Raw genomic sequence first — 144,179 nt, 5'->3', positions numbered from 1 at the left:
CCATTCCCCCCAGAAATGTCCGGGAACTTGCAGATGCCTTGGTGGAAGAGTGGGGTAAAATCTCTCAGCAAGAACTGGCAAATCTGGTGCAGTCCATGAGGAGGAGATGCACTGCTGTACTTAATGCAGCTTGTGGCCACACCAGATACTGACTGTTACTTTTGATTTTGACCCCCCCCCCCCCCTTTGATCAGGGACACATTATTCAATTTCTGTTAGTCACATGTCTGTGGAGCTTGTTCAGTTTATGTCTCAGTTGTTGAATCTTGTTATGTTCATACAAATATTTACACATGTTAAGTTTGCTGAAAATAAACGCAGTTGACAGTGAGAGGACGTTTCTTTTTTTGCTGAGTTTATTTGAAAACCCAATCTTTTATAAGAGAAATCAGTAAAAAAAAGTGTTATTCACCATAATATGGCTATGTATTTGATACAAATTTAGATATATAATGCATTTACATATTTAATCTGATTATGTAATGTAATATATTAGCTAGATATATTTTCTATTGTATATTCAGTGAAAACCGAACCTGAGTAGGCTGCTAAACCCATGTCCATGTCATTCACATTCCATTTCAAATGTAGCCATATCTACCAGCCATGCTATATGACGCAATTCAAGTGACAATACTTCAGTCAATTTATCTGTAGACCACAGTGAGCTGTCAAGATGTTCATCCCTATCTACTTACAGTACACAAACATGAAGTGCATGAGAATACAGACTTTGACTTGTTTGTGCCTTGTCTCAAAATAGTAAATGAATGGCCATGGGAATGTCCCTGAACCAAGATGACCAATTCTCATTTGTTCCAATGATTGATGCATGCATATATTAGTAAACAAGCTTGATTCGTTAGTGTACTGTGTCTTTGAGGCGTCAAGGAATTAATAAGCAAAATAATTGAGTAAAAGAAGCAAGCACATAGGTGTAACATTGAGAGGAATGATCCATTGTGATAAATATAATCTTTCTTGCATACAGTATCTCTAGTAGTCGGTTTGAAAACAACATTTCCAAAACTTTGGACTGTATTTCACCTCCCTTTATCTACAGAATTACATAATGGCCCTCACCTTATTTCCTTAAAACTGAAACATATGCAATATATTGTATTATGTGTTTTTTTTAAGGCAGCAGATATTTGCAATCCCATATTAATATTTCAACCTCAACTGTTGCATTCGAACAAGTAAACAATCTGGCAAAATGTGGTGGTGTCTTACAAAAAAGACAGATTAAGTTCCATGTGCTAGGATTTCTTTAAACTGTGGATCGTTTACATAGAAAACTGGAACCAATATGTATAACAATATGTATAACTTATCTGATGATCATCATCAAAGAACAGAGGTGGAAATGTCATGAGGAAATCTTTTGACAGTGAGAAGGCCTTTAGTTTGCTAGACGACTGTGATTTGTAACTGCAGACTGCCATATACTGTGGTGAATGATAATGTGCCAACACCACCATATCATTAATGATACCAACAATGCTTAGAGCTTAGCAGTACTTTTATTAGGCATTTTACTAGGACTGTCTGGGAGTGGTCTGGGTGGAGAGGGGAAAACTGAAAACTCGCTAGAGAGATTTGGAACTCTTTCTTATTAGTCTATTAACTAATTTACCACCTGGTGATGTCACCAGGCAGGCCAAAACTCCATCCCACCAAAACAGGCTGACATTTCCGACAGTCTTTAAAAAACTGTTACAGTAAAAGGGCATTATCATTTCCACAATTCCACAGTATTATTCCAACCTTATATTGTGGAAATATATAAAACAATACAGGAAAATCACCTTTTTGACTGCACTGAACTTGTGGTAGGTATGTGCCCAATTGTGGTATGTCCGAATCGCTGATTTCTGAAGATGTTATGACCAATAATTGCAATATTTCATCCTCAAACATGTAAAATGGATATGTAAATGTGAATAGTTATGGATGTGATCTAATTAAAATTATATACAATGTTATGCTAAAATGTCAAGCCCTGACCGTAGATTGCTTTGTATGTTTCTATTTTTAGTTTGGTCAGGTTGTGATGTGGGTGGGTATTCTATGTTGTAGGTCTAGGTCTTCTATTGCTATGTGTTTGGCCTGGTATGGTTCTCAATCAGAGGCAGCTGTCTATCGTTGTCTCTGATTGAGAGCCATACTTAGGTAGCCTGTTTTCCCACTTTTGTTTGTGGGTGGTTATTTTCTGGTTAGTTTTTTGTTGCACCTGTCAGAACTGTTCGTTGGTCGTTTTGTTGTTTTTGTTCGTGTATTCATTTTTGATTAAAAGTATTGTGGATACGTACCACGCTGCACTTTGGTCCTCCTCTCCTTCTCCCGACGACAATCGTTACATAAAAACTGTTTTCATAAAACACAGGATTAGAAACTTGCCGCATACATGATGATGAGAGCAGCAAACTATTACACATAGTTCATCTAAGTGAAGATGTATTCTTACTATGGGCCATAGCAGATTGGTCTGTTACTAGAACACTAAAAGCAATATAATTAGCCTCAACCGGTCTAACGCTGTTTGGCTGGTCAGATGGATGACAGACAAAGGACTTGCTTTTGGGTCTTATATATTCCTGGAAGACAGACAACGTATGAATGTCTTCACACAAGGGTCATTGCAAACATGACAGGACCTCCAGCATGGGAATAGCTTTGTCTGCTTTTCCCCCTCTTTCTTTTCAATATGCAATTATAAGCTAAATTCTCATAATACAATTTTCTTTACCTATTAACATCAATATATAATCCACAATCCAATTTTAAACAAGTGATTGTATAGTTTTAGTAAAAATCCAATTAAATTAAAGTCCAAAGCATTTCCTACATTTTCTCATTATAAACAATTAAATTACATTCAAACAGATTTCCAAATCAGAACAACCACATTGCCTTGCATCGTGGGCTCTGCAGGAGAACCAACAAGCATGCACAACACACTGAACAACACATATTAAAAATATACCTGGAAGACAGACAATGTATGAATGTCTTCACACATGCACAAGGGTCATTGCAAACATTTACTTTTCATAAATCACTTAATACACTATCGTCGTACATGTGCAGCTAGCATCAGAAATGTGATGAGGTCGAACACTCGCTAGCTAGCTTGCTATCTAGCTTACAACAACGTGGCGCAGAGCAAAAAGTCCATTATTGTTAGCAAGCTAAACTGTACATCAACATCACATTACATGCCAACATGGATAATAATTATAATGCATTAGCGTTTTCAACTTAGCCTCTAACGAGTCACAAACCCGGATCCGGGATCCCCCCATCAAAAAAGCAGACTAGCATAGCCTAGCCTAAAGCTACAGGGATATCATATAATCAAATGTTCATGAAATCACAAGTCCAAGACACCAGATGAAAGATACAGATCTTGTGAATCCAGACATCATTTCCGATTTTTAAAATGTTTTACAGGGAAGACACAATATGTATTTCTATTAGCTAACCACCATAGCAAAAGACACAACTTTTTTTTCTCCACCATTTTTTTCCTGCATAGATAGCCATCACTAATTCGACCAAATAAAGATATAAATAGCCACTAACCAAGAAAAAACTTCATCAGATGACAGTCTGATAACATATTTATTGTATAGCATATGTTTTGTTAGAAAAATGTGCATATTTCAGGTATAAATCACAGTTCTACATTGCAGCTGCAATCTGAAATAGCGTCGATGCAGGCAGAATAATTACAGAGACCAACGTCAAATACCTAATTACTCATCATAAAACATTTCTGAAAAATACACAGCGTACAGCAAATGAAAGCCCAACATCTTGTGAATCCAGCCAATATGTCAGATTTTTTAAGTGTTTTACAGCGAAAACACAATATAGCATTATATTAGCTTACCACAATAGCCAGAAACACAACCGCATTTACCAGCAGCAAATGTTAGCGATCGTAACAATCCAGCAAAAGATATATAATTTGACTAACCTTGATAAACTTCATCAGATGACAGTCCTGTAACATCATATTACACAATGCATATAGGTTTTGTTCGAAAATGTGCATATTTAGCAGCACAAATCGTGGTTATACAATGTGATCAGTAGCAACATTTCATGCATTCTGGCCGGCGCCATCTTGGAGAGGCACCTAATCTAATCGATAAATAATCGTAAACTTGACAAAAAAATACAGGTTGGACAGCAAATGAAAGATGCATTAGTTATTAATGCAACCGCTGTGTTAGATTTTTAAAATTAACGTTACTAGACATACAGTGTGCGTTACAGCCAGACTAGTGCCGCAATTAATGGCGGACAAATCCTTTTACATTTTTCAACATAAATACGGAATAACATTATAAATAGCTCTTACTTTTGGACGAGCTTCCATCAGAATCCTGGGCAAGTTGTCCTTTGTCCAAAAGAATCGTTGCTCGGTTGTAAAACGTCCTCTTCAACTTTGGAACTAGCAGCTAACAATAGCTATGTGGCGCAGACATGCCCAAATCTTCAAAACGCAATACTAAGGAAATTCCGAAAATCGCAATATACTCGCATAAACTGATATAACTCGGTTTAAAATAACTTCGTTATGATGTTTCTAACACCTATATCGAATTAAATTACAGACGGATATATCTAAGGCCGATAACTGAGCGTTTCAAAATGCCATCCTGAGGTCTTGCTTTGCGTCATGACGAACGTCAAAAAGAGAGCTCCCTCCATTCCTTGGGGCTTTATAAGGTCAGAGATCTGCCTAGAAACTCCATTCCAATTCTCATTGGTTACTGGCATCCAGGCGAAGGCGCATGCAGTTCATGTCGACCCATAGGATACATACAGAGCTTTAAACTGATCTGAGAACAGAGCCTCGTTTTCAGACCTTCGCAGTTCCTGTCATGAATTTCGCTGCAGAATGAGTTCTGTTTCACCCACAGACATAATTCAAACGGTTTTAGAAACTAGAGATTGTTTTCTATCCAATAGTAATAATAATATGCATATTGTACGAGCAAGAATTGAGTACGAGGCAGTTTAATTTGGGAACGATAAATGTCGAAGTTGAAACAGCACCCCCTATAGTGACAAGGCGTTGTGTGGGACTTCTTGACACCAGCCACCTTTAAGAGCTCACTTAACAACTGACCCTCAAAGGAATCACCTTAGTCAGAATAAACTCTCTCTTGGAACCCATAAATGCAGAAGTACTTGTCCCAAATATGCTTTGCCACTTGTTTTGCAGACTGATCATGGCAAGGAAATAATTGGGCTAACCTGGTAAAATGATCTATGACAACTAGGACATCAACTGACTTGTTAGAATCTTCTGCAGACCAGAAGTCAATGCACATTATCTCTAAAGGCGTAGAGGGGATCTTCCTTCAGGATCAGCTGTTTTACTGATAACACATCGGGGACACTGACCCACATAGTCCTTGACATCTCTGTCAATGTGTGGCCAGACTCAAGCTATGCAATCACCCTCCTGAACTTGTGAAAGGACAGCACCTAAGCCATCCAAGGAGGCGTCTGTGGACAGCACAAAGAGACGTGTGAAGTCTGGATGAGCCAAAACTACACAGTTCACCAGTGACATCTTCAACTTCTCAAAAGACTGCTGATGATCATCCAATCAGCAGGAGCTAACTTTCGGTGCTGTGAAGTGCGTTTCAAGCGTTGTTTTCCTTTGCGTTTTTGCTTTTGACTAGCCCGAAGCTCAAATAGTGGCTTTGCTTTAGCGGAATAGTTGGGAACAAAGTGCTGATAGTGGTTCACCATCCCTAGAAAGGATCTGATTTGTGACTCCATCCAGTGACGCCATCCAGCTCCATTAGATCTTCAGTGGTCATCTGACTGATAGCATCAACTATGCTCTGATCTGTAGACACCCGTGGTTCATCTATAATATTACCTAAACTTTACTGACCTCTTGAACAACCAAAACTTCTTAGGGGCTAACTTCAGGTTGTGCAGGCGTAGGCTCTGTAGGGGCGAAGTCTCTGTAGGGGTGAAGACTAAGAGGTCATCGAGGTAGCACAATAGACCATTGGTGTCTTGAAGGCTGAGTACTTCCGATAATCCTCATGAAGCGGCATATTATAAATGCCAGAAATCAGATCCATTGTACTGAAAAAGGCATTTCCACCTAGAGCGGCTTGGTGTGGCAAAGGATGAGCATCCTTCAGTGTCCGTTTATTCAGCCAGCTGAAATGAGCGCATACTCGCAGGTCACCATTGTTCTTCCATACAAGGACCAGAGGGGAAGCATACTCACTGGAAGACTTTCTGATTATGTTTTTTCCATCTCATTGAGGACTTGACGCAGCTTTTGATACTCTGCAGGTGGCACACGATGATAGGGAAGACGGAAATGTTTCTCATCTGTGAGATGGTCCCTGTGCACAAACTCCTTAGCTTTGCCACAGTCAAGGTGAGAGGCGAGAGAAGACATCCTCATACTGCACCACCAGGTCAGCCAGCTTGTTCTGCCAATCTACTGAGACATTACATGACCCGAGGTCAAGATCACAGAGAGCCAACACGCTTCAGTCTCTCCTGCACATCACTGACATATCCAGTCCCAGTCGATATCCCCACATGGTTGTTAGTGACAGCTGGTGAGCTGGTGACTTCGAGTTCTTAATTTCTTCCAGAGCTAAACAGGTGTAGTCATCAGCAAGCTTGGCATTCTTCCGCAGGGTAACAGGACTATCAGAGATATTTAGCAATTTTAGAGGAACCCATCTATCCCCCCACAATGGTCTCACTACTCTGAGCTGAGCGAGAACAAGTAGGCTCAGTAATAACCGTGCTGCCTGGAGAGACTTCGTCATTCTTTGGAAGTTTACCCTACACTAAAAACTCACTGCCAGCTGGCAGAGTAACAATCTTGTTGCACCTGACTGTTCTTACTTTGTCAGGGATGTCATCACCAGTCCACCGGTTCAGGTCAGCAAGAAGAGAGAGAAACTGTTCAGATTCAGGGCTGTGTGGGGCGTACAAGGACAAGGCCTTGCAGTAGCTACCTAAACAAGGCTACCTAAATTCTATCAGCATAATGATTGCACTACGGGCAGGGGTCAATCACTGCTACTCTAACTTCTGCGACGCATACAAAACCCTCCCCCGCCCTCCCTTAGGCAAATCCGACCATGACGCCATCTTGCTCCTACCGTCTTATATCCAGAAACTCAAACAGGATGTACCAGTGACGTGAACCATTCAACGCTGGTCTGACCAATCGGAAGCCACGCTTCAAAATTGTTTTGATCATGCGGACTGGAATATGTTCCGGTCAGTCTCAGAGAACAACATCAACCTATACACTAACTCGGTGAGTGAGTTTATAAAGAAGCGCATTAGAAATGTTGTCCCACTGTGACTATTAAAACCTACCCTAACCAGAAACCGTGGATGGATGGCGGAATTCCCTCAAAATTGAAAGCGTGAACCACCGCATTTAACCATGGAAAGAGTTCTGGAAATATGGCTGAATATAAACAGTGTAGCTATTCCCTCAACAAGGCAATCAAACAAGCGAAATGCCGGTACAGGGAGAGGGTGGAGTCACAATTCAACGGCTCAGACACGAGACGTATGTGGCAGGGTCTACAGGCAATCACGGACTACAAAAAGAAAACCAGCCACGTCACAGACACCGACGTCACACTTCCAGATAAACTAAACACCTTCTTTGCCCGCTTTTAGGATAATACAGTGCCACCATCGCGGCCCGCTAACAAGGACTGCTCCCCCTCTCCTTCTCCGTGGCCGACGTGAGTAAAACATTTAACCTTCGCAAGGCTGCTGGCCCAGACGGCATCCCTAGCCACGTCCTTAGAGCATGCGCAGACCAGCGCACGCATCCATGCACTTTACATACACCTTACATTATGATACTTCCACACCTCATTCCTTTTTCTTAGTTTAAAGTTAATGGTTTTGTTTATAATAAAGAACACTTTTAATTGGCCTATACCTGTTGTTCGTGTCCCCTCATTTTTGTCACAGGCTATGAGCCGGCTTGTGACACATGTATATACTGTATTTTATACCATCTATTGCACCTTGCCTATACCGCTCGACCATCGCTCATCCATATACTTATATGTACATGTTCTCATTAACCCCTTTAGATTTGTGTATATTAGGTAGTTGTTGGGGAATTGTTAGATTACTTGTTAGATATTACTGCAATGTCAGAACTAGAAGCACAAGCATTTCACTACACTGCATTAACATCTGCTAACCATGTGTATGTGTCCAATACAATTTGATTTGAAGAAGAGAGCAATGTCTTTGAGCTCAAATACTTGATAAGCCATCCTAAATGTTAAAAAAGCAATGCAGGTTGACATTTGAGCGCTAAGTAAATATTCCCCTGAAGTAAACCTATTAGTTAGGTCTTTCATGTCCAAATTGTTTTCCTTTTATCTATTACACAATCAATGCATGCAAGTCAAAAGCTTGCTTTTCCAATTACAGACACCAAAAAAAAGTGGACCACTTTTCCTATAATTAGAATGCCTTTATTGTTACGGCATGTTCAATGGAACAAAGATTTTAAAACTCTGCGCGTTTCGGCAGCATGGACTTCGTCAGGGAGTACTCCCGTTTCGGCAGCATGTGGAGACCTGAGAACAAAGTAACAATTTTAGGATTTTGCTTAATCTGAAAATAATATTTGAGGTAAATTGATAATATTTTTATACAAAAAACAAATATCTTAGCTACTATTACACACTGTAATGAAGTTTCTTGGACATACCACCCACTGGGCAGATGGTTGAATCAACATTGTTCCCACATAATTTCAATGAAATGATGTTGAACCAACATGGAATAGACGCTTGCTTGTTAATAGTCTTCTGTGGAGATGGGAGAACCTTCTAGAAGGACAACCATCTCTGCAGCACACCACCAATCAGGCCTTTCATATAGAGTGGCCAGACGGAAGACACTCCTCAGTAAAAGGAACATGACAGCCCACTCGGAGTTTGCTAAAAGGCACCTGAAGGACTCTCAGACCATGAGAAACAAGATTCTCTGGTCTGATGAAACCAAGATTGAACTCTTTGGCCTGAATGCCAAGCGCCATGTCTGGAGGAAACCTGGCCCCATCCCTACGGTGAAGCATGGTGCTGGCAGCATCATGCTGTGGGGATATTTTTCAGCGGCAGGGACTGGGAGTCTAATCAGGATCACGGGAAAGATCAACGAAGAAAACCTGCTCCAGAGTGCTCAGGACCGCAGACTGGTGGCAAAGGTACACCTTCCAACAGGACAACACCCCTAAGCACACAGCCAAGTCAACACAGAGTGGCTTCAGGACAAGTCTCTGAATTTCCTTGAGTGGCCCAGCCAGAGCCTGGACTTGAACCTGATCTAACATCTCTGGAGAGACCTGAAAATAGCTGTGCAGCGAAGCTACCGATCCAACCTGACAGAGCTTGAGAGCATCTGCAGAGAAGAATGGGAGAAACTCCCTTAATACAGGTATGCCAAGCTTGTAGCGTAATTCCCAAGAAGACTTGAGGCTGTAATCGCTACCAAAGGTGCTTCAACAAAGTACTGAGTAAAGGGTCTGAATACTTATGTAAATGTGATATTTCAGTTTTACATTTTTAATTTGCAAACATTTCTAAAAACCAGCTGTTGCTTTGTCATTATGGGGAATTGTGTGTAGATTGATGAGGGAAAAGGCTATTTAATCCATTTTAGAATAAGGCTATAACTTAATAAAATGTGGAAAAAGTCAAGGGGTCTGAATACTTTCCGAGTGCCTTCAGAAAGTATTCACACCCCTTGATTATTTTCCACGTTTTGTTACAGCCTGAATTAAAAATGTATTAAATTAGGATTTTTTGCACTGGCCTACACACAATACCCCATAATGTCAAAGTGGAATTATGTTTTTTGAAATATTAGCAAATGTATTGAATTGGAATATCTAATATCTATTCACGAGCTCTCCAATGTATAAATGTTTTGAAAGTTTAAAATGAGTAAAAGTCCATGAACAGTTCATTAATGTATTCCTATGTTGTGTAACTAGCAAGCTATTGGTGATGAGATAATATTGTTTAAATACTAAGTGATGCAATGATAAGTTGACTATTTTAGGTAGACTAATGTTAGATATCTGGATATTTTCCTTTTCAACTGCAGTTTCAGATGAGCAGCACTCAGTGAGTCAGTGTTCACCCTAGTGAAAAGGAATATAGTGCCCCCTTAGTGGAGGTGCCAATGCCAAAGAGGATGAAAGTGCAGGACATAAACATTTTGGGGGGAGTGCAGAGGACTTTAAGTAAATGAATGAATGGCTATGTAGCTAGCTAGCTAACTACACTGTACAATTCATAATAGACTGGCATTATGTAGTCAGCTAGCTAGTAAATAAATTATTTTGCTAATAAAAAAAGCTAAATCTAATTCATGCTAATAAGCTAACCCCATCCTTGTTAAGGCCAGCCATTTTTGTCATATGATAATGGTATTTGGTCAAGATTATTGCAGGACTCAAAGATAGGCAATTGAGAGAGAGAGAGAGACAGAGAGAGAGAGCACTGCCCATGTTGAGGCAGAGAGAGGATGAACAGGTCATCAGGTGGAAGTTTGGTAAAGCATATTGCACAGCAATTTACAGCGCACACAGATTGGAACTATCGGTTCAACTCATCTTTGCTGACTGTAGCCCAAGTGCTATAACAAATGTTTTTGCCTGCATTCTGATTTAATTTGGTTGTCAAGGAGATTAAAGATGTGGCTGCGCTCAATAATGACACAAAGCAGATTGACATCTGTCATATCGTAGGAGAAGCTGGATACCATAGATAGGAAAACAATATGCCCAAATGTTATTTCTGGCAGTGACAGCCGTGAACAGGTATTTGGTGCGTTTAAGTGAATTGAGACTGTAGATCTGACCTTTCTCTGTACCACTATATGCCCACCTTTGAATAAGGTTGCACCAGGTTATTGAATGTTATTGAATGTTCATGTTTTTTACTTTATGGTGATTGACAATGAGTTTTATTTTTTTAAGTCTATTGCTTGAGCATGATGCCATACTGATTGGTTTATTTTGAAGACTATTGCTTAATCCATATTGAAAAGTTATATTTGGACTGTCACTGAATTATTTTATGAATTAATACTCCAATTAAAGGGATACTTTGGGATGTTGGCAACAAGGCCCTTTATCCAGTGTTGTAAAGTACTTAAGTAAAAATACTTTAAAGTACTAGTTTTTCTGGGTATCACTTTTATCACTTCCACTTTTACTTGAGTCATTTTCTATTAAGGTATCTTTACTTTTACTCAAGTATGACAATTGGGAACTTTTTACACCACTTTCGTTATCTACTTCCACAGAGTCAGATGAAGTTGTGGATACCATTTTTATGTCTCTGTGTCCAGTATGAAGGAAGTTTGATGTCGTTTTGCGAGCCAATGCTAACTAGTGTTAGCAGAATGACTGGACGTCTATGGGTATCTTCTTCATGCTAGCAGATACCTATAGACTTCCAGTCATTGCACTAACGCTAGTTAGCAAATGTGCTAGTAAGCAACTTCCTTCAAAGCACAGAGAAATAGAAATGGTATCCACAAGTTTATCTGACTCTGGGGAAGTGGATAAAGTGCCTTATTGCCAAAATACTGAAGTAGCCCTTTAAATTGTGTAGCCAAGTAAGAGATTTCTGGACTTGGATTTCAGATTGCCTTGACTCCTTTTAGGGCACAATTTCTTAATTGTGTATAAGAAATGAGTTATTCAAGACCATATACTAGCCAAGCCCAGTGAAGGGTACATAAATAGAATAATGGGTTTTGACATTTAAATGTAGTTAAAGAAGGGGTGTCGTGGTGACCCCCCCTCCACACAGACACATACACACACACCCTGGACAAGGAGGATAAATCAGTACAAAATAGGAGACAGGAAATCCAGAGTTTATTTTAATCAATGCCTCATTGGCGTTTTCCCTCATGGCTTTATAACAGCATGAAACAATTTATCATGGCTCTCTGCCCTTGGAGTGTGTGACATCCAACTTCAAAGCGATACCCAATTGTTTACACCTCAGTGAGCACATTTACAGGGTTTCGCATTTCTACTTACAATCATCTCTCGGAAAAAGTTCAATACATTATCATTTCAAATGTTTTAATTTAGTTTTTGTTTTATTCAAATGGAGTGTGTCGCACCTCAACTTCTGATGAATCTTTTGGTTTTCTAACATGGCACCTCTAATCCAGTTGTTTGAGCATGAAACCCCTTTTTTCTGTCATAAAAATTACCCCTGGAGTGTGGATGATAAGCAGGGGGTCCACTTATCTCCATTGATTTGGCTGTAGGGGAGAGTGAGGTAAGTTGAGTCAAATGAGTAAGTTGAGCCACACTATAATTAATAATTTGACCAAACATTTAGGAAGAGGTCATCATTTCATGAGTCTGGAAAAAGTGGTAGGCAAGTTAGGTCCCCCAAAAATATTTTCACCAACTCAAATTCATTTATTGTGTTAGGTTTCATGATGCTTGTATCTAAATGGTGGCATGTAGCCTAGTGGTTAGAGTGTTGGACTAGTAACCGAAGATCAAATCCCCAAGCTGACAAGGTAAAAATCTGTCCCTGAACAAGGCAGTTATTGAAAACAAGAATTTGTTTCTTAACTGACTTGCCTAGTTAAATAAAAATAAACCAAAGTAGATAGTTCTATACATCAGTTGGGGTCTCTATAAGCTTCAATGTGAGGTCATAACCCTAGTATGAAAGTACATCCTTGTAGCTGTGTGGGCTAATGTAGTCCAACTGTTTGTCTTGGGGCTAAGTTGAGCAATGGCCATGGGGTATGGAGCAAATTAAGTTTTTTCTTCCCAGGTGTAATGCAAGGCATTATTGCTGGAATATGACGTAACAACAGGGCCCCTGGCCTACGGCAAAAGTGTTTAAAAAAAGTACAAACTGTGATTTTGAGGCCTATCTTCAGCAGCTTTACCATTTGTATCCCGGGAAATGCAGTTGGTCATATTAGTAAAACTATGGGGCACCTGTTCACTTAAAAATATAGCATTAGCTTTCTGTGACCGCTCATTATGTTCATTATGTGACTACTCACAATGTTTTACATAATGAAGCCCAGGCGTCCCCATAAGGTCATAACCTACAGTTGTAAACGTCAGATCCTGCAACTCCTCTGGCGCATATGTAAAAACCCTGTTGTGGAGATGCATGCCCTGGCCCAGTAATCCCAAAAGCTCCTTCAAAAGAGGACAATGGATTTTAACTGGTTCCCAGCGCGTAGCCATGCATCTTCCCAAAAAGGCTGGCCTGCTTGGTAGACTTCTTTTAGACTTTTTTCTAAAGGTGGATCCGCCCCTGCCTGATTCCATATCTTAAACATTGCCCGAGCACATGATCTGGCTGGTATTTCTCTGTCGATTAGCAGACAACGAGTGAGGAGCAGCTTTTTAGCCTGCAGGAAAAAGTGGGAGATAAACGTTGATCCTGTCAATCAAAAACTACAGAGGTAAGTAACTCTGGAAGCTTGAATGGCTTTTCTGTCTGTGAAGGATATGGAAGACAAATCAACCAACAAAAGCATTAGTCATGAAACTGCACATTTGCTCTGCTTTTTTTTAGAGGCTGGAGCTCATATCACTCAAGAAGAGCATTTACTTTAACACTGTAAAAAAGATTGAGTTGTTTCAACTAATTATTATTAAGTAACTGGTTCCACAGGATATTGTTTTGTTAGCAACAATTTGAGAAAACGTTGGCTAATATTCAGTCAACTTAAAATGCGTTTTTCAAATTGTCTCAATTAGAAATTGTTATTGGGGCATCTTATCAACAACAACAAAAAGGCGGTGGAATTCGCTACACACATACAATGTTTTCAACGTACATATTTGACACACGTTGACATACATGATTACATTGAGCATGTTCATTTATACAGTCATTCATACTCAACATGATCTCACCTGAGATTTGAACTTACAACCTTTTGGTTCACGGCAATCCCATCTTCCTGCTACACCACCATGTCGGTGTCAGTGACTGATTTCACCTGTGTTGCTACACTTTGCACTTCAAAGTAAATCTCAGCTCTTTGAAAGTACACTCAAGAAAAACAATTTTATTTTTTCAATAGTGATTAAGGAGTAATATTAAAATAGCTGAAATAGGTCAGAAAAATCAATGATGAGAGAAGTAAGATGAACTGATAATTGACAGAGACATGGTGATGAATTTCCAATTAAAATATTTGTGTGGACGTACAAAAGTAAAACCATTAATACTGACAGCAAAAAAAATGTAATAGCAAATTTAGCATTGACATGTGATACAGAATCAATGCGGCACTTTTGTCAAATTAATACTACTCCTTAAATAATGTTAATACATCTCTCTAAATCTCTTTAAAAGTCTTCATCCCTTAAACAATGTAAACTAGCTTTGATCCGATTGTTGCTCACACAATCTCTATTTGGCGCAAAATTGAAAATGCCATCGAAATGGCATGCCCGTACTCCAATATTTCACAATAATGCCTTGCGATCTGTAGGGCAGCCTTTTGCATCCACCAATGGTCCAAATATGGCATCCGTACCCTTGCTGATATCATGGATAGTAATGGTTTAAGAACATTCCATGATTTGAAAGGCACATACACATTACCAGACAACAATTTTTTTCTATATTTAAAACTTTGATCCCCTATTCTGGCCTTTCAATCCCTTAGGAAATCCAACTACCGAACCATCCAATGATGGGATTCATAAATCAATGATCTGGGCTCCCCGAAAATACTAATCTCTATAATATACATTGAGGGTACAAAACATTAAGGACACATGTTCTTTCCATGACGGACTGACCAGGTAAGTCCAGGTGAAAGTTATGATCCCTTATTAATGTCACTTGTTAAATCAGAGTAGATGAAGGGGAGACAGGTTAAATAAGGATTTTTAAGCCTTGAGACAATTGAGACATGGATTGTGTATGTGTGCCATTCAGAGGGTGAATGGGCAAGACAAAATATTTAAGTTCCTTTGAACGGGGTATGGTAGTAGGTGCCAGGTGCACCGGTTTGTGTAAAGAACTGCAACTCTGCTGGGTTTTTCACACATCAAAAATGCTCCACCACTCAAAGGATATCCAGCCAACTTGACACAATTGTGGGAAGCATTGGAGTCAGTTGTGAGGACAAAAAGTATGGTCCACAGATCTAAGTGAATCTGAACAACCCTTTAATTGGAACAGTATATGGAAAAAATATGACCTTGGCATCCAATAATCCGAACCATCAATTTATACATTTGAAGTTTGTTCACAGAATGTATAATGTATAGAATATACCCAAGGAAATGTTTTACGGTGAAATTGGTCTCAAATGTTCACTGTGTCCCCTAAATCAGGTAGGCACATCCCTTCATATGATGTGGGAGTGCCCTGCAGTTAGAAATGCATGAATGTAAATATTCAGTGCGTTGCATCTACTATGTTACTTAACGATGATAGCTCCTTGTATCTAAATTAATCAGAGACGATTACTGCTGGCAGGCAGCACTGCCGCAAAAAAAGTTGCTGGCTATTAGAGGGCAATTACTTTACTCTCTCCCAATTCGCAAGTGGATACAGTTACTATTAGAAGTTATAACGTTAGAAATATCAGCAGCGATAATGAACGGCGCTAGTCAAGGAACAATTGAGGCTTGGAGGCCAACACATACAAACAAAATATATATATACAAACAAAATATATATACACACATGTTTTGCTTTCAGGGCCATGGGGAAGGGGGGGAAGACATGTTGGATGGGTGGGGTTGGGGGAATGAGATGGGAGATTGGGGGTGAATGCTCACTTCTCTTTGTTTCGTTTCCTTTAATACAACATTTAACTACATAATATGATCACAATGATCAATACTTTGTGTTTATGTACCTCTATCTACCACCCCAATGAAAAAAAGGCTAAATAAATACATTTTTGGTCACAAAAAATGTACTATTAAACTCTGGTCAAAAAGCTATTTTATCATACATATTATGAACGGTTTAAAAATGCTTTTTGTATGGTGGACGCTATTTACGCATTGGATAATTAAGATTATATAAAAAGCAAAAGGCTTTGCATGCATTCCTTAATTTGGGGGGGGGGGTCTCAAACAGCATATGGGGCAAATAATGCAAATTACCTGCACAGTAAAGATAATATAAACCAATTAATTTAATTAAAAATGTCACATCTTAAATTGAGCACATTAATTACACTTGGACATACATTAAATTAGGTTATTTATTAATGGTATATTTTCTTCATATAAATTCATGGCAATACAATTCATACTGTACAAGGTATTTAATAAGTACCTCATGATCCAGTTGATTTATGTTAGACAGCTTTGATTTGATTTATTTGTGAATATTTTACTTCAGATAACACTTTGTATAGGCCTACATGTTCACTGAAAATTATACTCACAAAGGGTTATAATCCACCATGTTCATCCAGATTGAAATGTCTTTATGTTCATTTCCTGTAACGGTTAACCTCAGTCTTTTGTATATTTCATAACTAGGTATTATGATTTCAAATAAAATATCATTTAAAATTAACGGAACTAGGGACATTTAGACGAAATGCTATAGCTAATCAATCATTACATTTATTCTAGCTTTACACGTTTTAAAGGCACTTAAGGGGGCGGTATCCCAGACACATATTAAGACTTATCTAGGATTTAAAAGCATTTATTTTATCGAGATTCAAGTTGTATTTGTCACATGCACAAGTACAGTGAAATGCTTAACTTGCAAGCCCTACCCAACAGTGCAGTTGCGTCGGAGCATGCAAGACGGCAGCGATACAGTACGGCGCTATCGTGTATTCTCCATTGAGTTGGATTTTTTGTCCAGCACTCGGCTTAATCTGTGTCCTAGAAACCGCCCCTAGATGTCTATTTGAAGACTATTATTGAGACTACTTCCTTTGCATAAAGTTTAACAGATTTTATAAGCAAGAAGCAGCTCAGCTTGACTAGGTATAGGCTCCCACAGAAAGCTTCATCCAAGCTGAAAGAAACCGTATAGAGAAGTTATGCTGAGGACAGTCAAAACAATCAAAGGCCTGAGATTGTATTCAAAATGTTCCCATTCTCGCACTTGCATGTTGGATACAATTACAAAATTGATCTAGATATATATCTTTAAAAATCTATGTAAAGCTTTATTTAAGAAATTGATATTTGCTGATTATTAGATGTTTGTATTTTTCTAGCTGTGCATGTGGTCAGTTTTGTGCCAATTATAGTTGATTTGCCATACAATAACAATCTTGAGCTGCTGGGTAAATTGTGACATTCAAATTCTTTATCTAATATGAATATGTTTACAACCACAATACAATCAAAATGGGCTCTAATAGTCTTCCATAGGCCTACTTTCTAACACTCTGTCCTCACTACAGTCTTTAGGCCGACCTTGCCGACAGAAAACCACAGAGATGAATTCCCTGTTTCTCCTGAGCTGTCTAAGCTCCACCTGGTTTCTCTTGGTATACTCGCACATGGTACTGGAGGACGCGCTATCCACCAATAAGTCTTCTTTCTCGAGTATACAGAATGGGAGCCTGTCAGATGCTCCACCCATCGTCATTGTAGGTCAGTTAATCATTAGGTCTGGCATATAATCAGTGTATGGAATACAAATAAATGGGCTGCTAAAAATCACTCCATTCTTTGATATGTGCTGATATCTTGTGCCATTTTGCTGTTATATGCAGGAAATATTATTGTAAAATGCAGATATATTTTGCTTGGGTATTTAAGTATTCCAAGGTTGACTTCAAAAAGCAAAGTCGTCAGTATGACTAACACCAATCTTGATAAACTGCTAAATTATATATACCGTATGAAAATATGTCAAATACATTTCTTTTTCAGAGTTGCCCAAAACGGCAAAGAAAAAAATCAAGAAACCAAGAAAGGTAACTATGTTCTGAAAATAAGTCAAAATTATTCATGTTTGTGTCATATTGATAAGTTGGTGGAAATAAATCTAAAATACACATAGCCAATAGTGTAAAAAAAAAAGCTTATTGTGACATTGAATGTAAAAACATTTCAGTGTGAATGAAGGCATGTTTCTACTTGATGAAAAGTATGAGTCAAGTGGTAACACTTTACAATAAGGGTACATTATTAAACATGAGTAAATGCAGGAGTTAACACGAATACATAATATATTAATGCATTTACAAAGCAACATGCATTCTGTGGACTAGACTATTACTAAAGACATTCATGACCATATTAGCAAAGAGGTGAAAATTCCTTCAAATAGCTTGTATGCTAATTAAGTTCATGTTATCTAAATATTAGTTTAGTCACTTTGCAGGGCCCTACATAAGGTAGAAACTTTTCTGAATATACTAAGGAGGGCCCTATTGTAAAGTGAACACTATTAATGCTTTGTTGTAGGCTATTCATCATTAATTATGTCATTAATTCGTGTTCATTGATGTACCCTTAGTGTAAGTGCAGGCAAGGCTAAATCATTAACCTCCTTTCACAGAACACATTCACCGTCAAAAACAAACGTCCACCTCCTCCCGCCAACTGTGTGCCATTGTGGGGAAGCTGCAAAACCCCTAATAATGTGTGCTGTGAGTACTGCGCTTTCTGCCACTGCCGCCTTTTCAAGACTGTGTGCTATTGTCGAATGGGAAATCCGCGGTGTTGAAGACATGAAAGAAAAATAACAAAATATTGGCATATTCACAAGGAGAGAAAATGTCTATGAGTAGGCTTATCATACCATCTTGTTTGATGTCTCACTTCTGAGGATAATGACCAAGATTAATTGAGGACAGAGCCTACATGTGTAGGCCTAAAACCACACAAATCCTTGGACTATCATTCCAAATATGAGACATTACAAATAATTGGAATAATATTTATCTCAAAATGTAGATGCCATATGAGGTTAAAAAAAAGCGGCACCAGACAAGTTCCATAATGGTGTACTAGGACTTGCAAAAGGGATTTTAAAGAGACTAGTTGACCCTTTCATTCAAATCTGTTAAATTTTGGTGCTCTTTACGTAGGCTACCTTTTCATAAATGGAGAAGTTAGCCTAGTCCAAGGCCTATTAAATCATAGCCTATATTAGTGGATATTGAACTGGTTTCCTGACAAAACTAAATATATTTTGCAATTAAATTCTATTAATAAAGACTTTGTTGTGAGACATGTACATGAAGCAGTAGTTTACACATCAAGCCAGTGCTGTAAAAGAGACAGTGTGTAGGATTTACTGTCTTGAGTAGTCCAGGGGCCAAATTGTCTGGCTCTTTGATAAAACATGGCAAGCACCTTAAAAAGAAGCACAAATTGTGTTCCCCTACCTGGTTTTCATAGATTGATGCTGCTAGTGTTCACAACCTCATAATGATCAGCAGTGTTGTATTGCATGCATGTGATCACTTGACCGACAGCAGAAATTAAACTAGCACTGGAGAAATACAAATGTTTTATGGTTCTATATTAATATGACATGTTATTTACAGAAATACAAACTGGAAAAAGCACTCAAGGAGCCAAAATGTCTGTTCTTGAGTAAAAAAATAACTGTACAATATTTACTGCGAGGCATTTACTGAAGACCATTAGTACTGAATTTTTCTATGGCATATGGCTTGTATTAACACTTATTTTATTGATGTAACGAAAAATCTAATCAACACATATTTTGAAATAAACCTCTATTTACATTTTTGGTAGCTTTATTTATGTGCATTGAAGTCATCTTCACATTTAAACGCATTTGAACTGCTGCGCTTGTTTAGATCATGGCTGTGAATCATCATACTGCAGCAGTACTGGACGCCTGGTTTCTATTGCACTTGTGTTGCACCCACGAAAGCGTAAATCATAGTCCACAGACGCTGAGATGGGATAGTCCTGCGTCTCATTGCGACATAACTACGCAGCTCTGAGACCAACATCCACAGGAGCAAAGGCCAAACGCACACCTCCCCACAATACGCAACCAACGCGGCTCCGGTATGTGTCCTCTTCATTTGAATGTGTTGACAGTTGGAGAAATTGCTTGAGCTGCTCTGAGAATTTGCTGTACATAAGCATACACGTTTTGGACTATTATGAACACTTAAAAAAGCCCAGAATGCTACAAAAATATTACCCATCTCATCAGTTTATCCTTAGGGGTTCAAGCAGCGAAGCTGCTTGAAACCTTATTATATTTGTTGGCATTGGTTATTAGGGGTTCAAGCAGCGAAGCTGGGTTAAACCTTATTGTATTTTTTGGCATTCTTTTTATTTTTCTTCTGTAAGAAGAAATTCACATGCAAATTCTTGTGAGATGGTAAGACTTAAAAGGTTGAGCAAAAAAGGTTAATGGCCAAGGGCCACACCCTCTCAAGCAATGCCATGTCAATTGGCCACAAGTGATTGAAGATGCAAACTCTGAAAAGTCCCACCCCTCACCCCATGAATCCTAGAGTCCGGAAATGTGGCACATAGTTCCCTCTCCTCACAAGGAACATATTTGCCTCAAGAACCCACAAGGTCCGCCATTTAGAATTTTCCGCCATTAAGAATTTTGTGAAAAACACTTAAAACGCTACTTCTCTGGCAGAGAATGACCGATCTGAATGAAACTTGATATATAGCATCTATTAACCAAAGTCTCTTAACACAACATTTTTTAGCCTAGTATGTCGAACAACAATACTGACCAATAAACATTCAAGTGGGCATGACCTGGCACATAAATGGATATGAGGATATTAGTATTGTAACAACTTGGTACACATGTTCCAAACATTGTCAAGACTCAACATATGCAAGCACATTCAGATCAACAACATGGAATTTGGCACACACACTCAGGGATATGAGTCTAGCTAACCTGTAAAGTCCGTTTCAGTTTGGCTGCATGGTGGCACTGTCAGACAGGCAAAACTATTCATGCAGGTTCATAGGCTCATAGCAGCCATATAGTTTGAGCTAGTGTCCTGGAAAAGACATGGGTACATAGATTCTATATAGACAATTTGGTGCCAACGGTCCCGCGGTTCTGGAGTAAATACATTTAAAGTAGTCAACATCACTGAAAATGGTTCAAAATGCATCAAAAGCAAATTGCATGATCTGTTCGATGTTAAGGTCAGATATTTGGCAAGCGTGATAAGGAGTACAGAAGCAGCTCATCCTAGCCCATTTGTCTTGATGGTGGGGCTAAAGCTTGAACCCCGGCATGGCTGCCTGCAGCTATATTGTTTTGTTTGATAGTGTTCTGGATGTCACCTCTGATGAATTGTGAAGGACAATTGAAGAACACTTGCTTGCTTCTTTGACCCTGCAAAGTTGCGGTTACGAGGCAAAGTTACTGGTAGCGACAAGAAAGAAGATTCATTGTCCAAAAAGAACAGCTAATAGTATGACGATTCAGCTGATTATATGCCACCTTTTAGTTTGCTTGAACTTGGGGGTATCAAATCAAATTTTACTGTGAAATGCTTACTTACAAGCCCTTACCCAACAATGCAGTTCAAGAAATAGAGATAAGAAAATATTTACTAAATAAACTAAAGTAAAAAAGAACACAAGAAATTAACAATAACGAGGCTAAATACAGGGGGTACCGGTACCGAGTCAATGTGCGGGGGTACAGGTTAGTTGAGGTCATTTGTACATGTAAGTAGGGGTAAAGTGACAGGGGTAAAGTGACTATGCATAGATAACAAACAGCGAGTAGCAGCACTGTAAAAACAAAGCAAAGTAAATAGTCCGGGTGGACATTTGATTAATTGTTCAGCAGTCTTATGGCTTGGGGGTAGAAGCTGTTAAGGAGCCTTTTGGACCTAGACTTGGTGCTTCGGTACCTGTACCAGTTGCATTGTGGTAGCAGAGAGAACAGACTTGGGTGACTGGAGTCTTTGACAATTTTTGGGGCTTTCCTCTGACACGCCTAGTATATAGGTCCTGGATGGCAGAACGCTTGGCCCCAGTGATGTACTGGGCCATACGCACTACCCTCTGTAGCGTCTTATCGTCAGATGCCGAGCAGTTGCCATACCAGGCAGTGATGCAACCGGTCAGGATTCTCTCGATGGAGCAGCTGTAGAACTTTTTGAGGATCTGGGGACCCATGCCAAATCTTTTCAGTCTCATGAGGGGGAAAAGGTATTGTTGTGCCCGCTTCACGACTATCTTGGTGTGTTTGGACCATGATAGTTTGTTGGCGTGGTGGACACCAAGGAACTTGTCATTCGCGTCGGACTCATTAAAGAAAAAATCTTCATCCAGTTCGAGGTGAGTAATCGCTGTTCTGATATCCAGAAGCTCTTTTTTGGTCATAAGAGACGTTAGCAGCAACATTATGTACAAAATAAGTTACAAACAACGCAAAAAAACACACAAAACAGCACTGTTGGTTAGGAGCCCGTAAAACAGTAGCCATCCCCTCCGGTGCCATTGTCCTCCCAGTGAAATAGTTACTGGTATAAAAATTCTTTAGGCACAATTCAGAATCCACAGCCACAGAGCTGTGATAGACCAGCAGCCCATTATGACATATTGTAACTAACCTCAGCAAAAAAAGAAATTTTTCAGGACCCTGTCTTTCAAAGATAATTCGTAAAAATAATAATAATGGGGAAGATGGGTGACACCTGGAGGGGGGTGGAGACAAGCCTATAGACAGGTGAAACAGATCAGGGGGTGACAATGATACACTTTTTGTGTATAGGTAGCCTCAGCAAAAACGAAACTGTCTTTCAAAGATAATTTGTAAAAATCCAAATAACTTCACAGATCTTCATTGTAAAGGGTTTAAACACTATTTCCCATGCTTGTTCAATGAACCATAAACAATTAATGAACATGCCCCTTTAGAACGGTCGTTAAGACACTAACAGCTTACAGAGGGTAGTCAATTAAGTTCACAGTTATGAAAACTTAGGACACTAGAGGCCTTTCTACTGACTCTGAAAAACACCAAAAGAAAGATGCCCAAAATCCCTGCTCATCTGCGTGAACGTGCCTTAGGCATGCTGCAAGGAGGCATGAGGACTGCAGATGTGGCCAGGGCAATAAATTGCAATGTCCGTACTGTGAGACGCCTAAGACAGTGCTACAGGGAGACAGGACATACAGCTGATCGTCCTCACAGTGGCAGACCACCTGTAACAACACCTGCACAGGATCGGTACATCTGAACATCACACCTGCGGGACAGGTACAGGATGGCAACAACAACTGCCCGAGTTACACCAGGAACGCACAATCCCTCCATCAGTGCTAAGACTGTCCACAATAGGTGGAGAGAGGCTGGACTGAGGGCTTGTAGGCCTGTTGTAAGGCAGGTCATCACCAGACATCACCGGCAAAACGTCGCCTATGGGCACAAACCCACTGTCGCTGGACACACAGGACTGGCAAAAAGTGCTCTTCACTGACGAGTCGCGGTTTTGTCTCACCAGAGGTGATGGTCGGATTCGTGTTTATCGTCGAAGGAATGAGCGTTACACCGAGGCCTGTACTCTGGAGCGGGATCGATTTGGAGGTGGAGTCATGGCCTGGGGCGATGTGTCACAGCATCATCGGACTAAGCTTGTTGTCATTGAAGGTAATCTCAATGCTGTGCGTTACAGGGAAGACATCCTCCTCACTCATGTGGTACCCTTCCTGCAGGCTCATCCTGACATGACCCTCCAGCATGACAATGCCACCAGCCATACTGCTCGTTCTGTGCGTGATTTCCTGCAAAGAATGCCAGTGGCCAGCGAAGAGCCCGGATCTCAATTCCTTTGAGCACGTCTGGAACCTGTTGGATATGAGGGTGAGGGCTAGGGCTATTCCCCACAGAAATGTCCGGGAACTTGCAGATGCCTTGGTGGAGGAGTGGGGTAACATCTCACAGCAAGAACTGTCAAATCTGGTGCAGTCCATGAGGAGGAGATGCACTGCAGTACTTAATGCAGCTAGTGGCCACACCAGATACCGACTGTTACTTTTGATTTTGATCCCCCCTTTGTTCAGGGACACATTATTCAATTTCTGTTAGTCATATGTCTGTGGAACTTGTTCAGTTTATGTCTCAGTTGTTGAATCTTATGTTCATACAAATATTTACACGTTAAGTTTGCTGAAAATAAACGCTGTTGACAGTGAGAGGACGTTTCTTTTTTTGCTGAGTTTGCCTCCCAGAGAACTAAGAAAGTATGAAAGCCAATTGTCCAATATTCTAGAACATTGGTGTGCAGACACTTTCAGACACTTTCAATGACAAAACCTTGCAGTAAACAGCATTGCGTAGATCAAAGTCAGACCAGTGGCTCTCATGATAGAGAACTGAGCTGCTCAGAGCAGTGTAATGAGCTGGGCTGTAAACATTGACCAGGCCCAGCCAGTACAAGTCATAAAAGTGAGGAGCCAAAACACATCAACCGGAGGGAGTGACACTTTGGGTACCACATGCAGCAGCTGTTTCCCATTCACAGGAAAAAGAAAATAATCTTAGAAAAAGGTTGATTGAGCAGTTACGTGCCCCAGGAAAACACTTTGGCAGCAATTTCAACGTTTCAGTATGTCTAATGGCCCACAGGGTACTTTGGTTATCCGTAAAGTTACCCCTTGCATTCCCAACCTTACAAAAAAAGATTGCAGTTTTGAAAGTGCAGTAACTGTAGTATTTTGGACGCAGTAATTGCAGAATACTGCAGTTATACTGCACTCTGACTGCAATCTTTTTTCGTATGTACGTGGTCTTTTGATAGATGTTTAAAATGGTCAAATAAACAACCTGTAACACTTTATATTAAAGGTACCCTTTATAAAAGGTTGAGGTAAATGTGCATTTAATCATTTATCAATGCATATTTAAAACCATTTTACCACAGATAGAACATCTTCGATTATACCATGGCATTGTTGAATACTCATTTCTGACTGGCTTGAAGGGCATTCTAGAGTGTGCATTATTTCCCTATTGCACGATGTAATTCAATGGCTAAGTTCATTCTTACATGTTCTATTTGAACTGCTTTTGAAAGCAAAAGTCAAATTGGAAACCTTAACTTCATTGTTGAATTAGATTTTCATAATAGTAAAGTTGGATGATGGTTTGCTTAGCTAAACTAGCAAGTCTATTTGTTTGGTTACCAAGGCAACTACTGTAGCCATCTAGCTAGTTGTCACATTTGTCTGTTCAGTGCCTGCCAAATAATGAACCAATATTACCTGTAGCTGACCTGGTCAGTCTCATGGAAAGAGCAGGTGTTCTTAATATTTTGTACATTGTATGTAAGGTAATATTGATTTTGTACACGGTCTTACCTAGTTATTACCATAGGTGAGTACATAAGGTGTGCCATATCTGCAGGTGAACTGTATACAGGTCCCCCTTCACCCTCTGGTGGCATGGATAACTTAATGTCTCTATAGAAACCTGAGTTTAGATTTTTCCTAGAACGACTACCTTTTAGAGAATACACACCAATACAGCTGTGGGTGTAGATTGAGTATCAGACTTCTGTGTTGCAGTATTTATACCAGGGGCTGATTTTTATATGTACAAAAATAATGAGCGTTAAGCAGACTGTAGTTTACGATTCCAGCCTTAAAATAATTTCTTCATACCTTTTCTTGACTAACATTCAAACCCAAATGTTTGTAACGCATACTGTAGAGTTCTTCATAATATGTCGAGTTGGCGTGGAGACAAGTACAAGGAATAACAAAGGTAAGCAACCTTGCGCGATCCGGAACGGTTCATATTTCTGTAGCACGAGGCACCTTGATGCAGAAATACACCTCCTCAACAGGACGTTAGTCTATCGCAGGGCCTTCCAATCTATATTCTTAATGGCGAGTTCCAAGCAGAGAAGCATCCGGTTCCATTTTTACAGTCTTTGGTATGACTCGGCGAGGGATTAAACTCACAACCTTCCAATCTCAGGGCGGACACTAACCAGGCCACTGAGTTGGTGCCAATAACGGAGAAACAAAACGCCATTATTCAATTAGCTGATGGATACTCCAGAGCCAAGTAGCATTGAATCAAAAGCAAAATCTCTAAGTTGATGGGAGATTGCAGTGTAAATTTGAATTAATAGCGTTCATCCACGCAATCCCCCAACGAATAGCTTTGCATAACTCCAGTTTGGTTCAAACGTGTCAATTTTCACCTGTTTGGAATAGACTTAAGCAAAGGGCAGACAAATTGCAGTAATGAAGTGTCCTGGCAGAATCTGTCATTTTCAATTGAGGGGTCCGGGAAGGTTGCGTGGAGTTGCCCTCTGCATTGTTGCCAGCATTGCATTATTTCAACTCTTGCATTGCATTTGCCATGCAGCAATCCAACAAAAGTTAATAAAAGAGAATTACAACCCAGTAAAATGTGATCTTTATTGCATCACATTTCACAATAGTCCACCCCCCGAATGAAATGCAACACTTGAGATATACATGATGTAACCGCAAAACATGGCACTATAGTTAACCTGACCACACCCCATTCTGTCACAGCTCACAACACTGGCAAGATAAAGCTAAAAAAAACAGAATAGGGAAGTCACTACAGATGTTCTAGAACTGAGTAAGTATACCTGAAGCCAGGAAAGAACTGCTTTGGTGGATTTTCCTTAAGACAATACGAAACCAGCACTTATTGCCATATTAGACACTACATTGTATATGTTAACCTGAATAGTACAGGGATTGGGGCTTTCAACTAAAATACATTAGGCTTTTTCCATTATTAAAGAGGGAATGCAATTTATAACAAGAATGGGGCTTTTAGAAGCCATTAAGCACTTGTTACTTGAAAGGCAATGGAGCTCTGGTTAGAATCTAAAGGCAAGTGTATACAGTGGGCAAGACAATTTGAATGCAAGTTGAAGCAGAGCATTAGCAAAAATGTCCTAGCCACCAGAAGACTCCTGGGAATCTTCCCCTACCCAGACCCACGTGTCCATGCACCACCACACCACCTCCAGACTGCACCATGACTCTGGGCCGCTGCTTGGCCACCTTCCTGTCAAACTTTTCAATAGCGGTAGTGGTCGGGCTTGAAGGGTCCTTCGCAGTTAAGTCCCAGGTATTTGGCCTGCTTATCTGACAGCTTAGTCAGCTTGACGCCGAGCTTGTCGAGATGGGCGGCAGCCACCTCCTCATCCAGCTGCAGAAAGAAGAGAAAAAGGATATTACAAGTCAAATTCAGAATAAAGTTTCCTTACACTGGGACAAAACGTATTAGTAATGGGTTCAATCGTCACGCAAATCACATTTTCCTCTTAAAACAAAAACATGCTTGGTTGCTCCCAATCAGTAAGGTCAAAATCGCAGCAAAAATGCCAAAACTGGTCTCAATGCCAGTCTCAAGAACAGACATTCACAAAAGAGCTGTCAAAAAAGGCTGAACATTAGGTCGAGCAGGAAAAGAATGAGGGATATCACAGTGGTGGTTCTTATGTTTGACAGACCATGTACTCTTAAACAAAATAAATAAAACTAGATTCTTAAGGCAATAGACTGACCTCGAACCATCCCTGGCTTTGTTCCCAACTTCCCACCAGCATATCTCTTGCGCTCAGCTCTGAGTGTATGGCTTCAGTTAAAGGCCTTAAGATGTTCACCACAACCCATGTGTCACTCCATTTAAAATGACTGCGCAGTGCTCAATTTCAGCTCCAAGTACAAAGAGCCTCATTTCGGCTACCGATTACAGGGTTAATCAAAGCCATTATGCCCATTCAGCCTAGTTTCAATTTCTTTGAATAGTCACAAGACATCATATAATATACTTCATCCATTTGAAAAACGATGCAAAAAAAAAAAGTGAAAGCAATGCTCAAATCCAACTATTCATAACGCCTTAAAATAACAACCAGTTTGATAGTTAAATTGCCAAGACCCCGTCAGATGGTAGAATTGCCAATAGTAATGCATTAAGAACATCCTCAACTCAAGCAGAGACCAAAGAAATAATATATGCATTACGTGGTTCTGCAAACTGGATAAAGGCCACGATGTAATGTTAATGGTTTAGCAGTTCAGACGTCATTTCTGTTTCGTATTGTCGTGTCCTGTATATATATATATTTACACCTTTCTTCGCATATCTTTTATATATTTTATTATCCAAGAACTCAACTACAAAAGCTTTCCTGCAAAAGCTTTCCTGCAACCCGCTTCACCAATTACAAAAAAGTATTATTTACCTCAAATCTGAAAATCCACCGTGGAAGCTAGCCAGGGGCTAATTCAGAAGCTAGCCAGAAAGCTAACCAGAAGCTATCCGATAGCTAGCCAGAAGCTAATCTGTAGCTGCCCAGAAATTAGCCGGTCTGCTGGCTAGCGTTGGTGTTTCAGCTGCCCACGTTTTGTGGTCATCAGCTATTCCTTTAGCTCGATAATCTACCGGCACTTTTGTGCAACGCGACTCGGACCGGAGCATTCCGGGACTTTTTTTTCTCTCAGTTTCCCCGGATTTCAGCCGCAGGCTCTGGACATTTGCAGCTAGCTAGCTGCAAACCGTGTGACTATTGGCTTACGTCGATCCCGGAGCAAACTCAAATCATTCCGGAGCTAGCCAGCTGAGGAGTTCCATCAGCCATTCCTGGGCTACAGTCACCTATCCGGACCCGTTTTTTTGTTTGTTTTGTTGTTGCTGCAGATACGGAGCCCCACCGGGCCTTCACGACTAACTGCCGACGTTATCTGCCCGAGGGAGTTATCCAACTGGCACCTCCGTCCCGACGTTACCTGAACGCTCATCTGGGGCCCGCTAACCGTTAGCTGTCTTATCGGCTGCTATCTGAATAAGTATATCGGACAATTATTATTATTATTATTGTTTTTTATTTTTTTCTTGGGTCACTATATCTATTTTGCCAATTTGGATTGATCCCCTCTACCACACGGAACCCCACTAACCTACCGACGGAAACGCACGAGGTATCTACAAATAGACTTCCATACTATGCTATCTTGCTACCGATAGCCATCTACCCGGCCAGCTGTCTGGATCGCCGTGACCCCAACCAACCTCTACTCACTGGACCCTTATTGATCACTCGATTAAGCATGCCTCTCCTTAATGTAAATATGCCTTGTCCATTACTGTTCTGGTTAGTGTTTATTGGCTTATTTCACTGTAGAGCCTCTAGCCCTGCTCACTATACCATATCCAACCTCACAGTTCCACCACCCACATATGCGATGACATCACCTGGTTTCAATGATGTTTCTAGAGACAATATCTCTCTCATCATCACTCAATACCTAGGTTTACCTCCACTGTATTCACATCCTACCATACCTTTGTCTGTACATTATTCCTTTAAGCTATTTTATCGCCCCCAGAAACTTCCTTTTACTCTCTGCTCTAGAAGTTCTAGACGACCAATTCTCATAGCTTTTAACCGTACCCTTATCCTACTCCTCCTCTGTTCCTCTGGTGATGTAGAGGTGAATCCAGGCCCTGCAGTACCTAGCTCCACTCCTATTCCCCAGGCGCTCTCTTTTGATGACTTCTGTAACCGTAATAGCCTTGGCTTCATGCATGTTAACATTAGAAGCCTCCTCCCTAAGTTTGTTTTGTTCACTGCTTTAGCACACTCTGCCAACCCGGATGTTTTAGCCGTGTCTGAATCCTGGCTTAGAAAGACCACCAAAAATTCTGACATTTTCATCCCCAACTACAAGATTTTCAGACAAGATAGAACGGCCAAAGGGGGCGGTGTTGCAATCTATTGCAAAGATTGCCTGCAGAGTTCTGTTTTACTATCCAGGTCTGTTCCCAAACAATTTGAACTTCTACTTTTAAAAATCCACCTCTCTAAAAACAAGTCTCTCACCGTTGCCGCCTGCTATAGACCACCCTCTGCCCCCAGCTGTGCTCTGGACACTATATGTGAACTGATTGCCCCCCCATCTATCTTCAGAGCTCGTGCTGCTAGGCGACCTAAATTTTAACATGCTTAACACCCCAGCCACCCTACAATCTAAGCTTGATGCCCTCAATCTCACACAAATTATCAATGAACCTACCAGGTACCACCCCAATTCCGTAAACACGGGTACCCTCATAGATATCATCCTAACAAACTTGCCCTCCAAATACACCTCTGCTGTTTTCAACCAAGATCTCAGCGATCACTGCCTCATTGCCTGCATCCGTAATGGGTCAGCGGTCAAACGACCTCCACTCATCACTGTCAAACGCTCCCTGAAACACTTCAGCGAGCAGGCCTTTCTAATCGACCTGGCCGAGGTATCCTGGAAGGATATTGATCTCATCCCGTCAGTAGAGGATGCCTGGACATTTTTTAAAAATGCCTTCCTCACCATCTTGAATAAGCATGCCCCATTCAAGAAATTTAGAACCAGGAACAGATATAGCCCTTGGTTCTCTCCTGACCTGACTGCCCTTAACCAACAGAAAAACATCCTATGGCGTTCTGCATTAGCATCGAACAGCCCCCGTGATATGCAACTTTTCAGGGAAGCTAGAAACCAGTATACACAGGCAGTTAGAAAAGCCAAGGCTAGCTTTTTCAAGCAGAAATTTGCTTCCTGCAACACAAATTCAAAAAAGTTCTGGGACACTGTAAAGTCCATGGAGAATAAGAACACCTCCTCCCAGCTTCCAACTGCTCTGAAGATAGGAAACACTGTCACCACCGACAAATCCACTATAATTGAGAATTTCAATAAGCATTTTTCTACGGCTGGCCATGCTTTCCACCTGGCTACCCCTACCCCGGACAACAGCACTGCCCTCCCCTCGGCTACTCGCCCAAGCCTTCCCCATTTCTCTTTCTCCCAAATACAGTCAGCTGATGTTCTAAAAGAGCTGCAAAATCTGGACCCTTACAAATCAGCCGGGCTAGATAATCTGGACCCTTTCTTTCTAAAACTATCTGCTGAAATTGTTGCCACCCCTATTACTAGCCTTTTCAACCTCTCTTTCGTGTCGTCTGAGATTCCCAAAGATTGGAAAGCAGCTGCGGTTATCCCCCTCTTCAAAGGGGGGGACACTCTTGACCCTAACAGCTACAGACCTATATCTATCCTACCCTGCCTTTCTAAGGTCTTCGAAAGCCAAGTCAACAAACAGATTACCGACCATTTCGAATCCCACCATACCTTCTCCGCTATGCAATCTGGTTTCAGAGCTGGTCATGGGTGCACCTCAGCCACGCTCAAGGTCATAAACGATATCTTAACCGCCATCGATAGGAAACAATACTGTGCAGCCGTATTCATTGACCTGGCCAAGGCTTTTGACTCTGTCAATCACCACATCCTCATCGGCAGACTCGACAGCCTTGGTTTCTCTAATGATTGCCTCGCCTGGTTCACCAACTACTTCTCTGATCGAGTTCAGTGTGTCAAATCGGAGGGTCTGTTGTCCGGGCCTCTGGCAGTCTCCATGGGGGTGCCACAGGGTTCAATTCTTGGACCGACTCTCTTCTCTGTATACATCAATGATGTCGCTCTTGCTGCTGGTGATTCTCTGATCCACCTCTACGCAGACGACACTATTCTGTATACTTCTGGCCCTTCTTTTGACACTGTGTTAACAACCCTCCAGGCGAGCTTCAATGCCATACAACTCTCCTTCCGTGGCCTCCAATTGCTCTTAAATACAAGTAAAACTAAATGCATGCTCTTCAACCGATCGCTGCCTGCACCTGCCCGCCTGTCCAACATCACTACTCTGGACGGCTCTGACTTAGAATATGTGGACAACTACAAATACCTAGGTGTCTGGTTAGACTGTAAACTCTCCTTCCAGACTCACATCAAACATCTCCAATCCAAAGTTAAATCTAGAATTGGCTTCCTATTCCGCAACAAAGCATCCTTCACTCATGCTGCCAAACATACCCTTGTAAAACTGACCATCCTACCAATCCTCGACTTCGGTGATGTCATTTACAAAATAGCCTCCAAAACCCTACTCAATAAATTGGATGCAGTCTATCACAGTGCCATCCGTTTTGTCACCAAAGCCCCATATACTACCCACCACTGCGACCTGTACACTCTCGTTGGCTGGCCCTCGCTTCATACTCGTCGCCAAACCCACTGGTTCCAGGTCATCTACAAGACCCTGCTAGGTAAAGTCCCCCCTTATCTCAGCTCGCTGGTCACCATAGCAACACCTACCTGTAGCACGCGCTCCAGCAGGTTTATCTCTCTGGTCACCCCCAAAACCAATTCTTCCTTTGGCCGCCTCTCCTTCCAGTTCTCTGCTGCCAATGACTGGAACGAACTACAAAAATCTCTGAAACTGGAAACACTTATCTCCCTCACTAGCTTTAAGCACCAGCTGTCAGAGCAGCTCATAGATTACTGCACCTGTACATAGCCCATCTATAATTTAGCCCAAACAACTACCTCTTTACCTACTGTATTTATTTATTTATTTTGCTCCTTTGCACCCCATTATTTCTGTCTCTACTTTGCGCTTTCTTCCACTGCAAACCAACCATTCCAGTGTTTTTAGTTTTTATTTTACTTGCTGTGTTGTATTTACTTCGCCACCATGGCCTTTTTATATTTTTATTTATTTATACATATATTTGTTTGCCTTCACCTCCCTTATCTCACCTCACTTGCTCACATTGTATATAGACTTATTTTTTTTCACTGTATCATTGACTATATGTTTGTTTTACTCCATGTGTAACTATGTGTTGTTGTATGTGTCGAACTGCTTTGCTTTATCTTGGCCAGGTCGCAATTGTAAATGAGAACGTGTTCTCAATTTGCCTACCTGGTTAAATAAAGGTTAAATAAAAAATAAATAAATAAAAAATGGAGCATATTTGATAACATACTGCAAATACATTTCCAATTCTGAGAACTCAAAAAAGCTACCTGTGTCCACTTGATATTTTTCACGGTATTCGAAAGCACTTATTTCAACCAGGAGTTAGTGGGGTCAATTTCAGAATACAGTGACACTACATTTTTTTCCTATTAAACTGTACAGAGTTGCAGGCAAAGAAAACCTGGAACCCTTTACAGGTTGTGAAAAAAACGTATATAGGACGCTCACAACTAAATAGCTACAGAATACACGTGTGTCAATCTAATGATGAAAAGACAAGTGCATTTACGTCGCTTCTCTTAAAAATGGCTCACCTTTTTGGGCAGGAAGTGGACTCCCAGGGGGTACTTGCTGGTGTTCTTCCACAGCTCAATCTGGGCCAACACTTGGTTAGTGAAAGAGTTGCTCATGACGAAGCTGGGGTGGCCCATGGCGCAGCCCAGGTTGACCAGTCTGCCCTCGGCCAGGACGATGATGTGGCGACCACTCTTCATGCGGTAGCGGTCCACCTGGCAGGAGAACGGTAGTTTAGGACAAAACTGGAGAACTAAATTACAAAAGACAACATAACGTATATAGCACATCTAGGGTGTGTGTGTGTGGGGGGGGGGGTTAGTCCAACCTGCGGCTTGATGTTGATCTTCTCGGCTGAGTTGGCATTGAGCCAGTTCATGTCAATCTCACAGTCGAAGTGGCCGATGTTGCAAACGATGGAGTCGTCTTTCATTTGCTCAAAGTGTCTGGGGAGAACACCAGTGCATACATTAATGGACGGTTGTACAACTGTGCAAGAGGAGTACAATAGAGTGTCTAGTTTGAGAAAGACACCTCACAAGTCCTAAACTGGCAGCTTCTTTAAATATATATACAGTGGGGAGAACAAGTGTTTGATACACTGCCGATTTTCCTACTTACAAAGCATGTAGAGGTCTGTAATTTTTTATCATAGGTAGTACACTTCAACTGTGAGAGACGGAATCTAAAACAAAAATCCAGAAAATCACATTGTATGATTTTTAAGTAATTCATTTGCATTTTATTGCATGACATAAGTATTTGAAAACCTACCAACCAGTAAGAATTCCAGCTCTCACAAACCTGTTAGTTTTTCTTTAAGAAGCCCTCCTGTTCTCCACTCATTACCTGTATTAACTGCACCTGTTTGAACTCGTTACCTGTATAAAAGACACCTGTCCACACACTCAATCAAACAGACTCCAACCTCTCCACAATGGCCAAGACCAGAGAGCTGTGTAAGGACATCAGGGATAAAATTGTAGACCTGCACAAGGCTGGGATGGGCTGGGCTACAGGACAATAGGCAAGCAGCTTGGTGAGAAGGCAACAACTGTTGGCGCAATTATTAGAAAATGGAAGAAGTTCAAGATGACGGTCAATCACCCTCGGTCTGGGGCTCCATGCAAGATCTCACCTCGTGGGGCATCAATGATCATGAGGAAGGTGAGGGCTCAGCCCAGAACTACACGGCAGGACCTGGTCAATGACCTGAAGAGAGCTGGGACCACAGTCTCAAAGAAAACCATTAGTAACACACTACGCCGTCATGGATTAAAATCCTGCAGCGCACGCAAGGTCCCCCTGCTCAAGCCAGCGCATGTCCAGGCCCGTCTGAAGTTTGCCAATGACCATCTGGATGATCCAGAGGAGGAATGGGAGAAGGTCATGTGGTCTGATGAGACAAAAATAGAGCTTTTTGGTCTAAACTCCACTCGCCGTGTTTGGAGGAAGAAGAAGGATGAGTACAACCCCAAGATCACCATCCCAACCATGAAGCATGGAGGTGGAAACATTATTCTTTGTGGATGCTTTTCTGCAAAGGGGACAGGACGACTGCACCGTATTGAGGGGAGGATGGATGGGGCCATGTATCGCGAGATCTTGGCCAACAACCTCCTTCCCTCAGTAAGAGCATTGAAGATGGGTCGTGGCTGGGTCTTCCAGCATGACAACGACCCGAAACACACAGCCAGGGCAACTAAGGAGTGGCTCTGTAAGAAGCATCTCAAGGTCCCGGAGTGGCCTAGCCAGTCTCCAGACCTGAACCCAATAGAAAATCTTTGGAGGGAGCTGAAAGTCTGTATTGCCCAGCGACAGCCCCGAAACCTGAAGGTCTGTATGGAGGAGTGGGCCAAAATCCCTGCTGCAGTGTGTGCAAACCTGGTCAAGAACTACAGGAAACGTATGATCTCTGTAATTGCAAACAAAGGTTTCTGTACCAAATATTAAGTTCTGCTTTTCTGATGTATCAAATACTTATGTCATGCAATAAAACGCAAATTAATTACTTAAAAATCATACAATGTGATTTTCTGGATTTTTGTTTTAGCTTCCGTCTCTCACAGTTGAAGTGTACCTATGATAAAAATTACAGACCTCTACATGCTTTGTAAGTAGGAAAACCTGCAAAATCGGCAGTGTATCAAATACTTGTTCTCCCCACTGTATATATATTTTTTTTTACCTTAAATTGAACTAGGCAAGTCAGTTAAGAACAAATTCTTATTTACAATGACGGCCTACCAAAAGGCAAAAAGGCCTCCTGCGGGGACGGGGGCCTGGGATAAAAAATAAATACAATATAAATATAGGACAAAAACACACATCACAACAAGAGAGAACACAACACTACATAAAAGGGAGACCTAAGACAACATAGCAAGGCAGCAACACATAACACAGCATGGTAGCAACACAACATGGTACACACATTATTGGGCACAGAGAACAGCACAAAGGGCAAGGTAGAGACAACAATACATCACACAAAGCAGCCACAACTATCAGTAAGAGTGTCCATGATTGAGTCTTTGAATGAAGAGATTGAGATAAAACTGTCCAGTTTGAGTGTTTGTTGCAGATTGTTCCATTCGCTAGCTGCAGCGAACTGAAAAGAGGAGCGACCCAGAGATGTGTGTGCTTTGGGGACCTTTAACAGAATGACTGGCAGAACGGGTGTTGTGAAGGATGAGGACTGTAGTAGATGTCTCAGACAGGGGGGAGTTGAGGCCTAAGAGGGTTTTATAAATAAGCATCAACCAGTGAGTCTTGCGACGGGTATACAGAGATGACCAGTTTACAGTTTGGCAGCTGGCGTGAAAGAGGAGCGATTACGATAGAGGAAACCAAGTCTAGATTTAACTTTTGGCCTGCCTGCTTTGATATGTGCTGAAAGAAGGACAGTGTACCATCTAGCCATACTCCCAAGTACTTAAATGAGGTGACTACCTCAAGCTCTAAACCCTCAGAGGTAGTAATAACATCTGTGAGAGGGGCATTCGTCTTACCAAACCACATGACCTTTGTTTTGGAGGTGTTCAGAACAAGGTTAAGCGTAGAGAAAGCTTGTTGGACACCAAGAAAGCTTTGTTGTAGAGCATTTAACACAAAATCCAGGGAGGGGCCAGCTGAGTAGAAGACCATCATCAGCATATAAATGGATGAGAGAGCTTCCTACTGCCTGAGCTATGTTGTTGATGTAAATTGAGAAGAGCGTGGGGCCTAGGATTGAGCCTTGGGGTACTCCCTTGGTGGCAGTCAGTGGCTGACAGCAGATTCTGACTTTATACACTGCACTGTTTGAGAGAGGTAGTTAGCTAACCAGCCCAAAGACCCCTCAGACACCAATACTCCTTAGCCGGTCCACAAGAATGGAATGGTCTACCATATCAAAAGCTTTAGCCAAGGCAAAAAAATAGCAGCACAATTTGCTTAGAATTAAGGGCAATGGTGACATCATTGAGGACCTTTTAAGGTTGCAGTGACACATCCATAACCTGAGCGGAAACCAGATTGCATACCCGAGAGAATACTATAGACATCAAGAAAGCCAGTCAGTTGATTATCAAAAGTGTTGGAAAAACCTGTCAATAAACAGGCCTATAACAGTTAGGATCAGCTTTATCTCCCCCTTTAAATAAGGACGAACCGTGGCTGCCTTCTAAGCAATGGGAAACTCCCCAGAAAAGGAGAGACAGTACCTGCAAAACACCAGTCTCAACGTCAACAGTGAAGAGATGACTCTGGGATGCTGGCCTTCTAGGCAGAGTTGCAAAGAAAAAGCCATATCTCAGACTGGTCAATAGAAATAAAAGCTTAAGATGGGCAAAAGAACACAGACACTGAACAGCTGAAGATTGGAAAAAAAGTATTATGGACAGACGAATCTAAGTTTGAGGTGTTTGGATCACAAAGACGAACATTCGTGAGACGCAGAAAAAATGAAGTGCTGGAGGAGTGCTTGGCGCCAACTGTCAAGCATGGTGGAGGCAATGTGATGGTGTGCTTTGGTGGTGGTAAAGTGGGAGATTTGTACAGGGTAAAAGGGATCTTGAAGAAGGAAGGCTAATAGTCCATTTTGCAACACCATGCCATACCCTGTGGACAGCGCTTAATTGGAGCCAATTCCCTCCTACAACAGGACAATTACACAAAGCACAGCTCCAAACTATGTAAGAACTATTTAGGGAAGAAGCAGTCAGCTGGTATTCTGTCTATAATGGAGTGGCCAGCACAGTCACCGGATCTCAACCCTATTGAGCTGTTGTGGGAGCAGCTTGACCGTATGGTACGTAAGAAGTGCACATCAAGCCAATCCAACTTGTGGGAGGTGCGTCAGGAAGCGTGGGGTGAAATCTCTTCAGATTACCACAACAAATTGACAACTTGAACGCCAAAGGTCTGCAAGGGTGTAATTGTTGCAAATTGAGCATTCTTTGACGAAAGCAAAGTTTGAAGGACACAATTATTATTTCAATAAAAAAATAAAAATCATTTTTTATAACCTTGTAAACGTCTTGACTACATTTTCTATTCATTTCATGCATGTTTTCATGGAAAAACAAGGACATTTCTAAGTGGCCCCAAACTTTTGAACGGTAGTGTATGTAGAAGTAACTTCTGAATGTTTTTTCCAGTGCTGCATTGAATCATTTAATACAAATAATGCTTGACTGTAACGCTGTCCCTGGCAAAAAAAAACGTTTTTGCGACCAATCGATTGGTTGAAATTTTAAAATGTGAATTTTTCCATATGTAGACACCCTATGTGTTTTAATAAAATCAACTATATGCAAGCTACGGAGCTTGCCTGATGCTAAGCACACTGTGATTAAATAATTAAGACACACAAATGACTCAAGAGATCAAAATACATAAAAAATGAAATAAATAAAAATTTCCCAACCCCTCTCCTCTTCCTGGCCTTTGCAGATTATGCCGTTACGCTCCTGAAGTTGGCGGTAATAGGCTACACCAGGCGCCGGCAACCTTCTCCATTTGGCGTGACAATTTATCATCTTACCATTTGTACTAATTTGCGTGCCAGTTATGGTTTTCAGATGCACATTTTTGTAGAACTGTTTCATTTAATTTATAACAGTCTTCGAATCTCAAAATCATTGTCATGTGGTTAATAAAAAAAAGTATATCTAAATGATAGTGACAAATCTAAAAGTTACTTCGATTGCCATCCATGTAGAAATAGCCTACATAAAGCAAACAAATAAAAACATTGTAGCCTGCAGGCATAATCCTACACATAAAAAAAAAAAAAATCCTATAAAAAAAAATATATATACAGTGATCCCTCGCCACTTCGCGGTTCACTTATCGCGGATTCGCTATTTCGCGGATTTTCATAATGCATTTTTTATTTTTTTTTGGTGCATTGTGCTCTGCATTCTGATTCGCTAAAAACTCACTCCCGCTTCTTGTATCAAAACATGCTACGAATTGTGCTATCATTTTGTCGTCTCGTGCAGTTATGTGTACGTACATAAAACAGCTTGGCAAATTTACATTAAGTTGGCCAGGAAGGAAGGAAGGACTAACGCTTGGTCGCTTAGCAACCATGGTGCGAATGGCCACTGAACTTAAGCGAGTAGCTGAGGAATGGGACCCTTTGATGAGCCGTTCATTACAGTTCTCCAACGTAATCGATGGTGGCATGTCGGTGTACAAGGATCTTTTTGCAAAGAAGAAAAAAGAGCGACAACAGCTGCCTATCACTATGCTCTTCTCCCGAACAAACACACCTGCACCGCGGGCTTCAGAAGAAGAGAACACTGCAGAGCGCAGTCAGGATGCAGCGGCCCAGTCTGAAGAGCAGTGAAACGGCCTACACGTGAGTCACTGTATTTGTATACATGTAATAGTTGCTAATTGTAAAAAAAAAAGAAGTTTTCTATTTCGCGGATTTCACTTATCGCGGGTCATTTTCGGAACGTAACCCCCGCGATAAACGAGGGATTACTGTATACATATATTTGCAACACATGGCCTGTCTGCAAAAAAACGTATTGACTTGGTCCGGCCCGAACCTTTCGCTAGGAAACGTGCAGCATTATATAAAATATTCTAGGCCCTCGTATCCAGTGAGCTCAGGACAGACACAGCTGTAGGCTATTTGTGCAAGGGATAAGAAGTAAATCAGGTATTTTATGGCGTTTCACTTGGATCAGAGCATGACATTTTTCCCCTTTCATGCAGTGGTTATCGAAAGGGAGAGCGATGGAAATATTGCTCTAAAACATTGAACTACTGTCATTCTCAATGGATTCTAATAACAGACTTGGTTAACTTGTGGTTTGAAGTGAAGAAAAAATTACTTTAAGAAGCGCCACTGGTCATTAGCGGTGTTGAGTTGAGACAGACGTCCCAAATGTGCAAACATATAGGTCTGCACTTACGCGCAGGCCAGGTGGCATAGGCCTACTTCTATATGCGTAATCAGGTGTGTGTCCTTACTCAACATTGACAGGAACGCTCCAAAGTAAATATAATGAATAAATTGAGAACTCATCAATGCAATGAAACAATGTACTACTGGTGATCTATGTAATGGGGAATTGATAGACTAACAATAAAAAGGGCCAACAATTCACACAATGAAGTTATGAAACAATGAATGTGGACGAAATGGCGGGAGAGCGCATTCTGAGAGAGACATACCTTGTGCAACTTAGCCACACTCTTCTTATTGGACCGTGTCATCCCCGTGGCCTCCACAATTAGTCCACAGAGACAGGAGCAAATCAGACAGGTGTCTTGTGTGCCATGAACAAAAACAATCTATTTGCGACTGCTCGTCCAACAGCCTATTGCCCAAACAAGCGATTAAATAGGGTCAGCCCAACTTGACTGCGTGTACTTCTGATCAGACAGTGCGACTGCTCGTCCAACAGCCTATTGCCCAAACAAGCGATTAAATGGGGTCAGCCCAACTTGACTGCGTGTACTTCTGATCAGACAGTGTTTGGGTTGCATGGTGTTCTACCGGACTCCAAAATGATACCTACTTGCCCAAAAGGATGTCCTCACAGCCAGTGGTGGTCACAAAGATGTTCCCCTCCTTGCAAGCCTCCTCCATGGTGGTGACTTCATATCCTACAACAATCACAAAAGCCAATTAAATACTACACAAAAGCAATGTACAACATTACTTTTAGCACTTGAGCTTGATACCTCTGCTGCAGTGAACAAATGACATGGGGTCAAACATAGTATGTACAGCAATTATAAATGGCCTTCAACTTAAAACAAATTCTTCAGATCATATTTGCTAGGCACTCAAGATAACTGAATGCACACCTAAAACCAATCTCCAATAATATTTTGAGAATGTAAATCTGAACAATAACATAATCAAACTAAAGAGGATCCAGACCCTCCATGGCAGCCTGCAGGGCATTGATGGGGTCCACCTCTGTGACGATGACGCGGGCACCGAACCCACGGAGGGCCTGGACGCAGCCCTTGCCAACGTCACCGTAGCCGGCAACAACCGCCACCTTTCCGGCAATCATCACGTCGGTGGCCCGCTTGATCCCGTCAATCAGAGACTCTCTGCAGCCATACAGGTTGTCGAACTTGCTCTGGAGGGAGAGAGAGAGAAATGATCTATAGAGAGGGAGTCAATACCGCTGCTTACTCAGGAGGGTGATGACGTACAGTATCATTATTTTATGGCACTTTAAGAACTGACGAGGCATGCATGGCCCTACTAAGGGAGGATGATTGGGTCTACCTTGGTGACTGAGTCATTGACATTGATGGCTGAGACCTTGAGCTCACCATTCTTCATCATCTTGTACAGGTTGTGCACCCCTGTGGTGGTCTCCTCAGACACACCCTTGATTCCTAAAGGAGACAATTTGACAATCTTTAATTGGCACTTTTTTTTTTTTAATGGCATCCACACGTGGTGGCGCCAACATGAAGATCACAAAATTATCAGGGCCATAGCCTGATCTCTTCTCAGAGAACTAATATGAATGGAAGGTTAACATTTCAAACATGAGTCAAGACTTCCCTCCTTAGGAACATCATTCCCAAGGGACTGTGTTTAAAGTTAAGAGATCCTGCTGCATGTTGCTTACCAAGCACCTTAAGTTCCACCGCAGTTCTCAGTATTGACTCTGGAGTAATGCCGCCACCTAGTGTATAAGACTGAGAAATACAGCCCTGCTGACAATCATAGCAGTATCACCCTGGCAATTTGGGGGAGGCGTATTTCCATAGCTGAACCACACTAAATTAGATCTGAGAATACTAGTGTACAGGACTAGCGTGGAAAGGCTGTGCCTATTACAATACCTCTAGTGTTTCGCATTGGGGCATAAAGTAAACCACTTTTACATTGCACGGTTACCCCATCACTCATTTATTATTTCTATTGCTGGCTAAAGTGTGTCTTTGCTGTTTAAAGAAAATAGAAACCATCAATTACAGTCTCCCAGCCAATACAAAATATCAAGTTAAATACTGAACTTCCCCTTTAATGCTTTGCTCTGGATGGAACAGTCATTCCTTTAAAAGCTCTTACAGGATGCAACACACAATAAAATCAAACTTAATTTGCCACACAGCTTAACAAAAAGGCAAACCAACAAAGGCTTGACCGGATAAGGTAAATGATTATGACAAATAACTGTGACAAGTCCAATGCAGGGGCATTGGCTAAATATCAAACCTCATGTTTACATTTCTGTAAGGCAAAAGCAAAATGGGAGCTCCACTACTACACGGTATTTCACTTCAGTACCCTTCGGATCCAGTTAGGGCCATGGGGGAGGGAGCGAATTGGGACAGGTGAATACCACTGTCCTCCTTAGCCCTTCAATGTTTGCAGCAATATGGTGCCCCGCTTCTTTAATTAAGCAGCCGTATGAGAGGCCTGAGGCCCTGAGAGTTGTAAGTCAGAGATAGCTAGGTCCCATACCTGACAGCAGTATGGGGTACTTATTGTGGACCATGTTGGTGAGGTCGCCGCCGTCATCCAGGATCATGTTGAGGGGCTGGCCGTCCTTCCAGTAGATGGTCTGCTCAATGCACCACACGTACTCCTCATCGGTCATCCCCTTCCAGGCATAGACTGCAATGAGAGAGGGGTGTGAGAATCAGGGTTGATGAGGGCTTAGCAATGGCATCAGACCCAATGGATGTATTCAGTAAGGATGAAGCAGGATACTTTTTTTTTTTTTTTTAAACAAAGCAGGCACTACCAATTGGAAAGTTCATTTTCATATTCTATTTTTAAAACATTACTATACCAATTGTACCAAATGAATGCAACCCAGGCAACATGACAATAATACAAAAGTTTGAGTGCACACCAGGGCCCGGTTTCCGATAGTGATGGAACTTAGGCTTGCGAGTGTTAAGGATGCATCCTTCCAAAGATGTAACATGTGTTTCCCAAAACACCACTCAGAGAATGTTCGCTAAGTGCGTTGTCGAGGATCGAATGAAAGGCAGCGCTGCTCTCGGATCAGCCTTCTCCATTAAAATTGTACCTTAATATTAGAATTTATTCCATAATACTGACGAGGGATAAGCGCAGATATATCACCTATGGCTGCAAATATTGAGGCAGCTTATTCTAATGTGTAGGCCTACCTAATAATACACTAAATAAAGATTAGACAGTTGACTATAATTAGTAAAATAGAAAGCAATTGAATGAACATTAAATGAATTTCAATATATAGGCCTGTGTAGCCTATACTGTTATCATCTTAATTTGAATCCTCTTTATCCTTCGCTTGTTTGTAGCAACTTTGTATATGAAGTCAACTTTGTTCTTAAGTTATCGGCTGTCAGAGAGAAAAACATCTTGATTCTGTGATCTTCTGTGTATAAACTGACACAGAAGGGCAAAAAAAGCATTTAACAACGCACTTAACTATTCTACGAGTTGTCTGAGGCAGTCGGTAAATAACAAGCGTTTAAGAGCAACTTCAGTAACGATGGTTTTGGGAAACAGCTCAGATTTAACAATGCTCCTTCGAAGGTTCTAATGAACCAAGTCTTAAAATGCTTGTGGAAAACTAGGCCAGTACAATAATTTAGTAGGCCCAGTACAATAATTTAGTATTGTTGATGGCTAAGGGCAAAATAATTACAAATGTAATTTGTTAAACAAGAAAGATATTGGCACTAACTGCCAAACTGGGGTTAAATTGGTATTAATGGAATATTAGAATGGCAAGTGTCTCAATGGCCAAAACTGCCTTCAGATAAGAGGTGCCTTGGGGTAAGAATGATCAAATCAAATTTTATTGGTCACATACACACATGGTTAGCAGATGTTAATGCGAGTGTAGCGAAATGCTTGTGCTTCTAGTTCCAACCATGCAGTAATATCTAACAAGTAATCTAACAATTTCACAACAACTACCTTATACACACACACACACACACACTTGTGTGTGTATAAGGTAGTTGAATAAGAATATGAATATAATGAATAAGAATATGTACATATAAATATATGGATGAGCGACGGCCGAACGGCATAGGCAAGATGCAGTAGATGGCAGAGAGTACAGTATATACATATGAGATGAGTAATGTAGGGTATGAAAACATTATATAAAGTGGCATTGTTTAAATTGACTAGTGATACATTTATTACATCCAATTTTATTTATTAAAGTGGCTAGAGATTTAAGTTAGTATGTTGGCAGCCGCCACTCAATGTTAGTGACGGCTGTTTAACAGTCTGATGGCCTTGAGATAGAAGCTGTTTTTCAGTCTCTCGGTCCCAGCTTTGATGCACCTGTACTGACCTCGTCTTCTGGATGATAGCGGTGTGAACAGGCAGTGGCTCGGGTGGTTGTTGTCCTTGATGATCTTTTTGGTCTTCTTGTGACATCGGGTGCTGTAGGTGTCATGGAGGGCAGGTAGTTTGCCCCCAGTGATGCGTTGTGCAGACCTCACTACCCTCTGGAGAGCCTTGCGGTTGTGGGCGGAGCAGTTGCCGTACCAGGCGGTGATACAGCCCAACAGGATGCTCTCAATTGTGCATCTGTAAAAGTTTGTGAGTGTTTTTGGTGACAAGCCAAATTTCTTCAGCCTCCTGAGGTTGAAGAGGCGCTGTTGCGCCTTCACCACGCTGTCTGTGTGGGTGAACCATTTCAGTTTGTTCGTTATGTGTACGCCGAGGAACTTCAAACTTTCCACCCTCTCCACTACTGTCCCGTCAATGTAGATAAGGGGCTGCTCCCTCTGCTGTTTCCTGAAGTCCACGATCATCTCCTTTGTTTTGTTGACGTTGAGTGTGAGGTTATTTTCCTGACACCACACTCCGAGGGCCCTCGCCTCCTCCCTGTAGGCCGTCTCGTCGTTGTTGGTATTCAAGCCTACCACTGTAGTGTCGTCTGCAAACTTGATGATTGAGTTGGAGGCGTGCATGGCCACGCAGTCATGGGTGAACAGGGAGTACAGGAGAGGGCTGAGAACGCACCCTTGTGGGGCCCCAGTGTTAAGGATCAGCGGGGTGGAAATGTTGTTTCCTAAGCTCACCACCTGGGGGCGCCCCATCAGAAAGTCCAGGACCCAGTTGCACAGGGTGGGGACGAGACCCAGGGTCTCGAGCTCAATGACGAGTTTGGAGGGTACTATGGTGTTAAATGCTGAGCTGTAATCAATGAACAGCATTCTTACATAGGTATTCCTCTTGTTCAGATGGGTTAGGGCAGTGTGCAGTGTGATTGCATCGTCTGTGGACCTATTGGGGTGGTAAGCAAATTGGAGTGGGTCTAGGGTGTCAGGTAGCGTGGAGGTGATATGATCCTTGACTAGTCTCTCAAAGCACTTCATGATGACGGAAGTGAGTGCTACGGGGCGATAGTCGTTTAGCTCAGTTACCTTAGCTTTCTTGGGAATGGGAACAGGAACAATGGTGGCCCTCATGAAGCATGTGGAAACAGCAGACTGGGATAGGGATTGATTGAATATGTCCGTAAACACACCAGCCAGCTGGTCTGCGCATGCTCTAAGGATGCGGCTAGGGATGCCGCCTGGGCCGGCAGCCTTGCGAGGGTTAACATGTATTTTTTTTTAACTTACGTTGGCTGCGGTGAAGGAGAGTCCGCAGGTTTTGGTAGCGGGCCGTGTCTGTGGCACTGTATTGTCCTCAAAGCGAGCAAAGGAGTCGTTTAGTTTGTCTGGGAGCAAGACGTCGGGGTCTGCGACGGAGCTGGTTTTCTTTTTGTAGTCCGTGATGGACTGTAGACCCTGCCACATTCCTCCCGTGTCTGAGCCGTTGAATTGCGACTCTGCTTTGTCTCTATACTGACGCTTAGCTTGTTTGATTGCCTTGGAGGGAATAGCTACACTGTTTGTATTCGGCCATGTTTCCGGTCACCTTGCCCTGATTAAAAGCAGGGGTTCGCGCTTTCAGTTTTGCGTGAATGCTGCCATCAATCCACGGTTTCTGGTTGGAGAAGGTTTTAATAGTCGCTGCTGGTACAACATCACCGATGCACTTGCTAATATACTAGCTCACCGAATCAGCGTATACATCAATGTTGTTGTTCGACGCTATCCGGAACATATCCCAGTCCACGTGATCAAAGCAATCTTGAAGCGTGGAATCAGATTGGTCGGACCAGCGTTGAACAGACCTGAGCACGGGCATTTCCTGTTTAAGTTTCTGTCTATAGGCTGGGAGAAACAAAATGGAGTCGTGGTCAGATTTACCGAAAGGAGGGCGAGGGATGGCTTTGTATGCGTCACGGAAGTTAGAGTAACAATGATCCAGAATTTTCCCAATCCCAATTTTTTTCTCACGCTTTCGATATGTTGATAAAATTTAGGGAGCCTTGTTAAAATCCCCAGCTACAATAAATGCAGTCTCAGGATGTGGTTTCCAGTTTACATAGAGTCCAATGAAGTTCTTTCAGGGCCGTCGAGGTGTCTGCTTGGGGGGGGGGGGGGGGGTGTACACGACTGATTATAATCGAAGAGAATTCTGTATTCTGAGTTCCTGTATGTTGTTATGATCACACAACGACTCAATCATAAGGCATACACCCCCGCACTTCTTCTTACCAGAGATATGTTTTTTTTCTGTCGGCGCGATGCGTGAAGAAACCAGGTGGCTGTACCGACTCTGATAACGTATCCCGAGTGAGCCATGTTTCCGTGAAACAGAGAATGTTACATTCTCTGATGTCTCTCTGGAAGGCAACCCTTGCTCGGATTTCATCTACCTTGTTGTCAAGAGACTGGACGTTGGCTAGTAGTATACTCGGAGCGGTGGGCGATGTGCCCGTCTACGGAGCCTGACCAGAAGACCGCTCCGTCTGCCCCTTCTGCGGAGCGGGTGTTTTGGGTCGCCTGCTGGGATCCAATCCATTGTTCTGGGTGGTGAACCAAACAGAGGATCCACTTCGGGAAAGTCGTATTCCTGGTCGTAATGTTGGTAAGTTGACGTTGCTCTTATATCCAATAGTTCCTCCCGGCTGTATGTAATGAGACTTAAGATTTCCTGGGGTAACAGTGTAAGAAATAATACAGAAAAAAACGAAATACTGCATAGTTTCCTAAGAACGCGAAGCGAGGCGGCCATCTCTGTTGGTTGCCGGAACTTAGATAAGAGATCATCTGCTGATTCACAATGAGAGATTGGTTCAACCCAACTGGCTTTGTTCTGAAGCATAGGAAATACATGGATCAGAGGACATCTGACCTGGTGAGGGCTTAATGTAGCTTTAGGTGTACAGGGAGACAGGACAGGATGGGTTGACGTATTACAGCATCTGCTTTACTTCACAATCCCTAATGGTTCAGCAATGAATGACTGGGAGTTAGTGTGTGACATTTTTCTTTAAATTATAAAAATAAATAAAAAAAGTTAATGGTCCACTAGTCTGGTCCTGAGCAACTTTTTGGTGTGTCTAGCTCCTGTCCTACTATCACTACTGTCATGTCATCACTACATTTATTTTCTTGACAAATATAGCAGAATCCATCAATCCATCTATTAAATACCAACATAGATGGATAGTCATGTCTTGAGATGAAACAAGGTAAAGTTAACTTTAGTGAAGCAAGTTATACATTCTTGGCCTATGATCAAATTCCTTGAAAAATCGAACTATTGTCGTTGACAACTGAAGTGTGAAGAGCTTTCCAACACTTGTTTCACACATAATGGCCACGTTTCAGGCAATTTCTTAGCAGTCACACTGTGCAGATGAAAACTGGAGCAGTTCTACTCAGGAATCAAATCAACATATGACATTCAAGCCGTAGAACTGTGAGTGGCTGAAACTCTGCTATAAACCAAACAAAATAAGCACCCCACTGTGATGAAGATGCTGCTACTCTTCTGGCTTTGTAACTTCTCCCCCAGGACACCACCCCCAAGTACTACATCACTACATGTGGAAAAATCAGTTTGGCAAGTTCAGGGCCAAATAGTTACTCAGCAAATAACTTCTACTATTTCACTGATTGAAACACTACAGCAGGGGTAACATTGCGCTCTGGAGTGATGAATGTTTGGCAAGGAATATAGGCCTACTCACAAATTAAAAGGAATTGGACTGCGCAACACTCCCCGTTTGGGTAAACATGTTCTGGTTTATCGAGGGGGAGTTCTATAATTGACAAATCACAATACAAGTCCATAGAGTGAATAACAGGCTTACACGCTGACCAAACCAGATGCGCGCATGTTGATTTTGTACCCCCACACCAGACACGATCAGGACACGCAGGATGAAATATCAAAACAAACAACCAATTATATTAATTTGGGGACAGTTCGAAAAGCATTCAACATTTATGGAAATTTAGCTAGCTAGCCTGCTGTTGCTAGCTAATTTGTCCTGGGATATAAACATTGGGTTGTTATTTTACCTGAAATGCAATGGGGTTCATGCATGTTAACATCAGAAGCCTCCTCCCTAAGTTTGTTTTATTCACTGCTTTAGCACACTCCACCAACCCTGATGTCCTAGCCGTGTCTGAATCCGTAATGGGTCCGCGGTCAAACGACCACCCATCACTGTCAAACCCTCCCTAAAAACACACTTCAGCAAGCAGGCCTTTCTAATCGACCTGGCCCAGGTATCCTGGAAGGATATTGACCTCATTCCGTCACTAGAGGATGCCTGGTTATTCTTTAAAAGTGCTTTCGTCACCATCTTAAATAAGCATGCAAACAGATACAGCCCTTGGTTCACTACAGACTTGACTGCACTTGACCAGCACAAAAACATCCTGTGGCGTACTACATTAGCATCGAATAGCCCCCATGATATGCAACTTTTCAGGGAAGTAAGGAACCAATATACACAGGCAGTTAGGAAAGCAAAGGCTAGCTTTTTCAAACAGATATTTGCATCCTCTAGCTCAAAAAAGTTCTGGGACACTAAAGTCCATGGAGAATAAGAGCCTCCTCCCAGCTGCCTACTGCACCGAGGCTAGGAAACACTGTCACCACCGATAAATCTATGCTAATCGAGAATTTCAATAAGTATTTCTCTGCAGCTGGCCATGCTTTCCACCTGGCTACCCCTACCCCGGTCAACAGCTCTGCACCCCCCACAGCAACTTGCCCAAGCCTCCCCCCATTTCTCCTCCACCTAAATCCAGATAGTTCATGTTCTGAAAGAGCTTCAAAATCTGGACCCCTACAAATCAGATGGACTAGACAATCTGGACCCTCTCTAAAATGATCCGCTGCAATTGTTGCAACCCTTATTACTAGCCTGTTCAACCTCTTTCCTATCTTCTGAGATCCCCAAAGACTGGAAAGCTGCCGCGGTCATCCCCCTCTTCAAAGGGGGAGACACTCTAGACCCAAACTGTTACAGACCTATATCTATCCTACCATGCCTTTCTAAAGTCTTCAAAATCCAAGAAACTTCTTGTCAATATGGGGGTGCTGTTTCCACTTTGGAAAAAATCGTGCCCAAATTAAACTGCCTCGTACTCTATTCTAGATCGTACAATATGCATATTATTATTACTATTGGATAGAAAACACTCTCAAGTTTCTAAAACTGTTTGAATTATATCTGTGAGTAAAACAGAACTCATTTTGCAGCAAACTTCCAGACAGGAAGTGAAAAATCTGAAAACGATGCTCTGTTCCAGGGCCTGCCTATTGAATTGCCTTATATTTATGGATTTGCATGCACTGCATACGCCTTCCACTAGATGTCAACAGGCAGTGGAAGGTGGAATGGGGTGTCTAGCTTGATCTGAGGTCGAACAAGAGCTCTTGGAATGACGTGACCAGAATTTCCTTTCTCTACCTAGGCGCGGGAAGTACCTCCATATTGTCTTATGATAAGCGTTCGGTATACACGGCTAATATCTCCGGCTTTGTTTTTATTTGATACATATTAGAAAAACATCATAAAGTAGGTTTTTTCAACCGAGTTTCATCAGTTTATTCAACGTTTAATGGGACTTTTGGAGTTTTCCGTTCTATGCGTCAAGAGAAGATGGGCATGTTCGCGCCACATGGCTAGCCTTGTGGAGCGAATTCGACAGGAGAGAAGGACATTCTAAAACCAAACAACGATTTATTCTGGACAAAGGACTCCTTGTACAAGATTCTGATGGAAGCTCAGCAAAAGTAAGAACAATTTATGATGTTATTTCGTATTTCTGTGGAAAATGTTCTATTATCTGCCGTTTTTGGCGGGCGCTGTCTCGCTATAAGGTAAGCTGTTTGTTATCGTAAAGTTATTTTTTTTTAAATCTAACACGGCGGTTGCATTAAGAACCAGTGTATCTTTCATTTGCTATCCAACATGTATTTTTTAGTAAAGTTTATGATGAGTTCTTTGGTCAGATTAGGTGAGTGTCCAAAATATCTCCTGACATTCTGGGGAATCGATGCTACATTTTCACAATGTATAACCACGGGTTGCAGCTCTAAATATGCACATTTTCGAACAAAACATAAGTGTATTGTATAACCTGATGTTATAAGACTGTCATCTGATGAAGTTGTCCAAGGTTAGTGATTAATTTTATATCCTTTGCTGGTTTTTGCGATCGCTACCTTTTGCTGCTAATAGATGCATTTGTGTGTTTGGCTATTGTGGTAAGCTAATATAATGCTATATTGTGTTTTCGCTATAAAACACTTTTTTTTTTTTTTAAATCGGAAATATTGGCTGGATTCACAAGATGTTTATCTTTCATTTGCTGTACACCATGTATTTTTCATAAATGTTTTATGAGTATTTAGGTATTTCACGTTGCTCTATGTAATTATTCTGGCTGCTTTGGTGATATTTTTGATGGTAGCTGCAATGTAAAACTATGATTTATACCTCAAATATGCACATTTTCGAACAAAACATACATTTATTGTATAACATGTTATAAGACTGTCATCTGATGAAGTTGTTTCTTGGTTAGTGACTAATTATATCTCTATTTGGTCAGTTTTGTGATAGCTACCTATGCGGTAGAAAGATTGTGAAAATATGCAGTTGAGTCTTTTGCTATTGTGGTTAGCTTATAGAAATACATATTGTGTTTGCTGTAAAACATTTTAAAAATCGGAAATGATGGCTGGATTCACAAGATGTTTATCTTTCATTTGCTGTATTGGACTTGTGATTTCATGAAAATTATATTATATGATATCCCTGTCGCGTTAGGCTAGGCTACGCTAGTCAGCTTTTTTGATGAGGATGCTCCCGGATCCGGGATGGGTAGCAATGAAAGGTTAACAAACAGATCAACGACAATTTTGAATCCCACCGTACCTTCTCCGCTATGCAATCTGGTTTCCGAGCTGGTCATGTGTGCACCTCAGCCACGCTCAAGGTCCGAAACGATATCATAACCGCCATCGATAAAAGACAGTGTTGTGCAGCCGTCTTCATCGACCTGGCCAACGCTTTCGACTGTCAGTCACCGCATTCTTATCGGCAGACTCAACAGCCTTGGTTTCTCAAATGACTGTCTCGCCTGGTTCACCAGCTACTTCTCAGAGTTTAGTGTGTCAAATCGGAGGGCCTTTTGTCCAGACCTCTGGCAGGCTATGGGGGTGCCACAGGGTTCAATTCTCGGGCTGACTTTTTCTCTCTGTATACATCAATGATGTCACTCTTCCTGCCTGTGATTCTCTGATCCACCTCTACACAGACGACACCATTCTGTATACTTCTGGCCCTTCTTTGGACACCGTTAACAAACCTCTAGACAAGCTTCAATGCCATACAACTGCTATTAAATGCAAGTAAAACTAAATGCATGCTCTTCAACCAATCGCTGCCCGCGCCCGCCCGCCTAGCATCACTACTCTGGACGGTACTGACTTCGGTATGTAGTTGTCCACATATTCTAGGTGTCTGGCTAGACTGTAAACTCTCCTTCCAGACTCACATTAAGCATCTCCAATCCAAAATGAAATTTAGAATCTGCTTCCTATTTCGCAACAAAGCATCCTTCACTCATGTTGCCAAACAACAAATAACTCTGTTGTTTGTGTCTAACTGCTTTGCTTTATCTTGGACAGGTCGCAGTTGTAAATGAAAACTTGTTCTCAACTGGCCTACCTGGTTAAATAAAATAAAAATGTCCTCTACTTGACTATTAATCCACAGATGAGAAAGGAATTTGGTTTACCGTTTTGTCATCTCTCCTCCTTGGTCAGGCTTCTTTTTTACACCATTGGACTTTATATGGTGGTTGGCAACCAACTTTACGGTGCATTACTACAACTGACTGGAGTGTGGACGTCAGTTCATCCTTCAATCACCCACGTGGGTATATGCTCCTAAACACCAATGAGGAGATGGCACGTGAGTATATGCTCTTAAACCAATGAGGAGATGGGAGAGGCCGGACTTGCAGCTCGTTGAGTCACAAATAGAACCTATTTCTATTTTAGCACTTGGTCACGCAGACGCTTGCGAGCAATGATGGAATAACATGCATGTGTACATTTATTTTAAGACGCGAGCGGTGTGGTCAGCATGTTATGTAGGAGTAGAGCTCTCTGCCGCTTTGTCCAATGGAGGACCCTTGTGTACTTATGGTCTTCCTCATCTTTCACTGAATTGCACAAGAGAAAAACAAGAGCAGGCCAGAACCAATGCTACCCACATACTCGGTCTGGAGTGGTTTTCAAACAAAACTGTTGTGTAATTACCTGGAACACCGGTCTCGGCAATGGCTGAAGCGGCGTGGTCCTGGGTGGAGAAGATGTTACAGCTAGACCACTGGACCTATGAGACAAATAGAGGAGAAATGGTCACTGGTTGACAAGGACATTCTCAAAAATCGGTCCCACACTTAGTCCTTTTGTAATTCTCAGGACATTGCTTTCTGACTAAATTAACCAGTCCAGAGCAGCCCAATAAGTTTGCATACTTAGCTTTGATAAATCCAAGATAACCTTGAGGCAGTGAGTGGGGGAGGGGGGAAATTCCATGCGTCTAGGGAAAATACCGGGATGAATGGAAAGTGGACTAGAGGTTGGTCATGGGTCTTAACATTATTCCAATTCATGGAGGTTCTCTCGTTGTGCTTACCTTTACCACAGGCTAGATTTCAGTGTATATTTAGGCCTTGAAATGTTCATGCATGCGAGTCAATGACACTCCAGACAGTTGTATCAATAAAACGGTCTTGAAACCCATGATTATTGAATGTTCATCATCAAGCCACAACCACTGGAACCAGAGTGTTATCTAAAATTCACATTTATCGAGGTCAAATGAGCATTTGCTTAGGTGAATGAGTTGGACTTTTGGCTGACAAAATTAATTGAAAGTGTCATGGTGGGTGGCTACCACAGGGGGCAATCATCAATGAAGTGACTGTTACGGCCAACTGAGTGGCACAGCGGTCTAAGGCATTGCAGTGCTAGAGGCGTCACTACAGACCCGGGTTCGATCCTGGGTTGTCTCGCAACCGGGAGACCCATGAGTTGGTGCACAATTGTCCCAGACTCATCCTGGTTAGGGGAGGGTTTGGCCGACTGGGATGTCCTTGTCCCGTCGCACTCTAGCAACTGTGGTGGGCTGGGCGCATGCACGCCGACTTCGGTCGCCAGCTGTACGGTGTTTCCGCCGACACATTGGTGCAGCTGGCTTCCGGGTTAAGCAAGCAGCGTGTCAAGAAGCAGTGCGGCTTGGCGGGGTCTTGTTTGAGAACGCATGGCTTGACCTTCGCCTCCCGAGTCCGTACGGGAGTTGCAGCGATCGGACAAGACTAACTAATTAGATATCACGAAATTGGGGAGAAAATGGGGTAAAAAGTAGAGGTCGACCGATTAATCGGAATGGCCGATTAATTAGGGCCGATTTCAAGTTTTCATAACAATCGGAAATCGGTCTTTTTGGACACCGATTTGGCCGTTTCTTTTTTACACCTTTATTTAACTAGGCAAGTCAGTTAAGAACACATTCTTATTTTCAATGACGGCCTAGGAACGGTGGGTTAACTGCCTTTTTCAGGTGCAGAACGACAGATTTTTACCTTGTCAGCTCGGGTGATTCAATCTTGCAACCTTACAGTTAACTAGTCCAACGCTCTAACCACCTGATTACATTGCACTCCACGAGGAGCCTGCCTGTTACGCAAATGCAGTAGAAGCCAAGGTAAGTTGCTAGCTAGCATTAAATCTTATAAAAAATTATCAATCAATCATAATCACTAGTTAACTACACATGGTTGATGATATTACTAGTTTATCTAGCGTGTCCTGCGTTGCATATAATCGATGCGGTGCGTATCGTTGCTCCAATGTGTACCTAACCATAAACAGCAATGCCATCTTAAAATCAATACACAGAAGTATATATTTTTAAACCTGCACATTTAGCTAAAAGAAATCCAGGTTAGCAGGCAATATTAACCAGGTGAAATTGTGTCACTTCTCTTGCGTTCATTGTACGCAGAGTCAGTGTGTATGCAACAGTTTGGGCCGCCTAATTTGCCAGAATTGTACGTAATTATGACATAACATTGAAGGTTGTGCAATGTAACAGGAATATTTAGACTTATGGATGCCACCCATTAGATAAAATACGGAACGGTTCCGTATTTCAATGAAAGAATAAACGTCTTGTTTTCGAGATGATAGTTTCCGGATTCGACCATATTAATGACCTAAGGCTCATATTTCTGTGTGTTATTATGTTATAACTAAGTCTATGATTTGATAGAGCAGTCTGACTGAGCGGTGGTAGGCAGCAGCAGGCTCATAAGCATTCATTCAAACAGCACTTTTCCTGCGTTTTGCCAGAAGCAAGACTGTTACACTGGCAATACTAAAGTGCCTATAAGAACATTAAATAGTCAAAGGTTAATGAAATACAAATGGTATAGAGAGAAATAGTCCTATAATTCCTATAATAACTACAACCTAAAACTTCTTACCTGGGAATATTGAAGACTCATGTTAAAAGGAACCACCAGCTTTCATATGTTCTCATGTTCCGAGCAAGGAACTTAAACGTTAGCTTTCTTACATGGCACATATTGCACTTACTTTCTTCTCCAACACTTTGTTTTTACATTATTTAAACCAAATTGAACATGTTTCATTATTTATTTGAGGCTAAATTGATTTTATTGATATATTCTATTAAGTTAAAATAAGTGTTCATTCAGTATTGTTGTAATTGTCATTATTACAAATACATTAAAAAAAAATTAAATTAAATTAATTTATTTTTTAATCGGCCGATTAATCGGTATCGGCTTTTTTTGGTCCTCCATTAATCGATATCGGCGTTGAAAAATCATAAAATCGGTCGTAAAAAGTTAAGAAATTCAAAAAACACTTATGGATTTCTCCATTCTCATGATGCCTCAGCTTGCTTTTGGTAAGATTTACCTTTGTTTCTTTGCCATAATGTCATTGTCCTTCTTGCGGTGGTTCTCCAATTTAGTTGCATATTGAGGTGACCCGCTTCCCAATTTAATATGACCCACGCTAATAATCTGTTTGACACAGAACTCTCAGAACCCCAGGAGGAACTAGTCATGACCCACCAGAGAGATCTGACCTGATACAAGATGAGACGTTCCGACACACTGCTTGCTCAAAGCTTCACTTTCATATGAAATAGTCTGTCCTTTGTCAGATCATGCAACCAAGGTCAACAGACCAGGATGTTAGCATTTCAAGTACAAAAGTGACACTATATACAACCATTGTGTAACGGCTTTCTTCTGTGGACAAAGGAGAGGACCAAAGCGCAGCGTGGTAATTGTCCATAATGTTTAATTAAAGACAATAAACGTGAACACTACAAAATACAAAACAACAAATGTGAAAAAAACAAAACAGTTCTGTCTGGTGCAGACACACGAAGACTGAAGACAACCACCCACAAAACCCAACACAAAACAGGCTACCTAAATATGGTTCCCAATCAGAGACAATTTTTTTTTTTTTTTTTTTTTCCACCTTTATTTAACCAGGTAGGCTAGTTGAGAACAAGTTCTCATTTGCAACTGCGACCTGGCCAAGATAAAGCATAGCAGTGTGAACAGACAACACAGAGTTACACATGGAGTAAACAATAAACAAGTCAATAACAATGACTAACACCTGCCTCTGATTGAGAACCATATCAGGCCAAACACAGAAACGGGAAAACTAGACACACAACATAGAATGCCCACTCAGCTCACGTCCTGACCAACACTAAAACAAAGAAAACACAAAAGAACTATGGTCAGAACGTCACACATTGTCTAGGAACTTCGTCAAACGTTAATGGAGTCCTCCTATAAATAAGGTTCACCGAATGTTACCGTTTTGTGTATGTTCTAGCAAATCCCTTGGTCATTTCATGCGTATCTGAGTTATTGGCATTCAAGCAGGCAAACATGGCCAGTATGACGTAGCGCCGTGATAAAGTGGCTCTCACTACACTGGAAGTTAATAGGAATACGAATTTTAGATCGCGAAAATATCTATTACACATGTCAGATTTCAGAGGATGTCTTCTCTCGAATGAGCCATTGATCATATTCTTGTGAATATTCTCCTACCTCGAAATGTTCCTAGCACATTTTTCCTATTTGTCTACCTCTTTAGTCCAGGGTTCATTGCGCCGTTGCCAGAGATATAGACAGGAGATAGGCATTCAATGAATAAATGAAGGAATGTATAACACCCCACCCAGCAGACTCATCCAAGCGCGTTCAAATTGTCAGTTGCTAACCTAATCGTCACTCAATCGCAAAGTGTAGATTGAGAAACGTGCCTATTTCCCTCAAAAGTAAGTAAAGTCACAATTCCAAAGCTATATGGTACTACATATAGCAAACTAATTATCTCAGGAAAATATTTAACGTTGTACTTCTTGTTGACTCAATTCGTGCTAATGTTGGGTTTGAGTTGGCGCCCAATAGACTCCCATTCACTCCTTGAAGGGGAGCGCTTATGGTCCCAGAATCCACCGCGCGGCCCATTGATGTAGCATGGGCAATGCCCCCCCCAAAAAGTATATCTGCCATTGCTAATGTTAGACGCAACTCTTCAAGGCGTATCGATCCGCATGTTGAACGTGGTGAGATTGTAAACCCATGAATTGATAGCTGTAAAATCACCTAAACTGCACTACATGCTGATATTGTCTTTGGTATTATTGTGTGTAGCTACATTTTCTAGATAGCTAGCCAGCCAGCCCATTGAGAGCATTGCATTGTGGATTTTGTAGTCAACTTGCACTGCAACAGATTTCCATGGTTCTACCAACCTTACTACAATGCCAAAATGAAACATTTGTTCAGTGTTATTTAACTGTAAATTAAAGGAGTGAGTGGTTTTGAGTGGATTTTTCCTTTAAAGTGGGAGAGGGTCTCACCTCAGCGCCGAGGACAGTGAGTGTCTCAATGAGCACAGCGGTCTGCAGGGTCATGTGGAGGCACCCTGCAATGCGTGCGCCCTTCAGGGGCTTGGACTGCCCGTACATCTCCCTCATCTTCATCAGGCCGGGCATCTCGTTCTCAGCAATGTCGATAGCCTTGCGGCCCCACGCCGCCAGGTTGATGTCAGCTAGGGAGAAAACAAAGGACGTTAAAGTATCAGTTTGTCTTATTTGAACATTTTAGACTGTGCATGTCTGCCCGTTTCATTCATATAATACACAAAGTCCATTTCTCATTCATTTTGGGTCCAAGTTACTCCAACTGTCCATGATCATTTCCTTCCCTTCATGATCATTGATTTGATCGATTTTGTCGTCATTTATCCAGAACTTTCATTGTGAGTGGTCATCTAATGATCAATTGGGATTGTGGTTTTGGAGAGGGCGGGCTGGCTGGCAGTGAGACTGTAGTTTGTATTCAAGTTAGACATTGGCTGTGGCCTTGCACTGGCTGAAATCGCCTGACTGCCAATATCACAGTTGCAGCTTCCACTGACTACTGGCGCATAACATCTGCAAGCCAACGCCGCGCTCTTCAGAGGTCTCATAACTGAACCGTACCCCTTTGCTCCAGTCAGATGTGGTTAGCCAGAATTTGTGCAAACTGCAAACCCAGCCACACTGAACTGAAGCAGTCCTGCAGCCCAGTGGTTCACGGGGTCAAATAAATTGCATTAAGTACCCAAAATGTCCACACGCTGCAAAACTATTAAGACAGAGGCAAAACAGACTGCTCCAAAGAAGCCATAGATGTTATTCCAGGGTGTCAGATCTTAGGGCAGAGGGCGCTATTTTCACTTTGGGGGAAAATCGTGCCCAATTTAAACGGCCTCGTACTCAATTCTTGCTCGTACAATATGCATATTATTATTACTATTGGATAGAAAACACTCTCTAGTTTCTAAAACCGTTTGAATTATATCTGTGAGTAAAACAGAACTCATTTTGCAGCAAACTTCCTGACAGGAAGTGGAAAATCTGAAATCGATGCTCTGTTCTAGGGCCTGCCTATAAATGGGCTTGATATATATTAGTATACATGCACGTCATACACCTTCCACTAGATGTCAATAGGGAGTGAGAGAAGAAATTGAGTGTTTATCTTGATCTGAGGTGGAATAAAAGCTCTTGGCATGACGTGACACCCATTTCCTGGAACGCGCGAGAAGGGACCTGGTATTGCCTTCTGTAAAGCTGTCGTTATAGACGACTAATATCTCCGGCTTTGATTTTATTTGATAAATGTGACAATATCATCGTAAAGTATGTTTTTTTCAATATAGTTTTATTAGATTATTGAAATTTTTTCGGGACGTTAGGCGTGTTGCGTTGTGTGCCTTTGTTCAGGAAGGAGAGCTTCGCGCCACTTTGCTAGCTTTCCGTGCTAATTGACTGGAGAAGAGGACGTTCTAAAACCAAACAACGATTGTACTGGACAAAGGACCCCTTGTACTGGACAAAGGACCCCTTGTACAACATTCTGATGGAAGATCATCAAAAGTAGGACCCATTTTATGATGCTATTTCATATATCTGTCGAACATGTGAACTAGTAGTTTGCGCCCAGATTTTGGGCACTCTCTTGCTATAACTAAGCTGGATGTCGTAATGAAGTTATTTTTAGAATTCTAACACGGCGATTGCATTAAGAACTAGTGTATCTATCATTTCCTATACAACATGTATTTTCTAGTAACGTTTATGAATAGTTATTTGGTCAGAATAGTTGAGTGTCATAAAAATATCCGCACATTCTGGGAAAAAGATGCTACGTTAGCACAATGTATAACCACTGATTTCAGCTCTAAATATGCATATTTTCGAACAAAACATAAGTGTATGTATAACCTGATGTTATAGGACTGTCATCTGATGAAGGTTTATTAAGGTTAGTGAAAATTAATATCTTTTGCTGGTTTATTCGCTATCGCTAACGTGCCTATTGCTATCGCTAACGTGCCTTGATGAATGAATGCGGTAGTGTGGTAGGCTATTGTAGTAAGCTAATATAATGCTATATTGTGTTTTCGCTGTAAAACACTTAAAAAAAATCTGAAATATTGGCTGGATTCACAAGATGTTTGTCTTTAATTTGCTGTACACCATCGATTTTTCAGAAATGTTTTATGACGAGTATTTAGGTATTTCACGTTGGTCTCTATAATTACTCTGGCTGCTTCGGTGCTATTTTTGACGGTAGCTGTGACGGTAGCTGCAATGTAAAACTGATTTATACCTCAAATATGCACATTTTTCGAACAAAACATAGATTTATTGTGTAACATGTTATAGGACTGTCATCTGATGAAGTTGTTTCTTGGTGTCAGGTTTTGGCCAGGACTGTTCTGTTTTTTTGTCACTAGATGTCCCCATTGCACCTTTTTTGTACCTTTTGTTTTTCCCTTGCTCTAATTATTGTTTGCACCTGTATGTCGTTCCCTTGTTAGTATTTAATCCCTGTGTGTTCCTCAGTTCCTTGCTCAGTGTTTGTATGTTAGCACCCAGCCCCAGCCCAAGCCTTGCTGTGAACATATATTTTTCTCTTGTTGGATTTTCCAGAGGTTCTCTGGTTTTGTTCTTTTGTATTTTGGATTAGTCTTTTAAGGTTTATTTTTTCCCTTGCTGTTTTTACCACTTTGTGGATTTCTTTGTATTTTGGAAGATATCTATTTTTTATTAAACCACCATCTCTAGTACTGCTGTGTCTGCCTCATCTTCTGGGTTCTGCCGATTTAGTGACTGTTTCTCGCACCGGGTCCTGACACTTGGTTAGTTTGGTTGGATCTTGGTTAGTTATGTTGGTTTTGTGCATGCTACCTGTGCTGTGAAAAATGTCTGTCCTTTTTTGTATTTGGTGGTGAACTAACATAAATATACGTGGTGTTTTCGCTGTAAAACATTTTAAAAATCGGACATGTTGGCTGGATTCACAAGATGTGTATCTTTCATTTGCTGTATTGGACTTGTTAATGTGTGAAAGTTAAATATTTCTAAAAAATATTTTTTTAATTTCGCGCTCTGCCTTTTCAGTGGAATGTGGGAAGAGTTCCGCTAGCGGAACCCCGGAGCCAGACAGGTTAAAACAAAATGTGACATTAACAAATAGTTCACCCAAAATATTGAGTGAATGATACAACACTTCAAGTATCATTTGTTTGGACACCTCTGACCCAGAAAGTTGTGGAACAAAGTCTAAAACTACACTACTGTCAAGCCATTAAGTAACTAGCCCTCTACTATTCCTAAAAACACCTGTGCCAGGGTGACAAGTGAGGACCGAGAAGACAGCTGGTAGAGTTATGTAACCAAGTAATACATGGGCTGGTAGAAAAGTAATTGTAGGCCAACAAACACACAGGCTACATAGTGTCACTCAAGTCGCTTCATGGAACCCTTTCAAAACAAGTGGTGATTTTTCACTTCATGAATAGGAACTTTCAAACAAGGTCATTTTTACTAGTCACAAGTTTAGTCAATAATTATTATTATAAATCACTTAGAGGGATTTTTTATTTATGTCCTCTCTGGACTTCTGTAGATTGTGAATGTGGTGCATTAAATCCGTACTGTGCTTTGATGGTTTAACTTGAGGGAAATGGGCAAGTTGTCGAGATCACACTTATTCGTCGCATGATCGTTTTGCAGAGATCACAAGAAACTCCTAAATAAGACTGTCTGTGACTATCATTAAATGTGAAGACTTACTTTATCAAAACAATTCTCTATGCGTAATTATTATTATCATGTAAACTTTAATTAACTAGGAAGTCTGAGCAACACGGGAAAATGTTGAATCACGTAATCTAATTTGCCAGAATTTTACATAATTATGACATAACATTGCACAACCTTCAATGTAACAGCAATATTTAGACTAAGTCCCTGACTACACAGCTCGCGTCGCGTGTGTGAGCGTTACAAAATACATTTAGAAATATGTCATTCAATTATTGCACCCACACTGCTCACGCGCGCCAACGAGCGTCTGCGTTGCCAAGGGCTAAAATAGAAGTTCCATATCAGTTCCATTTGCCGCAGATCGCGCTGCAAGTCCTGCCTCTCCCATCTCCTCATTGGTTTATAGAAGCAGGTACCCACGTGCCATCTCCTCATTGGTTATACCCATGTGGGTGACTGAAAGACGAACGAGGTCAGTGGTGGTGATGCACCCAATTTATGAAAGTTGCCAATCGCAATATCAAGTCAAGAGAAGAAAAAGCTTGGAAGGAGGAGAGATGACTAGAAACGTTTGCCCGTTTTAAGTGTGGATTAATTGGCAGAGTAGAGGACCTTGTGCATTTCAGGTAAAACAACAACTCAATGTTTAACGATATATCCCAGGACAAATTAGCTAGCAACAGCAAGCTAGCTAAATAGAAAAATTAGCTGGCAAGTGCAAGCTAAATTGCCATACCTGTTTAATGCTTTTTGACCTGTCCCCAAATTAATGTGATTGGTTCAGAGTTTGTTTTGATATTTTAACCTGCGTGTCATGATCGCGTGACACGGGGGACAAAATAAATGTATACAAAATAAAATAAATAAATTTATGCACGATGGCGCACGCGCACAGCCGGTTTGGGTTCCGTGTTAGGTTGGTGGCCGTTCGATAAAATACGGAACGGTTCCGTATTTCACTGAAAGAACAAACGTTTTGTTTTCTAAATGATAGTTTCCGGATTTTACCATATTAATGACCTTAGGCTCATATTTCTGTGTGTTTAATAATTAAATAATTAAGTCTATGATTTGATATAGCAGTCTGACTGAGCGGTGGTAGGCAGCAACATGCTCGTAAGCATTCATTCAATCTTTCCTGCGTTTTCCAACAGCTCTTAGCAATGCTTGAATCACAGCGCTGTTTATGACTTCAAGCCAATCAACTCCCGAGATTAGGCTGGCAATACTAAAGTGCCTATTAGAACATCCAATAGTCAAAGGTATATGAAATACAAATGGTATAGAGAGAAATAGTCCTATAAAAACAACAACCTAAAACTTCTTAACTGGGAATATTGAAGACTCATGTTAAAAGGAACCATAGACTTTCATAGGTTCTCATGTTCTGAGCAAGGAACTTAAACGTTAGCTTTAAAAAAAAAGATATTGCACTTTTACTTTCTTCTCCAACACTGTATTTTTGCATTATTTAAACCAAATTGAACATGTTTAATTATTTATTTGAGACTAAATTGATTTCTATTGATGTATTAAGTTAAAATAAAAGTGTTCATTCAGTATTGTTGTAATTGTCATTACTACAAAAATATATATATACACAGATGAAAATATATATATATATATATATATCGCTTTTTTTGGGGGTCCTCCAATATTTGGTATCGGCATTGAAAAATCATAATCAGTCGACCTCTAATATAGACAGGTGTGTCCCTTTCCAAATCATGTCCAATCGATTGAATTTACCACAGGTGGACTCCAATCAAGTTGTAGAAACATCAAGGATGATCAATGGAAATAGGCTAAGCTCAATTGCAAGTCTCATAGCAAAGGGTCTGACTACTTACAGTGGGGAGAACAAGTATTTGATACACTGCCGATTTTGCAGGTTTTCCTACTTACAAAGCATGTAGAGGTCTGTAATTTTTATCATAGGTACACTTCAACTGTGAGAGACGGAATCTAAAACAAAAATCCAGAAAATCACATTGTATGATTTTTAAGTAATTAATTAGCATTTTATTGCATGACATAAGTATTTGATACATCAGAAAAGCAGAACTTAATATTTGGTACAGAAACCTTTGTTTGCAATTACAGAGATCATACGTTTCCTGTAGTTCTTGACTAGGTTTGCACACACTGCAGCAGGGATTTTGGCCCACTCCTCCCTACAGATCTTCTCCAGATCCTTCAGGTTTCGGGGCTGTCGCTGGGCAATACGGACGTTCAGCTCCCTCCAAAGATTTTCTATTGGGTTCAGGTCTGGAGACTGGCTAGGCCACTCCAGGACCTTGAGATGCTTCTTACGGAGCCACTCCTTAGTTGCCATGGCTGTGTGCTTCGTGTAGTTGTCATGCTGGAAGACCCAGCCACGACCCATCTTCAATGCTCTTACTGAGGGAAGGAGGTTGTTGGCCAAGATCTCGCGATACATGGCCAAATCCATCCTCCCCTCAATACGGTGCAGTCGTCCTGTCCCCTTTGCAGAAAAGCATCCTCAAAGAATGATGTTTCCACCTCCATGCTTCACGGTTGGGATGGTGTTCTTGGGGTTGTACTCATACTTCTTCTTCCTCCAAACACGGTGAGTGGAGTTAGACCAAAAAGCTCTATTTTTGTCTCATCAGACCACATGACCTTCTCCCATTCCTCCTCTGGATCATCCAGATGGTCATTGGCAAACTTCAGACAGGCCTGGACATGCACTGGCTTAAGCAGGGGGACCTTGCGTGCGCTGCAGGATTTTAATCCATGACGGCGTAGTGTGTTACTAATGGTTTTCTTTGAGACTGTGGTCCCAGCTCTCTTCAGGTCATTGACCAGGTCCTGCCGTGTAGTTCTGGGCTGATCCCTCACCTTCCTCATGATCATTGATGCCCCACGAGGTGAAATCTTGCATGGAGCCCCAGACCGAGGGTGATTGACCGTCATCTTGAACTTCTTCCATTTTCTAATAATTGCGCCAACAGTTGTTTCCTTCTCACCAAGCTGCTTGCCTATTGTCCTGTAGCCCATCCCAGCCTTGTGCAGGTCTACAATTTTATCCCTGATGTCCTTACACAGCTCTCTGGTCTTGGCCATTGTGGAGAGGTTGGAATCTGTTTGATTGAGTGTGTGGACAGGTGTCTTTTATACAGGTAACGAGTTCAAACAGGTGCAGTTAATACAGGTAATGAGTGGAGAACAGGAGGGCTTCTTAAAGAAAAACTAACAGGTCTGTGAGAGCCGGAATTCTTACTGGTTGGTAGGTGATCAAATACTTATGTCATGCAATAAAATGCAAATTAATTATTTAAAAATCATACAATGTGAATTTCTGGATTTTTGTTTTAGATTCCGTCTCTCACAGTTGAAGTGTACCTATGATAAAAATTACAGACCTCTACATGCTTTGTAAGTAGGAAAACCTGCAAAATCGGCAGTGTATCAAATACTTGTTCTCCCCACTGTATGTAAATAAGGTAAGTTTTGAAAAAATTCAACATTTGCAAAAATGTCAAAAAATCTATTTGAGTCATCATTGAGGTATTGTGTTGAGGAAATGTTCTTGAATCCATTTTAGAATAAGGCTGTAACGTTGACAAAAAAAAGGTGTTGGAATACGTTCCTAATGCACTGTAAGTAGTGATAACAAGGATTTTTTATTTATTTATTCATAGGTCCTCTGAACTTCTGTAACAGAAATCAACAATAGTACCAAAAGACAGGCAGAAAACGGCTTCTCCAATAGAAATCCCCGATCACGCTTGTAGGCGATGTCACAGCAACACTGGCTAGCTAAGCTTATGCACAGAATCAGGTCTAACGGTCGTCTTGCGCACAGCCATCAAATCAAAAGCACTCAGTTGTTTTTGACTCTAATGAAAATGTGTCAGTTTGCCACTTTCATGAGGTTGGAGTAATAACATGTTCAACTACTTAAGACGCACTATGCATAAATTGCACCGCCATTTCCCTGTTGCAATAACTCAGTTTGTTACAAAACAAGCAGTCATTGTGTAGAGAGTCACTGTACCATATCTTTTCCATAACCAAAAATGTTGTATATTCAGCTGTGTACAAAGCCAAAAATAAAGACGCAAAAACAAAACTTTAGAATAGGAAGCATAGAAATAGTACACACAGAACAGATCTACCAATTCTTAGACTTGCTTTCAACAGGAATTAAAACCCATATAACTCAAATTGTGAATTTGGTCAGGTCGCCTAAAAATGACATATTGTAGCTTTAAGACATTGGTTTGAATCTATATACACTGAAGATAAATATAGAAATGCAACATGTTAAGTGTAGGTCCCATGTACCATGAGCTGAAATAAAAGATCCCAGAAATGTTCCATACGCACAAGAAGCTTATTTCTCATTTTTGTGTAGCAATTGTTTACATCCCTGTTAGTGAGGATTTCTCCTTTGCTAACATAATCCATCCACCTGACAGGTGTGGCATGTAAAGAAGCCGATTAAACAGCATGATCATAACACAAGCGTACCTTGTGCTGTGAACAATAAAAGGCCACTAAAATGTGCAGTTTTCACAATGCCACAGATGTCTTAAGTTTTGAGAGACCATGCAATTGGCATGCTGACTGCAGGAATGTCTACCAGAGCTGTTGCCGGATGACAATGTTAATTTTTGTACAATAAGCCGCCTCCGTCGTTTTAGAGAATTTGGCAGTACGTCTAACCGGCCTCACAACTGCAGACCACGTGTAACGCCGCCAGCCCAGGACCTCCACATCAGACTTCTTTACCTGCTGGATCATCTGAAACCAGACACACGAACAGCTGATGAAACTGTGGGTTTGTGCAGAAATTCTTCAGTTGTGCAAACTGTCATAAACAGTCTCAGGGAAGCTCGTCTTCCTCACTAAGGTCTTGGCCTGACTGCAGTTTGGCGTCGTAACCAACTTCTGTGGGCAAATGCTCACCTTCAATGGCCACTAGAGAAGTGTGCTCTTCACAGATGAGCGCCGGTCTCAACTGTACTGGGCAGATGTCAGAGTGCCCTATGGTGGCGGTGGGGTTATGGTATGAGCATCCACAAGCTAAAGACATCGAACACAATTGCATTTTATCGATGGCGATTTGAATGCACAGAGACACCGTGACGAGATCCTGAGACCCATTGTTGTGCCATTCATCCGCCGCCATCACCACTAGTTTCAGCATGAAGCATAAATCCCCTACCTTTAAGAATCAGTGACCAATAGATGCATATCTGTATTCCTAGTAGAGGTCGACCGATTAATCGGAATGGCCGATTAATTAGGGCCGATTTCAAGTTTTCATAACAATCTGTAATCTGCATTTTTGGACACCGATTATGGCCGATTACATTGTACTCCACGAGGAGACTGCGTGGCAGGCTGACTACCTGTTATGCGAGTGCAGCAAGGAGCCACGGTAAGGTGCTAGCTAGTATTAAACTTATCTTATAAAACACATTGTTGATGATATTACTAGTTTATCTAGCTTGTCCTGCGTTGCATATAATCGATGTGGTGCCTGTTAATTTATCATTGAATCACAGCCTACTTCCCCACACGGGTGATTTAACAAGCGCATTCGCGAAAAAAGCACTGTCGCTGCACCAATGTGTACCTAACCATAAACATCAATGCCTTTCTTAAAATCAATACACAAGTATATATATTTTAAACCGGCATATTTAGTTAATATTGCCTGCTAACATGAATTTCTTTTAACTAGGGAAATTGTGTCACTTCTCTTGCGTTCTGTGCAAGTAGAGCCAGGGTATATGCAGCAGTTTGGGCTGCCTGGCTCGTTGCAAACTGTGTGAAGACCATTTCTTCCTAACAAAGACCGTAATTCATTTGCCAGAATTGTACATAATTATGACATAACATTGAAGGTTGTGCAATGTAACAGCAATATTTAGACTTAGGGATGCCACCCGTTAGATAAAATACGGAACGGTTCCGTATTTCACTGAAAGAACAAATGTTTTGTTTTCGAAATGATAGTTTCCGGATTTGACCATATTAATGACCCACGGCAAGTATTTCTGTGTTTTATTATATTATAATTAAGTCTTAGGACGAAACTGAAAAATAACTTGTGTTGAAAGTAAACATCCACACCGATGGTGCCAAGTGTGCTTATGTCTGCATAACGAGGAAGTAGGGAAAAAATTGCAACTTGACTCTCTGGTCGAGCGATCGATGACAGAGTATGCTGCCCAACCATATGTTAAAGGAAAGAGGAGATTACCTTGATTAAAATGGTGTCCAACTTTATCTTTCGTTTTATATACACATTGCGAGATATTTGGCAGAATATACCAGCATGCCTCTCCATAGGAAAACAATGGGGGGAGCTCAGCGTTCCAATGGCAAAAGGTATGTAGGGGCTAGCATTTGATGACAACGAAATACGCTGCCCAGCCTTACATAATTAGAAGGAGGAGATTCTCAGGTTTAAAATGGTGTCCAATTTGAACAAAAAAAATCTAAATATACACATTGCAAGATAATGTCAAAATAGACAGGCATACCTATATTTCCCTATCGGAAACAATGGGACGACCTGAGTTCCATGACTCATTTTTCTGTTGTTTACATTTTAACTACCAGCAACGTGGGTAGGTCTAATTTCCAACAATAGCAAAGCAGACATTGTGACGTAGAACAATAAACTGGGAATAGAACTTCGGAAGGCGAGTTGGTGGCACGGTGCTCAATATAACTAATAGGAGTTGGCATGGTGAAAATGCCCCAAAATAAGGCCTGTTTTTTCGTGATTACTTCAAAGCTAAGGCAAGCAGCTGGGACATATGGTAATATTATGAAACTGGGCTCCACGACGGATGCAATTAACTCGTTTTTAATCAGTAAAATGTTTTATTAAAAATGTCATGTGTCCAGCACCGATGGTAAAGACAGTTTCAGGTTGGATATTCAACGGATATTCCACCAACAGCAGTTAGGGACCGTCAACAGTGACAAATAAAACATTTCAAATTTCAATAGCTATTTAACCATTATTCCTAAAACTTTCAAAACTGGTTCTAGCTAACCCGATGGCAGACACACATTGCACACATTTATTTTTTGTTGATTTACATCTCCTACTATTTTAAATTATTTATTTACATTTTCGAATTTCAATAGCTCATTGGTCATATGACCTACTGAACTCAAACAAGGTTCAAAATGTCCACTGACTACCCTTCTATATTGCACACCCTTTAGTTTGTCCATTTTCATCTCACACGTTCTTACATACATTTTTCAAAATGGCAATAGCTCCTTGGTCATGTGACCTAGTGACTTCAATCAAGGTTCAGAATGTCCACTGACTACCCTTCTATATTGCACACCCTTTAGTTTGTCCAATTTCATCTCACAAGATTTTACATATATTTTTCTAAATGTAAAATTTCAATAGCTCCTTGGTTATGTGACCTACTGACCTCAAACAAGGTTCAGAATGTCCACTTTACTATACCTTCATTTCGCACACTGATGTTTGTCTACTTTCATATCCTGCTATTAGACTTAAATCTGTAAGCTTTACAGGCCTTCATTTCACATGGGTGTTAAACATTTTCCAGCCTCGCAATAACTATCTTTCACATGGACACTGAAAAGATCCGCAAATGGCCGTATGTGGTATGGACCAAGGACAGGAGAGGTGTTCAAACAGAGGTGCTTAAAGGAAGGCGCACAGGTAGAACCTCGTGAAAAACCATGTTTCATATGCTCTTTTTAATCACAGTAATAGGCAGGGGTTTGTCAGTCAGAGTGAGCTTGAAAAGGTGAAAGAATCCTCTTCATATCATCACTTTCATATACTGTACATTAAGACAAATCCATCTACGTTGAGTGTTAGAACGTAGTCTCCATAACCTGATAATGACTTGATATTTGAGTGCATTCACAACAAGTCACCTGCAGACAACTTACAAAATGCAATAGTGCATTCGAGGGTTCGTTTTTCTGGTGAAAATAGTTATTTGATGCATGGTCTACTATTTCTAACTGGAAAAATAAAAATCATTTTCCCAAAATTGATTTAGGTACATTTTTGTGAAGAGGTATGAGGGTTGTGATATGGATCATTTAATAGTAAAATCATTTAAGGGATCAATACATTTCTATATTGCTTCCCCAGTATCTGCATGAACCATCAGGCTAAGTGTTTTTGGTTCACCCTGCTGGACAAAAAGAGAAGGAGGAATCGGAACATGCTGCATTCATATTCAGGTCTTAGTTATTCCATTGTACTGGATCTAATACATATTATCATTTTACCTACATTCATAAGTGTAATAATTTATGACATACTGTGAAAAACTCTTGGCTGCTGGCTCTGTCACTTTCAGACACGCGCAGAGCAGGCTGAAAGGGGAAGGGTAGCTCTTGACTTGAACCACAGAGGTTCTCTGTAAAGAGAGAGTAATCCAAAAGGCACAGACACACCCCTTGACTTTCAATTGGCAACATTGACCTGTATGTATTCTCTCCTGATTGGCTCTGTGGTGCACAGTCTGGCAGTCTGACTAAAGTGCCAGAGGTATGAGGAGAGACATCCCCCTTTGTATTTATGGGAACAAATATTTCCTAACACTTTGGATCCTATTCTTAGACAGTTAGAAGACAATGCATCAATGCAAACAAATACTAATTACTAATTACTGTCCATTAGTAACCTCAACCTTGTGGGTGTGTGGGTGTTTGGGCCAATAAAGTGCCAACTCAATTCTACCAGTGACGAGTCTCTCATGCCCCTATGAATGGGGACACAGGGCAATAGTTTTTAATCTAAACCAGCCCTTTTTTACTGGAGTACACTAACCTCTAATTGGGGCTCTTTTCTTGACACATAGTAGCAGTTTACCAGATAAGAAGTCAAGAAGATCCAAAAAGTAGATTGTTGTAAGGGTGTATTACTTCCTGTGCTGGCCACATTGTCATATCCATTCTGGATTCTGAGTGGTAAAATCATAGCTGAAAAATGCCTCTATGTATGTGTCAACATTTCCCCCCAAGACAGAACTGCCAAAGGGGGTGGAGTTGCAATCTACTACAGAGTTCTGTCATGTTATCCAGGTCTGTGCCCAAACAGTTCGAGCTTCTACTTTTAAAAATCCACCTTTCCAGAAATAAGTCTCTCACTGTTGCCGCTTGTTACAGACCCCAGCTGCACATTGGACACCATATGTGAATTAATTGCCCCCCATTTATCTTCAGAGTTTGTACTGCACCCTCATAGATATCATCCTGACCAACCTGTCCTCTAAATACACCTCTGCTGTCTTCAACCAGGATCTCAGCGATCACTGCCTCATTGCCTGCGTCCGTGATGGGTTCGCAAAGGACCACCCCTCATCACAGTCAAACGCTCCCTAAAACACTTCAGCGAGTAGGCCTTTCTAATCGACCTGACCCGGGAATCCTGGAAAGATATTGACCTCATTCCGTCAGTAGAGGATGCCTGGTTATTCTTTGAAAGTGCTTTCCTCACCATCTTAAATAAGCATTCCCCATTCAAAAAATGTAGAACCATTAGCATCGAATATCCCCCGCGATATGCAACTTTTCAGGGAAGTTAGGAACTTATTGGCAGATTCAACAGCCTTGGTTTCTCAAATGACTGCCTCGCCTGGTTCACCAACTATTTCTCAGATAGAGTTCAGTGTGTCAAATCGGAGGGCCTGTTGTCCGGACCTCTGGCAGTCTCTATGGGGGTGCCACAGGGTTTAATTCTCGGGTCGACTCTTCTCTGTATACATCAATGATGTCACTCTTGTGGCTGGTGATTGTCTGATCCACCTCTACGCAGACGACACCATTCTATATACTTCTGGCCCTTCTTTGGACACTGTGTTAACTAACCATACAACTTTCCGTGGCCTCCAACTGCTCTTAAATGCAAGTAAAACTGAATGCATGCTCTTCAACCGATCGCTGCCCGCACATGCCCGCCCGCCTAGCATCACTACTCTGGACGGTTCTGACTTAGAATATGTGGACAACTACAAATACCTAGCTGTCTGGCTAGACTGTAAACTCTCCTTCCAGACTCATATTAAGCATCTCCAATCCAAAATTATATCTATAATCGGCTTCCTATTTCGCAACAAAGCATCCTTCAATCATGCTGCCAAACATACCCTCGTAAAACTGACTATCCTACCGATCCTTGACTTCGGCGATGTCATTTACAAAATAGCCTCCTACACTCTACTCAGCAAATTGGATGCAGTCTACCACAGTGCCATCCGTTTCGTCACCAAAGCCCCATATACTACCCACCACTGCGACCTGTATGCTCTCGTTGGCTGGCCCTCGCTTCATACTCGTCCCCAAACCCACTGGCTCCAGGTCATCTAAGTCTTTGCTAGGTAAAGCCCTGCCTTCTCTGCTCACTGGTCACCATAGCAGCACCCACCCGTAGCACGCGCTCCAGCAGGTATATTTCACTGGTCATCTCAAAGCCAACTCCTACTTTGGCCGCCTTTCTTTCCAGTTCTCTGCTGCCAATGACTGGAACGAATTGCAAGAATCACTGAAGCTGGAGACTCATAACTCCCTCACTATCTTTAAGCATCAGCTATCAGAGCAGCTTACAGATCATTGCACCTGTACATAGCCCATCTGTAAATAGCCCATCCAACTACCTCATCCCCATATTGTTATTTTATATTTTTAAAAAAAATTGCACCCCAGTATCTCTACTTGCACATTCATCTTCTGCACATCTATCACTCCAGTGTTTAATTGCAAAATTGTAATTATTTCACCACTACGGCCTATTTATTGCCTTACCTCCCTAATCTTACTTCATTTGCACACACTGTATATAGACTTTTCTATTGTGTTATTGACTGTACGTTTGTTTATTCCATATGTAACTCTGTGTTGTTGTTTGTGTCACACTGCTTTGCTTTATCTTGGCCAGGTCGCAGTTGTAAATGAGAACTTGTTCTCAACTGGCTTACCTGGTTGAATAAAGGTGAGAAAAAAAATGTGAAAAAAAATAATACTGTATGTGGGAATGTCTTATGTCCGTTCTACATGTAGTGTTGGTACATGGAATATTCCTCAACTGCATATATCATAAATTGCTATTGAAAATAGAAGTATTATGTTCAACAACTGACATTTTCAGATATTATTTTGACAAACACACTTTGGTGCTTACAATTCATTCTCCATTGTCATAGATTTGGTGGGCACTGTCATCTGTGATCTTTGTGATATGACTTTCTTTAAGCATGTACTGATGAAACTGTCACTTAATATTTTTTTCTTAAAGTCTACAAACGCTTGAAATTTATTCACTCTGATAGGGCTGGATCCTATACGCTACTTTTATTATTGTCCTGTAAATGGTTCAGTGCCTATAATTTAGGCTGTGTGTAGAATGGGGCATAAAGTAAATTACCTCTACTACTAAATTACTACTAGATTATAGTGATAAGGAAAACAGCATACAAATTTAGCTTGTGTATTTAAACCAATTCCATTATGTTTACATAAAAAAGAGAATACTTCAAAATGAGAAGATCCTGCCATGGAAAAGATGACTGGGTGAACATAAAGTAGAAAGGAGGGCAAATAACTCACACCATGCAGCAGGCCACCTTCAGCTGCGGAGTCTTTGTAATGCAGGTTTGATAGTTATATTTTCAATAATGAATGGTTAGCTGTTATGTGACAATTAGGTCAAAAACTCTATTTGACTTTTTTGGTGAAGATGGCCAAGGAAGTTGCACAGAACTTCCCCAACATTCCCTCCCAAATTGATATGGAACCTTCAATAACACATGGAGCAACTGCAAAAAGAAATGGCTGAGGATATTCTAAAAATGTCTGGTATGTAATGACATTTAATTCAAAGTAAATGTAAATTCTTTAATTTGTATGTACATGTGTCAGACAGCCATATGTTCAGTCCATGCCTTTGAATTCAGAGTTCAAAAAAGCCAACAACCGCTTAATGTGTGCCACTGATAAAGAATCTGAATGTGGCCAAAAGACTGACTGGGTTAGTAACTTAATTTAACATGTTTATAATCTTCTGAACAGTGACGGCATGTAAGACAATTTATGATATAACACAATGGATGACTAATTCGTCATTCTGCATTGATATTTGCATTTATTTATAACGTGTTATGCTTTGTTTTGTTTTAGATTTAATGTTTTGCATACCAACGGTGGTTCCATGTGCTGTATCTAGGAATGAAGACAAAATAGTTCAACAGAGTAAAGAACACAAACTGGAAGTGCAGTATTTGTTGTTGAAAATGTATGCTATACCCCATCCACACTGAAGAGGCTCTGAAATGTACATCAACCAGGGATAAAGAGAAAGTTAACACTGAAATGTTTCATACTTATTTGAAGTTAAGTGTCTGTTGACATGTTGGAAAAGATTAAAGGTCTACAATTTCTGTTTCATTTGTCAATATTACATTTTTATTCATTGATTTACTGGCCACCATTACTGTGGTTACATGTATAATGGTCAATACAGTATATGTATATCAACATGGTCAATACAGTATATTCACAGTATATGTATTGACCAGCAAACCCACTGCAGCCTACCTCACTAGTTCACTCTCCATCCCTGCTTTGGACAATTAATAGCATGACTCTCGTACTTTGCTCTTTTCCTTTATGGTTGATATTAACAAAGAAAGGACATCTGTCTCTCTCCTATTGTGTACCGCTGTTAAATACTGTGGTGAGGGGGGGGGGTGAATAAAGTACTTAGAACTACCAATTATTATAGCTAAATATTAAAGAAAAGGGCAAACACAACACTGGACTGAACCTCCTAATTGTCAAACTAATATTAATGTACAACAATATAAAAGAGACATAACTCTTTTATAACTCATAATGCAATATGGGTGTATATCCACTGCACGCTTCTTAGGTGTGTAATTGACAAGACCAAGGAGCTATTGCAATTTAAAACTATGAAAAATGTACGTTACACCGCCGTGATTTTACAGTACACAAACAAGAGTGTGCAATATAGAAGGGTACATTCTGCACCATGTTTGAAGTCAGGTCACATGACCAAGGAGCCATTGAAATGTTACATTTTGAGAAATTCATGTAAAAACGTGTGAAATGAAAATGGACGAACTAAAGGGTGTGCAATATAGAAGGGTAGTCAGTGGACATTCTGAACCTTGTTTGAAGTCATTAGGTCACATGACCAAGGAGCGATTGAAATGTAACATTTTGAAAATTTATGTAAAATCTTGTGAGATGAAAATGGACGAACTAAAGGGTGTGCAATATAGAAGGGTAGTCAGTGGACATTCTGGACATTGTTTGAGTCATTAGGTCACATGACCAATAAGGTATTGAAATTCGAATGTAAAAAAAGTTTGTACTTTGTTTACGCTCCCTAACTAATTCAACTAGGAATACAAAATGCTGCTCACATTTCAACATGTTTATTAGCTTTGGAAAGTTAATTAATGTCCAAATCGTGAAAATAAGACCTGTGCAATGTTGTGCGAAAATTCTCCAACATAATAACACTTATTTGGAGTCTGTGGCTCAAGTGGTTTGAAAGCGCGAATAGCCATTGAATATCCAACTTGAAACTGTCTTTACCTCGGTGTGTCCGGCCTACCTTTGATTTGACAGCCTGCACATGCGCAGTTCGGCGCGAGACGAGCCTTATACTTGCTGACGTGTTTATGCACATGAGTTTAGCTAGCCTACGTCGCCTACAAACGTTATCCAGTGAAGAAGCACCTTCTACCCATCTTCATACTGTACTGTCTTTGGAAGATAGCACACTAATATTTCCCTTCATTGCCTGTGCCAGACTCCAGGTTGACATACTAACCGTCAATCAAGGAAAACTGGCGGCGTCGCACACTGCAAAGACTTGCACATCATCATCTGCACATCTATCACTCCAGTGTTAATGCTAAATTGTAAATATTTCGCCACTATGGCCTATTTATTGCCTTACCTCCCAAATCTACTACATTTGCACACACTGTATATAGGTTTTTATATTGTGTTATTGACTGTACGTTTGTTTATCCCATGTGTAACTGTTGTTTTTGTCGCACTGCATCGCTTTATCTTGGCCAGGTCGCAGTTGTAAATAAGAACTTATTCTCAACTGGCTTACCTGGTTAAATAAGGTGAAATGAAAAATAAAATAAATAAAACAACTTAGGTAATGCAGTTTTAGTACCGAGCATTGAAAACAAACGAAAGCACCATGCTCGACTAAATGGACTACAACTAACCGAGAACATAGTTAAATCTTCTGAAATAAACCATGCTTGACTGAGGACAAGTGTTGTGTGCATGTCGACTCGATTTATTCTGTAATGTAACAAAACTCTTACCTTCTACCACTTATATGTGAATTGCATGCCAAAACTGCTGTTACTGGTTATGCATGGGTAAGGCTTTGTAAAATTAACAAAAGCCTGCAGGTAAATGGACCGTGTTCCGTCCGAACTGGATTATACAAGTTTATAAATGCCAGTGCACATGTGCAGATGTTTGGTTAGCCGAATGTCCAATGATAACCAATTAGCTAGCCATCACTTGATATAAATCAGCTAAAATAGCGCCAAGCTAGCTAAATGTGCAGTCTAAAATCTGTTACTCGACATTAGCCTAGCTGGTTAGCCACCCGTTAATCCACAATCAATGAAGGGCTTGAAGCTCGCCTGTATGATAAAGAATATAAATAATGTACATTCAATGTACATTCATATACTGACCGACTTTGAAGGGAAGTTTCTCAGACATGATGGTTTCTTTTGGATGTCACCGTCTTGATATGTGTTGTTACCTGTCTTTGGACAGAGAGGGTATAATATTTGTGAACTTGAATTTAAGTATCAGTCAATTTGCTTGCTTCTAATATTCATGAGGTCTCCGTGCCAATCTTCAACATTACGTTTCCAATTGGCTGAGAATGTTCCTGCCCCGTACGAAAGAAAGCGAGTTCGCTTTGCATGGGCCGGTGCCACGGGAATGTGATTGCAAATAAAGACAATTCCCATTGGTCGTTAAGTAAAATCTCGACCCGGGGCAACGGGCCATGCAAAACGAACTAGCTCTTAGCCACGGAGAGTGGCAGCCAAAAACAGTGTCATACCACAACCTCTTTTATTGAATAGTTAATAATTGGGTGGCCTAGTTGCAAGAGTGTTGTGCCAGTAACTGAAAGATTGCTGGTTCGAATACCTGAGCTGACAAGGTGAAAAATCTGTCTGTGCCCTTGAGCAAGGCACATAACCCTAATTCGTTCCAGCGGTGCCTTACTACGGTTGACCCAGTAAAACAACACATTTCACTACACCTATCTGGTGTATGTGTCAATAAACATGTGTTTTATAGCACTACTATTACATAGTAATAACCAAAAAACAAATCACGATATGCCTACCTTCAGTTCCAGAATCCCCTTATACATCATTTAATGTAGTAGGCCTATGATAAGTGTTCTATTTAATTATATCCCATTTTAGTTATTCTGTGTTTGATAAATGGGTTTATAATTCATGAGGAAATCACATTTGAACTGCAACACCCCATTCATGATATAACCACAAACTGGCTGTGTGTCATGATGAAACATTGTTTGATTGAACATAGATTTCCATACCAGTCATGAAACTCCCTTTAAAAACAACCTAAGGGGAGGGTATAAAAATCAACATTGCCTCTATGTGGATGTGTACATATTTATGGACAGACATGTTTTCTATGCACTTAAGGCATTTTACATCAAGAAAGAAAAGTTTGGCAAAGACGATGAAAAAGTAAAACACTGTTTGCAGTGTGGAGGTTGAACAGCAATGCTGACCTAGCTATAATGGGACACCAACCCCCCCCCCCCCCAATTACTTCTCAACTGCACATTGCATGACTAAACTCAGATGCAGCAGCATATTACAAGTGGAAGAGTCAACCAAACTCCTTCAATCAAGTATGGACATGATTTTGAATAAGCCTGTTGCATAACCACTGCATATTTTCAACCAAGTTACAAAAGGGCTGTCCATAAGATGAATGATTAAATTGAGGTAACACATGAGTGAGTTGTTGTGTTATGCTTTATGTATGCAACCTTCAAAGGAAGTGTTATCCAAAATGATACCTTGGAGTATATTAGATTTAAATGGAGATTGTACGAGCAGAGGCAGCCTAAATACACAGCTTTTAATATAAGCATTAAGGTTTTATACAAACAAAGAAATGCATTGACAGGGTTGTGCATACACTCATTGGAAGACTGACCTAAAACTTGTGTCCCATCTCTAGCCCTTCCCTATAATCTTCCTCTGTAGCCTCTCTGTTGTCTACACAATTCAAAAGGATCAAATTACGCTGAACAAAAATCTAAAACGCAATATGTAAAGTGTTGGTCCCATGTTTAATGAGGTAAAATAAAAGATACCAGAAATGATCCATATACTCAAAAAGCTTATTTCTCTCAAATGTTGAGCAGAAAATTTGTTTATATCCGTGTTAAGTGAGCATTTAGCCAATGCCAAGATAATCCATACACCTGACAGGTGTGGCATGTAAAGAAGCTGATTAAACAGCATGATCATTACACAGGTGCACCTTGTGCTGGGGACAATAAAAGGCCACTCTCAAATGTGCAGTTTTGTCACACAACACAATGCCACAGATGTCTCAAGTTTTCAGGGAGTGTGCAATTGTCATGCTGACTGCAGGAACGTCCACCAGAGCTGTTGCCAGATACAGTTGAAGTCGGAAGTTTACATACACCTTAGCCAAATACATTTAAACTATTTTTTTCTTATTTTTTTAATTACAATTCCTGACATTTAATCCTAGTAAAAATTCCCTGTTTTAGAACAGTTAGGATCACTACCTTATTTTAAGAATGTGAAATGTCAGAATAATAGTAGATAGAATGATTTTTTCAGCTTTTATTTCTTTCATCACATTCCCAGTGGGTCAGAAGTTTACATACACTCAATTAGAATTTGGTAGCATTGCCTTTAAATTGTTTAACTTGGGTCAGACGTTTCAGGTAGCCTTCCACAAGCTTCCCACAATAAGTTGGGTGAATTTTGGCCCATTCCTCCTGACAGAGTTGGTGTAACTGAGTCAGGTTTGTAGGCCTCCTTGCTCACACACGCTTTTTCAGTTCTGACCACAAATGTTCTATGGGATTGAGGTCAAGGCTTTGTGATGGCCACTCCAATACCTTGACTTTGTTGTCCTTAAGCCATTTTGCCACAACTTATGCTTGGAAGTATGCTTGGTGTCATTGTCCATTTGGAAGACCCATTTGCGACCAAGCTTTAACTTCCTGACTGATGTTTTGATATGTTGCTTCAATATACCCACATAATTTTCCTCCCTCGTGATGCCATCTATTTTGTGAAGTGCACCAGTCCCTCCTGCAGCAAAGCACCCCCACAACATGATGCTGCCACCCCCGTGCTTCACGGTTGTGATGGTGTTCTTCTGCTTGCAAGCATCCCCCTTTTTCCTCCAAATATAACGATGGTCATTATGGCCAAACAGTTCTATTTTTCTTTCATCAGACCAGAGAACATTTCTCTAAAAAGTACGATCTTTGTCCCCATGTGCAGTTGCAAACCGTAGTCTGGCTTTTTTATGGCGGTTTTTGAGCAGTGGCTTCTTCCTTGCTGAGCAGCCTTTCAGGTGATGTTCATATAGGACTTGTTTTACTGTGGATATAGATACTTTTGTACCTGTTTCCTCCAGCATCTTCACAATGTCCTTTGCTGTTGTTCTGGGATTGATTTGCAATTTTTGCACCAAAGTACGTTCATCTCTAGGAGACAGAACGCGTCTCCTTCCTGAGTGGTATGACGGCTGTGTGGTCCCATGGTGTTAATACTTGCGTACTATTGTTTGTACAGATGAACGTGGTACCTTCAGGCATTTGGAAATTGCTCCCAAGGATGAATCAGACTTGTGGACCTCTACAATTGGCTGATTTATTTTGATTTTCTCATGATGTCAAGTAAAGAGGCACTGAGTTTGAAGGTCAGCCTTGAAATACATCCACAGGTACACCTCCAATTGACTCAAATGATGTCAATTAGCCTATCAGAAGCTTCTAAAGCCATGACATCATTTTCTGGACTTTTCCAAGCTGTTTAAAGCCACAGTCAACTTAGTGTATGTAAACTTCTGACCCACTGGAATTGTGATACAGTTAATTATAAGTGAAATAATCTGTCTGTAAACAATTGTTGGAAAAATGACCTGTGTCATGCAAAAAGTAGATGTTAACAAACTATCGTTAAGTCGGTTAGGACAAGAAATTTGTGGAGTGGTTGAAAAACAAGTTTTAATGATTTCAACTGTAAATGAACATTAAATGATCTACCATAAGCCTCCTCCAACGTCATTTTAGAGAATATGGCAGTACGTCCAACCGGCCTCACAACCACAGACCACGTGTAACCACGCCAGCCCAGGACCTCCACATCCGGTTTCTTCACCTGTGGGATCGTCTGAGACCAGCCACCTGGACAGCTGATGAAACTGAGGAGTGTTTTTGTCTGTAATAAAGCCCCTTTGTGGGGGAAAAACTAAAGTGTTATTGGCTCCTTAGTGGGTGGGTTTTATGTCCTCCCAGGCCCACCCATGGCTGCGCCCCTGCCCAGTGATGTGAAATCCAAATCAAATCAAATCAAATCAAATTTTATTAGTCACATACACATGGTTAGCAGATGTTAATGCGAGTGTAGCGAAATGCTTGTGCTTCTAGTTCCGACAATGCAGTAATAACCAACAAGTAATCTAACCTAACAATTCCACAACTACTACCTTATACACACACAAGTGTAAAGGGATAAAGAATATGTACATAAAGATATATGAATGAGTGGTGGTACAGAACGGCATAGGCAAGATGCAGTAGATGGTATAGAGTACGGTATATACATATGAGATGAGTACTGTAGGGTATGTAAACATAAAGTGGCATAGTTTAAAGTGGCTAGTGGTACATGTATTACATAAAGATGGCAAGATGCAGTAGATGATATAGAGTACAGTATATACATATGAGATGGGTAATGTAGGGTATGTAAACATTATATTAAGTGGCATTGTTTAAAGTGGCTAGTGGTACATTTTTACATAATTTCCATCAATTCCCATTTTTAAAGTGGCTGGAGTTGAGTCAGTATGTTGGCAGCGGCCGCTAAATGTTAGTGGTGGCTGTTTAACAGTCTGATGGCCTTGAGATAGAAGCTGTTTTTCAGTCTCTCGGTCCCTGCTTTGATGCACCTGTACTGACCTCGCCTTCTGGATGATAGCGGGGTGAACAGGCAGTGGCTTGGGTGGTTGTTGTCCTTGATGATCTTTATGGCCTTCCTGTGACATCGGGTGGTGTAGGTGTACTGGAGGGCAGGTAGTTTGCCCCCGGTGATGCGTTCTGCAGACCTCACTACCCTCTGGAGAGCCTTACGGTTGTGGGCGGAGCAGTTGCCGTACCAGGCGGTGATACAGCCCGACAGGATGCTCTCGATTGTGCATCTGTAGAAGTTTGTGAGTGCTTTTGGTGACAAGCCGAATTTCTTCAGCCTCCTGAGGTTGAAGAGGCGCTGCTGCGCCTTCTTCACGACGCTGTCTGTGTGGGTGGACCAATTCAGTTTGTCCGTGATGTGTACACCGAGGAACTTAAAACTTTCCACCTTCTCCACTACTGACCCGTCGATGTGGATAGGGGGGTGCTCCCTCTGCTGTTTCCTGAAGTCCACAATCATCTCCTTTGTTTTGTTGACGTTGAGTGTGAGGTTATTTTCCTGACACCACACTCCGAGGGCCCTCACCTCCTCCCTGTAGGCCGTCTCGTCGTTGTTGGTAATCAAGCCTACCACTGTAGTGTCATCCGCAAACTTGATGATTGAGTTGGAGGCGTGCATGGCCACGCAGTCGTGGGTGAACAGGGAGTACAGGAGAGGGCTCAGAACGCACCCTTGTGGGGCCCCAGTGTTGAGGATCAGCGGGGTGGAGATGTTGTTACCTACCCTCACCACCTGGGGGCGGCCCGTCAGGAAGTCCAGGACCCAGTTGCACAGGGCGGGGTCGAGACCCAGGGTCTCGAGCTTGATGACGAGTTTGGAGGGTACTATGGTGTTAAATGCTGAGCTGTAATCGATGAACAGCATTCTCACATGGGTATTCCTCTTGTCCAGATGGGTTAGGGCAGTGTGCAGTGTGGTTGCGATTGCGTCGTCTGTGGACCTATTGGGTCGGTAAGCAAATTGGAGTGGGTCTAGGGTGTCCGGTAGGGTGGAGGTGATATGGTCCTTGACTAGTCTCTCAAAGCACTTCATGATGACGGAAGTGAGTGCTACGGGGCGGTAGTCGTTTAGCTCAGTTACCTTAGCTTTCTTGGGAACAGGAACAATGGTGGCCCTCTTGAAGCATGTGGGAACAGCAGACTGGGATAAGGATTGATTGAATATGTCTGTAAACACACCAGCCAGCTGGTCTGCGCATGCTCTGAGGACGCGGCTGGGAATGCCGTCTGGGCCTGCAGCCTTGCGAGGGTTAACACGTTTAAATGTTTTACTCACCTCGGCTGCAGTGAAGGAGAGCCCGCAGGTTTTGGTAGGGGGCCGTGTCAGTGGCACTGTATTGTCCTCAAAGCGGGCAAAAAAGTTGTTTAGCCTGTCTGGGAGCAAGACATCCTGGTCCGCGACGGGGCTGGTTTTCTTTTTGTAATCCGTGATTGACTGTAGACCCTGCCACATACCTCTTGTGTCTGAGCTGTTGAATTGCGACTCGATTTTGTCTCTGTACTGGGACTTAGCCTGTTTGATTGCCTTGCGGAGAGAATAGCTACACTGTTTGTATTCGGTCATGCTTCCGGTCACCTTGCCCTGGTTAAAAGCAGTGGTTCGCGCTTTCAGTTTCACGCGAATGCTGCCATCAATCCACGGTTTCTGGTTTGGGAATGTTTTAATCGTTGCTGTGGGTACGACATCGTCAATGCACTTCCTAATGAACTCGCTCACCGAATCAGCATATTCGTCAATATTGTTGTTGGACGCAATGCGGAACATATTCCAATCCGCGTGATCGAAGCAGTCTTGAAGCGTGGAATCAGATTGGTCGGACCAGCGTTGAACAGACCTGAGCGCGGGAGCTTGTTGTTTTAGTTTCTGTTTGTAAATCCATAGATTAGGGCCTAATTAATTCATGTCAATTGACTGATTTCCTGTACTGTAACTCAGTAAAATCATTGAAATTGGTGCATGTTGCATTTACATTTTTGTTCAGTATACAATAATATAATTTATTCAAATGAGAACTTTTTAACTTGGGCCTTGTCAACAGAATTATTTATATTTGACAAAAATAAGGTAATTAAAACAGTACCACTGTAGTTCCCTTCCATTCCAAACAATAATACTTTTAGTATTTCGGTTAAAACATGGTACATGATCTCAGACTTTTTCAGCAGATGACTGTGGCCTAAGAATAGCCCTTGCCCAACCATAACCCTTGACCCAACACTTACTATTACATGAACCTTGGCACTCTCAATAGCATTGATCTCATCACAAGCGCTTGCCATAACTCTGACCAACAGTTCTTGATAAAGTAATTCACAGATTTTCTTAGCTTAACAAAAGGAAACAAACAGCGCACAACTTGGCAAAAGGTTTAATTTAGGTGTTCCATTAAAACAAGGGAAAGTTGTGATAGGCAGGGTAGGAAGACGGACCAAAGAAAAACAGGAACCGGCTCACAAGGGACAGCCCTGTGTACAAACACACACGACCTATGGTATATCGGAGCATGTCAAACATAACATAATGCTGTCATACATTAGTTAATTTCCCCTTCTGAAGGTGGAATTTAGACAGAAAATAGACATTTGAAACATAGAAAATATGAAATCTGAAGCAGCATGTCAAATTAGAAAGTAGTGGGGAAAGTTGACAAACTCAGGAAAGCCATAATGTTAAATAAACCTCACTGCCTGTAATTTGGAGTCTGAATACAATCAATTTATTCTCGCTTCACACACACATCAAATGCCATTACTCTGAGAAGCCCAAACACCCCAATATATATTTTTTTAACCTCCTATAGTGTTAATGTTTCTTAAAGATGAAAATGAACAAACACTCACAGAGGTAGACATAATCTCACTCAGTCACTTCAGTTTGAACAGATACAGTATAGACATATTTGACGAGAAATGTCATTGTGTTTTCAAAATGTAACTAGTTGGTTAGGTTGTCACATCAAAGAAAGATAACCGTGTGAACCATCACCCAGGGAAGCATTTCAAGGATACCTTGTGGAGTTGCACTCATAGATATGTGCACGTTTGAAAGCCAGAGTATCTGGAAGTATATTCATGATATAGTTCAATAAATCCTGCCAAAATAAAATTTAAGATCAACACCAATAGCCCTAAAGATGGGAATCAAATTCTCCCCGCTGGACATAGCTATTAATAAATATCATGTACAATAGGTATATTTTAAGTGCATATTTTGATAAATGTATTAAATAACAGCGGATTGCCATGTGAACACATGATGCCAAAGGGATATTGTGCATCAACAACAAAAATGTATACAGGGTATTGTAATATCTTCCAACGTATTGTCGCACTACACATAAAACGGTATGAGGTATTAGAATTTCTACATTGAAGCTTATTGTCAGTGTTGAGCAGTCATTTTTACACTTTCTTTTCAAAATATATTCTGTGCACTAAGAGAAGGGGGGTGGAAGGAGTGAAGCAATGCTTTACAGAAGAGAACGAGTTGAGGGACTTAAAGAAAAACACTGTTTGGTCGCTCCAGAGATTTGGGGTTTTCAGTGGTCGAAGGTACAACATGCCATTGTCCCTCTTTAGGAGGCTGAGCTTGACAGTAAGCGAAAAGGTTGTCGAGTTTTTTTTAAAGTCTCCGTTTATTCAGACTTTTCCTATTTCTTCCTGAAACACATACCATAGAGTTCTTCTTTTCCACCTGTAGAAGGTATGGAGTAACAGCAGTGACTAGTTGGCGGCCCATGCCTCCAGATCCTTCATGTCGTCCTCATCTTCCTCCTTGGCTGTAAGAATGAACCACATTCATTTGATAAAATTAGTTAAAAAATTCTAAAATAATAATATATATATATATATTTTTTTAAATCGGCCTATAAAGATTGACAAAAAAACTTTCAGGTTTGAATAGAAGTCAGGTAGCGTTACACTGACTGGCGAAATACTGGTTGGAAACGGTAAAAACCTTCTACTACTGGGAAGACTACCGTTTACAGGTAGATGTTTTCAGAATAAGAAATGTGTGTGTGTGTAGACAGTATTTTATCATTTCAAATCAATTCCTGTCAGTGTACTTCAGAGACATGAGCTAGCATTAAAGCTGGCTAAGCTTTAGTGGCTAAGCCAATATATCCATTACCTGCTGGTCTTACAGGTAAGAATGTGGAGGGCACATTTGGCAGCGGTACATTCTCTGTGCCAGTGATTTCCAGGAGGTTTTTGTCTAGTTCCTCTTGTTCCAGTTCTTCCAATTCTGCTAAGAGATCATCCTACACAAAGAAAGAAAAATAATTAAGGGTTAGACAGGTCTATATGTCCAAATAAGATAAGGATACATTTCAAAACAACAACGACGAACGCCTTTAGTCTGATTCGGTATGGCAGTGGTTCCCAAAATTGGAGTCAGAAATGTCCAGTTGTTCAACTAGCCCATGTCAGCTAACGTTTTTTAACCCATTATGTTTGGGTCACACAGATATCACATGAACACACATAAGACATGGTAAAATGTGTAGAATTGCAGGAGCTTTAAAGCTGCAACATTTTCTCTCTGGCAACAAGAGCAGTGTGCAGTTTCTGTCATGGACAGAGCTTGTACCCATAGAAATAAACGTGGCGCAGGTTGCTGAGGTCGCATGGGATGCGAGGTGGGGGTTTGGGACTAAGCCAATAAATGACAATATCCATCCAGACCTTTGCCACCTAAGAAATGTGTGGTGTGACCAGACCTTCTCAAATGGGGAGGTTGAACAAGTTTGGGAAGCACTACAGTAAAGGAAACATCCTAGCTCAGCTTACCACATCAAATTCCTCTCCGAACCCTACAGGTTTAGAAATAGCGTCAGAGATTTCTTGAGCCAGCTCCTGCTGCTCTGTGATGTCCTGCATTAAGTCATCCACTTTGTCTATGTCCCTATGGGCAAAAACACAAAAGACCATTTAATAATTCATAGCAAATTCAGGAAAGAATAATAGTGGCATTTTGAACATTTTCTGGCAAAAGCCATTTTATGATATTACTACACCATAAGCTGAAATTATGCGAATCCCAAACATTTACATTGAAAAGATGTAGGATAGAGATATGGAAAATTAAAAATCAACCTCACTGCAGATATTTCTGGAAGTCACTTTGCATTCTGAATAATGAAGCGTGTATAATAAAGTGTGAAAATGCGTAACAGAGTGAACAAAACATTAGGAACACCTTCCTAATATTGAGTGGCACTCCTTTTTGCCCTCAGAACAGCCTCAATTTTTCGGGGGGCATGGACTCTACAAGGTGTCGAAAGCGTTCCACAGGGATGCTAGCCCATGTTGACTCCAATGCTTGGCTGGATGTCCATTGGGTGGTGGACTATTCTTGATACACACGGGAAACTGTTGAGTGCGAAAACCCCAGCCACGTTAGGGTTCTTGACACACTCAAAAGGCACTTAAATCCTTTGTTTTGCCCATTCACACCCCGAATGGCACAATCCATGTCTCAAGGCAAAAAAAATCCTTCTTTATGTCTCTACTGACTAAGCCCTGTATAAGCCAGGGGAGGGGGGGGGGGGGTTCTACTAAGCTATATGGAATTGTTTTAAGAAGGTCATACCAAGGATCATTTAGCTATTTGATTTAGAATTTAAAAATATATATAAAACAATTATTTGATTAATTACATTAGGCCTTACTATTAGCCCCTACAAACACAATGAGTAACAGATTCACTACATAGAACAACAGTCCCCCAAAATAATAACAAAGACGTTTGTTCTCAAGTGTGTCCTATAGCTGAGGAACATACATTTTTCTTTTTACATGTATTTAACCCCTTATTCTTTGCACTAAACTGTTTCCATATTAATCCATTCTTCTTCTTTTTTTACTGGTACCGGGGGAACTTCAGACGAGTCTTGTGAGGCGTCCTACAGCAAAACAACAGGCATGTTTGTGAGAGTCGCACCTTTCATATTAGTGTGTAGCCCAAACTGTTTGGACGATACAGACAGAAGTTGGCAGATCGGCTGTATCGACTTCAGAAGAGGCCCAAGATGCTTGCGAGGGTTGTAGAGCAAAAGGAACACCATAGTGTTTGTGAGAGTCTCATCTTTCCATAGAGGGGTCATAATAGTTTATAGGCCAAACCAGTCGGACACTACATACGATTTTGTGAGAAGACCAATTTTCGGGATGTCTCATGGTCTGACAAACACCACTCTAGCTCTGGCACGTTTCACCGCAGATGCGGAAGTGCGACATCGGCAGATGTGGGGTGGATTGAGACGCAGCCAATGCAAAAAAACGAATATCTTTAGCTTTAACTGACATAATTGTTTCATTTTGATTATGCTAATTAGATTTCCGTGGCAGAAATCGACTCTAGGGGTTTAACCTGTCTACTCCCCTTCATCTACACTGATTAAAGTGGATTTAACAGGTGTCATCAATAAGGGATCATAGCATTCACCTGGTCAGTCTATGTCATGGAAAGAGCAGTTGCTCCTAATGTTTTGTACACTCAGTATGTACCATTGACTTGCATTGGAATTGTGAAGCAAATTATAAAAAGTTTGCATTTGAAACAATGGCCAGGTAAACAAAACCAAAGCATTGGTTACTTTCATACCTGGTCCATAGACTGCTCACAGGGTAATTAAGTCAATATGTAATTTTGTAATTTGGGTGAAGTATCCCTTTAAAAATTGGCAGTTCTTTAAAACAGAATCGCCTAATAGCAGGAACAGCACCATCTAGTGGTAATAACAGGATGTAGGATGGGACATAAACCCAACAACTTCAATGACTAATTTCTCTGAATAGGGCAAAAAAATTTATCGCCACAAAATTCACTGAAAATATATGACATAGGATGAGGAAACAATACTCCGAGCCGCAGCTCCATACTACTTGTCAAACAGAGAACTGATACTATATACTCGTTGTTAGGGTGGGATTGGTTTGGGGGGGGGGGTCCGTCGATGGCTTTTTACCACTTCTTTGGACTCCTTGTCTCACTCATTAGCTAGGTTTCTGCATTAAAAAAATATGAAAACGTTCCCACTAGTGATGCGTTTCCATCAAATTGACTTGTTGCAGATAAAAGGCTGTGCATGAGGACGTAGCGCACTTAAAAATTACTTTTACGATTAAAGTTAAATGGGTTTCATTGCATATTCAAGGTTTAGTCTCACACACAAAAAATCCTAGACAAACGTGAAGTAGAACATTAATGTTGGCCTAGGTCAGAGGCACCTCAGAGGTGTGTGTGTGTGCGCCAAGGTTATTATAGTTATGTTTAAATTAGTTTTTATTTATATTCAAAATTCTGTTAAGTTTCAGTAAGTTTTCAAGCCTGATTTAATAGTTTGTATTTTAATTACATTTCTATTTTATTCTTATACTATTTAGTTTTTAGTTTTAGAGTTAGAGTTAGGGAAAGAAATTAGCAGATTTCTTCCCTGTTAGCTAGTGATAGTTGGTGATAGTGATGCAGAAGCTAAGCCTATCTCCTGGCAGCATTTACCTGCCAGATTCAGAAGCTTGCAAACCCCATTAGAAAACAAAATTGCTTGAAAACCACATTCGATTTTTGCCAAAAGTTTAGAGAGAAAAAATCTAAAGCTGAACATAATCCATGATGTTTTAAATTTAATTTAGTTTGAGTCAAAGTTAAGTTTCAGTATAGTTTTAGTTTTTCAAAACAGGTTTGTAAATTATTTTCTTTCAGTTTTACGAAATAGTTTTTTCAGTTTATTATTATAATAATAATAATAATAATAATAATAATAATAAAGTGACGGTGGCCCTTACATGTTTTCATGGGCTGCCTTCATGGCCTTGGCGGCAAAGCCCATGTTCTTCAGCACTTCAGTGTTGGTGTTGGCGTTCTCTAGCGCCTCCCTCTGGAACTCAATGGTGGACAGCGTGCCGTCGATCTGGCCCAACTGTTGCTCGTACCGCTTTTTCCGTTTCAAGGCCTGCAGAGCAGCTGGATGCAAGAGGAGAGGAAGGAGAAGCGACTGTGAGAGGTTGTGGGATGGGAATACTAATGGAGCAGAAAAGCCCTAAAGCACTGCAAGAGGAAATAGAAAATCTAACGTTGTTGTTCAACTGACTCGTTTCTTTGGTAAGTTTTGGCTAAGTCAGTATTCACTGGGTGACCATGTATAAGCTTACAATAAGAAGGCTTACACAAGCTTATAATATGTACTTAATTGAGGTGAGACAGGCTGAAGTATATTAGACGTGACAAGATGGTGTTACTTTGTAGCTTGTAGATTTCTGCATCACATCTTATTTGATTGAGCACATCTGTCACTCCAGACAGTTTAAATGAAAAATGCTGAAAGTACTTTTTGAACACACCATTTTCCTGCTACATTTTTGACCAAAAATGATACAAAATGTGTATTATGTCTTACTGTCCTGTGGCTTCAGCTTGCTTCTGTTTTTTGGGTTAAGCTAAGCTACTCCATAAACATAGGCTAGCTAGCATACTGACCTATTGACATGTCAGGGACATCACCTGATGTGCAAATATTTCCCCTGCTACTACAACTAAGGCAACCTGAAGGCACTACCACCAGCTTCACTACCACCCCATATAGTCCACTCAAGCATGTGGTTACCTATCATTTAGCCTCAGTTCCATGCTTCCTGCATGCATGTTAATTCGGACGAGACTTAGGAGAATGGTAACGCGAGACTACCAATCATTAAGCACCGAAAGAATCAACTCTATTGATTATCTGAACAGTCCCATAGTTTGAAGGACTGCGTGAGCTAGACTGTATAACAGCTCCATCAAAAGTTCCCTTAGAGAGAGAGAAGCAGAACCATGGAAATCGACCGTCCAAGATCGGTTACAGCTTAATCGCATTTCTAGAACAAAACTGAGGCGTGAGTGTGTGTCTATTTCTATTGCTTTAATGTTGTTTTACTATCTGATAGAGCGTAGGCCTCTCTTTTACTGCACACAACCTAATCTTGTTATGTGTCAAGTCTAATCACCACGCCAATCATAGCTGCTCTACTATTACTCCTCAACAATGTTTGGCCTGTTGAGGGGAAAGGGTCCAAAGTTGCAATTGTGCCCCTTAAGTTGCACGCAGAGCGGCGGGCGGGGTGGCCCATTGATTTTCAATGAATCCTAGGCAGGGGGGCTCTGCGGTGCTCGTGCCTGTGGAAGCCACTCAGCTGAGGGCGGAGAAAATATAACGGGCTTTGAGCCCGACAAAATGCGCCTACCTTGTGTAGAGACCAGCGATCCCGTTTGTTGTCAGCTCGAATGTTGGTCATTAAAACATTGTTTGATTGGTTGTCAAGATGAACTCCGCTCATTAATCAACCATGCGCTGCAGCCGCTTAAGACTCCGCTAATTAAATCTTTAGGCGCTTGCGTTTAGCCGCCCTACTCCCATTGAAGTTTATGAGACCTTCGCCGTTTACCGCGGCCCATCTGTAAGCCCCTATCTGGCTTATTCCCTATTATTGAAGCGGCGCCGTCTTTGACCAAATCACAGTAGAAAATGTAGCCTGTGTGGTGATACCTCAGCACATACATCCAACTTGCCCACGCTAGCTAGCTGGCTAACTATCAGTTTACAGTCACATTTAACAATACAAATCATTGTTTTGTAATCTAATTTTAGATTCATAATTTATCTTGCATGTAAATTGGTTTTTATGCATGCTTATGGTGTTATAGCGATTCACTTTTCGCATGTCGATAATGTTCATTTTGTCGCCGTGGTCACTGGCGGTTGTCGCTCGTGCGTTAAACAATGATCTACATATAAACCCTGGATTTCTGATGCTATGTATGGCCAATGATAGGCTTTGAAACCACCGGTCATTCATATTGGCACCCCCGGGAAGGAGCAGTCCTCTATCAGAATTCTAGAATAATTAAATGTTAAGGACAAAATTACATATTTATTTCAAAAAATGTATTGTGGGGACAGTAACATTAGTACATGATACTTTAAGGATTTTTTCTTTTTTTATGTTAAACTCACATAATATAACTTTAAAGTACGCATTAATTAAGGTGTATGTAATAGAATAAATGTGGCAATAACAAATGTAGACATTAATGAATGCATTTCTATAGCTTCCACGACGGTGGGGGAGTGTCAAGGTGGAGGCGCTGTGGCTTCAAAACAGCGCCTCCTTTTTGTCATCTAGTGTAATATACACTACCTTTCAAAAGTTTGGGGTCACGTAGAAATGTCCTTGTTTTTGAAAGAAAAGCAATTTTTTGTCCATTAAAATAACATCAAATTTATCAGAAATACAGTGTAGACAATGTTAACGTTGTAAATTACTATAATAGCTGGAAACAGCTGATTTTTTATGGATCTACATAGGCGTACAGAGGCCCATTATCAGCAACCATCACTCCTGTGTTCCAATGGCACGTTGTGTTAGCTAATCCAAGTTTATAATTTTAAAAGGATAATTGATCATTAGAAATCCCTTTTGCAATTATGTTAGCACAGCTGAAAACTGTTGTTCTGATTAAAGAAGCAATAAAACTGGCCTTCTTTAGACTAGTTGACCAGTCTCAATGTCAACAGTGAAGAGGCGACTCCGGGATGCTGGCCTTCTAGGCAGAGTTCCTCTGTCCAGTGTTTGTGTTCTTTTGCCCATCTTAATATTTTCTTTTTATTGGCCAGTCTGAGATATGGCTTTTTCTTTGCAACTCTGCCTAGAAGGCCAGCATCCCGGAGTCGCCTCTTCACTGTTGACGTTGAGACTGGTGTTTTAAGGGGACTATTTAATGAAGCTGCCAGTTGAGGACTTGTGAGGCGTATGTTTCTCAAACTAGACACGCTAATGTCCTTGTCCTCTTGCTCAGTTGTGCACCTGGGCCTCCCACTCCTCTTTCTATTCTGGTTAGAGCCAGTTTGCGCTGTTCTGTGAAGGGAGTAGGGCAAGTGGAGGAAGGAAAATGGCGACCCTTGAGAAGTCAAGAACAAGATGTCAGGAGAAGTGCAGTATTATCATAAGGAGACGTACAGTGTATTCAGACCCCTTGACTTTTTCCAATTTGTTACGTTACAGCCTTATTTTAAAAAATCAACACACAATACCCCATAATGACAAAGCAAAACGTTATTATTTTATTGTTTGCAAAATGTATAAAAAAAAAAATGAAATATCACATTTACATACGTTTTCATAGCCTTTACTCAGTACTTTGTTGAAGCACCATTGGCAGCGATTACAGTCTTCTTGGGTATGACAATACAAGCTTGGCACACCTGTATTTGGGGAGTTTCTCCCATTCTTCTAACATTTGATTGGATTTGAGATCTTCTCAAGCTCTGCCAGGTTGAATGGGGAACATCGCTGTACAACTATTTTCAGGTCTCTCCAGAGATGTTCGGTCAAGTTCAAGTCCAGGCTCTGGCTGGGCCACAAGGACATTCAGAGACTTGTCTCCAAGCCACTCCTGTGTTGTTTTGTCTATGTGCTTAGGGTCGTTGTCCTGTTGGAAAAAATAAAAACTTTGCCCCAGTTTTCATCAAGGATCTCTCTGTACTTTGCGCCGTTCATCTTTCCCTCGGTCATGACTAGTCTACCAGTCCCTGCCCCTGAAAAACATCCCCACAGCATGATGCTGCTACCACCATGCTTCAAAGTAGGGATGGTGCCAGGTTTCCTCCAGACGTGCCGCTTGGCATTCAGGCCAAAGAGTTCAATCTTGGTTTCATCAGACCAGAGAATCTTGTTTCTCATGGTTTGAGAGTCTTTAGGTGCCTTTGCCTTTTACTAAGGAGTGGCTTCCGTCTGGCCCCCTACCATAAAGGCCTGACTGGTGGAGTGCTGCAGAGATGGTTGTCCTTCTGGAAGGTTCTCTCATCTCCACAGAGAAACTCTGGAGCTCTGTCAGAGTGACCATCGGGTTCTTGTTCACCTCCCTGACCAAAGTCCCTTCTCCCTCGATTGCTCAGTTTGTCCGGGTGGCCGGCTCTAGGAAGAGTCTTGGTGGTTCCATTTTTTTTTAAATGGAGGCCACGGTGTTCTTTGAGACCATCAATGCTGCAGACATGTTGTTGGACCCTTCTCGGAGCTCTACGGACAATTCCTTCAACCTCATGGCTTGGTTTTTGCTCTGACATGGCACTGTCCACTGTGGGACCTTTATGTAGACAGGTATGTTTCTTTCCAAATCATGTCCAATCAATTGAATTTACCACAGGTGGACTCCAATCAAGTTGTAGAATCACCTCAAGGATGATCAATGGAAACAGGATGCAGGGTCTGAAAACGTATGTAAATTATATATATTTTTTACATTTCATACATTTGCAAAGATTTTTTAAAAACCAGTTTTTGCTTTGTCATTATGAGGTATTGCAAGTAGATTAGGGGAAAAAATGTATTGAATCACTTTTGGAATAAGGCTGTAACATACTCTTGGAATACGGAGGAGGAATGGAGGGGGAAAAAGAGAGGCAGAGGAGGTTGAAGAGAGGGAGGAAGAGGGTGTACTTCAAGTCAATTAAAATGGTGAAAAAGGGGAGATAGTTTGTTAAAAGAAGAATAGTAGAAAGTGTTAAAAGAAGAATAGTAGAAAGTGTAAGTAGAGTGAGCTGTACACTGGATCGAAGAGGGGAGGAGAAATGGAAGTGAGTGAGGGCAGAAGGTTTGGTGGGTGAAGTTCTCGAAACCCGAGTCTTGCACCGAGGGTCTGGATAAAGACGAGCCTGTGACGGTCAGTGTGACATTTTTTTTTAAAGTGTACCCTTGCCTTTTGGCTGATCCATTGCGGTTTCAGGGTGGGCAAAACAGAGTTGTTGTTGTGGAATCGGTGAAGGTAACCAATAGTGGTCTGGTGATAATTGTTTGTGGTTCTGCTGGTCAGAGGGAGCAGGCACATCGCGTTAAATGAATGCGGATAAGAGATGTGAATTGTTTTGCTCTCAAGAAAAGGGCGCCATTGAAAATAGATTACTGGGGGTAGCGGTAAATGTGAAGGTTGACCAACTGAAGGGGAAGATTTCCGGTGTTTGTGATGCTCGTCATTTGGTGCGATGCAGACGGGATGGCATGAGTGGTGAAACAGAAGAGTCGTTGTCTGTTCTTTTGAGTTTTGATGTTCTATAAGTTATCCTGTATGAGCTTTTGTGCCAAATACATTACGTTGTTACAGGTGTCAAGCTTATGGGCATGTGGCAGCAGTGTGTAGGAGAGAGGTTCCTAGATGTGAGAAGTGTGCAGAAGGGCATGAGACAAAGGAATGTGTAGCAATGGGGAAAGTAGTGGTAAGTGTTAATTTTAGGGGTGGAAAACGCTGCACACTGCTGCTCATGCTCCCAGGTGATATTTATTTATAACAATGTTTCGACCCTTAGGTCTTCATCAGGCATCCATATCCCAGGTGGGGGTGGAAGGTCCTATATATAGGGGCAGTACACAGTGACATCACTTCCTGAAACAGGAGGTACAAAATGTATAACACAGGTTCACAATATTAATTGTTTGAATTAAACATTCAATGCATCAAAACATATGATCATAAACAAGAAGCGTGATAAATATTACAGTAATATACATACACATACAATATTCAATTGGTAGGGTATTTGTTGAATTTTAAAAAACAATCTCTATTGTGACATACAGCAGGTCAGCCACCAGAGGGAGACTCGTTGAGGCCTGGTTACAGACGGAGTATACATCACGAGGCGATGGCTCCCTCTGCTGGACGTGCCAGGTCTAGACGGGCTCTCCGGCCAGGACTAATTGGGGCTGATTGTGGTTGGTGAGTAATCAAGGGCTGATTGCAGCACACGGGAGAAGGGACTGTGGGAAGAAAGGTTACTCCCGTATAGTTGGGGACGGTTCCAGAGGTAAAAGGAGGGAGTTCAGGTTTTGTTCCCCACAGGATACAGCAAGACCCAGAAGACGGTATCCCGGAGAGGGTTTCATGGGGGAGACCTATTCTTTTCTTTTGGTTTATTATTAAAATAAACACTCTTGAAACCGAGCTAATCCTACTCTGTCCATGTCTGATCTGTGTAAACGTTTTGACCAAACCCCCTGGTCTGCCACACTATACAGCAAATAAATTCATAAAAAATCCTACAATGTGATTTTCTGGATTTTTTTCCTCATTTTGTCTGTCATAGTTGAAGTGTACCCATGATGAAAATTACAGGCCTCTCGCATCTTTTTAAGTGGGAGAACTTGCACAATTGGTGGCTGACTAAATACTTTTTTGCCCCACTGTATATACACACACTACCGGTCAAAAGTTTTAGAACACCTACTCATTCAAGGGTTTTTCTTTATTTTAACAATTTTCTACATTGTAGAATAATAGTGAAAACATCAAAACAATAAAATAACATATGAAATCATGTAGTAACCACAGAGAAGGAAAAGCAGCCAACAAGTGCTCAGCATATGTGGGAACTCCTTCAAGACTGTTGGAAAAGCATTCCAGGTGACGCTGGTTGAGAGAATGTCAAGAGTGAGCAAAGCGGTCATCAAGGCAAAGGGTGGCTATTTGAAGAATCTCAAATCTCAAATATATTTTGATTTGTTTAACACTTTTTTGGTTACTACATGATTCCATGTGTTATTTCATAGTTTTGATGTCTTCACTATTATTCTACAGTGTAGAAAATTGTAAAAAGAAAATAAAAACCCTTGAATGAGTAGGTGTTCTAACATTTTTGATCGGTAGTGTATATTTAATTATTATTTTCAAGCAAAGTATAAGGGAGTTATACTCCAGTCTAGTAAGTGGCAGTAATGCAACATTTATTGGATGCCAACTGCCATTAAACCTCAATGAAGAAAAGCTAGACATCATTGTGAAGGCGGCAAATAGATTTCTGTATCTCCAGGATTTAACAGACAAAATGTTGCAGGGAGTACTGAATGAAAAGGTATTTATTTAACTCTAATTTTACCAGGTAAGTTGACTGAGAACACATTCTCATTTACAGCAACGACCTGGGGAATAGTTACAGGGGAGAGGAGGGGGGATGAATGAGCCAATTGTAAGCTGGGGATGATTAGGTGACCGTGATGGTATGAGAGCTAGATTAGGAATTTAGCCAGAACACTGGGGTTAACACCCCTACTCTTACGAAAAGTGCCATGGGATCTTTAGTGACCACAGAGTCAGGACACCCGTTTAACGTACCATCTGAAGACGGCATGCTACACAGGGCAATGTCCCAAATCACTGCCCTAGGGCATTAGGATATATTTTTAGACCAGAGGAAAGGGTGCATCCTACTGGTCCTCCAACACCACTTCCAGCAGCATCTGGTCTCCCATCCAGGGACCTACCAGGTTCCCCCCTCCCAGGTTCCTGAGCCTGTGTAGTAGAGGTCGACTGGCATGGCCGATTAATTAGGGCCGATTTCAAGTTTTCATAACAAATCGCTAATCGGCATTTTTGGACGCCGATTATGGCCGATTACATTGCACTCCACGAAGAGACTGCGTGGCAGGCTGACCACCTGTTACGCGAGTGCAGCAAGGAGCCAAGGTAAGTTGCTAGCTAGCATTGGCATTCTGTGCAAGTAGAGTCAGGGTATATGCAGCAGTTTGGGCCGCCTGGCTCGTTGCAAACTGTGTGAAGACCATTTCTTCCCAACAAAGACCGTAATTCATTTGCCAGAATTTTACATAATTATGACCTAACATTGAAGGTTGTGCAATGTAACAGCACTATTTAGACTTATGGATGCCACCCGTTTGATAAAACACATAACGGTTCCGTATTTCACTGAAAGAACAAACGTTTTGTTTCTAAATGATCGTTTCTGGATTTGACCATATTAATGACCTAAGGCTCGTATTTCTGTGTTCATTATATTATAATTAAGTCTATGATTTGATATAGCAGTCTGACTGAGCGGTGGTAGGCAGCAGCAGGCTCGTAAGCATTCATTCAAACAGCACTTTCCAATGCTTGAAGCACAGCGCTGTTTATGACTTCAAGCCGATCAACTCCCGAGATTAGGCTGGCAATACTAAAGTGCATATTAGAACATCCAATAGTCAAAGGTATATGAAATACGAATTGTATAGAGAGAAATAGTCCTATAAAAACAACAACCTAAAACGTCTTAACTGGGAATATTGAAGACTCATGTTAAAAGGAACCACAGACTTTCATAGGTTCTCATGTTCTGAGCAAGGAACTTAAAACGTTGGCTTTTTTTACATGGCACATATTACACTTTTACTTTCTTCTCCAACACTGTGTTTTTGCATTATTTAAACCAAATTGAACATGTTCAATTATTTATTTGAGACTAAATAGATTTTTATTAAGTTAAAATAAAAGTGTTCATTCAGTATTGTTGTAATTGTCATTATTACACACACACACAAATATTGGCCGATTAATCGTTATCGGCTTTTTTGGTCCTCCAATAATTGGTATCGGTGTTGAAAAATCATAGAAATCGGTCGACCTCTACTGTGTAGGGACCTGACTATACATTTAAATCCAACTGAAGGAGTAGTTTTTTGTTTGAAATTCAGGGTAGTAGCATGAATTTGGTTAGTGTTTTGGTAATCAGTATGAGTTTTATTCATCCAAAATATATTTTACTACCCTGTACAGTAGGTGGTGGCAATACACCTTATAAGTTTAGTCTGCCAAATCAAATTTATTGGGAACATACACAGGACCATGTCATGATGTACAACATCAGGGGCCATGAAATGGCTTCAGAGTAGGCTGGACAATAGAACGAGTCAAAATTCACCCAAGGCTGAAAAAATGGCAAAATAACATTGGCTAAGCTGGAACACTAGCGCGAGCCCATAGCAAATTAATGGAATCGAATGTTCACAGGGCCTGTTTTGCCTAAATGGCACCAAAAAAAATGTAGCCCTTTTTATTTAACCACTACAATCTGTTCCTAGGACGAAACTGAAAAAAAGAAAAACTTGTGTTGAAGGTAAACATCCGCACCTCAATGGCGCCAAGTGTGCTTATGTCTGGCAACTTTTGACTATTTCTGGTCTAGCGATCGATGGCAGCAGAGTACGCTGCCCAATCTTATCTAATTAGAAAGAGGAGATTATCCTGATAAAAATGGTGTCCGACTTGAAAAAAAATCTAAATATACACATTGTGAGATATTTGGCTAAATATACCAGCATGCCTCTCCATAGGAAAACAATGGGGGGAGCTCAGCGTTCCAATGGCAAAATGTATTTTGGGGCTAGCGTTTGATACATACGCTGCCCAGCCTTACATAATTAGAAAGAGGAGATTCTCAAGATTAAAATGGTGTTCAGTTTGAACAAAAAAAATCTAAATATACACATTGCGAGATATTTGGCAAAATAGACAGGCATACCTATTTTCCCTATAGGAAACAATGGGATGACCTCAGAGTTCCATGAGTCATTTTTTGTTGTTGTTTACATTTGAACTACCAACAACGTGGGCCGGTCTCATTGCCAACAATAGTAAAACAAGCATTGTGACGTGACACAATAGGCTGGGAATAGAACCTAAGGAAGGCGAGTTAGTGCCACTGTACTCAATAGGAGCAGGCAGGGTGAAACATGCCCTAAAATAAGGCCTGTTTTTTCGTGATTACTTCAAAACTACGGCAAGCAGCTGGGACATAAGGATAATATTATGAAACTGGGCTCCACGTCGGATGCAATTAAGTAGTTTTTTTAATCAGAAAAAGGCATTGTGTTCAGCCTACTTAGAGAAGTAACGCTAGTACAGTAGGCTACATAGCTATATAACGTAGGCTAGCTACCTACTAACCTATATATAAAACAGCAATATTTTTACGTTATCAAATCAGTAAGATATATAACCACCTGGCATATTGCTTAATAATTGGCAACCTACCATACTCGGCTAGATAGCTAGCTACAGGCTCACACACAGGCTTGAAGTTAGCAGCTAGCGTTAGCTAAAACCAACTCGCTAACTATCAACTTCCTTCTTCCTGTCAAGTTGTTGGCTAACAAGCGAGCCAGACAGCTAATACATTAAGAGCGCATCTCTGATAGGTCTCACCTCTTTTATTTTTTGTGCCATTCTTTTTCGCAGTGAGGAGTTCCTGGTCAATCTTTTTCTCCAAAAATTCCTGTTTCTTCGTCAACATTTCCTCTGTGTCTCGAAGTCGCTGAATCGCCTCCTGAGGGCTAGTCATTTTATCCCCTTTACCTCCAGTTCCAAATAACTTCCCGAACAAAGACATATTTGCGCTAAATAACAACAATGATTTATACTACACGTGCTATACAGTAGCAATTAACAGAATTCAACAAATGTTAGAAACTAGTCTCGTATCTTTTCACTCGCACAGCTGAACTGATGTTGTTGATATTTCTTCTTGGTCTTTCTGACCAGGCCAGAGATACTGTATTAGAGAGAATTCTGATCTAGAAGCGGTTTCGACTGCTTCTACAGTTTTGCTTTGGTACTGCAGTTTAACTGACGCCCGGCTCAGAAAGACAAATAGAAGGACAGACGGCCACATAGAGAAGTGGAGGGTAGTGTTCTGTCTTTTTTTGTGTTTTTTTTTTGGGGGGGGGGGGGGGAATCAGTATACATATAAGAAGTATACAAACAGACAATGATAACATACGCTAGGGGGTACAACAAATGACAGATTCTACAAAGACCTTAAAAGATGCACACATTGATTGTTTTAACAGCTTTCTTATTAGAATAATGTAAAATGGTTCTTAATGTGCTGCTCGAATTCCTTATAGAAAACACAGGGCAGTGTTCTGTCATTATGCACTAGTGATGTGCGGGTTGACTCATAACTAGGCTGGACACATGACATTTTTAACAACGCTTTTTCTGAATATTATTATTCATTGCATCTGCCATGAAGCCCACTTTCATAATACTACCATATGTCCCAAATGCTTGCTGTTTGAAGTAGTTGCAAAAAAAAACTGTCCTTATTTTAGGGTAATATGCCAGCTCCTATTAGTTCAAAAGAGCACATTATCACTTAAAGCATTTTAGCAACATGAAATCTTATTCAAATCTGATCATATACACCCCCAGGAAGAATGACGTTTTAAAAAACAGTTTCTGACAAGTGAGCACATAGATAATGTCATTTTCACAAATTCTTAGAATGTTTGGGAATTACTTATACTGAGGCGTTTGTGAAAATTCTATAGCAATTCAGAGTGGGAAAGCGGACGTGTGTTTGGACAATTAAATACAGAAAATAAAACGGAATAAAAACATCTGTCTCGTCCAGGACCATAGTCTACGCAGACAGGTGCGCCATAGCCAATCAGAGCTACAGTAGGACTTTATTTTCCACACAGGCCTGCCATCATTCACTTTGAACTGGACTGTGTGTTTACAGGCAGTTGCAACAGCGCGACTTTAGAGCATTAGAACACATTCGCCAAAAAAATACACCAGAATGGATTTCTGCAAATATGTCAATACCACTTGAGAGTCCTCTTACATTTGGGAACTTTAATGTCCTATTGATCAAACAACCATGAAAAGGTAGTCTCTCTCTCTCAGTTATGCACATCAACAACAAAAAGATCAACAACTAATGCTAGCTAGATAAAGATGAGCTAAAATCTAATGAAGGAACATTAGATAAACCCTCTCAAACTTTTTTCAGTTTGTTGGCCGTCAAAATTGCACTGATAAACGATGAGGAATTGTAGCCTGCTCGTCCTTCTGCAGCTTGCCTGCTAACAATGCATGCTTGTACCAACCAAGCACCTAAAGCTAACTGGCTGAAGTTGGCTAGCTTGCTAGCTAGATATTTCCAGACAAATGATCGGCATATGGCATATGGTGGGTGTGATGCAAGGAAACAGGCAGTGGAGGTGCAATAAGTGAGAGTGGAGAGAAGGGTGTCATATGCTGAGGCAGTGAGGATGGTCCAGGTACAGGGAGATACAGGTTCAAGGGAGAGATGGGTAGGAGCATCTAGAACTAGGATTACGGGGCAGGTGGGCGGCGATATGGTATACATAGATAAGAGAAAGCTGGTGACATTCAGAGCAGGAGCTATCAATATCACTGCTAAAGTAGAGTCTAAAACAGAGAAGTTTCAGCTAATAGTGAAAGCGGCTGGGAGACATCTGTGTATGACAAGGTTGACATGGGAAGAGGTTTGAGATGACCTCAATCAGCCGAGGCTGGAGTTATGTATTACTGGATCTTAGTTATGATGATAATACTACAATGGAATGCTCGAAGCCTGTTGACGAATGGGCATGAGTTCAAGCAGTTCATTGTGGATATGCCAGCTAAGCCTGATGTGATTTGTATGCAGGAAACATGGCTCAAACCTACTTTGGAGTTTATCATACAGGGATATGTAGTGGTTTGTAGGGACAGAGATGTAGGGGGAGGGGGATGTGCCACCTTCATAGAGCAAAGACTTCCTTACAAGATGCTAGGCAAAGGTATTGAACAGGAATATGTGGTGGTGGTGTGGTTGAGAGGAGGGGTGCTAGTGGTAGTGAACTACTATAATCCTTGTCAGACATTGGACCTGGTTGTGCTGGAGAGAGTGGAGGGCCAGGATATAAAATCTGATAGAAATGAAAGTTCTGGTGTGCCTGAATGATGGCCGAGTGACCAGTATTGATGTAGCCACAGGGAAAGAGTCTGCCTTGGACCTCACTCTGGTATCTAATGCGATGTCAGGAATCTGTGAGTGGGAGGTATGGGAGGAGTCAACATCATTACCCCATAGTATGCACAGTAGGCCGGAGGGGGGAGGCAGGTTGGTGTTTGGAAGGGCAAAGTGGGACCAATTTCAAGAACTGAGTGAGCAGGTGATGGCTCAGGTGGAAATGAGAGGGGATGTGGATAGTATGAATAACTGGGAGAGAACAGCTTTAGTGGGTGCTGTGGCTATACCTAAGAGTTCAGGGAGGAGGAAAGCAGTCCCATGGTGGACGGACATTTAAAGTACAGGGCATTTAAAGTACTGAAAATGATGCATAACTTCCAACATCTGATTCAGTATAAACAGGTCCAGGATCTGATGAGAACTATCTGTCATGCAAAGAGGTAATGTTTGCGTCTGTTCTGTGACGCCATTGGAAGGGCGACACGTGTGGGGGATGATTAACCTCTACGGGATCAGTGTCCCCCCTGCAGCACGGTTGAGCTAACGTAGGCTAATGTGATTAGCATGAGGTTGTAAGTAACAAAAACATTTCCCAGGACATAGACATCTGATGTGGGCAGAAAGCTTAAATTCTTGTTAATCTAACTGCACTGTCCAATTTACAGTAGCTATTACAGTGAAATAATACCATGCTATTGTTTGAGGAGAGTGCACAATTATGAACTTGAAAATGTAATAATAAACCAATTAAGCACATTTGGGCAGTCTTGATACAACATTTTGAACAGATGTGCAATGGTTCATTGGATCAGTCTAAAACTTTGCACATACACTGCTGCTATCTAGTGGCCAAAATCTAAATTGTGCCTGGGCTGGAATAATACATTATGGCCTTTCTCTTCCATTTCAGATGATGGTACAAAGAATTCATGTTTTTTTCTTTGTATTACCTTTTACCAGCTCTAATGTGTTATATTCTCCTGCATTAATTTCACATTTCCACAAACTTCAAAGTGTTTCCTTTCAAATGGTATCAATAATATGCATATCCTTGCTTCAGGTCCTGAGCTACAGGCAGTTAGATTTGGGTATGTCATTTTAGGCGAAAATTGGGAAAAGGAGGGTCCGATCATTAATTAGAAAGGATGGCCTAAGTATATAACATGATTGACACGACCGTAATAATCATTATGAAACCTTGAAGTGCCATAAGTGTAAGCCAACATAATTCATTATTTTACTTTAGCCTGTTTAATTGCATTGATATGGCTTAATTGATCATAGTCCAGGCTCGTTATAGTTGCAAATACCATGCAGTTGCAGAAGGGGAATTTATAACAAACAGATTTCTTTTGCAGGTCTTCTGTTTTCCCACATTTATTGATGAATTAATTAATTTACCATCAGGAAAATGTATCCCCATTCCCCATCCAAATACCTTCATCAATACAACAACAATCAATATAACAACAATTCTCCAATCTGACAACCCTCATAAAATGCGACATAGCACTAGTATCCCAAAGTATTAAGTGAAAACAAGCATAGAAAACAGAATTGGCATTGATAAAATAAAAACGTAAGGCTAGTATTTTATTATAAGTATTTCAGGGACAACTTGGTTGATTCATAATATTGGGTTGTTAACACATTAGTTTTTTAATATAAATAAATGTGGGACACAAAAAAAGGCAGTGTAGAACACTATTGCCCAAAATGCATTGTTCCAATAGCTTACAAAATATTCTTCCGAAGTTTGCACCCCAAAAATGTATTTTCCTATGAATGAAGTCGCACAAAAATGTGTCTTTTCCTATGAATTAAGTTGCACGAAATGTTTTGTATTTTCACACTAGTTAAGCCACACAAAAATGCACAAAATCTGCTTAAATACTTTTTGTAAATATTTGCACAAATTGAGTGTGAGATTATGTTGGCCTTGAGTGCATCTTTGCCACACACCCTACATACCCCCCTCCTTGTGTAGACATTTTCTTCTTCTACTCAATACACATAGCATAATCTTTAGGCGTAACCTTAAAAACGTGGTCAGGTAGGCCTATAAAGCAGTATTGTAGATTGGTGGAAAGCCCCATTGACTGAGGATGAGGTGTCACCATTATGTAGTTTGATGGAAATGATCCAACCATTATATAGAAATGATGTTGAATATAATAATAAACTACATTTATTAATCTGACTCCATTATTATTTGAATAAATGCAACAGGCCCTGTGTGTCTCTGGAGGATCTAAAAAGATAGCAAATCATTGCATCACCGAATCAGTATGACAATAATGAACATGTCTAACTTCCACCGTTATGCAATTATTAAGAAATTAGATATAAATAGCTAATCCTGGCGACCAATGTTCTAGCATTTAATTTATTGAGGCAAGCAGATCAGAGAAGTCAAGGTGTTACTCAAGCATATACTATGTATATAGCGTAAATAACAACTACCAATAGACCTACTAAATTATATAGCCTATAATCAATCAAAGAATTACTCTTTAAAACCAGGAATGCAGTTACTCAATTCAACTAATAGGATATATTAGTCATGAAAGAATTGACACAAACAATTACAGTTTACATGATACGTAACAGAATAACACAGAGTAAATTACTATCACCAATAGGCTAAAATTTAAGGTGGTTACAAGTGTCTTCAGAATAATCTCTAAGAGAAACAACTATGTGTGTCTGATATATTTGAGTAATTTAGCAGACACGAGTATCCAGTGCAACTTTCAGTAGTGAGTGCATACATTTTCGTACTGGTCACCCGTGGGAATCGAACCCACAACCCGAACGCTGTGCTCTACCAACTGAACCACACAAAACGCAGGAGCTTGGTAGCAAGTTCTCAAAGTAGAGTATGAACAAATTCACTGTCCTTTCAACCAAATTCAAGCAGAAACTCACACCCAACCTGAATGAACATGTATTTGCATATTGCTAGTTAAAACAAAAAAACAGGAAAACACATCCAAAACTCAATTTAAATGTTAGGAGCACACCCTTGTGTCACTCCATCTTTGAACTATCCGCTGTCCGACGAACAGTATAACAGTTTCCCTGTGACAATAAATCCATAGCACTTACAGTACAATAAAATATATAAAAAGTCATAGCTCTTTATGAACTCTTGAAACAATCCAAACATGACAATTGTATTCTCTTCCTAGAGCTTGCCACAAATAAGGTATGTTTGAACCTTGTGATAGCCCACAGATTGTCTGCCATCCAAACAATGTCATAAATCGTGATTGAGTCATCACGCTGGGCCTCGCATGCCAGCCAGTCACCAGTCGTTAGTATATCACCTCCTCTCATTCTTCCACTACAGTAGCCATTTATGGAAAACGAATGAAAAATCAAAGGCCCCATGCGGAGCACCGAAACCAATTATTATTTGTTACCCATACCTGCTTATTCAATTAGAAGATTGTAAATATCATTAATCACAATGGTTAGCCGATGCAAATTAGGAAAACATTCAAACATTAATAGGACTACATTTACCCTAATTGGGAACACATATGGCACATGGAGAAGTCAACGATTCCTAGTCAGGCTATTATTTGTCAAATCCAGATTAAATATAGGCCTTCATCTGTATCACACCTGTAGGCAATAGTGGGCTAAATCAATGAGAAATATAGCTGAAATGTTCAGGCTTTGTCATGTCTCTGTTCACTCGCTTCATATTTCACCTGACCACTTCATCACGTTTCGGTCTGATCATTCAGATTACTGCTGCCTCCTGTTAGCCTGCTACCATGATACATTAATAGGCGAGGAGGTTTGCTGGCAAGCTATCAATGTGCATAATATATAGCAAGCGAAGCGAGAATAGGGAAAGAAATTTTGAGGACAGGACTAGCACATAACATTCTGAGAACCATATGTTTCATAGAGCAGGAGTTTTCAAACTTTTCTTGCCCAGGGACCACCATATATTAGCAAAATAATTAATTTCACACATTGTCTTATTATCAGGTGAATAATAATGCCAAGTAGAAGTAATCAACATTTTAAAATTAATAGATTTGGTAGTGTAAAATCTAACAGTCTATTAGCTACAAAGGTATCTTGGCGGAGTAGAAAAAATGTTGCTGTTGTAAAAAACATTTTCAGCAATTCAAAAAAATAATGAATTGAGCTGAGAGAAAATGTTGCAGTTTTAATGCTAATTTTCTACAATTCTATGCATTTCGTCATGTCTAATTCTGTGTACCTCTGCTCAAACGTCATAACAAAATCAATGGGCATGTGCGTTGAATGTCCGGTTTTTGGAATTTTAGATTCTCCCTGACTATCTAGTTTTATTTACATAACATTTTACTTAACCAGGTAAATCAATTAAGAATAAATTCTTATTTACAATGACAACCTAGCAAGATGCAAAAGGTCTCCTGTTGGGATGGGGGATTGGGGATACATTTTTTGTACTTTTTGTACATCACGACAAACAATATCTGATTGTTAGTTGTCAAAGATGGTATTATTTAAAAGTATACAACGGGTGGGTCTAATCCTGAATGCTGATTGGTTAAAACCGCATTCTAGCCGGCGTCTATTCCACAAGTTGCCACCGGCTAAATCTATTTAGTCTGTTCCATCTGACTGCGCAATCCACTGTCTCAGCCCAGCCAGGCAACTTCTAAACTTGATCTCCTCTATAAAAAGCATCTCCACATTATCTCACATTATCTCACAAATATATCCTCCAAACACAGGCTTCGTGGGCATTATAACTAAATTAAAATATAGATATTTTCTGCATGCTATCTATCTGGTTTTGATCATTTAAGTTGACACTGAAACTGTTTTTCCATCCTGAAAATGACCACTTAGATGGCCCACCTAACAATTTTCTATACAGAAAAAAACCTGTAATTAGCACCAATGACTGTAATTTCCTCCATATTAAAGGAATAGTTAGAGATTTTGGCAATGAAGCCATTTATGTACTTCCGCAGAGACAGATGAACAGGAACAGCAAGCATTCTAACTGTTCATGTAGACTTCCAATCCTTGTGCTAATGCTAGTTAGCATTGGCTCATGAAACTACCTCTAACTGCCTTCATACTGGATGCAGAGACATAAAAATGGTATCCGCAGTGGTATTCTTTTGCAGTTAGCAATATTCATAAAACAACATAATAATAATGATGATGATGATGAGAATAATAATAATACATTTGTGGACACCCTGCAGTACCTCGGAACCCAGTTTGAAAACCCCTGTCTTAGAGCGTGGTGGTCCTATGGTTATTTTGAATGCACAACTTTCTGGGAATGGTGCCGGAAATTGGCTTGGCTTTTAACATTCTCAGCACATTTAAAGAAAAAAACTATTTTCTTGGTATTTCATTACTTTAACAGAACGTTTCCTAAAAGTTCAAACATGGTTACATTTAGTTTCAATTTTGGTAATGTTCTAGGAATGTTCTCCAACTGGTTTCTGAAACATTCAACTGAAACATTTATTTAGATAAATTCTAGTTAATTATTACAAAAATTCCATGAAAAACGATAGAATGTCAAACCAAATAAATATGTATAGCAGCGTATAGGTAGGTAAATGGTGGTTTCTTCCCAGTCTTCTCTCTGGCAGTGGTGAGAATGATAAGAACTGTAGGCTATGTGTGTGCACTGCAAACGCTCGTCGGAGGTTTGACCACTTTGGCCAATCAGAACATTGAAAAAAATTCTTAATTCACCGTGTGTCTGCCTTGATGTTCATAAAACTCCGTGGAACCCCTCTTGCGCAGTGGAACCCAGAACGATACTGTATATATTGTAGTGACCCACACAGACAGCTGTGTGTTATGTGTTATGCTGTTAGTTGGTTGTGTTGTACTTACCAGTACCCAGTGTTCGCAGGGTCCGACATGCCATTGCAAGTTTAAGACCATGGAGCATTGCAAGTTTAAGACCATGTTTAGCCATTGTTCACTCTCTTACGTCTGGTCTTCACAAGAGAATGTCATGGTTGTTTTATACGGGTATCTTTCATTTATTTGGCGTGGGCTACGGCCAAACAGTAGCCTGTGTGGAGTTGGGTTAATAAACCATGAATTCGTAAACTCAATCCTCTGTCTGGACAATTGTTCCTTTATGATCTAGCCAGGTCATTACAATATGATGGGATGTATGGACAGTATATGGATAGAATATGTGGTATATCTGAAGAATACGTAGGATAGAATACTATATGTACAGAAATAGTTAAATAGAATAGGCCTTGACTAGTATACATTATATACTACATATGAAGTGGGTAAAACATTATTAAAGTGACCAGTGGGGCATACTCCCTCTGCTGTCTCCTGAAGTCCACGATCTGCTCCTTCGTTTTGTTGACGTTGAAGGAGAGGTTATTTTTCTGGCACCACACTGCCAGGTCTCTGACTTCCTCCCTATAGGCTGTCTCGTCAGCGGTCGGGCCAACCACCGTTGTCTCGTCTGAAAACGTAATGATGGTGTTGGAGTCGTGCACGGCCACGCAGTCGTGGAAGAAACCAAGCACACACCCCTGTGAGGCCCCGTGTTAAGGGTCAGTGTTTGAACCATTTCATTTGTCCGAAAAGACAAACTCTGCCTACCCGGTAGACTGGGAGATCTGTGGCTAAATCAAGTGTGCCTACTGCGCTGGCCAATCAGATAGCTAATATAACCGAGCCTACCTACAGCTTCCACGACCCATGCCACAGAAAAGTTTGATACTCGCCTACCTGAGATTTCATAACTTTTAAAAACATGACCAGAGAGAGTCAACACAGTTTTTTATTCAACACTTTTACAAAACATAAAATGCGCTTCTCTTTACTTCCACTCGCGCTGCAGCTGGAATGAATGAGTAGCCAAGTGTATCAATAGAACAGCGGTTCTATTATTATTAGCAGCTCATGGTGTCTACTTTAATATCGAGGAGTATTGCACTTTCTATGGTTATCGGAACAACATCAATTTGTGCCTGAATGGAAGGTGGAAGAATGTGTCCCCTCTCTCTGGTCTCACCGGAAGAAAGGAAGGAAAGAGCAGGGACCATAAGAGGCAGACCCTCTGCTGCTCTCTCCCTCCCTCCACTGAGACTTTAATGCCATGTTAAAAACAACTCGGGGAGAAAAGATAAGCCATTCTAGTTAAATTTGTCTTTTGTTTCTGTTAGTCTTTAGTGACATGGATAGAAGTACAGTCTGCTGTCATTCTGATCTAAGAATATTACTCCTGCTTATTATGAAGAAAAAATACATCTGTTTAACTTTGTAAACTAAAGGTGTGTTTAGAATTATTTTTGTTGTATTAATGCTATTTAATCTCTCCTCAGACTAATATTATTCTGTTTGTCCTGTGGGTACCTTTGCCACTGTTCCACCCCTTGTGTATTGCGCTGTCATGGTGTATGAAGTGGGTACTCGGAACAGAAATCGGAACAGAAATCTTGGACTTCCGACTTCAGTGCATTCAAGACAACTGGGAACTGAAAAAAACGAGATCCGACTGGGAAAATCGTTTTGAATGGTCGTCCAACTCGGAAACTGGCACCTTTCTAGAGCTCCGACTTTCTGACCTGAACGTCACTGAGTTCCGAGTTGTCTTGACAGCACCATGACCATCAGATGCAGGTACCATTAGTCCAGTAAAATAAAAAAACAAATTATTTCAATTTATCCTCCGCTGTGACTCGCAAGTGCTACACCAACTGATCTGTTATCAATGCTTGAGTTTTGAAATGTATGCTCTGAGAAGAACAATATTGGCAGGCCAGTCATTTAACCAATATGCTGTGATAATGTATTAGACCTACTGCACAAAACTCATTCCTACAGAACTGTTTTTATTAGTTTCATGTTACATTTTTTAAGTCTTTTTTTTTTATCTTAGTGGTAGATCTTGGCTTGCTTTTTGACTGCTAAAGTGACCTTGACTCAGAAAAGGTTGGTGACCACTGATGTAGATTAAATGGGGTAGACAGGTTTAAGAAGTATTTTTAAGCCTTGAGACAATTGAGACATGGATTGTGTAAAAAGATTACGTGCCTTTGAACAGCGTATGGTAGTCGGTGCTTTGCACACAGGTTTGTGTCAAGAGCTGCAACGCTGCTGTGTTTTTCACGCTCAACAGTTTCCCGTGTGTATCAAGAATGGTCCACCACCCATACAGCCAACTTGACACAACTGTGGGAAGTATTGGAGTCAACATGGGTCAGCATCCCTGTGGAACGCTTTTGACACCTTGTAGAGTCCATGCCCTGACGAATTGAGGCTGTTCTGGGGGCAAAAGGGGAGGGCTGCAAATGTATATTTTGCATTTGTGAAATTATTTTGATGTGATATGAAAGTAAAGGGCTTTATGTTTCTAGAACCATAACGCAATTGGGAATCAATTCACGGTTAGACGGAGTATTTGGCTGTTTTGGCTGCCAGATACATTCTACCTCTGAAAATAACATATAAGGTCCTTGGACCTTTAGGAGTAACAGGCTCCGTAAATGTACATCTTGGATGTTTTCCCAAATTCTGTTTTATACTTTCCCAAATTAAGTTTTCTGTTTTATTTTCAAAATTTAAAATTGTTCATAGAGAAATAATGAAATTGGATGTTATGAATCCATGTCAATGGTTAAATCACATCAGAAGACCATTTTTTGATGTTGTTTAATTGTTTATCTTTCCTTTTAATTGCGCATCTAGTGAATGAGGAATCTGCCATCTAATGTGCTGGTCTAGCGATGCTTCTGTACTGGTTCGGCTCATTTCATGGCAAAGTTTTCAAATAACAAATAATAGATACAAATGATATATTTACTTCCTCATGACATACTTCTGCCAGGTAAGCCTACTTTGCAGTTAACATTTAATTGAGAAGGTTTTGAAGAAAGTATTTCTGTGTCACGACTTCTGCCGAAGTCGGTTCCTCTCCTTGTTCGGGCGGTGTTCGGCGGTCGACGTCACCGGTCTTCTAGCCATCGCCGATCCATTTTTCATTTTCCATTTGTTTTGTCTTGTTTTCCCACACACCTGTTTTTCTTTCCCTCATTACGTGTTGTGTATTTAACCCTCTGTTCCCCCCATGTCTTTGTGTGGTATTGTTTGTTTGTAAGTGCTTGTGCACATGTTGACTGGTGCGCATCGGGTTTTATACGCAAGTTGTTATTTTCTTGATGCCGTTGGTTTTGGAATGAAACTGCTCCGGCTATTACCTAGTTCTGCTCTCCTGCGTCTGACTTCCCTGCCACCAGTTACGCACCCCTTACATTCTGTCAACCCACAAGACGGTTATCACATCAACTGGCTACACACGGAGTGATAGACAAACCTGCGCACCACATAGACAGACGCGCAATATTGCTGAAAAATATTTGGTAGATATTTTGTTAGTGGCTAACCAGAGGTTTGAAAAATGTCAATGTTGCGTTGATTAGATAGTAGGTGGGAGCTTGCGGTGTCGGATAGTTGTGAGATTTGTTTATGACAGTTTGCGATGGAACACGTGAAAAATTGCATTTATTTTTGGAATTGTTTGGCGAGCTACTCATAGGTGGGCTGCGAGCTACTGGTATGTCATGGAAAGAGCAGTACTCCTAATGTTTTGTACACTCAGTGTACATTTCTTGTGTTTCCAAAACCGTATCATAAGCAATGTGTGTTAACATTTAGTGCAAACGTCGTGGCTCTTAACAAAAGTCCCCCGGGAACAAGATACCCTCACCAATAGGCACTAGATGTAGTTAGCGTCTATGAATGGGCTATATTATACATGTATTTAGCTAGTTCGGCTATCTTAGCTCAGTGACGAGTGCTAGCTTGGTGTGATCATAGCTAACCTTGCTAGCTAGCTAGCTCAATGACTCATTACCCTTTCTGTATATAAGCATACAACAGAGCCTTAGCTATTCATTGAGTCTATTCCTCGTTTATGCTGTATGCAATAACTAATCTAGCTATCTAACATTTTATTTTTAGCACTTCACTGATGGAAAGCCAAGCGAAATATGTCCTAACCCTGTAGATGCAGGGAGCACATGGCTGGAACAACATCCTTCAGATGACCTCCAAACAAAAGGTTGCCAGCTATTTTAACAAAGTAGCTATCAGCCTAGCGTAACTGTGACTGTTGGTGAAGATGTAAATAATGACAGACCACATTTTGTTTAGGATAATTTCATATATTGTTTGTCAGAGCGCTGTTTTAACATATTATGCTAACAGTACATAGGCTAACATAAGCAATGAACTTATATTTAATAATTTCAATTTTAACATGAGTATTTTTGTATATGCAACGGTGCGATCCATCCCAAGATTAAATTTTTTAACATTTTATTTAACATTTATTTAACTAGGCAAGTCAGTTAAGAACAAATTTATTTTTTACGATGATGGCCTATCCCGACCAAACCCAGATGACGCTGGGCCAATTGTGCGCCACCCTATGGGACTCCCAATCACGGCTGGATGTGATACAGTCTGGATACACTATATGTGGACACCCCTTCAAATTAGTAGATTTGGCTATTTCAGCTACAACCATTGCTGACAAGTGTATAAAATCGAGTACACAGCCATGAAATCTTAACGCTACAGCATTCAAAGACATTCTAGACGATTCTATGTTCTAATTTTGTGGCAACAATTTGGGTAAGGCCCTTTACTGTTTCAGCATGACAATGCACCCATCCACAAAGCCAGGTCCTTACAGATATGGTTTGTCGAGATTGGTTTGGAAGATCTTGACTGGCCAGCACAGAGCCCCGACCTCAACCCATTCGAAAATCTTTGGGATTAATGGGAACACTGACCGCGAGCCAGATATTTATCCCCTCACCCTCTTTGATCACGTGGAAATCCTTGATTGAGGACACATGATCCTCCACGGTCATGTCCCTCGCACTAAAGGGACACTTCACCTCCAGCACTCCACTCATGACATTGCCACAGGTAACTGCATCAGGCGAAGCTCCTAGAAAAGGTAGGCTGGGCCACAAGAGTAGACTGCAGCTGAGCAGGTGCCTATCTGGGAATTTCTTGAGGTACATTGATAGCCTTTTTAGATAGCTTATCGGCTCGGAAGATACTTGTTTTGGACTGCACAAATGCCTCTGTCACTTTTGTTATTTTTGTGACTTCGCTAAATTTAGATGCTGTGATTCTCCCTTCTCTCTCCTGGTGCCACTGCTCAGAGCTGCCTTGTTCCCATGTTTGGTGCCGTCTTTCCCTGTGTATATCTGACAACATTTGAAGACCCACAGTATGGTGTTGATGGAGGTGGTGCTAGATGATGATTGGTCGAGGGGAAGCTGCAAAAGTTTATCATACTTTTCATAAGTTACAAAAATGACAAAATAATATCTTCTTTGGGTTTTAAGATTTCACAGAGGAGCATCGCCATACAGAGGGAGACCGAGATAAACAAGAGTAGCAATACAAGGATATAACATCTATAGAAGATACAGGAATGCTTATGGGGGATGTGTTGCTGTATATATTCCGAGCTATATCCCTGTAATGCTTAGAGAAGATCTCATAGCAAGTGTTATTGAAGTGTTGTGGTTGCAGGTAGGGCTGTTGCGGTGATCGTATTGAAGGCAGTCAAATTCCACGCAACCGTTTAGTCACGGTAATTAGGCTTCTACAAGCTCTGATGCTGTTGATGGTCATTAGTAGCCAACCAAACTTGCCAACTGCCTGGTACTCAGCACTCTATTGTACCTCTAATCACTCTGACATCAATAAATCCAATCAAACACTTCATGAGAGCCCATGAGCTCATGTTGCGCAACATTTCTAGTCTATGCAATTGTATGAGAAACAGAATGATGGCCTCAATTAAAAAGAGGAGGAGCTCATCAGCTTTTTATAGGCTAGGGGTACTATATTTATTTCTCAACTTTCTTTATATTAAGCACATTGCTTACATGAGTATAGCTAATCTGGCTGGCATGAAAATGAACCACAGGACAAATGTCCTCCATTCGCTATTTGAGTGAACAGATTACATGTATTTTTCCCCCTCCCCCTGTTTTGAGACAGGTGCATGATAATGGTCCATTCTAAATCAAAACAAATTTCACACATACAGTATCAGTCAAAAGCTTGGACACACCTACCCATTCAAGGGTTTTTCTTTATAGCCACCCTTTGCCTTGATGACAGCTTTGCAAACTCTTGGCATTCTCTCAACCAGCTTAATGATGTAGTCACCTGGAATGCATTTCAATTAACAGGTGTGCCTTGTTCAAAGTTAATTTGTGGAATTTCTTTCCTTCTTAATATGTTTGAGGGTCCAGTTTGGTGAAGAATTGGGCCTTATGGGCCATCTCCAAGGCGGCGGACATCAGGCGTAGGGGTTAACGATTCTTAATCGTAATCCTGTTCAGCCCTCTGCAATCAATGCAGGGACACAGATCTCCATCCTTCTTTCCCATGAAGAAGAAGCCTACTCCAGCTGGGGATGTAGAGGAGCGAATGAAACCTGCCTCCAGCGACTCCCAGATGTAATTGTCCATGACTGCTGCTTCAGGGGTTGAGAGGGAGTACAGACGGTTCCTGGGAGGGGTGGAGCCGGGTAGGCATTCTATGGCGCAGTCGTATAAATGATGAGGAGGGAGCGAGAGTGGTGGATTGCCTCTTACTGAAGGCCTCCCGGAGGTCGAAGTACTCGGGAGGGAGAGCGGAAAAGTCTTGGTCTTCAATGGATGCCAGGGAACACGGCAGGGCAGTCCGCCAATCAGTTGTGTTGTGACAAGGTAGGGGTGGTATACAGAAGATAGCCCTATTTGGTAAAAGACCATGTCCATATTATGGCAAGAACAGCTAAAATAAGCAGAGAGAAATGACAGTCCGTCATTACTTTAAGACATGAAGGTCAGTCAAACCGGAACATTTCAAGAACTTTGAACGTTTCTTCAAGTGCAGTCGCAAAAACCATCAAGTGCTATGATGAAACTGGCTCTCATGAGGACCGCCACAGGAAAGGAAGACCCAGAGTTACCTCTGCTGCAGAGGATAAGTTCATTAGCGTTAACTGCACCTCAGATTGATAGTTCAAGTAACAGACACATCTCAATATCAACTGTTCATAGGAGACTGCGTGAATCAGGCCTTTGTGGTCGAAATGCTGCAAAGAAACCACCTCTGAAGGACACCAATAAGAAAAAAAGACTTGCTTGGGCCGAGAAACACGAGCAATGGACATTAGACTGGTGGAAATGAGTCCAAATTTGAGAGACGCAGAGTAGGTGAACGGATGATCTCTGCATGTGTGGTTCCCACCGTGAAGCATGGAGGAGGAGGTGTGATGGCGAGGGGGTGCTTTTCTGGTGATACTGTCAGTGAGTTATTTAGAATTCAAGGCACACTTAACCAGCATGGCTACCACAGCATTCTGCAGCGATACGCCATCCCATTTGGTTTGCGCGTAGTGGGACTATAATTTGTTTGTAAACAGGACAATGACCCAACACACCTCCAGGCTGTGTAAGAGTTATTTGATGAAGAAGGAGAGTGATGGAGTGGTGTATTAGATCACCTGGCCTCCACAATCACCCGACCTCAACCCAATTGAGATGGTGTTCTGATATCCAGAAGTTATTTTCTGTCATAAGAGACAGTAGCATCAACATTATGTTAAAAATAAGTTACAAACAATGCGTAATAGCACAATTAGTTAGGAGCCCGTAAAACGGCAGCCTTCCCCTCTGGCGGCATTTTCCTGTGTTTTAAGCATTCTTGTGGACTTACATCTTTTTTATTCTATTAAAAAAGGGTGATTTTGATAGCAAAAACCTGAAAAATTGGGGGAAAATTTTACCTGGAAACAGAGAAAACAGAATTTGGGAAAATACAAAACGGAATCAGGCAAAAAAATGTAACGTGATTTTTTAGGGCCCTATGTATGCTATGCTCAGCTAACCTGTGTATCCTCCCTGGGGGCAGAGATGCTTAGAGGTGTTAGGTTCTAAATATATTATAGTAAGAACCCAACGGACACTATGAAAGCTTAAACCAAGTTTATTCATCCCAAAGGATCGAACAGCTGAACAGACAAAGACATATTCACACAAACACTGATATTTAACCTTTTCTCCTATGCTGAATCTTCTCCTACACAACTGAACAGCCAATGCATCTCTGTTGCTCGACAGAACCTTAGTGATATCTGTCTTCCTCACTTCATCTGACCTGACCTGTGCCTCAAAGTGCTCACTCCACCCCAACTCACGGCTGTCATGGTGACTGGTACCAGATTGTGTCTCTTCTCCTCCCAGAGGATCCCTCTAACAATAACATATCCTGACATAATGTAAACGTTATACATTACCCTTTCTTCCTCAGTGACATGAATAAGTATATTTCATATTCTTAGAACCCAACAGGGGGCAGAGGCTCCCCCTTTCCGGCCACTTATCCAGCTCCAGCCCAGAGGCATTCACATTGTCCAAATCCATTGTAAAAAATAGTTTGGTATTTATTTAAAACTTAAACTATGCCTCATTGTCTTCTGTGCTCTATTTTTACACATACTGCATATACTATGGTATTCTAGTAGGAGTGTATAAAAGTGTAGTAGTGCGAGTGTTTATTTCTGATGAAATGTGTGATCTAACTGACGTACAATCCAAAGTAATAAAGTTGATATAGTAGTACATCAAAGTAATCAGACCAATTGTTTTACTACATTTAACTTTGACTCTATTTAGTTGCTTTGTTTAAGTAAACAATTTTAAACAGATGAAGCAAGCCCCACAATTTTACTTTATGTTAAAGTTACCATCTCGTTTAATTTGCTATTCAATTCATGAGAGGGCACAGTCATGTATTACACATAGCATATCTTTATGTATTTCTTTGATGCTACAAAGTGAAGGATTTTGTGCATCATATTTTATCATGTGTTTCAGTCTGAAGGGTGGATTTAATATTGTGGAACAACACAAACACTTATGTGAAGGTGTGGGTACATAGGCAAAATAATCTGCTTGGAATTACAAAACCTTTTGAAAAATGTAAAATATTCAATTCCTTTTTCAATTAAAAATGTAAGTTATGCCTTTGAAAACAATCATATGGTCCTGTGGCTTCGACCCTTAGAGCCTGTCTTTGTTGTTGCGTGAGTGACTGAGGTCTGTGGCTTTTTACGTCGAGGTCGCGGGAGAGCTGGTGTATGGCTGTGTAGAAATGTCAGTGCAGGGACAGGCCCACTAGTGTGTCTGTCTGCCACTTTAGTCTAGCAGACTGGGGGGAACGTCTGAGAGGAAGAGTCACCCGGCTAAGGTTAAGAGCAGGGCATTGTCTGTGTGCCAAACTGCCAATCCATCATAGCATGTGGCTCTGTACCAATATCCATCATACCACCTTGAATAAAGCAATGTATTGGGCATGTATGGGTATTTGAATGTACCGAATGGTTAAATGACAACCAGAACACAAACATGTTTTCAGTTGTCCTCAATTCATAGAACATCCACAGAATAGTAACAGTTTCCTAGTAGCATTTCAGAAGTGTAAAACATTTTTATCCAACATAATTTTCATTATTATGAAATCAGCATATCCCCCTCTACTGTTAGACAGCAGTTTGGCTTGTATTCCAGGCAGCTTCATAATAGTAGATCTGGAATGTGTGTAATGCGTTGCGCCCTTAGGTAGAATTAGTAAATTGCAACAGCAAAAAAATTATGTCAGTGCAGCTGTAGCCTTGCATTAAGCTCAGTATGACAGTGCCATATGTGTTGCACTGATGGGCAAGACATGTGCCAAAATGAATGTGCTCAACAAGTATGGATTTCACATTATTGGGAAATCTGTGACCAAAATACGCGACACGTATCCTTCGCATAGAGTTGAGCAGGCTGTTGATTGTGGCCTGTGGAATGTTGTCCCACTCCTCTGCAATAGATGTGCGAAGTTGCTGGATATTGGCGGGAACTGGAACACACTGTCGTACATGTTGATCCAGAGCATCCCAACCCCACCGCCATCATGGGGCACTCTGTTCACAACGTTGACATCAGCAAACCGCTCGTCCACACGATGCCAAATACGTGGTCTGCAGTTGTGAGGCCAGTTGGACATACTGCCAAATTCTCTAAAACAACGTTTGAGATGGCTTATGATAGAGAAATGAACATTTAATTCTCTGGCAACAGCTATGGTGGACATTCCTGCAGTCAGCTTGCCAATTGCATGCTCACTCAAAACTTGAGACATCTGTGGCATTGTGTTGTGTGACAAAACTGCACATTTTAGAGTGGCCTTTTATTGTCCCCAGCACCTGTGTAATGATCACGCTGTTTAATCAGCTCCTTGATATACCACACCTATCAGGTGGATGGATTATTTTAGCAAAGGACAAATGCTCTCTAACATGGATGTAAACAAATTTGTGCACAACATTTGAGATAAATATGCTTATTGTGCATCTGAAAAATTTCTGGGAACTTTTATTTCAGCTCATGAAACATGGGACCAACATTTTACGTGTTGCGTTTATATTTTTGTTCAGTGTAGTAGGAAATACTTTCTGGTACCTGGCTAATAATTAAACATAGCTGGTAAATGGTTTCTAGTGATGCTTGATTTAATGAATCCACATCTTAGTAAATATTTGGTAATTTCTATATGGTAAAATAGTGCTACCCAGCTTCTCTATGCAAATACTTTTTAATATAAACAAATAGATTGTGAATACATCCAATTGGTAGTTACAGTCTTGTCCCATCGCTGCAACTCCCCTAAGGACTTGGGAGAGGCGAAGGTCGAGAGCCATGCGTCCTCCGAAACACGACCCTGCCAAGCCACACTGCTTCTTGACACACTGCTCACTTAACCTGGAAGAAAGTCGCACCAATGTGTTGGAGGAAACACCGTCCAGCTGGCAATCGGGGTCAGCTTGCAGGCACCCAGCCCGCCACATGGGACAAGGAAATCCTGAACCCTCCCCTAACCCGGACGACGCTGGGCCAATTGTGCGCCGCCTCATGGGTCTCCCGGCCACTCGAGAGCTACTTTAATTTGTTATAAAAATCTTAATTTGTTATAACAATCTTATGAAACCGAACAGAATATAGGCTAAATTGCAAGATAAGATATTGATACATGGTCAACCATACTGCCATTGAAAAAATCATACCAAGTATATCAAATATGAACAAACATTGTTTAAAATTCCCTCCTCAAAATGAAAATGTTGGACCTTAACTAATACATTACATTTGTGGGAATACAACACCATTGACTACATGATAATGAAAGGAGAGAACATTAGATCCTATAAATAATCAAATGATTGTCATTGGATCAAAATAACCAAGCACCCATTGTGGTAATTTTGTTGGATATAGTATGCAATATTTGTGTTGAAATTAAATGTGAGACAGACAGAAGTAAATAAGAGCAGATTAATAGTATTTTGTATTGATTAGTGAGAATTTATCAATATTTAGTAATATATTAAAAAAATGCTGATAGTGCTAATTTCATAGGATTTAAGAGTATGTGAGTACAAAAAGGAGGAAGCGAGGAGGACAAAGACAAACAAGAGCAGGGGATAAGGGAAAGTCATATATTGAGTAGTCATCAATATTGAGTCTGTGCACGGCATCGCCAAGGCCTAGGAGGTAGGTGTCATGGCAGAAGAGGGTTTTTTTCAGCTGCAGGCGTCGAAGGCCCAGCCCAGCTCCTTCAGGAAGCTCTTCTTCCCACACTGGACATTTCCGTAGCGCTCCAACTGCAACTCGGGCACGGCCGAGCGCCAGCCAATCTGAGCCTGGGTGGTCTGGGGAACTGGGGGAGAGGGTCCCACCTGCAACCGACCTCAGTGTCACACATAGCCCAGCATTACTGTCTGCAAATGGCACCCTATTCCCAACATAATGTACGACTTTCGACCAGAGCCCTATCATTGTCTTCCAACAGGTGGGGTCACTGCTACGCGACGTCATCACGCTAACTGACGTAAGACAATTGGATCCCTATAGGTCATGGTCAAAAGTAGTGCACTATATACATTTTTGTTATGTAGTGGTGCAACGGATTACATGTAATGTAAGGGATTACAAAAACCAGCAAAAAAAATCAGCAAAAATATTGTAAACAGATTACAGATACTTTTGAAAAAGTAGATGATTACTTTGAAATTCAGAAAGGATGTTTGCGGAAAAAATTCTTTGACACTTCTCTGTTTTCTCAATGACATTCAAATCATCATTGAAAAAAGGCACACGTTTAAGTTTGTTCCACCTGAGCGAGTCTGACCACAAGTCAGAGACCACTATGATGACACACCAAATGTGTTTCATGGATCGCGGGAAAAGAAAAGAGCAGGAATAGGTTTTTGTAGGCTGCAGTCCAAGCTATGTCTTCCAATGGTGTGACTGCTGTTGGCATCCAACGATTATCCAACGTGAATAAACGCTTGGAGGTAAGGATAACAGCAGTGGTTTAGTCTACGGCAGTAGTCCAGGACTCCTTCAAACATTCAATCTCCAGCTGCGTACCCCCTCTAGCACCAGGGTCAGCGCACTCTCAAATGTTGTTTTTTTCCATCATTGTCAGCCTGCCACACACACACACACTATAAGATACATTTTATAAACATAAGAATAAGTGTGAGTTTGTCACAACCCGGCTCGTGGGAAGTGACAAAGAGCTCTTATAGGACCAGGGCACAAATAATAATATAATAATAATCAATCATTTTGCTCTTTATTTAACCATCTTACATATAAAACTAACCACAGGTTAATGAGAAGGGTGTGCTTGAAAGGATGCACATAACGCTGCAATGTTGGGTTGTATTGGAGAGTCTCAGTCTTAAATAATTTTCCACACAGTCTGTGCCTGTATTTAGTTTTCATGCCAATGAGGGTCGAGAATTCACTCTCACATAGGTACATGGTTGCAAAGGGCATCAGTGTCTTAGCAGCACGATTTGCTAAGGAAGGTTACTCTGAGCGCAGCCCAATCCAGAAATCTGGCAGTGGCTTCTGATTAAATTCAATTTTCACAGAACCGCTTGTTGCAATTTCGATGAGGCTATCTTGTTTAGATATCGGTAAGTGCACTGGAGGCAGGGCATGAAAGGGATAATGAATCCAGTTGTTTGTGTCATCCGTTTCGGGAAAGTACCTGCGTAATTGCGCACCCTACACACTCAGGTGCTTCGCTATATCACATTTGACATTGTCCGTAAGCTTGAGTTCATTTGCACACAAGAAATCATACAATGATGGAAAGACCTGTGTGTTGTCCTTGTTAATGCAGACAGAGAAGAGCGCCAATTTCTTAATCATAGCCTCAATTTTGTCCCGCACATTGAATGTAGTTGCAATCCTAGATTCAGATCTTTCAGGCGAGAAAAAACATCACCCACATAGGCCAGTCGTGTGAAAAACTCATCATCATGCAAGCGGTGAGACAAGTGAAAATTCTGGTCAGTAAAGAAAACTTTAAGCTTGTCTTAAATTTAAAAACATTTGTCAATACTTTGCCTCTTGATAACCAGCGCACTTCTATATGCTGTAAAAGCGTTACATGGTCGCTGCCCATATCATTGCCTAGTGCAATAAATACACGAGAGTTCAGGGGCCTTGCTTTAACAAAGTTAACCATTTTCAGTAGTGTCCAAAACGTCTTTCAAGCTGTCAGGCATTCCCTTGGCAGCTATAGCCTCTCGGTGGATGCTGCAGTGTATCCAAGTGGCGTCGGGAGCAACTGCTTGCACATGCGTTTACCACTCCACTATGTCTCCGTGTCATGGCTTTTGCGCCATCAGTACAGATACCAATATGAGCAGCAGCTACATTTGGCTACATACGGACCGTTAGTGGAATTCCCGCGAGAGAATAATGGTTAATGTGATTGGATGTTAATTATTTGACTAGGCTACCTGTATTTGACATTGTATTGTTATTTCGCTGAACACTAGATTGTTTAATTGTATTTTTTTGCTGTGAAACGAGATGACGCAGGCGAGAAAAAAAACTCATCCAAATGTATATCCCCGTTGGAAAATAGAAATGGCCTTTTTGAAATGTGAAAAAAATATCTATATATATTTTTTAATGTGACATTTTAATTTGTCGTACCCCCGACGGGACTGAGCGTACCCCTGGGGGTATACCTGGTCTACGGCAATACGGATATCACTTATTATTGATATCTACATAGCGCATTGATGTGAATCACACTGCTGCTCTCTCATTTAGCTATTGGCGCCTTACGTATTGTATTTGAACCCAATAATGGTTGAATTCAAGAAGTTTAAGCTGCCTATCAATCATTGTTTTTGAAACCAGTGGACAGCCAGTAAAAAATGCACTCGAGCAACAGCTGCACAGTGCAGATCCAAACCTATGTAATACAAGTGGTGCTTTTTTTTCTTCAGTAGTGCTCAAAGCATGCCATTCCATGAGCACTGCATTTATTTTTCAACTTGAATCAATGAGTCCAATCAGTCCTCCATGACAACAAAATCATTAACAACAGAGTAGGGCTGGCTAATAAATCCTTAGTTTTGGGGTCATGCTTAGGTGAAACAATTTGGCTAATCTATACTTCCATATTTCCAAGTCCTATTCTTGAAGATCAAGGGGTATAACATTTATTGGAATGACTGGAATTCTGATAGACTTTGGTTTTTATTGTAAATATATAATTTAATTGTATTGTTATATGTAGTAGAAAGCGATGGGTTAGAAGAAGCCTACATAACCCAAAGCATAAAGTAAAATTTTACATATATATATGGCCAGCTATGTAAACTTTAACATTGATTTATCCTGCAATAGATGTTGTTCAATTGGTAACATACATTTTTGTCTTCTTCTAATGCCTCTTAAGGGGAAAGTAATCTAAAAGTAACAATATTTGAGTTTGGGTAATCGAAAAGTTACGTTACTGATTACAATTTTGGACAGGTAACTAGTAACTGTAACGGATTACATTTAGAAAGTATCCTACCCATCCCTGGTTGTGCACTACTATTTAGTGCACTCCCTTTGACCAGGGCCTTACTTGACCTTGACCCAAAGGAGTTTGTAAGGACTCACTTGGATGTATTTCTCAGGTGGGGTAGGGGGTCGTGTTTTAAGATGTTGGGGAAGCTCCAATTTGACAACGTCCTTCAGCTTGTTGCTCTCCTCCTGCATCTGTAAACATTGCATGAAATATCTGAACATCTGAAGAAACTCATAGATAAGTGATCGATCAACCCATTAACTTTGATTTTGATTCAAATGCAGCCCAGTTCAGTCTGTCCCTACCTGGCTAATCAATAGAGGCTATAGGGTTGTATGGTTGTATTCTGAAGAAGTAGAACTTGTTCTGTGTTCATACTGCATCAGGTTTCACTGGCTTACCTCCTTGTAGGACTTGGTCAAGAATCCCCATTTATTGGGCCAGGCCTTGGCTGACTGAAGCTCTATTTTGACATGAACTTTCCTGAAAATAAATCAAAGACATGTATAAGGCTTTTGAACAAACATTGGACCTGCAAAACATGGCTCCTAAATAAATTAACACAGATCAGAGAACCAAATATTTCAAAAACAAAGATAGTTTCAACGATAATGTAGAGAGAGTAGGCTAATCCTCTACTGAACCTGAGTAAAATCAATATATTCTATACTACTACTGCTACTAATGCTAGTACTACTACTACTACCAGCCTACAACTACTTGTTCTACTACTACTTCTACTACTACTACTACTACTACTACTACTACTACTACTGAACTTGCCTACTACTACCACCACCACCACCATTAACTACTGCTAACCAATCCACCATTACTGCAGTACCACTACTGCCACTACTACAATAACAATAACACATCCTCATCTTGAACAAAAGTGACAAACCTTGTGCTATATAAAAAAAAGTTGAATTTGTCAGCAAAATTCAAGGAATACACAATATAACATTTAATTGCATTTGTTTTGTTGTAAACTCATAGACTTTAAAGAGTTTACCAGATTTCATCTTTATCCACAAAGCTGTATTCTTTACCAGATCCAAGTGGTTTGCAGGCTGCCATCTATGCTGGCAAGCGTGTCTGTCTCTCTGTAGTGTATGTGACTTCTCACCTTTCAGTCTTATATAGTCTTGTATGTTATACGAACAGATATGTTTACCATCACCATAGCAACATAGTGGAGTCAGAGAAACTATCCTTTTGTGTATCCTTGGAAACAATTCCAAATCATTTGAATGTCACACATTGTGTAAAATTAGAAACAATTTGAGTAAACAATAATGAGTGTTGTAATGGACTTGGATTATATACGTACATCTTTTTAACTGACATTTTTAAGTTAATAATCAGCACGCCCTTTTGAGCAGCAATTGCTCACATCAATTTATACATGTCTTCCTGCAATGCATTTAAAATTACAGTTTTTATAGCAAATAAGGTAAATTGAATTGTGACTTCCTTAAAGCTTAAATGCCACTGTTAAATGGCGTCGATGATAGTGATTTAGCACTCTTAGCAATACCTGTTGAATATTTAAATAAAAAGGCATTTGTCCTGACCTAAAGGTCAGACCTCAGAGGTCCCAAAGCTGGATAACTACCTCCATAACGTCTCCTACCTTACAGTAATCACAGAGCAGTAGTACAAGCTGACTCAATGTAATAGTACTACTCTTAGCAGATGCAGTATTTCAGACTGCCAGTAGAGGATGTTCTCTTCCTTCTTTTGAACTGCATCAATACCAAACCTCAGTCAGTCATCAGAATTTACAGAATGGGTACCTGGAGGAAAATGGGGAGGCTCATGGTTTTTCAATTTCATTCAAGGGGAAGGTTTAGTATTTTTTTTAAAGCAGTCCAGGGGAGGGTCATGCAATTTGTCATTGTTGATATTTCTATATTTCTCAGTGCTTTAGAATTAAATAAAATCAAATGTTATTAGTCACATGCGCCGAATACAACAGGTGTAGACCTTACAGGGAAATGCTTACTTACAAGCCCTTAACCAACAATGCAGTTTTTAAGAAAAATACCCCCCCAAAAATAAGAGTAACAAATAATTAAAGAGCAGCAGTAAAATAACAATAGCGAGGCTATATACAGGGGGTACCGGTACAGAGTCACCAGTTAGTCGAGGTAATTGAGGTAATATGTACATGTAGGTAGAGTTATTAAAGTGACTATGCAAAGATAATAACAGATAGTAGCAGCAGCGTAAAAAGGGGGGCAATGCAAATAGTCTGGGTAGCCATTTGATTAGATGTGCAGGAGTCTTATGGCTTGGGGATAGAAGCTGTTTAGAGGCCTCTTGGACCTAGACTTGGTGCTCCGGTACCTATTGCCGTGCGGTAGCAGAGAGAACAGTCTATGACTAGGCTGGCTGGAGTCTTTGAAAGTCTTTAGGGCCTTCCTCTGACACTGCCTGGTATAGAGGTCCTGGATGGCAGGAAGCTTGGCCCCAGTGATGTACTGGGCCGTACGCCCTACCCTCTGCAGTGCCTTGCGGTCGGAGGCCGAGCAGTTGCCATACCAGGCAGTGATGCAACCCGTCAGGATGCTCTCGATGGTGCAGCTGTAGAACCTTTTGAGGATATGAGGACCCATGCCAAATCTTTTCAGTCTCCTGAGAGGTAATAGGTTTTGTCGTGCCCTCTTCACGACTGTCTTGGTGTGCTTGGACCATGTTACTTTGTTGGTAATGTGGACGCCAAGGAACTTGAAGCTCTCAACCTGCTCCACTACAGCCTCGTCGATGAGAATGGGGGCGTGCTCGGTCCTCCTTTTCCTGTAGTCCACAATCATCTCCTTTGTCTTGATCACGTTGGGGGAGAGGTTGTTGTCCTTGCACCACACAGTCAGGTCTCTGACCTCTTCCCTATAGGCTGTCTCGTCGATGTCGGTGATCAGGCCTACCACTGTTGTGTCATCGGCAAACTTAATGATGGTGTTGGAGTCGTGCCTGGCCGGGCAGTCATGAGTGAACAGGGAGTACAGGAGGGGACTGAGCACGTACACCTGAGGAGCCCCCGTGTTGAGGATCAGCGTGGCAGATGTGTTGTTACCTACACTTAACACCTGGGGGCAGCCCGTCAGGAAGTCCAGGATTCAGTTGCAGAGGGAGGTGTTTAGTCCCAGGGTCCTTAGTTTAGTGATGAGCTTTGAGGGCACTATGGTGTTGAACGCTGAGCTGTAGTCAATGAATAACATTCTCACATAGGTGTTCCTTTTGTCCAGGTGGGAAAGGGCAGTGTGGAGTGGAATAACGATTGCATCATCTGTGGATCTGTTGGGGCGGTATGCAAATTGGAGTGGGTCTAGGGTTTCTGGGATAATGGTGTTGATGTGAGCCATGACTAGCCTTTCAAAGCACCTCATGGCTACAGACGTGAATGCTACGGGTTGGTAGTCATTTAGGCAGGTTACCTTACTGTTCTTGGGCACAGGGACTATGGTGGTCTGCTTGAAACATGTTGGTATTACAGACAGGGAGAGGATGAAAATGTCAGTGAAGACACTTGCCAGTTAGCGCATGCTCGCAGTACACGTCCTGGTAATCCGTCTGGCCCTTTGGCCTTGTGAATGTTGACCTGTTTAAAGATCTTACGCACATTGGCTGCAGAGAGCGTGATCACACAGTCGTCCGGATTAGTTGCTGATTCTCTGCTGGGCACACAATATCAAGTGCGCCTGTAGGCTATTTGGTGTGGTCTCAATCAAATTATCCATAGCCTATAGGCTACGACGTGCCTGCTCGGAGAAGCACAGAGCAAAGTTATACTTCTAAGAGAGCTGCGATGGTGTGAATAAAACTAGGCTGCATTATACAGTGCAATGGATATTCCAACCCTGAGCCACAACCTGCTCTACTCTTGCTGATCAAAAACACTTTTTTGGTGTTGCCTAACCAATGCTGTACCGTGTAAGCCTGCAGTGGCAGTTCAGGAGGAGAGTCAAATAATTATTCAGTATTGTATTATTTATTAGGCCTAGTCCCAAAAAATCTATATATTGTGCATGGACTAGCCTATAGCCTATATTCTGTTCAGTTTGAGAAGGAGAGCGTGAAGATGAGAAGGCGGACCGGAGGTCAACTTTGATCGCTACCTACTACTATAATTGATTTTAATGAAAACAATATTTTTCTTGCCCTTGGTGTATTTATCAGAGTTATTGACCTCACAATAAGCCAGATTCAAGTAACGTTCATTGTGGTGCTGAAACTTGGAGCAGCACCCGCAGCACAACCAATCGGAAATGGATAGCTTATGGTGCTGAAAGTAGGCAATTTTGGATTAGGTATAATTCATTTAAACTGTTTTAATTTTAATTAGACTTTACTAACAACAAGAGGGCTTTGTGTTGGAGCCTATTTCTTCCTATTTCAGAAATAAGAGGTAAGCCTACCTGTTTGACAGACAAAATTAGGATATAGGCTGATATATACATAGATTTGTTGGCCAATTCCTCCACCCACCATGCACTTTTAAAATAGCCGACCTCTGTGTCAGTGAAGGACTCCGATGCATATGGGCATATCATTGTTTAGTTTCTTTGACATTCAGAGGATGAACTACAACCTTCTATACCCAAGGAAACCAAAAAGTACTTTTCTTGAGAAGTAATCTAATTCTGTCACTATCAATTGATTAAGCTATTCACTTTCTGTACAATAGAAAATGGTTCAACCCAAACAGCTTTCAGGGAAACACCTTCTGTCATTGGGTTAAGCCATGGAAGAAGAGTAGCCAGCAGTTAAAGCTTAAATGTTTCTGTGTCGGTAGGCTTACCGTCTGGGGTGGAAAGGCAGGCCTAACTTTTGAAAGTACCATGCTCAGATTCTTACCGACGCAAACAAGACACACTGATTTGGCATTGGAGAAATATGATAAGATGAACTCATAGGCCTATCTCTCTGTCCATTCTTAGTCTGTAATTTCGGTAATTTGTGTGGTAGCCTATTAAAAAAGATTCTGCTTTTGCTATGACGATCTTTCCACCCTTACTCTTGTCCATGGTGGTCTGTGAACCCACAACCTTCTGGCCTGCAGCCCTGTACGCTGTCAAAATTCCTGCGTTACAATGTAATGCTTACAGGACGAAGAACTGTTCTTAAAATGGCATATCTAAGGCTCTGGTCTGTCCAAGAAGTGAGGGTAACCGGTAAGGATGTTCTCTGCTATCGACTTTATGTTTTAATAATTATTTTGAGTATAGGGCAAGGTCACTTGTTTTTCTTTTCAAGTGTTCAGGAAGGATTTAGGTCAAATATATTTTGCTGAGGGAGGACGATCCATTTTCATTTCAGAGAGGTCCCATTTTCTCCATGTAATACTTAACATAAATAACGTTCACGTTATGATAAATCTGGTGATATTGTGTCACCCATAAAATGGCGCCAGAGAAGAAGGCAGACGTTTTACATATCCCCAACCGATTGTGTTTTTTTGTAACTTATTATTTTACTTATTTTGTACATAATGTTGCCGCTACCATCTCTTATGACAAAAATAACTTCTGGACATCAGGACTGTGATTACTCACCACGGACTGGCAGAATAGTTTTTTTCCTTTAACGAGTCTGACGAGCCCGACGCAAACAATATACTGCTTTCTCGGGAACAGGCCCAGATCCCCGTAATTTGCGTGAAGAGGAGGCGGAGAAAAAGGGGCCAAAGGGAGTGCACCAGCTGTTATTTACAAAAATACATAGTCCGACGCACCTTGTCTTACAAGAGGCCGCTGTTCTATCCTGCTGGTACAGCGTATAACCAGCCAGCTGTATGTTGATATTGTCGTTGTTCAGCCACGACTCTGTGAAACATAATATATTATAGTTTTGAATGTCCCGTTGGTAGTTCAATCTTGCGCATAGGTCATCGATTTTATTCTCCAAGGATTGCACGTTTGCTTGCAGACCGTCAAGATGTCCAGGACCCAGTTGCACAGAGTGGGGTCGAGACCCAGGGTCTCGAGCTTAATGACGAGTTTGGAGGGTACTATGGTGTTAATTGCTGAGCTGTAGTCGATGAACAACATTCTTACATAGGTATTCCTCTTGTCCAGATGGGTTAGGGCAGTGTGATTGTGATTGCATCGTCTGTGGACCTATTGGGGCGGTAAGCAAATTGGAGTGGGTCTAGGGTGTCAGGTAGGGTGGAGGTGATATGGTCCTTGACTAGTCTCTCAAAGCACTTCATGATGACGGAAGTGAGTGCTATGGGGCGATAGTCATTTAGCTCAGTTACCTTAGCTTTCTTGGGAACAGGAACAATGGTGGCCCTCTTGAAGCATGTGGGAACAGCAGACTGGGATAAGGATTGATTGAATAAGTCCGTAAACACACCAGCCAGCTGGTCTGCGCATACTCTGAGGACGCGGCTAGGGATGCCGTCTGGGCCGGCAGCCTTGCGACGGTTAACACGTGTAAATGTTTTACTCACGTTAGCTGCAGTGAAGGAGAGCCCGTAGGTTTTGGTAGCGGGCCGTGTCAGTGGCACTGTATTGTCCTCAAAGAAATTGTTTAGTTTGTCTGGAAGCAAGACATTGTGGTCCGCGACGGGGCTGGTTTTCCTTTTGTAGTCCGTGATTGACTCTAGACCCTGCCACATACCTCTCGTGTCTGAGCCGTTGAATTGCGACTCTACTTTGTCTCTATACTGAAGCTTAGCTTGATATATTGCCTTGCGGCGGGATAGCTACACTGTTTGTATTCGGTCATGTTTCCGGTCACCTTGCCCTGATTAAAAGCAGTGGTTCGCGCTTTCAGTTTTGCGCGAATGCTGCCATCAATCCACGGTTTCTGGTTAGGGAAGGTTTTAATAGACGCTGTGGGTACAACATCACCAATGCACTTGCTAATTAACTTGCTCACCGAATCAGCATATTCATCAATGTTATTGTCCAATGCTATGCGGAACATATCCCAGTCCACGTGATCGAAGCAATCTTTAAGCATGGAATCCGATTGTTCGGACCAGCGTTGAACAGACCTTAGCACGGGCGCTTCCTGTTTTAGTTTCTGTCTATAGGCTGGGAGCAACAAAATGGGGTTGTGGTCAGATTTTCCAAAAGGAGGGCGGGGAGGGCTTTGTATGCATCGCGGAAGTTAGAATAACAATGATCCAGGGTTTTGCCAGCCCGGGTCGTGCATTCGATATGCTGATAAAATTTAGGGAGCCTTGTTTTCAGATCAGCCTTGTTAAAATCCCCAGCTACAATAAATGCAGCCTCAGGATATGTGGTTTCCAGTTTACATAGATTCAAATGAAGTTCTTTCAGGGCCGTCGATGTGTCTGATTGGGGGGGGGATATACACGACTGTGATTATGATTGAAGATAATTCTTTTGGTAGATAATGTGGTCGGCATTTGATTGTAAGGAATTCTAGGTCAGGTGAACAAAAGGACTTCCTGTATGTTGTTATGATCACACCACTTCTCGTTAATCATAAGGCATACACCCCCGCCCTTCTTCTTACCAGAGAGATGTTTGTTTCTGTCGGCGCGATGCGTGAAGAAACCAGGTGGCTGTACCGACTCTGATGACGTATCCCGAGTGAGCCATGTTTCCGTGAAACAGAGAACGTTACAATCTCTGATGTCTCTCTGGAAGGCAACACTTCCTCGGATTTCGTCTACCGTGTTGTCAAGAGACTGGACATTGGCGAGTAGTATGCTCGGGAGTGGTGCGCGATGTGCCCATCTACAGAGCCTGACCAGAAGATCGCTCCGTCTGCCCCTTCTAAGGCGCCGTTGTTTTGGGTCGCCGGCTGGAATCCGATCCATTGTCCTGGGTGGTGGACCAAACAGAGGATCCGCATCGGGAAAGTCGTATTCCTGGTCGTAATGTTGGTGAGTTGACGTTGCTCTTATATCCAATAGTTCCTCCCGACTGTATGAAATCAAACTTAAGATTTCCTGGGGTAACAATGTAAGAAATAACACATAACAAAACAAAATACTGCATAGTTTCCTAGGAACGCGAAGCGAGGCGGCCATCTCTGTTGGCGCCGGAAGTGCCGGACTGTTCTCTCTGCTACCACACGGCAAGCGGTACCGGAGTGCCAATTGTAGGTCCAAGAGGCTTCTAAACTGCTTCTACCCCCAAGCCATAAGACTCCTGAACACCTAATCAAATGGCAACCCGGACTCTTTGCATTGCCCCCCCTTTTAAACCGCTTCTACTCTCTGTTGTTTTCATCTATGCATAGCCACTTTAATAACTCTACCTACATGTACAGTTGAAGTCGGAAGTTTACATACACCTTAGCCAAATACATTTAAACTCAGTTTTTCACAATTCCTGACATTTAATCCAAGTAAAAATTCCCTGTCTTAGGTCAGTTAGGATCACCACTTTATTTTAAGAATGTGAAATGTCAGAATAATAGTAGAGAGAATTATTTATTTCAGCTTGTATTTATTTCATCACATTCCTATTGGGTCAGAAGTTTACATACACTCAATTAGTATTTGGTTACATTGCCTTTAAATTTTTTAACTTGGGTCAAACGTTTCTGGTAGCCTTCCACAAGCTTCCCACAATAAGATGGCCACTCCGATACCTTGACTTTGTTGTCCTTAAGCTATTTTGACACAACTTTGGAAGTATGCTTGGGGTCATTGTCCATTTGGAAGACCCATTTGCGACCAAGCTTTAACTTGCTGACTGATGTCTTGAGATGTTGCTTCAATATGTCCACATCATTTTCCTGCCTCATGATGCCATCTATTTTGTGAAGTGCCCCAGTCCCTCCTGCAGCAAAGCACCCCCAAAACATTATGCTGCCACCCCCGTGCTTCACAGTTGGGATGCTGTTCTTCGGCTTGCAAGACTACCCCTTTTTCCTCCAAACATAATGATGGTCATTATGGCCAAACAGTTCTATTTTTATTTAATCAGACCAGAGGACATTTCTCCAAAAAGTACGATCTGTGTCCCAATGTTCAGCTGCAAACCGTAGTCTGGCTTTTTTATTGCGGTTTTGGAGCAGTGGCTTCTTCCTTGCTGAGTGGCCTTTCAGGTTATGTCGATATAGGACTCATTTTACTGTGGATATAGATACTTTTGTACAGGTTTCTTCGGTGCGAAAATTGCACATCAATCCCAGAACAACAGCAAAGGACATTGTGCAAATGTCCTTTGCTGTTGTTCTGGGATTGATGTGCAATTTTCGCACCGAAGTACATTCATCTCTAGGAGACAGAACATGTCTCCTTCCTGAGCAGTATGACGGCTGCGTGGTCCCATGGTGTTTATACTTGCGTACTATTGTTTGTACAGATTAAAGTGGTACCTTCAGGCGTTTGGAAATTGCTCCCAAGGATGAACCAGATTTCTGGAGGTCTTGGCTGATTTCTTTTGATTTTCCCATGATGTCAAGCAAAAAGTTTGAAGGTAGGCCTTGAAATACATCCACAGCCTATCAGAAGCTTCTAAAGCCATGACATAATTTTCTGGAGTTTTCCAAGCTGTTTAAGGGCACAGTCAACTTAGTGTATGTAAACTTCTGACCCAATGGAATTGTAATACAGTGAATTGTAAATTAAATAATCTGTCTGTAAACAATTGTTGGAAAAATTACTTGTGTCATGCACAAAGTAGATGTCCTAACCGACTTGCCAAAACTATAGTTTGTTCACAAGAAATTTGTGGAGTGGTTGAAAAACGAGTTTTAATGACTCCAACCTAAGTGTACTTAAACTTCCAACTTCAACTGTACACATTACCTCAACTAACCGGTGCCCCCGCACATTGACTCTTTACCGGTACCCCCCCTGTACATAGTCTCGCTATTGTTATTTCACTGCTGCTCTTTAATTATTTGTTACTGTTATTTCTTATTCTTATCCTTATTTTTTAAAACTGCATTGTTAATTAGGGGCTTGTAAGTAAGCATTTCACTGTAAGGTACACCTGTTGTATTCAGCGCATGTGACTAATAACATTTGATTTGATAAGATGTCTATTATGTGGGTGTCACGCCCTGACCTTGGAGATCCTTTTTATGTCTCTATTTGGTTTGGTCAGGGTGTGATTTGGGGTGGGTTTTCTATGTTCTATTATTTGTATTTCTATGTTTTGGCCGGGTAAGGTTCTCAATCAGGGACAGTTGTCTATCGTTGTCTCTGATTGAGAACCATACTTAGGTAGCCCTTTTTCCCACCTGTCTTTGTGGGAAGTTGACTTTGTTTATGGCACATTGCCTTTAGCTTCACGGTTTGTTTTGTAGTGTTTATTGTTTTTGTCGGCATTTCCAATAATTAAGGAATATGTACGCTCACCACGCTGCACCTTGGTCCAGTTCCTTTGACGGCCGTGACAGCGGGTGACATCAGCAATGGATGTAATGTATTGTAATGTGGTGGCAGGTGGCATACTACACTAAAGTGGGCGCGCCACGTCAGGGGTGTGTGTGTGTGGGACTGGATCAATGTTATGACGTGTGTGTGCCACATGACTTTGCGGAGTGGACAAGAGAGGGAAAAGGGCACGCGGGTCATTTAATGTCATAGGACAAAGTAATAACAATCCAATGGTGTGTTTGAAGAGGGGCTGGTGCTAGGACGTGCTGCGCTTATAAAACCCTGGAGCACTTTTTATCTCCTCTAATCTAGTATGCACTGCAGTTTCACAGTCATAGACAATGTCCCAAATGTCCCTGACTATGTCGCTGTTTGCTACATAGTTCACTACTTTTGACCAGATTACTATGGGCTGTGGTCAAAGGTAGTGCACTATATAGGTAATAGCTTGCCATTTGGGACACAGAGTTTCACTTCAGACAGATAACTCTCCTCAGGGCTTTCAAGGCTTATGTTTTTAACAGATCCAGCATTTAACACATGCTCTTACCCAGAGAGACTTGCACAGTGAGTGCATACAGTGAAATAAGTGGAACAGCTGCTTTTGATGAGCAACGGCATAAAGTTGAGCATTATATGCAAAATACTTCCACAGTGCTACCATAGAAGAAAGTGTGAAACTCAAATGTTTCAGAAGAAATGCTAAACACTTTCAAAGCGATCTGGAAAGAGAGTGCTGTTAGAGAGAGTCAAGTGTACGACTTGAGTATGTCCGGAATCAAATTAAATCAAATTGTATGTCACGATCGTCTAAGGTGGAAACAGTGGACCAAAGCGCAGCGTGATGAGCGTCCATACTTCTTTATTTTAAGATGTCGCCAACAAAACAATAAACATCAAAACGAAAATGTGTAGCCAACGTAGTGCTCACAGGCAACTATACATGGACAACTACCCACAAATACAGGTGGGAAAAAGAGCTACCTAAGTATGGTTCTCAATCAGAGACAACAATAGACAGCTGCCTCTGATTGAGAACCACACCCGGCCAAACACACAGAAATACAAATCATAGAAAAAGGAACATAGAATGCCCACCCAAATCACACCCTGACCAAACCAAAATAGAGACATAAACAGCTCTCTACGGTCAGGGCGTGACATTGTATTTGTCACATGCGCCGAATAGAACAGGTGTAGACCTTACAGTGAAAGGCTTACTTACAAGCCCTTAAACAACAATGCAGTTTTTAGGGAAAAGGATGCCATTTAAAACATAGTCAGGGAGTGAATGACCAGGGCCGTAGCCAGGGTCTGAGTTTTAGTGAGGTCTTTAGTGAGGTCTGAGTTTTAATTAAAGTTAATTTACTGCATTTCTATACTATTGAACAACTCTGTTTTTTTTGTCAATCTACAAACACATAGCCTATTAGCTATACAATTAGTCGCTACACATTAACTCAAATTAACTCAGCACCGGGATTAAAAACTAGAATATAACACGAGGAAACACACAATACACAACCAAGTTTCGATATTGCACCAGTATTCTACAATTCTAAAAGGATCTGCATGGTAAATCCGCCGTCTGCAGTGGCCGTACAGCATTTACAGCAATGCATCCTCCGCAGAAGTCAGATTATTCATACTTCTTGCGTTTTGGGGAGCTGTCATACTCAGCCAATAAATTGGTCTGTACCACACCACTTGTTGTGATTCATGGCTAATCTCTGTAGCCATCCAGCTAATTACAAGCAACTGGCTAAACTAAAAGACAAGACCTTACCTCTTCTGAGATGTTGGGGTTTGATTCCCGGTGCTTGGCATAAGAGCTCAGCCAAGATTGCATGAAGTAAAAAGGCTGCACCATTTTACCACTTGCATCTCCGTCCCGAATCTCCTCATTGCCCCCTGAGCAAAATTAGCCTACATTTAGGCTATTGTTTATATGTTTATTTCAAACTATGTTGCGGAAAAAATCAGAGTAGAATGCTTTTATGGATGTCAACCCCAATACATGTTCATGTCATCGTCATCAATCAACTGCATTGCAGTTTAAAACTACTTTGATTACCAACACCGAATTATGTGTGCTAGCTATTTTATTTTATTTTCTTATTTCACCTTTATTTAACCAGGTAGGCTAGTTGAGAACACGTTCTCATTTGCAACTGCGACCTGGCCAAGATAAAGCATAGCAGTGTGAACAGACAACAACACAGAGTTACACATGGAGTAAACAATAAACAAGTCAATAACATAGTAGAAAAAAAAGAAAAAAGAAAAGAGAATCTATATACAATGTGTGCAAAAGGCATGAGGAGGTAGGCAATAAATAGGCCATAGGAGCGAATAATTACAATTTAGCAGATTAACACTGGAGTGATAAATCATCAGATGATCATGTGCAAGTAGAGATACTGGTGTGCAAAAGAGCAGAAAAGTAAATAAATAAAAACAGTATGGGGATGAGGTAGGTAAATTGGGTGGGCTATATACCGATGGACTATGTACAGCTGCAGCGATCGGTTAGCTGCTCAGATAGCAGATGTTTAAAGTTGTTGAGGGAGATAAAAGTCTCCAACTTCAGAGATTTTTGCAATTCGTTCCAGTCGCAGGCAGCAGAGAACTGGAAGGAAAGGCGGCCAAATGAGGTTTTGGCTTTAGGGATGATCAGTGAGATACACCTGCTGGAGCGCGTGCTATGGGTGGGTGTTGCCATCGTGACCAGTGAACTGAGATAAGGCGGCGCTTTACCTAGCATAGCCTTGTAGATGACCTGGAGCCAGTGGGTCTGACGACGAACATGTAGCGAGGGCCAGCCGACTAGAGCATACAGGTCGCAGTGGTGGGTGGTATAAGGTGCTTTAGTAACAAAACGGATGGCACTGTGATAAACTGCATCCAGTTTGCTGAGTAGAGTATTGGAAGCTATTTTGTAGATGACATCGCCGAAGTCGAGGATCGGTAGGATAGTCAGTTTTACTAAGGTAAGTTTGGCGGCGTGAGTGAAGGAGGCTTTGTTGCGAAATAGAAAGCCGACTCTAGATTTGATTTTGCATTGGAGATGTTTGATATGAGTCTGGAAGGAGAGTTTGCAGTCTAGCCAGACACCTAGGTACTTATAGATGTCCACATATTCTAGGTCGGAACCATTCAGGGTGGTGATGCTAGTCGGGCGTGCGGGTGCAGGCAGCGAACGGTTGAAAAGCATGCATTTGGTTTTACTAGCGTTTAAGAGCAGTTGGAGGCCACGGAAGGAGTGTTGTATGGCATTGAAGCTCGTTTGGAGGTTAGATAGCACAGTGTCCAAGGAAGTGCCAGAAGAATACAGAATGGTGTCGTCTGCGTAGAGGTGGATCAGGGAATCGCCCGCAGCAAGAGCAACATCATTGATATATACAGAGAAAAGAGTCGGCCCGAGAATTGAACCCTGTGGTACCCCCATAGAGACTGCCAGAGGACCGGACAACATGCCCTCCGATTTGACACACTGAACTCTGTCTGCAAAGTAGTTGGTGAACCAGGCAAGGCAGTCATTAGAAAAACCGAGGCTACTGAGTCTGCCGATAAGAATATGGTGATTGACAGAGTCGAAAGCCTTGGCCAGGTCGATGAAGACGGCTGCACAGTACTGTCTTTTATCGATGGCGGTTATGATATCGTTTAGTACCTTGAGCGTGGCTGAGGTGCACCCGTGACCGGCTCGGAAACCGGATTGCACAGCGGAGAAGGTACGGTGGGATTCGAGATGGTCAGTGATCTGTTTGTTGACTTGGCTTTCGAAGACCTTAGATAGGCAGGGCAGGATGGATATAGGTCTGTAACAGTTTGGGTCCAGGGTGTCTCCCCCTTTGAAGAGGGGGATGACCGCGGCAGCTTTCCAATCCTTGGGGATCTCAGATGATACGAAGGAGAGATTGAACAGGCTGGTAATAGGGGGGGGGGGGGGGGGTGCGACAATGGCGGCGGACAGTTTCAGAAATAGTGGGTCCAGATTATCAAGCCCAGCTGATTTGTATGGGTCCAAGTTTTGCAGCTCTTTCAGAACATCTGCTATCTGGATTTGGGTAAAGGAGAAGCTGGGGAGGCATGGGCGAGTAGCAGCGGGGGGGGGGGGGCTGTTGGCCAAGGTTGGAGTAGCCAGGAGGAAGGCATGGCCAGCCGTTGAGAAATGCTTGTTGAAGTTTTCGATTATCACGGATTTATCGGTGGTGACCGTGTTACCTAGCCTCAGTGCAGTGGGCAGCTGGGAGGAGGTGCTCTTGTTCTCCATGGACTTTACAGTGTCCCAGAACTTTTTGGAATTAGAGCTACAGGATGCAAATTTCTGCTTGAAAAAGCTGGCCTTTGCTTTCCTGACTGACTGCGTGTATTGGTTCCTGACTTCCCTGAACAGTTGCATATCGCGGGGACTATTCGATGCTATTGCAGTTCGCTATGCTACCAGCTTATACAAATGGGAGTTAGCATTTAGCAGTCGCTTTTTCTAAGTTTCCAGTGAAAACAGCCAACAATATCCTAATCGGATTTTAGTAACCACATTGTAGGCCTTTTATAATACATCAATAATGATGGATTTGATAAATATCCACCTTGTTAGATCAGATTTGTTGAATGTGTGCCAATCCAGCATTCTTCTGTTGCACACTTTCTGCATTCCATTTACCTCTTTACCGCATCTACCCCATTACCTCCCCGATCTCTTTCCAGGAGTTCAAAAATGTTTAGTGTCTTTGAATTCCCTACACAAGGTATCATAAATATGTTTTTTATTTGTGAACCTGTTCTGATTGCCTTTCATGAAATTTCTCCATGTTTGTTGTCAAGGAAGTTGTCAAGGAAGTGAGTTTGTGTTTATAAGGAATTTACCGCCCCTCCTAGCGTCAACCAATCATGTCACCATTTTCTTTACAGAATTTGGGAGGCGCACAGCAATATGGTATGGAGTTCCATCTGGCCTCCGCAAGCCTCCTGAGGCTTTGCAATTGCGTCACACCCTCTGTACGGAGACTCCGGACCTCATTGTCAGATCAAGCATGAATTGGCTTTAACTCTCAACAGTAAGTTGAGAACAATACTGAGTTCCCAATTATTTGTTCTTATTCAAATGTTTTTTGTTGTTGCCCGGACATCGGTGTACTGTCCTCATATGTAGTCACGGTCCTGTGAATGACCTCTACATTTGAGCAAAAAAGGAAATGATTGAGGAACTTTGCCTCATGCTGTTGCAATCAGAGGAAAACCAGATCCACAGCACCAGGAAATTACCTTAGAGAGCGGATACGACCAGAACTATACACTGACAGTTCTATCCTCAGCTGTAGCCTATCGGGATTATCTATTGCAACCAGATGGATCGTAACAGCCCATTGTGTTTTCATCCTCAGTTTCTATCAATCCATCCCTCCTCTCATCCTCCTCGACAACAAAGTCAGAGAAGCCAGTCCCTCCTTGGAACCTATGACGGCAGCCATGTGGCTCAAAGAGTACACTTCTGAGAGGCAGTTGCACCAGGAAGGTAGTGTGGGCTGCTGTGGCGGAAGAGACTGAGCGCACTGGTTGGCTGAAACCCTGTGGAGGTCTGCATCTGTTTCCTGTCCCTGGCTGGCCGCCCATTGCTAAGAGTTCTAGACAGGAGGGCGGGGGCCAAGTTTGTACAGCTGCACCGACTCCCATATGAAGAGGAGAGAGAGAGCGAGACAGAGAGAGAGAGAGGTAGATTTGATACCCCCTCATAGGATACTAGAGTCCACTTTTATACTGAGCCAGTTTTTCCTCATGTCTTGTGTTTGGTAATCTGAAAATAGAGTGCACTAATGCTGAGGAGTTGCATGTTAAATCAAAGTATGTAGCAGAGGTGGTTCAGTAATGTTTGGCTGAAACCTGGTGTTAGCTCCCAGTACCAGCAGACAACCCTATTTGGTCTGCCAAATACAGTGTATCCTTTCTGTTACTGTCAAATACTTTAGCTGTGCTTGAATTAGCTTTTATTTGTTATCTTTATTTAACTAGGCAAGTCAGTTAAGTACAAATTCTTATTTACAATGACGGCCTACCCCGGCCAAACCCTAACCCGGACGATGCTGGGCCAATTGTGCGCCGCCCTATGGGACTCCCAATCACGGCCGGTTGTGATACAGCCTGGAATCGAACCAGGGTCTGTAATGACACCTCTAGCACTGAGATGCAGTGCCTTAGACCACTGCTCCACTCGGGAGCTTGCCTAGTAATGGAACCAAAAGTGCAAACTCCGCCCATCAAGCAAAAGTATATAAACCAAGGTCTTTAGTGTTGATCATAGTATCCTGTGTGGAAGAGTTGATAAGAGTATGAAACTAGCGATGCCAGAGTCATGGGTTCAATTCCTTCTCGTGCCACATATACTAACATGTATGCACTCACTGTACTGTTAGTCCCTTTGGATAAAAATGTCTGCTAAATGGCATATATTATACACTATGTGTCCTGTGCTGTACCTGTATGTTTGGTGTACTATTTGAACAGAGTCAGAACAATGACACTGATGAGGCTGACTCTGATAAAGTAACGGGCTATGTCTCAAATGGCACCCTATTCCCTATAGTTCACTCAAAAGTAGTGCACTATATAGGGAATAGGGTGCCATTTGGAACACAGTCATAGGGTAACTGGTTTCCTGGGACTAAGCAGTGACGCCTGTTATGGCTGCCTCATCAAAGGGGAGGAGAGGCGGGATGAGTCATGCTGACTGAGAGCATGAGACGCACAGCTGGTTACGTTCATATTTCAACCCACCGAGGCAGATCTGCCATTTCATCATAAGCCAGTGTCTGGGGCCTTGATCTCTGAGCAGGACTGTGCATCATTATTAGGCTGGAGATTCAGTAGTCTAGTTTACACAGGAGTGAGCAATGGCCACTGTGTCGACATTGGGCATAAGCCGATTATTATGTTGTTATATTCAGTAGACAGCAATGTCCACAATGTTGCAGATAGATATTTTAAATAGCACTTCATGGTATGCTTTATTAAATTGTTTGTTAATGGTTTAGTAGTATTTTTCATATGGTTAATTACTAATTAGACACCAGTTCATTAGGTATACCACCCCTTTCATGAAAATTGATCGCTCTTACAGACAGTGAGTCACGTGACTGTGGCTTGCTATATAAAGCAGGCAGACAGGCATCAAGGCATTCAGTTACTGTTCGATTACACGTTAGAATGAGCAAAACAAGTGACCTAAGCGACTTTAAGAGTGGTATGATTGTCGGTGCCAGGTGCGCCGGATCCAGTATCTCAGAAACAGCCGGCCTCCTGGGCTTTTCACACACGACAGTGTCTAGGGTTTACCCGAGAATGGAGTGACAAACAAAAAACATCCAGTCAGTGACAGTCTTGTGCACAAAAACAGGTCAAAGGAGAATGGCAAGAATTGTGCAAGCTAACAGGCGGGCCACGAACAGACAAATAATGGCGCAGTACAAAAGTTGTGTGCAGAATGGCATCTCGGAATACACAACTCGTCGATCCCGATCCTTGTCACAGATGGGCTATTGCAGCAGACGACCACACCGGGTTCCACTCCTATCAACAACAAAAAAGAAGAAGTGGCTCCAGTGGCCAAGCGATCACCAACACTGGACAATTGAGGAGTGGAAAAACAGTGTCATGCTTGATCCCTTGATACCAATTGAGCAACAATTGAACGCCATGCCCGAAGAATTCAGGCTATTCTGGAGGCAAAGGGGGGTCTGACAAGGTACTAAATGGGTGTACCTAATTAACTGGCCACTGATTGGTTGAAATGGTGTGTTTTTTTTTTTTTTTGTGAAGCTGGCTAAATACTGAGCTTATGGTATATGTTTCAGATGTGACCCCTACTGAAAATGTTATTACGTTTTACTATCTCACTTTATTTGATTAACATGGGAATCCAAAAAGACTAAAGATGGACAAATCACCATACATTTTCTGTCTGGAATTCTTCTAAACATGTCAAAATAACCTATAAATATGAGATATTGAATATTTCATTAAAAGATTAATCTCCTCATAGCAGCCAATCTGTCCCTCAGGAAATGCAATTTGCTGTCAAATACCAACAATGTAATGCATGTGGACATTGTTTTAAAACAAAAAGGGAAATTAATTTCATCATATAGCTTTTCAGGGCATCACATTTTTGGGTATCAAATTATTATAACCCATGCATGTGTTTTGAGAAAGATTGGACCCTTATCTACCCTTAAAGTTAATGCATAACAAATTATTTGACGTGTATGTGTTTAGCTCGACGTTCCATCTAAAAAAAAATCTGCATTTTGGGGAAGGGGAAAAACAACATTCCTCTTGTGGAACGGTAAAACAAAATTACAGTAATAACCGCGTCGGTCTCTTTTTGATTCCAACAGCACACATAGCTTTATTGAATCATTAGCTGAATACAAAAAAGTACAACATTGCAGCACATCAAGGGGACAACCGGAAGCTTTCAGATACCAGTATAGGTTGAACAGAGCCTTGACAATGCCATTCTCCAAACTGGAAATCAGCTTACCCTCTAAGAAAAAAAGGAGCTATCTAGAATTTTAAAGGGTTCTACGCCTGTCCCAATAGAATAACCCTTTTTGGTTGCAAGTAGAACCCTTGAGAGTGTACATAGGGAATAGGGTGCTATTTGGGACACAGACTTAATACAGCCTCCCAGGTGTGGCTGCTAACATGACAGCTGAAACGACCCCATCTTGAGTCAATGCTGCCAATTTCCTGTAACTGCTGACGGAAAGTGGCCAGACACCTTCTGTTCTTCATTATTGTAAAATCCTACTTACTGTGGCTAGACGTGTGGGCTAGCGGAATATCTATCTGTGGAAAAGCCGTCTGTCTTGGCCAAATTAAGTCAAATGCAAAAAAAAATAATGCACTGATTGTCTCCGAATCTCCTAGACTCGTAAAGTGTTTTAAAATTCTGTGGTCGTCTATGGTTACGTAAGATTGATGTAAAGTATCGGCTTGGTTAACAACTCCCATTTCCCCTAGACACATATAATCAAAGTCACCACTCTAGATATTACATAATACATCATGCCCCTTCAGACAAATGTCTTGAAACTTGTCTGTTTCTAGCTCTTAGAAAACAACAATCTCATAAGATTTGCATAAGCAGACAATAGCGGAATGGAAAAAAGAAGAAAACGATACACATCAACATTCAGACTGAGTTGTGAACAGTCAGATGTGATTTTGCTGAACCGAGGTGTATGTGCCTCTATATATAGAGGTCAAGTTCTTTAATGGCTTCTGTCAGTACTGGATGGGCTTCTCTCTCTCCCTGGGACGTAATGACAGCACTCGAGAAGCAGGGTGAGTGCGTCCCATGTGGTACCCTACTCCCTACATAGTGCACTACTTTTTACCAGAGACTTTTTGTCCTTGGCTAAAAGTAGTGCACTTGGTAATAGGGTGCCATTTGGGATGCAGAGGGTGACTGCTATGTCATTTACTGAGAGTCCTGGCTGCTTGTTGGCTGTGTGGCCCTGAGTGTACCCGAACACAGCACAACTTCTATGTTCCACTGCAATTCCACATGAAATTGAGTCCCTTGCCTTTAAAAGACCAGCAAATGCGTAAGTCAAAAGGATATGGAATAAGACAAGAGTGTCAAGTCGTTCCCCATTTACACTAATGTGAACCCACTGATTATCTATCATTTAAACATATTACATCTACAGTGGTTTGGAAAGTATTCACCCCCTTGGCATTTTTCCTATTTTGTTTCCTTACAACCTGGAATTAAAATAGATTTTTTGGGGGGGGATTGTATCATTTGATTTACACAACATGCCTACCACTTTTGAAGATGCAAAATATTTATTGTGAAACAAACAAGAAATAAGAAAAATGAAAAATGGAGCGTGGATAACTATTCACCCCCCCCCAAAGTCAATACTTTGTAGAGCCACCTTATGCAGCAATTACAGCTGCAAGTCTCTTGGGGTATGTCTCTATAAGCTTGGCACATCTAGTCACTAGGATTTTTGCCCAGTCTTCAAGGCAAAACTGCTCCAGCTCCTTCAAGTTGGATGTGTTCTACTGGTGTACAGCAATCTTTAAATCATACCACAGATTATCAATTGGATTGAGGTCTGGGCTTTGACTAGGCCATTCTAAAACATTTAAATGTTTCCCCTTAAACCACTTGAGTGTTGCTTTAGCAGTATGCTTAGGGTCATTGTCCTGCTGGAAGGTGAACCTCCGTCCCAGCTTAAATCTATGGAAGACAAACAGGTTTCCCTCAAGAATTTCCCTGTATTTAGCCCCATCCTTCAATTCTGACCAGTTTCCCAGTCCCTGCCGATGAAAAACATCCCCACAGCATGATGCTGCCACCACCATGCTTCACTGTGGGGATGGGGTTCTCGGGGTGATGAGAGGTGTTGGATTTGCGCCAGACATAGCATTTTCCTTGAAAAGACAAAAAGCTCAATTTTAGTCTCATCTGACCAGAGTACCTTCTTTCATATGTTAGGGGAGTCTCCCACATACCTTTTGGCGAACACCAAACGTGTTTGCTATTTTGTTCTTTAACTTCTCGCAGCTACGGATCCCGGTAGCGGGTTTAAATTCGACAACATACGGTGATCGCCACATAAATAGTCATATTAAACATTCCTGAAAATACAAGTGTCTCACATGGTTCAAAAGCCTAGAATCTTGCTAATCCAACTGCGTTGTCAGATTTAAAAAAGGATTTACTGCGAAAGAATACGATGCGATTATCTGAGCACAGAGCCCCATACCAAAATACTATTTCAACCAGCACAGGCGTAACAAAATCACAAATTGCAATAAAATAAATAGTTTACCTTTGAAGATCTTGCTCTGTTTGCAATCCCAAGGCTCATTGTTACACAATGAATGGTCTTTTGTTCGGTTAAATACATTTTTATAGCCTAACACGAACGCTTATCTCGTTGAATTCCGTGTCATTCAATTTTCGACTAAACATTCGACGTAAATACACAGACTAAACGTGACTTTATCCAGTCATGTTTGGTTTCATTGCAATCAACTGTTTGTTTGTAATAGAACCAAACTTGATGGGTCATTTCGCGGGACGTACTGACCGAAAGAAACTGATTGGAAGACAACAAGTAATGACCTCATTGTGCACCAATTATATGACCGCTGTTTCGTTGATTGACTGTATTTGAACCCAATGACCACTGATCGTCTTGAAATCTAGCTGGGTAGATAGCCAATGAGCAGAGGTAAACGGCAATATGTAATGGTTCTGTGTTGGAAGACCAACCCATGTAGTAAACTCCGGCGTAAAGACGGTCTTTCACCACTGAAGATTCATACTGGAAGGAGCCAAGCTTGTTACGCACAGCACTATTTCGGTAACGCTCATCTTCAGCTGTTTATATATCGAACATAATGGCGAATAAGTCAAGGATAGCTAAATCTAAGACTAGATATACGAATGTAGACAAAATTATAGAGGAAATTGATCGTGAAAGTGAAACATATGCTTTTGGAAGACGACTCAGTTAGCGACCATGACCCAAATGGGAGCATATTTTTGGAATGGAGAGGACATTGTTTTGGACTGGTAAGTTCTTCTCATGCTAATGCCGTTGTTTGCAATTAATAATATAAAATATTATTTGTGATTGTTTTTACATTTTTTTTTATTTTTTATTTTTTTATTTTATCCCCTTTTCTCCCCAATTTTCGTGGTATCCAATCGCTAGTAATTACTATCTTGTCTCATCGCTACAACTCCCGTACGGGCTCGGGAGAGACGAAGGTCGAAAGTCATGCGTCCTCCGAAGCACAACCCAACCAAGCCGCACTGCTTCTTAACACAGCGCGCCTCCAACCCGGAAGCCAGCCGCACCAATGTGTCGGAGGAAACACCGTGCACCCGCCCACCTCAGTTAGCGCGCACTGCGCCCGGCCCGCCACAGGAGTCGCTGGAGCGCGATGAGACAAGGATATCCCTACCGGCCAAACCCTCCCTAACCCGGACGACGCTAAGCCAATTGTGCGTCGCCCCACGGACCTCCCGGTCGCGGCCGGCTGCGACAGAGCCTGGGCGCGAACCCAGACTCTGGTGGCGCAGCATAGCACTGCGATGCAGTGCTCTAGACCACTGCGCCACCCGGGAGGCCCTTTGTTTTTACATTTTATTTGCAATATATAAAAATTTAATGAAATGTGTAAAGTACACATTGGCTATACTTCCTCCAGCAGCATGATTCCTCCACTCAGTCTACATATTAT

The 144,179-nt window shown here is 41.3% G+C and overlaps 4 protein-coding genes across 5 annotated transcripts; 1 reads left to right on the top strand and 3 right to left on the bottom strand.

Annotated features, from left to right (window-relative positions):
- The first annotated feature begins 13,045 nt into the window (after positions 1-13,045).
- Positions 13,046-19,779, top strand: asip1 (agouti signaling protein 1). The gene is made up of 4 exons (XM_071362534.1): positions 13,046-13,527; positions 17,476-17,668; positions 17,951-17,994; positions 18,582-19,779. Exons 2-4 carry the CDS (start codon positions 17,512-17,514, stop codon positions 18,747-18,749), a joined length of 369 nt encoding a protein of 122 aa, XP_071218635.1. The 5' UTR covers positions 13,046-13,527; positions 17,476-17,511; the 3' UTR covers positions 18,750-19,779.
- A 6,647-nt stretch (positions 19,780-26,426) lies between these two features.
- ahcy (adenosylhomocysteinase) lies at positions 26,427-75,743 on the bottom strand. 2 transcript variants are annotated; one of them, XM_071386323.1, is made up of 10 exons: positions 75,484-75,743; positions 56,990-57,180; positions 52,312-52,387; positions 42,115-42,267; positions 40,921-41,033; positions 40,561-40,768; positions 40,193-40,280; positions 33,499-33,616; positions 33,191-33,385; positions 26,427-27,212 (listed from the first exon to the last, which is right to left on the bottom strand). In XM_071386323.1, exons 1-10 carry the CDS (start codon positions 75,509-75,511, stop codon positions 27,081-27,083), a joined length of 1,302 nt encoding a protein of 433 aa, XP_071242424.1. In that variant the 5' UTR covers positions 75,512-75,743; the 3' UTR covers positions 26,427-27,080. The 2 variants fall into 2 exon arrangements, with proteins under 2 accessions (XP_071242424.1, XP_071242433.1); XM_071386332.1 differs by lacking the exon at positions 33,191-33,385.
- Positions 75,744-82,390: 6,647 nt separating this feature from the next.
- LOC139565748 (charged multivesicular body protein 4b-like) lies at positions 82,391-98,421 on the bottom strand. Its single transcript, XM_071386279.1, has 5 exons — positions 98,047-98,421; positions 87,828-88,005; positions 84,828-84,942; positions 84,169-84,298; positions 82,391-83,815 (listed from the first exon to the last, which is right to left on the bottom strand). Exons 1-5 carry the CDS (start codon positions 98,228-98,230, stop codon positions 83,760-83,762), a joined length of 663 nt encoding a protein of 220 aa, XP_071242380.1. The 5' UTR covers positions 98,231-98,421; the 3' UTR covers positions 82,391-83,759.
- A 16,200-nt stretch (positions 98,422-114,621) lies between these two features.
- Positions 114,622-122,726, bottom strand: LOC139565743 (ciliary microtubule inner protein 1-like). The gene is made up of 4 exons (XM_071386266.1): positions 122,601-122,726; positions 121,987-122,068; positions 121,678-121,776; positions 114,622-118,430 (listed from the first exon to the last, which is right to left on the bottom strand). The coding sequence occupies exons 1-4, from the start codon at positions 122,663-122,665 to the stop codon at positions 118,275-118,277; spliced, it is 402 nt and encodes a 133-aa protein (XP_071242367.1). The 5' UTR covers positions 122,666-122,726; the 3' UTR covers positions 114,622-118,274.
- Between the last annotated feature and the right edge of the window lie 21,453 nt (positions 122,727-144,179).

This window comes from Salvelinus alpinus, chromosome 2 (genome assembly GCF_045679555.1).
Source record: "Salvelinus alpinus chromosome 2, SLU_Salpinus.1, whole genome shotgun sequence".
NCBI lineage: Eukaryota > Metazoa > Chordata > Actinopteri > Salmoniformes > Salmonidae > Salvelinus > Salvelinus alpinus.
The sequence above is the reverse complement of the archived record's forward strand: the minus strand, read 5'-3'. Positions and strand labels throughout refer to the sequence as shown.

Bases quoted from the DNA above. Each gene is read 5' to 3' on its own strand.
- LOC139565748 (XM_071386279.1), bottom strand. From the start codon at position 98,230: ATGTCTTTGTTCGGGAAGTTATTTGGAACTGGAGGTAAAGGGGATAAA. The intron at 88,006-98,046 runs GTGAGACCTATC...TCTTGCATCCAG, and splicing joins TGGCACAAAAAATAAAAGAG to CTGCTCTGCAGGCCTTGAAA. The intron at 84,943-87,827 runs GTAAGGGCCACC...TTTTGCCCATAG, and splicing joins AAGGCAGCCCATGAAAACAT to GGACATAGACAAAGTGGATG.
- ahcy (XM_071386323.1), bottom strand. From the start codon at position 75,511: ATGTCTGAGAAACTTCCCTTCAAAGTCG. The intron at 41,034-42,114 runs GTATGGGACCTA...TGTCTCCTTTAG, and splicing joins GTACCCCATACTGCTGTCAG to GAATCAAGGGTGTGTCTGAG. The intron at 27,213-33,190 runs GTGAGCCATTTT...TTCTTTCTGCAG, and splicing joins TCCACTTCCTGCCCAAAAAG to CTGGATGAGGAGGTGGCTGC.
- asip1 (XM_071362534.1), top strand. From the start codon at position 17,512: ATGAATTCCCTGTTTCTCCTGAGCTGTCTAAGCTCCACCTGGTTTCTC. The intron at 17,669-17,950 runs GTCAGTTAATCA...TTTCTTTTTCAG, and splicing joins TCCACCCATCGTCATTGTAG to AGTTGCCCAAAACGGCAAAG. The intron at 17,995-18,581 runs GTAACTATGTTC...CTCCTTTCACAG, and splicing joins AAATCAAGAAACCAAGAAAG to AACACATTCACCGTCAAAAA.
- LOC139565743 (XM_071386266.1), bottom strand. From the start codon at position 122,665: ATGGCAGCCTGCAAACCACTTGGATCTGGTAAAGAATACAGCTTTGTG. The intron at 121,777-121,986 runs GTAAGCCAGTGA...CAATGTTTACAG, and splicing joins TGACCAAGTCCTACAAGGAG to ATGCAGGAGGAGAGCAACAA. The intron at 118,431-121,677 runs GTGAGTCCTTAC...GGTCGGTTGCAG, and splicing joins CACCTGAGAAATACATCCAA to GTGGGACCCTCTCCCCCAGT.